We start from the raw sequence: 144,179 nt of genomic DNA on the forward strand, positions 1-144,179 counted from the left end.
TGAGTTTTGTGCGTTACACTCCATTTTACTGCGTTTCCACAACGTTCCATTTAAGAAAGGAACTTTCAGATAGACTCGGAGAATGCAGCACATTTCTCAACGCGCGGAGCAGCTGCCGGAAACGTCCTTTGCTGGTCAGCTCTGGCCGCCACTAGGACCACGAGTGAATTTCAACGCCAACGAGCCCCTGGTACTATCCGCGGCCTCCCAGCCCCTCATGGGCCCGTGGAGTCTTAAGTGACTTCCAGTCCTCCAAGCCCCATAGGAGGTTTACGGCAAGTCGCTCCAGAGATGCAGTCTTCACTTTGTAATGCCCTAGTCTCTGCCCTTGAAACCCGAGCCCCTCACCGCTCGCCCCCAACTCCCGGCTCCTGTTGTTTAAAAGCCCGAGAGGAAGTGAAAGCGTCCAGTACAGTAAGTGACACCCTCTGCCTCCTTGTGTACAAAACAAAAGCTCAGAAAAAGTGCGGGTTTCTAGGACGCCCTAGCAATTCCATCTTCTCTCTGCTCCTTCCCACCTCCACAGTGGGCTGGAAGCACCTTTCCCCAAAGCACATGTGGGTACATGTTTGATTTTCATACACTTCTCCTTACCTAGAATGCTCCGTAGTCCGCCCAGCTCTCCCTCCCAACGCAGCTCTCCCTTTTTTTTTTTTTTTTTTGCTAATAAGCAATTCCTCTCCGACTTCCAGATGCTTTCATTACAAGAGGCTTTATTTTTCTGTCCCGCCAAGGGTAGGATCTAGTTTTAGTTAAGGATGGCTGCTAAAAAACTATTTCGATAACAAAAATGGTGAGGGGGAAGGGTATTGAGAAAAAGGGAAAGAACTTGGGCCAAAAGCTTAGTGGGACCGAGGCTAGGGAAAGAGGTGGGCTCTCGTTAGATCCAGAGGGGAGACCTTGAGGGGAGGGGCGCGGGGAGGGGAGGCACGGGCTGAGTGGATTGAGCCTCAGAGTAAACACCTGGACCGAACCCCAAGTTCTCTAAGGCGATCATTTCAGTAGTGGACCGAACACACCAGTAGTGTGAGCTGGCGACTCCACACACACTCTGGCAACAACGTCCCTGGGCGTCTTAACAGTGCACTGCGGTTTAGGAGAGGAGTCGGTTCCCTCGGTGATGTTTCCAAAGCTGCGAATCGGGCGCCGCGCGCCGCGGCGGGAGCAGCCGGACGCCGAGACCAGCTCCAAGGGGCCGCGAGCCGCCTGATTGACAGCCCGAAATCCGATCTTGTGAAAGAAACGCGGAGCCAATGGGAGGCAGCGATCCATCAGTTTGGATTGGAGGCCCCTGGAGGAGAAGTAGAGGAAAAACCACCGAATTGAGCTCTGTCAGAGGCGCTTTCTGCTTCCAAGGGGGAAGTGCTGGGCAATAATTAATGGTTTTATTAAATTTGGAGGGAATTTTTTGCAGCCGTTCACCTAGCGTGGCCTTCAGGTGGGTCTTTCCGACAACTTTTTTTGTGTCTCTCCGGATAATTGCATGGTTGTGGGTTGCAAAAACTATCCTTATGAAAGAGGTATCTCTCTTTAGTCCCGTTAGGTGCAAAGCAAGTCTCGGTGATCGCCATTGCTAGTTTTGCACACATTTGCGAATCAGCGCTGCCCGAGGTACACCGACCGCGCAGGGAAACATCGAGAGTGCAAATAAATACATCGCCTCTTGTTCGGAATTTTGCTACAGCCGAAAATATGTAAATTGTGAACTCTCTTTGGATCCAGGTGAAGGAGGCGGTGTAGGGAGGGTTATTTTTGTGAATGGGACTGTCGGAGGATAATTAGCTATGCAAATTCAAGCGCTTCATTCATGATTTTTTTAAGCCTAAAAGCCATCTTGTTCCCCTCTAGGTTGATAGGAGTCCAGATTCCGAGGAAATCTCCAGCTAAATGCTCAAAATATAAAACACTGAGCTGAGATTTGCGACGAGCAGCAGAATGGATGGATTTTATGACCAGCAAGTGCCTTACATGGTCACCAATGTGAGTGATCAGTTCGAAAGTTGCTGTTTATAAACTTGACTCCGACAGGGGGGAGGGCGAAGATGAGAAGGGAGGGGGCAGGGGGTTGGGATTGCAGATACTTTATCTGCTTTGTTGCCACTGTAGGGCGACTCTGCTTCTAGAAGCCCAATCTTCAAAATGAGCTTACCTTTCCGTGGTTTGGATAAGGCATAGTTTTGTTTTTAAGACCCCTTTTTCTGATTAAAGTGCCCAAGATGAGTGGAAGAGGAGCTGGAGGGCAGCAGCAGCTGCTGCACTCAAAGTTTCTGGCTGGGTTTGTCTGCCACATTGAAAAGAATGAAGTTGAGACAAATGCTGACACTTTTTGTTTACATGGGGTGTTTTTGTTTCTTTTTTGCTCTAATTTTCTCTTCATTTTTTCCCTCTCCTTTCTCCACTCTCTTCTTTTTGCTGCTTTCTTTTTTGTGGGTGTCTGACAGAATAAATTTCACTGTATTTTAATGTATCTTTGATCCAGCCTAAAAACGACTTTAAGTGTAATTGCTTGATGTTGTTTTGATGCTGAGATACTGTGAATCTAGGACTGATAAATAGTAGGGTGTCAGGATCGGTACCCGTCAGCCGCTCCCTAGCTGTTGAATTCTCAGCATACGCTTTCGACTGTCAAAGGAACGCAGAAAATGAGTATTATAATTGATACTACGGAATTTTACTTTTTTATTCAGAGAGAAGATTCAGTCGACTTTATGTTAAATATGCATGTTTGTGTGTGTGTCTGTGTGTGTGTATGTGTGTGACATCTGAGTTTTACATTCTTTTAAAGGATTTTATCTTTCCCTTTGTAGAGTCAGCGTGGGAGAAATGGTAACGAGAAACCAACAAATGTCAGGAAAAGAAAATTCATTAACAGAGATCTGGCTCATGATTCAGAAGGTGAGGTTTGATTTTGGGCAGAATCCCTCCTCCCCTTTTCCTCATCAAGGAGAGGGCAAAGGGGCACTTCAGTATTTTTAAAAAATAATAAACTTTGAAAATACAGATTTTAACTCAGACTTCCATTTGGAGCAATTTACATAATGTGGCAGTTTGCATTAGGGACTATTTTTTGATCCTGTCACAAACTAATGAAAGAAGGAGGAAAAAAGCCCTAGAAGTTACATCCTTTTTAAAACTATTCTTTTGTATTTAAATATCCTTGTCCATATGGCACAAAATTAACCCCAGACACTAAGGTAAGAATTCTAAAATATCTAAAAGATTGGGACAAATGAAGCAGCTATGTGCACTGTTTAATTTTTTTCTGTCTACATTATACGATTTCCAATCCCCTTTACACTGAAACCATATACTATCAAAAGTTTATTGAAAAATTTTGATGACTACAAGGTGAAGTCATATTATATTGTTTATAGGCCTTAAAAGTGTTCACTGAATCATAATTAAGGCCCCATTAATAATTATATTCCTTATTTGGTCAGCTAGGTCACAGAATGTTTTTGTGAACTGTAAGAGGTCAACATATTATAAATTATTTCAGCTATATGGGGTATTTATAATAAATTTAATATACTTAGATTAATTATCAGATTTCGATTTACAATTTACATTAGGTGTACTGAATCTTGAAACTTCCTCAGATCTCCATATTTGTCTCACCCCCATCCACACACCCCCAACAGGACAGAGTACACATTTTGGATCTCACTCCCCCATCTACACCCCAACATGACAGAGTACACATTTTGGACTTGATAAGTCACAGGTGCCAGGGGATTATTTCTCTTTGATTTTTTAATAAGACTTCTAATGGTAGAAAATTTTCTCCAAAAACTTATGCTTAAAAGTTATCCATTTTAGTTTTAAGGTATTAAACCTGAAAACATACAGTACTTTGAGAGTTAGACTAGGTCCTGTTACATCTTTTTTGTAAGAGTCAGAAATAAATAAAATGCTTTTCAGTGTTTCTAATCATTCCTCCACTACTATTTTAGCAAGTGTTAAATGTATTTAAGAAAGGCTTCTGTAGATAGACAGACACATCTTTACCTCAGTTTGTGTGTGTGTGTGATTCTGGGTGTACTTGTGTTTGGCATCACTGAGCTTCTCAAGCCATTTGTTAAAAAGAAAAAAGAAAAAGGGATGATTGGCTTTATTATTTAGTTTAACTATTTCTTAAAGAAGTATTGCCTAGTAGGCAACAAAACTGGACAGGATTCTTGAGATGTTTCCTTATGGATCCTATTTTCGTTTTATATTGGCTTCCCCTACCCCAATTAAATTGATATTTAATACCAATTTCATGGCAAACATTTCCATTCAATGAAGCCTAAAGGTTTGCAAATCTTATGTTATATCTTTAATTTTTCTTTTAGAACTCTTTCAAGATCTAAGCCAATTACAGGAAACATGGCTTGCAGAAGGTAAGGCAAAAATTGCTTTAAAAGGGAGGGGCAGGGAGAGAAGCAACTCTAGAAGGAAAAAAAAAGTCCTGAACTTGCTGTCTTAATGTTCAGCCCAATTAATTGAGCTCTAAAAGAGCCACCTCATGTGTCATGCATACATTAGAGCCTCTGATGAGTTTGTCTTTAGGGACTCTGGGGCTGTACTACCCAGTGTCATCACAAATTACCAGGAGAAATTGCTTCCAGCTCACAATCACATCTGCTTTTGGCAAGAACTAATGCACCAAGACTTCAAGTTCTAAGCCTCTGTTCAGATTTTAATTGCAATTGATCAGGTTTATATTATTGTACCTCGAGAGACCTCCTAGAGCCAGAACCCGGCTTGCTGTTTCCTTTAGAGCAGCGCATATCATTATTTGGTGTTCTGTTGGAGGACTTTTTCTGATGGCAGAAATTAGTTTCTCTGGGTTCATCAGGACGGGATGCTTCAAGATTTAAGTGCCAGTGTCTTCTTTCCGCCTTGTTCACAACACAGGACTTTAGGTCTGTATCCAATAACTTAGGAAATCTATGGGTTTAAAAGAAATCTTTGGGGTATTTGAGGATTTTTAAAAATGTGGTGATGTTTGTTAACATTGACCTTTGATATTTTCTCACTTTCATTAGGATTTATTTAATATAGCAAGGAGACATTCAAAGACATTACTTTTATTTTAGATAATTTTTGCTAAAAGTTTGTGGTGCAATCTATTATGTCTTTTATTTTATAAAACTTTATTTTATAGGACCAATGGAATATTGCTTCAGTAAAGCTTTATACAACTTCAGAAATGCTTACTTTTGAGGGACTTAAGTGTTGGCATCCATAATTTGAAATTTTCTTTTGCATTTGGCATAATTAATGTGAAATATTAGTTTTTTCATGTGATGTCTTTGGGAAATAGAAAAGAGAAAATTATGGATATTTAAGCACTGAACATAACTGTGCTGTTCTGTCTTTATATTATATGGGAAGCATGCAATTTCTTTAATAGATTTTTAAGATGGTAAAGAGATAGAGGGTCTCTTTAAATGCAACCCAAGTATTGTTGTAGCTACTTTGAAGCAGGCTGACGCTCTTTATCTGGTGGTTTTGCATGCAGTTGATCAAGTTGCTGTTAGCATGTAAAGTAAGTTTCTTTGTTTTGCTGATATTCCAGTTCTCCAAAGAGCTTTTGCTATCTTTATGAATCTTTAAAGTTAAATAGCTTTCCTAGTAGTCCTTTGAAAGGGTGATTGTATTTGTATGTTAATGACAGGTAAGTGTTAATGAAAGTTTTACTTATATTTAAAAGAAATTTTGCTTGTCTTTGTAAATGAAACTTATTGCAATAGATTACTTGTTATTGCAACATAACCCATACATTCAGACATAACTTTTTTAAGAAAATATTCTGTAGAGGTTCCCATTTTAATGTTTATGTATTAGTTTTGTAAAGTTGAAGGTCATTGCATTTATGAGGGAATTTATTCGTTTATTCAGAGTAACTCAAAATATCTATTTTAATTGTTCTGGAAGGTTTGTTCCTTCTCAAGATCTTTAAATCTCATTGATTCCAAATCAGTGCACTTGCTGGCACATTTTGCATGTGCATAGCAACTCTGTTCCTGCAATTTTAAAATGTGGAATCTGTGACAGACTCTTACCATTTTATAATCTGCTTCATAATTTTTTTAAACTTATGAATCTTTTTGTTTCTTGTAGCTCAATAAGTGATTTGAATACTCTATCCAAGTTTATCTTTTGAAACTTTGCACTGAATATTCTTTCTCATGATTGTTAACATACCTGTATATCAAATCTAAAGATTTAGCTTTATATAAAATTAACTAAAAAAAAAATGACTGTATATCGAGGAACACAGACATTTACTTAAGACTAATAATTTCAGAAATTAATCTGCAGAGTGTTTTAATGAATACCCAGGTGGGCTACTATTTACAAACTAAGAATAATATTGCATTTTAGAAGAATTTAAAGATTTGTCAAAATAGTGTACATTAATTTATCCAATCATGAAATAAGCAAAATGTTGTTAATGTGATTTTTTCATCTAATAGATAGTTTCTTTTTTCTATTTCTTAATAGACTTCATATTCAGTTTTGTTTTTAGAAACTAAATGCAATTTTGTTATTTTGCACTAACATTTTTAACTTGATTTATTCCATGACTTTAACAATATTAACTAAGAGGAGATCTCAAAATTATCTTAATTTATTTATAGATAGATTTGTCGATTCTTTGTCTTATTGGACATCTAGAAATTAAAGCATTGCCAAATTGGCAGACTGTATACCATTTACATATTTCTTTTCATGACGCTCTGTAGCCAAGAAAGTCACCATGGAATTTTCAGGCATTTTGACCCCTTTAAAAAATAAAAAGGTCATTGGCATTTAATCAAGTTTCTCCCATGACTTAGAATCCCACTGGGAAGTTAAACAGGTCTAAAAATCTTATTAGACAAGAGAGTCAAGTTAGTTGTAATGTGTCACGTGAAAGTCATGTTTTCAAAATAATCAAAATCCCTAAATACTTGGAAAATGATTTACCTTATCATATTTAATCTGTTCTTTTCTACAAGAATTTTTTGAAGTTGGACCTAAAGCATAACGTGAAATAATGGGTAAAATACACTGGGTAAAATAGTGTAGATTATGAAATGTGTTTTACCTCTAAGGGGAAGTTGGGGCAAATAAGACAGACTATTTGAGGATGGGATCCAACCAGTATTTTCAATTCCCTAAAGTCCTTTCTAAAAATCTACTTCTATTCTCCCTCCAAAATTGATTTCTACTTACATATCAAAAATATGCTTGAAGAATATAACTTTATATTAGTGAAAGTACTCTTATATTCCGAGTACTAACATTGCTTATTTGTAGAGTTTTTAAAAACACATATAATCACAATTGAAAACAATCACGTTATTTTGAACTTAGGAAAAAAGAAAAGCTAATATTTTCAGTGACCACCATAGTAGTTGAAGAAATCAAGAGATGGTGCCTATTTTATATTTGTGCCATGGAAACTTCATTTTGTAATTTTACTGTGTACAATTCTTTATTGATTCTTTATCTTTTGAATTAGATTACTACTGACGGAAAGGCAATTGCAATTATTTGATTCCTTGAAATAATGATTTCAAGTATCAATCCTATCAACATCATAGTAACATCTTATTCTTTCACATCATGTTTTAAGCGGTGCTTTTCTAACTGGTGTCCTAGAAATTCAGAATTAAAATGGAATCTCGTGTGTGCCAGGGGCAGAAATAGAAGGATGTAAAATTGAGTTAAAAAGAGATTTCATTTCTCTAAACTTGCTTGTTCAAGCTTACCAACTAACACAACTTAAAGAGAAATAATGAATTTCAGGATATATTTAATATAAGAACATAGGTACTTTTGAATGTTCTTTTTAGTGGTGGTCTAGAAGATTCTTGAGGTTCCATTTCATCAGTGTATTAAGGAAAAGAGTCAACAGTGATTCGCTACCATCAGAGTAAAAGATTTTTCATTGCTGAGTGGTAAGCAAAGTTTCATCTACCACCATACCTCCACGTCAAAGTTTTATCTCCCTAGGTTACTTTATTTATTTATTTATTTTTACAAAAAAGGTACTACTTCATATATTAGGTTTTGCTTTTTTTTCTGTTGGTTTCATGTGACTTTCAAATAGTAGCTTGGCTTTTAAAGTAGAGATGGTATTACTATTTCCTCAGTTCACCTCAATGACTGATAACAAAATTTATAGTCCAAATCATTTTTGATGAATGCCCTTAAATAGTAAGTTCTATTTTTATTTGCACTACATGTCAGCCACAATATACAGTAGTCATAATACATGTACTTTCATTTTTCAAAAATTCTCTTTGTTTTTTAAGTGGAATATAAAATTAGATATGTACTCCTGAACTTTTTTTCCTCCCAATGTGGTGCAGTAAGGGATAAAGTCTTTAAAAACTGCATTATTGTATGCGCTTTACATAAAAAAGCAATTGAATTAAGCATTAAATTACAACATTTGTGTGTGCGTGTGTGTATGTGTGTTTGGTACTACTAGCCCTCTTGCACCAGGAGATACTCTAAATACAAAAGAAAGACTTCTCATTTGGACTGATTTAAAGGGTAGCAGGTTGAATTTTATTTCTAAACAGTCATTGGAACTGTATAAAGTATTTTTCATCTAGGATCTATTTATAAAAAAAAAAAAAAATTAAAAATAGAAAAATTGGATTTGGTATAGCATAGGTGATTTTTCCAGAGCATCCTAATAAATGTTTTTTGTAGTATGATTTTATTCCTTTTGACATGTGCACAGTGTTATCGTTAAAAATAATAATAATAATGGAGTTGGAATCTCTAGCATGAGAGAAAATATTTGGCTAAAAACAACAGTTGGCTATGAATTATATCCTTAAGTTTTCAAGTCACTGATGGTCAGGCCAGCAGAATTGAAGCTGATTTGACACAACTTAAACGCATTGTTATCTTTCTTTTAGAGTATATAAAAAGATTGCCTTTATCAAATATTAAAGGTATTTCTGTCATGGGGAAAAAGATCCCTTTTTTTGTTTAAGAATGTTTATATTTCTGCATTAATTAGTGCTTGCACATTGGTACAATCATTTTCATATTAAAAGCAGATGTGGTATAAAACCAGACTTAGTGGACTCATGATTATTTTGTTCCATGGCCTGAAGTGTTTTTAAGAATTAAACAGAATACCACTGTGTAAAGGTAGATTTTCTTACTCTTTTACTTTTATTTAAGATACATTTAAAATTTTTTTCACAGAAGCTCAGTACTTGCCCTTTGATTCAAAGTGAAATACTACAAAATTCAGCAACTATCCATTATTTCATAATAAAGAAAATTTGAATAGTAGGCAACAAATTAAGGCATTTCACTAATGGTTTTTCTCCTTATTTCCTCCCTCCCTTCCAACCTTCCTTCCTTCCTTATTTCATTCCCTCCCTCCTTTTCTCCCTTCTTTCATTCTTTCCTTCTTTCACTCTTGACAAGTTTCCCTTGTGAAGCAGGATAGGTTAAGTACATACATATATGGTAATTTCATAAACTTGTCATTTATTTACATATTTTCCTTAGCAGGTCTTAGTTGTATTTGGGACAGAGCACTAAAACTGGAGTGTTTATATTACAAGTTCAAGTTTACTTGCTTTAGCTCTTTGGAAGGGTGTGACATGAAAGATTGCAGTTGGGCCACATGGCTCAGGCTGGACTGTGTTTTTGTGAATGGAGGCAGAACTCCAGTTCTGCCTGCTTGTCTTGAGGAATTGCTGAGGAGATCAGCTGTCTCATTCACTGGCAGAAAGAATGACTCATGCATCTTCCGCCTTGTTTGGCTCCAGGTCATTGTTACAGTGGATAGAACTGGTTTTAATTAAATATTAACCCCTTTTATACTTGACATTTGTGGGGTTGTTTTGTACTTTTCTACTTTTTTTCTATACTTAAACGAAAACTAAGCAGGCCTCTAGTTTGCAAGAAAATGGGGGGCTTTTACTTGCCTATATCCAACCTTGTAAAATATTTCTCCTTTTCTTAAGTGATAATTATTTTATTTGAAAGTTAAAAATAGACATAAAATAAAGGCAAGTTATATTTAAAAATTGTCCGTCCTACCCCCAAGGAAATTTAGTTAAGAAAGGATATCAAATTAAAAATGGGGTTGATGGTTCTTTGGCATATAGTCATGATTAATAATTTTATAGATTTCTTTTCTATAATATATATGTTCAGCTCTGTAGTAAGAGTAAGAGGAAAAAGAAAAAAAAAACCTTTGGATAATAATCTAGGTAAAGCAAATAGCTGAGAGTGCAGATACTATCCTTTTAAAGCCCAGATCCTGAGACTTGATGGCAACTTGTCTATTAATGTGCAATGAACTGATAGAACCGCTCTAGCTATTACCAATAAAATCCACATGCTTAATCTTCTTGAAAGCCTTTTATTGGTCTTTTGGTATATGCTTTCCCCCCTTATTCTTCTCTTCCTCTTCTCTTTCCTCTTTAATTACGTAGTATGGAGGGAAACATTTTCATTCCCAAAGGTGATCATTTCAAGCATAGTTTATAAGAGATAGTAATAAAACAAATTTTTTTTTAGGTTGGCTTCTCTTGTTAATTTTCAACTTTGGAGTTGATATGGCTTGCCACAAATTTCCAGGCAGCTGTAGTTTGCTACTTCAGAGAATTACTGTGGATTGAAGAAAAAAATGTATGACACAAGTGCAGCCATAGTTTGTCATATTTTCCTTGCCCAGATCCAACTTGTGTTTTTAGTTAACTGCTTTCCTTTTAGTCTAACTTGAAATTAGAGGTATACTTAAGCCTTTGTCTATTTAAGTAGCATGCTGCTTCATTTGGTCTATTCAGTTTCTTAAGATTAGCTTCTGTGAAAATGTGAGTCATATGTTTTTTGTTAAAATTCTGTAAAATGTTCAAGCATAGTGTGAAGTATTTATTCAGTATGTTAAGGAGTTAGTACAGAAATAGCAATTTTTATTCTTACTTTTACAAATTGTTAGTATGCAGCTATTTTCTGTGTATTTGTGAAGTATAACTTCTAGATTTTTCTGCTCCTAAAGTTTTTTTTTGCACAGGCATCCAAACACTCACCATACATCCATCAGTGATTTTTATGCCTTTCTTCCAGATATAGATAAATAGATAGATATTTACATATATTGTAGAGTTGCAACTTTGTCTTGTGATAGTAAGGAAAAAAATCTGGCCTTTAGGGCATTCATACCAGCATATTTAGTTACAAATACACTTTTGTTACTCATGAGCTATTTTTAACAATTCCTGTAAGGGGATATTACAATTTTATTAGATTCTTGTAAATGTTGGCTCTTTAAAAGCGTAGTAATTGCTGTGGTTGATAATTTTACATCTCAATTGTTATCTGTTTAGCTGTTAATTTAGAGGGAAAACCAAAACATGGGTATGATGGAAAAAAAATGTGCCGGACCCACTGTTATTTGTTAAATACATATGAAAACACGTTAGTAATCTTTTTGGTGTGAAGACTTATTTTAAAGGATTCTACTCCACATGTAATTTCTAAATTTCTAAATGAGAAAATAAACTTACTGCAATGTCAAAAATTATGTACTGTTAATAGCTAAGAGAATGCTAATGTGTAGATTTTTGTTCTTATTTTTATCCCTCTCCAATATAATTTGTTAGAATTATGTATTATATTTTAATTGAAGTAGGTTTCTTATGTATTATATTTTAATTGAAGTAGGTTTCTTGTAAATAGAAATGGGTGGCTGGTGAGGGATTGGGAAAAACAAATAAGTAATATATATTGAGTATCTGCCATTGTGTATAGGAGTGCTTAGACTATTTCATTTAAAAACCATTTATTATCACCATAACACTGATTAGTAAAATAGAGTTCAGAGAAGTTAAGCAACTTGCCCAATGTTGCACAGTTAGCAGGTGTTGGAATTATGATTTAAAGTTTTTTTGACTCATAAAGTTTTTACCTAGGGTTTCCGATGGGGAAAGATCTCCTTGCAGAATAAGCTGATTAAATAGGCATTGGTTATAACTTAAAGTAGTTTTAATTTGTTTGGTTTCATTTGGCAGTTGGGTTTATTGTGTGTTTTTAATAAGCTTAAGCATTGGTGTGTAGAAGAAATTTTTAGGAAGCAGTGCATGTCAAACTGCATATGTTTTAATAATATTAAGACAAGATTGTCATTGGATAATTAGGCTATTAATAATATAACAAATTTTATTGTCACATTTCTGTTTTTTAAAACAATACTATTTGATAAACTGATCTAAAAATAAACTTTAATTTGATGTGTATTGTTCCACAAACTAATTTATTTTTATATAGAATTTTTTTAACCCATTCTGAAATGTTTCAACAAAGACTGCTATTTTTAAAAGGATTCCTCATACATAATAGGTTCTTTAAAAAAAAAATGGACAACTGTTTAATATGACTTGACTGGTTAAAAACATTAGTATTGTATAAAACTAGTTAAGTAGCTAATCAAATTATAGTCGAAGTTGATTAGGATAACTTATTATATTTTCACCAAATTACAGATAACCTAACTTCTATTTTATTTAGTGTGTGTGTATGAAAACTGGTTTTAGTAATATTCTGTCAGTTGGAAATTGGTTATTGTGTGGTCTAAATCAACTGTTATGAACACATTATAGAAATGAAAAAGTACGTTTTTGTTTTGATTGCTGTCAAATGCCTTAAGTCCTTGCCATTCAGTATTTTTCCTTTACTAAAAATGGGATATTCATTTGACATTAGGAATGATGAAATAGTGATATTCTTTTTATCAGTGCTGAATGGTCACCAGGAAAATATTTTGCATGAAAGGATGGAATTTAGTTTTCATTATTTGTTATTTTTATTATATATGGCCATAATCTTTGAAAACAGTTCTTTCATTTAAAAACTTTGTACCATATTTTGGCCAAATTTGGGACAAGCATTTTTAACTATGGTAGACAAATTTACAATATGCCAAACATACCAAAAGCTTAGATTGTATAGAAGTAGAGGGGTGTGTGTGATAATTGTGCATCATTTAAAAGAATTGTTTAATAAACTTATAAGAATTGCTTAAGCACTGGCAAAGGGTGAATTGAAATACCTTTTGCTCTATTCTTCCTAAAAAGGCCCCTGCAGCTGTTAGAAATCCTGTATTGTCTATCTTACATGTCCCTTATATTCTATCCAGCATGTGAAATTCAGAGAGATTATAATGGCCACCATTATATTTCTGGCATATATATATTTCTAGTTGATATCAGTGATCCCCTGTATTTTCCCTCCTAAATATTGCTGTCAATACTATTTTAAATAGGAGCTCACTGGCAAATAATCATAGGTTTGATCTCAGTCTAAAAAGTCCTTACTTGACAGATCTTACTTGATATTCCATGGCCTTGGAAGTTTCTTTCTTAATTTATTTTTACTTTTTATTTTTTTTTCTTCTTCAGCTCAGGTACCTGACAATGATGAGCAGTTTGTGCCAGACTATCAGGCTGAAAGTTGTAAGTATAGTATGACTCATCTCTTGCATTTTTCTTTTATATCCTTTTCTTCCCTTCTACTTTCCTCCTTTTCTTCCTCACTTCCCTCTGCCTCTCTTTTATTGGTTTCTACTTCCAGGGTCTCTTCTTGTAAATACCTGTGCTTTTTCAGTCTACAGTTTGGGCCCTTTTTTATTTGTCAGGTTGTGACACAAGCAGAATCCCTCTGTGATATTAACAGAGCTCTAATAGTAACCAAGGCCAACCGATTTGATTAAAATATGATCCTGTTCTTCATAAATATCCCTGAAGCAAACGAGAGTGTTGTCCAAGAGCGTGCAAGTGTTTACTTCCAGTTTGCTATTTTGTTCGCAGGGAAAAGTCCATATGCTGAAGGGGGACATGGTATTGTCCCATTTTCCTGTCAGTAATTAAATAGCCATGGTGTTATTTAATGTATAACTTATGAAAGATTCTGGACTGAATGTTCATTGACTTATTGCACTATTTTATTTTACATGCATGAACTGTCACTAGCTTTGATTTAATTTTTAGCTGAAGTTTTGTTTCTCCATTGCATTAAGCCAAATGGAAGAAGCCATTAGCTTCTCTTAGGGTCCCTTCAGTGTTCCTTTCCCTGAGCTTTGCTCCAGGGTCTGATTGTCAGAGAATGCATAAGGAGTGATTCATGGGGTACTGCCTGCCCTTAATTGCAGAGTGAGGATTTTGCTTATACAAACATGGTTGCCTTGGGATTTATTTCCAATATTTATATTTTGCCATTCTACCAGCTAACTTCAGCTATTGGCCTGAGAGTATAACCAGTACAGTGTATAAATGCCATCTTGATTGTGAAACTGTCCTAATACATATTTATTCTCTCAGCACTCTTTAAAGATCTTACTTGATTCATTTTCTCATATTACTTATAGTTTCACAGGAGGTATAGCAACAGCAACAAGAAATTCTTAATACCTTCCAACTTCTCTAACCCATAGTTTTATAAATTAATATAAATGCCTACATTACTTCAAGTAACGTATGGTCGTAAGCAATGTTTTCTACCTTTATGTTTGGTGCCTTAAATTTCTCAGGTATTGAGGGGAGTGAAGCATCTTCCATATTAACTCTCGTGTTACTATGTTTTAGTTTAACTTGTTTTTTGATCTGAGACGAGAATTTCTTGTGCTCTTTGATGCCTGAATACAGTTACTTGGCATATGCTTTCAAGAAACCTCTTCAGCAAAGATAGAGACTTTAAGTAAAGATTTATAGAAACTCCCAGAAGGACAGCAGTTATGCAGGACCTCCCATTCCAGATTAAAGAGTAGGGAGAGAATGTTCGACTGCTATTGAGTCATTTTATATCTGAAGACACTGGTAAAAATTTTAATGCCATATCAAAGGCTTGGGCAAATTAACAAAAAGTAATTTTTAAATTTGTTTTCTTATTTGAACTTTTTTCAGCATTTCTTATTCTTGACTATTTCATCTCCTTGAAATCTTTCTCCTTTTGGTCAGAGTGGAACAAAGATTTTTCCTTTCTCTTTATATATTCTTTTTTTTTTTTCAAAATGCAGTACTGGGGATTGAACCCGGGACCTTGTACATGGGAAGCAGGCACTCAACCACTGAGCTACACCCACTCCCCTTCATATATTCTTTTGATTGTTCCTTCTCACTTCATTCCTTTTATGTCCTCCTTTTCATGTACCTCTTCTCTCCCTGGGTTCTGCCTCCACACCTTTCCTCTTTAATGATAATGGAAGTGATCTACATCTGTGCTGTCCAATATAGTGGGTACTCACCACAATGGCTGTTGTGCATTTGAAATGTAGCTAGTGGGACTGAAACTGAAATTTTAAATTTTAATCACTTTTGCTTACTTTGAATTTAAATAGCCATGTGGGGTTGTTGGCTTCTGTGTTGGTCAGCAAAGCTTTATGTAGTGATGCCTCCTAAATTGGTATCTGCAGCCAGGGTATCTCCTCTGCAGCTGTGTACTAAACATCTTTACCTCATCCACCACTAGTGTCCTGCAACAAATTTCTAAAAAGGCAACACGTCTGGACTCAGCCCCTCAGCCCTCAGCTGGGCGTCAGTGTGATGTTTCACACAGCAAGCCTGGTCTTCAACGTGATGCTCCACAGACAATTCACGCTCAGCAAGTCCAACGTTGAAACCATTATTTTTCTTGACCACATTTCTCCTCTCTTCCTGTTGCTTTTCTAAGTTAATGGCTTCAATATCCAAGCCTAAAACCTGAGACTTATCCTTGATCTTTCTCAGTTCTTTATCATGTACCACAAGGTGCTTATCGTGTTGTTGACTTTCCCTTTCAAAAATGTCTTGATTAGAAAAAAAATAACTTAATTTCATGACCTCTTCTTGATTTTACTGCCTTAGTTCTCATCCATATTCTTTCTTGACTGAACTTTTGAATCAGCTTTTTGATTGGTGTTTTTGCCTTCAATTATAATAACCCCTTCCATTCATCCTCTGTAACTGCATTAACATGCAGTTACTTGACTATGTCAATTTTCTCCTTAAATTTCCATCAAGGCAAAGTCCTAATTCTTTAGGAGTACAGAAAACTGCTCTATAAACCTGGACCTTGACTACTTTTTTTTTGCTTTAGCTCTCGTTATTCAAGTACTTTATCCCTTTCCTTTCTCTGGGCTATAGTCATGCTAAATTATTTACAATTCTCCAAGCAGATTGATCTCTTTTGTGCCTGTTTGCCTTTGTACATGCTCAGTTTGCTTTAAAGTTTTCTACCTTTTTCTTTGCAGTCTGGTGAACCTCTTACTCCAGACTCAGTTAGTAGATATTACTCATTTGAAGTCTTTCTTAATCCTTTTTTGCCTCCCTTACCCTGCAGAGTTAGTGGGACTTGACAGCATAGTGTATTTTATACATATTATATTATATTATAGTTTGGATATGTGCTTTCTTTGATAAAGGATTAGGAGCCAGTGATACTTAGCATGACTTGCATGTTATAGAAGCACAAAAAGTAAAATTGTTATCATAATCATAATCAGTTTCATAGTGCTTATTTTCTACTAAGTATTTTCAGAGTCATAATTCTCTTCTTAAGATTGAAACATAGTGATCATGAATTAAAACAATATATATAGTCTCATTCTGGAAAAGCATGTGGAAACCATGAAAGTTAAATCAAACATTTCACAGTAATAAAGTTTTCTTTTACTTCCAGTTGGTGAAAATTTACAGTTTTAAAAAATATGGCTTTAGGATTTGCGAATCAAATACCCTAATTGTAAAGTAAATTTATGCAAAAGTAAAAACAGATTGGAAATAATTTTAATAAAAGAAAGTGCTGTGCTTTAAGTTTTCACTAAAGTGAGGGCTGTGATTCAGATGATGTTAACCATTTAATTTCAATCTTTACTGAAAATAGAAGAGGGAAATGATTTAAAGAGAGGAATAGGACATTTGGATTATATTCTAAGGAAGATTTTTGGAAGGAGAGGGTTATCAAATATTGGAAATGAGAGGTTGTATTGTCTTCCTTAGATGCCTTTTTCAAATGTTGGAGTATCGTCTTTCTGGATTTGTTTAGTGGAGCAGAGGGATCCAGTCTTTCTAAGAATGGAAAGAAATGCCATTACCCCCAGTGTGGTCCTTCTATAAATTCTATAGGGCTATTTTTACAAATGGGGATAATCAGATTTCCTTACATTCCTCAATCAAATAAAATGCTCTGCTTTTGCTTTTATTGCTTTAGCCCTTTGACTAATGCAGATTAGGAGAATAAACAAAATTCTGCTCAACTCTGGATTACAGAACATTTGATTTTTAAGTGGCTAAATATATGTAGAATAGAGAAAAGAGCATTAAAAATGATGGAAAACGAGATTAAAATATAGTACATGGGTATTTTCTGAAACTTTCCTGAGCATTCTTTTATTTACAAAATATTACAATTGGAAATATAAACTCTAATGATGTTATACTATAATTTGCTAACTTTTGAAGGAGGCTAATCTTTGAAGCACATATAGACATTAAAAACAAATGAAAACAAGTAATAAACAAAAAACTCCTTATAGGTTCATCCTAGGAAATGAGTGAAGGCTAAGCAAAACAAGTAACATGATTCTAACAAAATTTTTGTTCCCTAGAAACACATTTTTTTCATAACTCAGACGCTGTATAAACTGAATATTTATAAATTATGAATTTAAATTTACTTTTAATATTATTCTTGTATGTTCAATCATAGACCAGTCTTTTAAAATCTACCACCTCCCATTTTCTTTTTCATTATGAGGTTGTGTGGTATTTTATTTTTATTACTAATTTCTATTTGGTTATATGAAAACATTTCAGTCTTTTCTCTACAGTGATTCACATAATGATGATGTTCACATGTACATTTCATGTTCTCCCATCTCCAGACCACTCCCAGGGATATAGCCACAGTTACACAGTTATTCAAAATTCCCAGCAGGATAGATCTTTGTAAGTTTAGTCCTTTCTCTTATGCTCAAGAAAGCACACTGGAATGCAAGTCAGATGTCATTACTTTGACTCTTCTCTAATAAATTTATGAAATTATCTTTTGCAAACTTCTCTACTTTAACTGATATTTATAATACTAGTGGCCTATCTAAAAATAAGACAAACCAGTGTGTGGGGACTCAACTATTTAAAGCCACTATTACATGGAAGGTCTACTTTCTTCAAGTTAATAAGTCATAATTACACTCAGTTTTCTTAATTTGTTTTGAAAAGAAAAGTACTTTGCCTCTCATTTTGCAGTGAAGTAGGAAAAGAAATACCATAACAAATTATCTGTTTCTTAAGAAAAACTGAAGGCAGATAGGTCAATGCAGACCCTGATGTAATAATTTATAAATGTATACTTGCCCATGCTAGGAAAGTTCCATACATGATTTGTGTTTCTTGATGGATCTGCCCTTATGCCAAGTTTCCTGCTTTCATTCTGTTTCTTTTTAAGTTTGTGGATATGATTGCCAGAAAGGCTTAGTCTTCTTTCATTCCTCTGACTGTTTTTATCAGGAAAATACAAACTCAAAGTGGAGTCCAGTTTCTGGCATTTGAGAACATGTGTTTGTTACCATGTTTTTCTGAGGCCAATTTAAACATGTTACTGCATTACAAGTCTAACTATCCATTTCAGGTATGAATATTCTCCCACTTTCCTCACCTGAGTTCTATGCCTGAGATCTATTCTAGGTGCTTCCAGTAGGAATTCATGTCAGCAGATACTCTCCTCTTACTTTGGTGATGCACATATGTGCACATCTATCATATTTTAGAGCCCAGCAGCCACTTTTTCAAGATGAAAATTTTAGTTTTGTGTTTGATTATTTCACAAGGAATACATCTATGAAGTACAAACAAATCCTATGGAAAATAGGCTCCATCTTGCAAGAATGTGTGTTTAAGATACCATTACAGGAATCTAGCTCAGTAGAAGAAGAAAAACTTAAGTTGTGGGACTTGGGCATGTCACTTAACCTTTGTTACTTGACTGTAAGGTGACAGGGATCTAAATAACCTCTCAGGCCAGGACATACGATTCTGTAACACTTGCTCCACAGGCAAGAAAAAAGGAAAGATTACATTAAAATATGATGAGTGCTTACTTGAGTTTAAAAGTGGACTTTAGGATAAAAACAGAATTAATAGGAAAATATTGTGTAACTAGAAATTACTATAAAGTATTAACATACTTATGGCTAGGAAAATGCATCAGTCTTAATTTTAATAAAGTCTGTCTCAGTTGTTCCTTTTCAATTATTATTATTATTTTTTGGTTTTATCATAGATATTTTTCCTAAGATAGATATTTCAGACTTAATGCCAAGATGAAAAAACAATAAGAGCAACAACAAAAAACCTCCCACAAAACCGGGGTGTGGGGTCATTACAGCTGAAAGCTAAAGTATATATGTCTCAGCCAAACTCTTTGGCATTTTCTTTAATGACCTATTTATCCTTCATTAATTTTGCCTTTAATATAACAAAATATCCTAGAAATTGACTTCAGAAACATGCTGAAAACAAGTACGTCAATGTATATTTCCATCCACTCTGCTTATAATTAACAGCAAATTATTTTGAGAAAAGTTATCTTTGCCATATTTGGTTGAACTTCACTTTACTCAGTGAATATATTTTTATGCAGTTTCTGGACTTATTAGGCAAAGAGCCAAATAGTATTTGTTGTGAAATCTAGGTAAGAAATGAAGATGGAAAATTTTTTTCAGAATTGAATATTACTGTCTTTTCCCAGTATTTTTAATATGTCTACATACATTTATATATAGTGATGTAAAATACAACATATAATAGTATTGGGAAATAAGACCAAAGCAGACATGAAAATAAGTTTATTTTGGGACCACCATTTCAAAGAATATCTAAATTTTGTGAAATCAGATATAAATAAGAAATAACCTGAGCTGGACTATCTTCTAGTGGACATTTATATTATAAGTACATATTTAGTGTTTATTATGAGATTTTATTTGTGTCACTTGTGTTTGCATTTTGTTTTCTTTTATAACATTGAACATCTACTTAATATGCACGGTGCATATTTGCTTCTGTCTGTTATTGAATTTTTTCTTAATGAGAGTTTGTACTGTGTCTCACTAAGTAAAAATGGTTAGCTTGTTGTTGCTTTTTTAAATCTAATGAATTATACCCCAGTATGCACTACTTGCATTTGACAATAGCTGAGGGTAATGTTAACTCAAGAAGTAATCTATTGATAATGTATCAGGAATGGCTAGATTAAAAATCTTGTTTATATAATACCTGATTAGGTTTAAATAAAAAGTACTTTTCTATAATGGTTTTGTATACAATCTTTTAAATTTTATTTAAATATAGGGTTTAGCCAGGATGGTTTTTTTTTTCCTGTAACTGCCACATTATTAAACTAGTGACCAGTTTGTTTCAGTTTCTCTTAGTCATTGACTTTGCAATCCTATTATGAGTATTTAGATTTTTTTAGAAGAGCTTTAAATTGTGAGTGTACCTTTAGTTATTTCTTTTTTTTTTTAAGATTTATTTTATTTATTTATTCCCCCTGCCCCCATTGTTTGTGCTCTCTGTCTGCTCCCTGTGTCCATTTGCTGTGTGCTGACTGTGTGTGGTCGTCTTCACACAGTGCTTAGAAGGCACCGGGAACTGAACCTGGGACCTTTCATGTGGGAGAGAGGTGCTCAATCGCTTGAGCCACCTCCATTCCCTGCTTTGTTGTCTCTCGTTGTCTTTCCTCTTTGTGTTTCCTTTTTGCGTCATCTTGTTGCATGAGCTCTCTGATCCAGCCCCTGGTGCCAGCTCACTGTCTTCGCTCTTCTTCTCTAGGAGGAACCAGGAACTGAACCTGGGACCTCCTTTGTAGTAGGTAGGAGCTCAATCTCTTGAGCTACATCTGCTTCCCTAGTTATTTCTCACTGTAAGGAAATCTTATATTCATATTCCTATTTGCAAAATTGGAATGATCTTTTTCTTACAAATAAGAGCCGTGCCCATTGTCTTTCGTTTCATGATTTTAAATATGAATTAAGTCTTAACAGTGTAACAGTTTGCTACTTTTTTTGCTTATGAGGTTTTAGTCTAACATATTTATGGAGTGCATATGTCTGTACTGTTTTATAGTATTATTAAGGATGCTAAGTATGTTTATGAGGCCTTAAAGGTCTACTCATTCAACATATTTTCTTTGAACCTCTCTTATGTACCAGGCACCATTCTAGGCAGTGCTGACACAGTGGTGGACATAAACCAGAAAAGTACCTCTCCCGTCTTGGAGCTCATTTTCTAATTGCATGTAACTGATAAATGAAGTATTTTACCCCTATGTTAAGCAATGTGAAAATGCACAGGAATCAGTGTCTATGCATAAATATTGTATGTTCAGATTCTGAACCATTAAATACTGAAGCAAATGTGCTTAGGTTCTGGTTCTTCAATTTTATATATTTTTTTTCTACAAAAAATACTCTGCTGAGAAGTGTGTCCACTGGATTTCTCAGTGGATGACTATCAATATATGTGTTAATTTCATATGATGGGGGATTAAAAAGAATAACATGGCTTTTTCATAGTTATGTATTCTAATATTAATAATTACTGTATTCATCCCAATTTAAATTTTTTTTTTTAAAGATTTATTTATTTATTTAATTCCCCCCCCTCCCCTGGTTGTCTGTTCTTGGTGTCTATTTGCTGCGTCTTGTTTCTTTGTCCGCTTCTGTTGTCATCAGCGGCATGGGAAGTGTGGGCGGCGCCATTCCTGGGCAGGCTGCACTTTCTTTTCACGCTGGGCGGCTTTCCTCACGGGCGCACTCCTTGCGCGTGGGGCTCCCCCACGCCGGGGACACCCTTGCGTGGCACGGCACTCCTTGCGCGCATCAGCACTGCGCATGGGCCAGCTCCACACGGGTCAAGGAGGCCCGGGGTTTGAACCGCGGACCTCCCATATGGTAGACGGACGCCCTAACCACTGGGCCAAAGTCTGTTTCCCAATTTAATTTTTTTAAAAGATTTATTTATTATTTATTTCTTTCCCCTTCCTGCCCCCTGTTGTCTGTTTTCTGTGTCCATTTGCTGTGTGTTCTTCTGTGTTCACTTGGATTCTCAGTGGCACCAGGAATCTGTGTCTCTTTTGGTTGGGTCATCTTCCTGCATCAGCTCTGGGCAGGCTGCATTTTGTTCGCGCAGGGTGGCTCCTTGCAGAGCGCACTTCTTTTGCGTGAGGCTCCCCTATGCGGGGGACACTGTTGCGTGGCATAGCACTACTTGCGTGAATCTGCTTTGCTCGTGGACGAGCTCACCACACAGGTCAGGAGGCCCTGCGTTTGAACCCTGGACCTTCCATATTGTAGGTGGATGCTCTATCAGTTGAACCAAATCTGCTTTCCACTATTTAATTTTAAAGTGCATAGAAAATATGTCTAAGTTATTGAAGCACTGATTTAAAACAGTGCATAAGATGAACTTGGCATCTATGCCATGGGACTGCCACAAAGAAATAGCCAGGGCCCTTTTGCTGTGATTCAATCTGGACTGATTTTCAGCCAGCACATCATTTTATTTCTACCACTGGCAATTGTACATTTGATCAGACCACTGCCCAGTTCTGACTGGTTGGTACCTGAGCTTGTACTGTTTGTTAACTATATTGGATATTATCCCTGATTTCAGTAACTGAGTAGATCTCAGTTTGGGTTTATTTTATTTTTTTTATTTTTTTAATATAAATAATTGAGTTTATCTCAAATACGATATGTTCAAAACCAATTCATATTTCCAATAATCTTATGTCAGTCTCCCTTATCCCAGTTCAGAGTGTACGTGTCCACTCAGTCAGCTGTCCTGAAGCATGTGAATTCATCTTTGTCCCTTATTCTTTCATATCCATCAATTAGCAATTTTATTGATTTTGCTTCCAAAGTGTTTCTAGAATATCACTCCTCTTTTATTTTTAAACATTTTCCCCCTCTCCTCTTTAAATTCTGCTGATGCTATCCTAATGCAGACACTCAAGATCCTTCATTTTAAAAAAAAATTATTGTGGTAACATATAACACAATTTCCCATTAGCCACTTGGGTATGATTTAGTAATATTAATAATAGGCACAATATTGTGCTACCATACCCTCCACTTTCATCTAGTTTTATTACTTTTGACTTGGTCTCCTTGATGCCTGTCTCTCCCCACTCCCTTTCTGTTATCTTAAGGGCATTTTGCTCATGTCATCATTCCAACTTAAATCTTCAGTGATTGTGTGTTGTCTACATAAAAACCCAAATTCTTCAGCATTCCAATTTGGGGCACTCAACGTATTTTTGGGCCTCTTTTATAATAGCATTCCCATGAGTTTGTTATTTTCCTGCCATTTCAGGCTTTTGTGCCTTATTCATATCATGCTCATTTATTTTACACTTCTACACTGTCACTTGTGTGACGTTGACCTATTCTGCTTTTTGAGATTGTACTTGTTTTTTAGGATTCTTTTTGGGTATCACTCATTCCTGGACTTCTCTGTGCCCATAAATTCTTTTTATGTTCTGACTTTTATTACTATTTCAGTCGGCTTGTAGAGGAAGGACCATGTCCTACTCACTTTCCTTTGATTTGCACTTTATAAGTGCAAAGTGAATATTTAATTGAATGGATAGTTTCTTGGGTACTTAGAATAATTTTCTTCTTAAACATATATGCACAGGTGGCTTAGATTGTTTGAAATCTAAGACAAACATCTGTTTATTTTCCTGTGTTTCATTTTACTTTGAGGGATTGCGGAAAGCTGTTTGCATTTATGTAATGTTAGAGTTGAGTCTCAGTTATCAGATTGGGGCCATCTAATAATATTATTTGATAGTTGCATCTCATATGTTTCTCAATAATATTTACTTAACACTTGATATGGTTCCTGTTTTGTATAAAGAGAAACCTAGGGCATAAAATTATCAAAATGAGTAAGACATGTGATGACTGAAGTTACATGGCTCAGGTCCCCTCTTTCCAGTTGCTTAACCAGTGGAGATCTTCTCCCTTTCCAAATAGTTCTCAGACTTTTTTTCCCCCCTCGCCTGTCTGCTCACTGTCTGCTCACTGTGCCTGCTCATTGTCTCTGTTTATTGTTTGCCTGTTGTGTCTGCGCATCATCCTTAGGAGGCATAGGGAACCAAACCTGGGACCTCCCATGGGGGGGGCAGGTGCTCAACTGCTTGAGCTACATGGCTTCCTTCTTGTTGTGTCTGCTCGTTGTGTCAGCTTGTTGCATCAACTCATGTGTCTGCTTGTCTTCTTTAGGAAGCACTGGGAACCGGATCTGGGACCTCCCTTGTGGGAGGCGGGTGCCCAATTGCTTGAGCCACATTGGCTCCCTACTCATGGTGTCTGCTCATTGCATCAGCTTGTTATGTAAGCTTGTTGCATCTGCTTGTTTTCTTTAGTAGGCACGGAACCTGGACCTCCCATATGGGAATTGGGTGCCCAACTGCTTGAGCCACAACTGCTACCAGTTCTCAGACTTTTTGTAAAGATTTTGCAACTATTACTATGCTAAAAAAAAAATAAACTGCATGACTAACAGAGAATATTCTTCATTCAGGACATTGATATTATTTGAAAATCCTTCCCATCAATATATGATAGATTGAGAGGGACCAACTATATCCTCTAAAAGGGATTTATCTCACGAAAGAATCTCTCTGAACTCATTTGAGCTAAAAGCTGTGAGAAAAAAAAAAAGGGAATTCTCCTTTAGACTTCAGTGCTTATATTTCTCTATTTCCAAGCTTTTATTTATTCAGAATTTTTGATGTGCTTATCATAACACCTTAATTTTCATGTTGTTTGTGCTTAGGTTTTGACCTCAGAAATATTCAGACATGGCATATTTTCTTCATTTTGAAAAATGGAGGCAGTAGTAGTAGAAGCAGCAGAGGTAGTAGCATTCCTTCTGAAGTAGTAAATATTCAGAGAATTCCCAAAGCTACAGCTTGAAGAATATTATATGCTAATGAGGGCAACACCCTTATTTTAAAGATGAAAAACTGAAATTCCAAAAATGTAATTGAGCTCTCTCTGGTTTTAGCAGAAGATTTTATGCACTTAATTGTGTGTAGGGAGAATAGCAAATAAAAATAATGTGAACCTAGATACTTCACTTATTAATGGTTTTTTCTTTAGAAAATTCTGTATTCGTGACACTGGACTAGGAAATGTTTTTTACCTATCCTTTTGCTTTAAAGTTGCCTTTAAGCTTGCTACTTCACTAGCACAAATACCTGTTTGTTCGATGGAGGAATTAATTCAATTTAGTGTGTCTTTATGCTGTTTATTTAGTTTTACCTATTTTTGAGTATTTATACATCATTCTTGGCTTTCTATTATTTAAACTTTCACATTACATGATGGTCAAGATCTATAGACAGAACACAACTGCATACTTTTTGATTAGGAAGAAATTTATATCCCTTTTCTCCAATTTTTGCCCTTGAACTTTGCAAGTTTAGTTCTAAACCATAAGATGATGTTCTTACATTTCCTTTTAGCCACAGAGATGCCAGCAAAAATTCTGTCAAATACTATCAAGGCCACAGGAGTCTGTTAAAAAAAGCTCATTTCTATCAACAAGAAGGTAACCTTGATAGTTAGCTTTTTCATTGAAATGGTGGTCATGTTTGCATTTTTCTCCATCCTCACAGACACATTAGCCTTATTAAGTTGATTTGATTTGACTCTAGTCCTTGGCACTGGGATCCAGATGTTAGGTAACCACTTGTCTCAACTCAAGGGTTTGGGTGTCACTGCTCTATTTTTCCTAATGTTTGTGCCTTCCCAAACTTCTTTACATTGTTGTTTTCATTCAGGATAATCAAACCTATATTCCTTTTTGAAATCTCTATTTTCATTCACTGTTTTATTGCAGATTAAAGACTGGTACATTAGGAGACGATCAGTTAATCAATAAACTTCAGTCATCCCATTTTATGATCAAGCTGACCCATTGATCAAAGTGAAAAGTTAGGCAGTCCCTTTTCTTTTAAATGGCAATTTCTGAAGGCTCAGATAATGTGTTTATGGGAGGTGTAGCTCTATCCACTTATGTACATTTGGAGATAGACATGCATTTGCGTGTGTGTGATGTACACATAAGAAGATCCATACATATATAAAAGTGGCTCCACTGGTACTTCAAAACACTGCATTTTCACTTTTCTTAAGAGTTGTGTCAGATTCTAATCATTAGCAAATCTACATACATATATATTTTTAAATGACATACTTCTGGGCTACTGTAATGTATAACCTTATTTTGTTAAGACTAGCATTATAATGTCTCCTACATCTCTAATATAAATTTTCAGTCATTGTAGCCATAGTAAAGTAGACACAAATGCTGTGATTACACAATTCTGAAAAATACTCTTTTCATATTAATTATAAAATAAGTGGATAATGGTTTTAGAATCTTAAGATTTGGCATCTTTATTTTGGTAAAATGCAGGTTGTCCTTTGATTAAATTCCCACCATGGCTTTTTTTCATAATGTAAAATAAATAACATCCATGGTGTCAGGTATTGTGCTGGATGGAAAGAAATAAATACAATATTAGCAATAATATTAATCTCTTATGTTTAGCAATTTAGAGTTCATAGACCATTTCGGCATTTCCCATCTCACTTGCTTCTCACAATGACCCTGGGATGTAGAAAGAATAGGCAAGTCTCAGACAGGTTTAGCATGGTTCCCAAAATCTAATAGGTATTAAATGGCAGAAACTAAACTCATCTTGTGACTTTTCCTTCTGCAATGCTTTCCAGCAAAATATGCTATCCTGTCATCTATTGAATTGTTACAACTCTACAAGTGAGTAAAACACAATCTAAGTAGTGTTTTTGTCCACATGTCTGAATCCATACACAAATACGTATGTTTGTATACTGCAATACATTTCTGAAAACCTATCAGGAAAAAAATAAAGGTTTCTTAATGCTTACAGGATTCTTTTAATTTATAACCATGCACAAAATAATATGTATATGGAAAGCAAGGGTGGAGTAGATAGCCACATAAGTTCCCTGTTACTCTATGAAAATCTTCATCCTTGTGCTTTGAATTGGAGAAGTGTGGTTAAGTCTTATGTATACACACATTTTCAGCTTCAGGAATCTTGAATGTTTGCTTAACAAAATGATTACTCCCAGAAGAGGATTTTACATTTTAGTTTAGGACACTGTTTATCTTCGGGTAGCATATAAAAAAAATTTGCTGATATTTTGCTGGAATTAATTGAAAATAACATATGGCACATTATTTGACTTTGGTATAACCATTTATGCTATAGACACTAAAATTGTACAGGACAGGCATCATGGGATTCATTCAGGGAACTCAGTATAGCGTATTACATAAGAGTAAGGCATTGGACCCAAGTGACTTGAGTCCAAATCTCATCTTTGCTACTTAATATTTGTGTGATCTTTTTTTTTTTTTTAAGATTTATTTATTTATTTATTTGTCACTCCTTCCCCCAACACCCCCCTCCCCGGTTGTCTGTTCTCTGTGTCTATTTGCTGCGTCGTCGTCTTTGTCTGCTTCTGTTGTTGTCAGTTGCATGGGAATCTGTGTTTTCTTTTTGTTGCATCATCTTGTGTCAGCTCTCCATGTGGGCGGTGCCATTCTTAGGCAGGCTGCACTTTCTGTCATGCTGGGCGGCTCTCCTTACGGGGCGCACTCCTTGCGCATGGGGCTCCCCTATGGGGGGGACACTCCTGCGTGGCAGGGCACTTCTTGTGTGCATCAGTACTGCGCATGGGCCAGCTCCGCACGGGTCAAGGAGGCCCGGGGTTTGAACCGCGGACCTCCCATGTGGTAGACGGATGCCCTAACCATTGGGCCAAGTCTGCTTCCCTTTATTTGTGTGATCTTATATAAGCTATGTACGGTCATTCTGCCTCAATTCTTTCCTCCACAAAACGGGCTGTGTTACCTTCCCTTAGGAAGTAGTAAATTGAGTAGTCAATGAGTATATGTGTGTGTGTAAAGATATGTGTATGTTTGTATGAGATATGTAAGTAATATATTACACCTGGCAGATAGTAAACTCTTACTTTATGTATGCAAATAAATAATGAACTCTACACAATCCACAGTTCATATTATGATACATCACAGCTATATTTATTCCTTTATGATCAGCTTACCTTTCTGTTGTTTTTGTTAAATATCTACCAACCTATAGTCCTCTCTCTATGCACACCGTAAAATATTTCCAAGAACAACTTCTTTATCTCTTATTGTTGGCCACAGTAAGCAGTTTGGTGATTTTTACCCAGTGTTATATTGTCAAAAGAAATTCGTGTCGTTAGTTCAAACCTACTTTCACTTTGACCATGAGGAGTCATAACAAAAAGTTGAGCTGAAAACATTCCAGTATTTATGAGACAGGCCGTTATAAGATCAGTTAATACCTTATGTTTAAGATTGTGAGTTATGAATTCTGGTTGATCAAGGGCACCCTAATTTGTGGGTCTAGCAAAATCGCCCGCATCTTCAATGTTTTTGTTCATTTTGAAGTTGATGTATTCATTGAAAGGGAAAAAAGTGTTGATTTTTCAATTAAGATGCAACCTTTACAATGCAAAGCAATAGTAATTATAGTGTTCACTCAGCCTGAAGAAAAAAATTTCACCAGTTAAATAGCAATAATCAAGATGAGAACTACATTAGAAGGGTGCTAATTTTATGATCATCTCTATTTAAATAATAAAAATGAATCCACAGGCATCTTGCTGTAACACTACTTGTGATGAACTGGTATTCGGCTTTAGATATTGTTTCCATTTAAAAGTAATTGGCTGCTTAAATTGTAAATTACCAAAGAACATCATTATAAAATAGGTATTTGTCCAATGAATCAACTATTTAGCAGTGGTTGGCAGAAATCTTTGACCCAAAGCATTTCACAAGTTTTAGTGTAGTCTGTTTTTTTTTTTTTTCATTAAGGAGGTACTGGGGATTGACCTTGCACATGCAAAGAAGGTGCTCAAACCACTGAGCTAGACCCACTCCACTAGTGTAATTTTAATATCATATCAGATTCTTATATTTTCAGCTTCCAAGGAAAATAAACAACCACAAGAACCCACATTAGAGTTTAAGAGTTTCAATTGGATTTTGCATGCTAAAATTAAGAAAAATAGGTTCTAACTCTATCTGGAAAAAAACAAAAAAAATAAAACTAACATCAGGGGATTAAACTACCTTTAAACCTATAAGGCAATATGTGGGCTTTCGAGTCCCACATGTCTGGGTTTAAATCTTAGTTCTACAAGTTACCATTTTTGTGATTTCTGAGCTAATTACTTACCCTCTCTGAACCTCAAAAGCAAAAGGTGAAAGTAAAAAGGTTGGCCTAATGATCAAATGAGCTTTTAGAACCTAGTTGAGAATTTCATAACTCAGCAGCTCTATAGAGGTAATACAACATCACTATCTATTTAAATGGGAACAGTTTTGAGACTAGAGAGCTTAAAAGCTACAGGAACTGTAATGAAGACTCAGAATAGTAATGCCACTTGTACAATTTTTAAAATTCAGGAATGACTGGATTTGATCTAGCAATGAAGGAGCTTGATTTGTCATGTTATTCCTGCTACAGTGTGCTGGTGGAATATCTTCCCTAGAAGATAGATAATGAATAAGTCGCTCTCCAAAAAGTAAATACCAGCTTACTTTCCATTATGCTCTACTACCAACTCGAAAGAAGAAATACTACAGATGTAGCAGCAAATGCATTACAAATTTGTAGAAGACACTCCTCTTTTTCTATATTGTACTATAGGTTGTCTATGCACAGTGCTTTGCATGTTTCCTTTAAGAAAGATAGATACTGTATTCATGGCTCACAATTGAAAAAAAATTAGTTCTACAGACCAAAACATATTTAAACCATATCTTTAATTTGAGAGCCATTCCTCTTTGCAAATTATATGAATTTTTTATGTAGTTATAATGCCAAGATGAATATAAACAAATATTTAGGTATTCATTTATATAAGATGCAGGTCTTATGCATAAATATAGCTAAAAAATGTGATCCTTGTCTTCAGAAAGCATACTTGGATGTTTGGAAGCAGAGAAGGAGACATAATGGGAATAGTGAAGCCACAGTAGAGTGAGGAGTTCCTGTAACAGCTCAGAGTGTAGATTTTGGAGTCTTATTAGTAAGGTTTACTGCCCCCATCCCCTACTTTCCATCTGGGTGATCTTGGTAAATCACTTTGTCTTTTAATACTTTCTTTTTTCTCATCTTCCAGAGGGGCTCACAATAGAAAGGATGCCATAGAGGTATAATGAGAATAAAATAAGTCAGGGCATTAATACTTTTAACATTATTTATATTATTAACAATAAAATACTACATGATTAAAAATTAAATGAATCTTACATTTAAGTTTTCTTTGGTTCTGTAGTTTTTTATTTATTTTTTTAAGTAAGAGATTGACATAGATTATAGCAGTTGAGGCAGATTTCGTGAAGAAAATGAGGTATGACCTGGAACAAAAAAACCCAGACTCATGATTAAATATTAGAAATAAAATGAAAATAGAGATGACCCGTTCAATCACTGTGTTTGATGAATTACATTAACTAGCACATGCACAGTGTTCTCTATGTGCTAGGTGCTCTTCTAAGCACTTTATGTATAACTTAATGCCTCCAAATAAGTTGAATGTTTAGATATACCACCACATTTAAGAATAGAGATAAATCTATATAGACCTTATCTGTAATCACATCTTAAATTTTACAAACTCTAATATTTATTTAAAGTGAAATTTTATGTGAAAATTAAATTATATACAGAACCTATTTCCCAGGTAGAGCATCTGTATATTTGGCTGTGAACCCAAACTAAGTTTGTCAGAGGTAAAACAGTTAACAGTTTACCCAAGGTGCCAATAGTTAGTGACAAAAATGGAGCCCAATCCCTGTTGCTACCAAATTTTCAATATATCTGTGCTTACCACATATGAGTTTGCTTTTTAAGATTGCGTGATTTTACTCAGTGATGAAGGAATGTCTATTAGGTGGCATGAAGTAGGAATGAGCAGTTTTTGTCCCCTATTTGATCTGGGAACAGTGTTTGGATTCAGATGTGAACACTGAAAATGGTAGGATGAGGTTTGATAGGTCAAATAAGTCAAATTTTATAGGTCCGGGCTACTAGTCAATCAGACATGTTTTGTGTTTATCCTAAGAACAAGAGGTCCAGCCTGGAAATTTCTGTGTAGGAAATTAGATGTCCTGTTGTGGAAGAGAAGAAGTTGGAAATAAAAAAACAAAAGCCCTAACATTTTGTTGTAAACATATTTTGGCATATAGTTACACTTGTAGATAACCAGATTTAAAACAAATACATACTATGTGTAATGCACATATACCAGAAATTTTATGTTTATGTCAGTGGAATCTAATGTGGCAATCCAAAGAAATAGTTCTGGCTAGGAATTTATGCATGCCCTGGAAGGGAAGAAGTGAATCAAGCTTTTTCTGACTTATTTTTATCCCTATGCACACCCTTAATTTACAAAGCTCCTATTACTTCAAAGGGGTGAGGAGGAGAATATAAACCAGGCCTATTATGTTTAGGATCATATGATTATTTTGCAGGTGGCATCCATGTGTTTCTCCAAAGTTCATCTTTTCTGCTTGCATACTTGGAAGGAGAGCAGAGTGCTCCTTCATCTTCATATTTTTCTAGTTTTTTGGAACTATCCATCACAAAGGAAGGCTGTCTAAACCCTCTTTGTGTGTAAAAGTGTTAATATAAGCTGCTGAATCTATCAGCCAGCTATAGTATTTGATGTACCTATTAGTCACCTTAAACCTGGAGTTAGAGCAGAGGCATTGGCAGGACTCTCTGTTCTAAAGGATTAGGTTATAATTCAGGAAATAAAATAAAAACTCAAAATAGATAAGAAATCCATTCCACACTTGAGTGTCCTACATTGTGTTGTGCTGGTTAACCTTTATGTGGCTTCACAGAATGCTATGTGCTGTCATCAATTGCCATCTACTTTGAGCACTAAGTTGAAGAAAAATGATTACCCTTGCAATGAAGTTCGCAATCTGTAGCAGGCATTATAATATTTGTTCATTCAAATGGGCATGTTGTTAATACCTAAAAGTCTAAAAAAGATTAAATTTAAATAGGTTCCTTATGCAGACATATCAGTAAATATAGTTTTGGCAATTTAAAGGAAGACAATTGAATATTGGACTAAGTTGAGTGCTTGGATATACTACCATACTTAAGAATAGAGATAAATGTATATAAGCCTTATAAAATCACATCTTAAATTTTGCAAGCTCAAAAGGATAAAGTAACTCTAATATTTATTTATTTATTTATTGAGGTACTGGGGGCCAGGGATTGGACCCAGGACTTAGTATGTTGACTAGCACTCAATCACTGAACCACATCAGCTTCCCTGAATTCGTTTTTTCATTTGTTTTGCTCGTTTTTTTGTTGTTGTTTTTTTTTTTTCCCCAGGAGGCACCGGGAACTGAATCTGGGACCTCCCATGTGGGAGGTGGGCACTCAACTGCTTGAGGCATATCCACTGCCTCTGTTTATTTAAGGTGAAATTTTATGTGAAAAATAAAATTATATGCAGAACTCATTTCCCAGCTCTGTGCATCTGTATATTATGAATAACAAAAAGACTTTAATTGTGCAAGAGTATATACATATGCATATGTGTAGTGATGTAATACATATACATATATATTATATTAGTCAGCTGAAAGGGTGCTAATGCAAAATACCAGAAATTGGTTGGTTTTTATAAAGGATATTTATTTGGGGTAGGAGCTTACAGATACCAGGCCATAAAGTGTAAGTTATTTCCCTCACCAAAGTCTATTTTCACTTGTTGGAGCAAGATGGCTGCCGATGTCTGTGAGGGTTCAGGCTTCTTGGGTTCTTCCCTTCCAGGTCTTGCTTCTCTCTGGGTTTAGGGTTCCTCTCTTCCTGGGGCTTCAGCTTAAGTCTTCAGCATCAAACTCCAACATCAAAACTCCAACATCTAAAACCCTTAACTCTGTCCTTTACTATGCCTTTTATCTGTGAGTCCCCACCCACCAAGGGGTGGGGAATCAATGCGCTAATGACATGGCCCAGTCAAAGCCCTAATCAAAACCTATTCATACCCAGGTACAAAAGACCAGATTTCCAATATCTATTTTTGGATTATGTTTATGTTTTTTTTTTTTTTTAGAAGGGACGGGGGATTCAACCCAAGACCTCGTATGTGCAAAGCAGGCACTCAACCACTGAGCTACACCCATTCCTCTCAATACATATTTTGATGCACATGCAGAATGCCCTGCCTAAGATAGAAATAAAAGGTTTAAACTTTCTATTTCCAATAACATCTGTACAGCATGGCTACTTAGTTTTGATCTACATTTTATGTTTAATGTGGTAATCTAATTTCTCCTTACTTGCAGTTAGCATGTCAAAGTAAAAAATATACATTGGAATGGTGCCATGACACTGTACTGTGGAGCCAGATTTAGTAAAAAGTGAGATGCCTTAGTTCCTATCAAATTAGGCTTGCTCCTAAAGAATCCAAATGATACTATTATATGAAATTTTTCCCTTTAAGGAGCCTCAAGGATGGACTTGTAGGATAGCATAATAGGGAGACTCTAAAGCAGATAAAAAAGAAACACTTTAAACTAGCAGCTGGGAAGTTATCTCAACAACTCTATAAAATATTGTAATAAAAATTTAAGGCTAATTTTTACATATTTAAGAAGCTTTTCTGAACCATGATTTAAAATACTTCTCAGTAACTCTCATTTTCAAGATTGTGAAGGTGGATAAGGGTAATAATCTCTTAGACTCCTTACATAATTAGTGTAATCTGATTTGGTTCATCTGTGACTCATAACTTCAAGTGGATTCCAATTAGAACTGTGTTTACATAGAAAAAAATTATTCTGAATCTAGGATATAATACATTTTTTAAAAGAAACTTCTAATCAAAGGAAACAATTCATTAAAAATGGGCATGTTAAGAACTTGAAAATAAATCTTAATGTAATTCTAAATCTCTTCACTATAAGAATAGTTTTCTTGGGATTATATCCTTTAGGTAAGGAACTGTCATCTGTGTATTTACTGATTGTTTATCCTTGATTCATCCAATACTTGCAAGGTTAATAGGATTTTATCAGTTCCCTATACAGTGTATCCTATATGGTATCTCTTGACTTTATTTATTGCCCTGCTTCAGCCTATCCGAGGCTCTCTTGCTTGATACCTTTTGTCAGCTTTTGGCTTGCTTGCTTCCTGTTTTATTTACTTTTTGTTTCCTGTTTTATTGGTGAAGGCTGGGCTTGTGTCCCTATGGACTCTGTATAGTTCATTATTTCTGATGTCATTTTTGTGTTGTGAGCATAAACTTAATCTTTATTGTTAAGAAATGACCAAAGGACTTGATTAGCATCTGGATGTGCTAATAGTTTTGTCAAAGTTTAGAAACAAGCACTACTTAGCTATAATTCTTATCTGTTTAAGAAAGTCCCATGGATTCATAAGGAAGTTTGACCTCTATCAATATTATCTGCCCTCTGAAGAATAAAGAGCGTTTTTCTAAATGCTCTTACATAATAATCATGGATCACTGCCTCCCCCCACCCCCTCCTGCTGCACAAAGGTCATTTCCTAATTTAAAATAAACGTGGCTCCCAAATCGGGGCCTTTACTTTTATATCCCATTTATGTCCCTTTTGCATTTTAGGGGTAGGAGTGTTTCTTAATTTGGTACTGTTAAACATATTCATGATGACTGAAATTCCTCACAGAAACTACTGTAATATACATGGACTTAAATATTACAAGGCATTTTAAAAAGAATTTCCGAAACTTTATTTCAGATGGAAGGGATAAAAATTTTGTGCTATTGGTGGTGATTTAAATAAAATGTGTTCACAGAATTTACCCTAGCTAATATCAAAAGCTGTAACAATTGAGGCCAGGTGACAGATAATTTCTTTCTGAGAAGGTGTTTACTGTCAGGAAAATTGCAAAGTTTTCTTTGTAATTACTCCATCCTTGTTATTTTGGCAGCCTGTAAAGTTTTATTGGCATTTACTGAAAGGTATTTTTTTTGGCCCTAGCCAGCTGGCTTCCTTTTTTGGGCAAAATTTCCTAGCTCTGGTATTTAGAACATATTTTCAACTTTGATTGTCTACTGATGGGGTCTTTTTGAACAAGGAGCCAAGTGGCTAACAATGTTTGAATTGATCTCAAGCCTGTCTTCAGTAGACTGACATCAGAGTGCTGCAGGTGTACTTCAACTGTTTGACGTTGCTTCCTACTTATCCAGCATATCATGTGGGTGCGAAAGTGGTCAATTGAAGACCATGCAAATTACAGCTCTTTTCACATACAGACTGGAAAAAATGTGCGTGAAATTACAAATCAAAAGTGAGGAGTCACTACTTTTGAAAGAAAATGGAATTTTTCAAGCAATCAGGGTTCACCAAATGAAAATTGAAGATCTTTTTCAGGGGATAAATATAAAAACAAGTAATGTATAAGAATTTGACAAAGTGGAACAATAATAGAATTTCATCAGACCCATGAGTGTGGTGTATAGATTTAGTATCAATTATCTTGATGGTGCTGGTGAGCTCTAATACGTAAGCCATATACTATTTCTCTTCAATCTGGTCTTATTTAAAGGGATTCTAGATCATGCTGCTGCATGTGAGATGAATACTTAATTTAGAGTTACACTGTTGTAGTTCTGAAGATCATAGTAATAAAGTCATTTAAGCAAGTTGTTTGCATCATTAATTTCTTATTTTATTGCCTTTAAAATAATGCTGGAGAAAATGGTTATATTTTATTTCGTAAAATCTTGTTTTTTTTTGGCTATTTGTTCTTAGTGCGTAAAACTTAAGAATCATTACAAGCTACTGGTCTCTGAAACTCTTTTAGTCATTGTTAATTGTGATGACAGGCACTTAGTATTTTGCTGTCTTCTGTAGTTGCCATATCGTCTTAATTTTGTTTTGCATTTTACTGTGTTTCATAGAGTGATCAATGTTGAATTTTGGATTGGAGTTCTCATATTAAGGATATGTAAAAAGGAAAATCATATTATTTTTAGGTAAAATATTTTTAGACTACGATCTGCATTGGCTGTTCTCTATTATTTGAAATAGGTGTGTGGGCATTCTGTGGGAGTCCACCTACCTTAGTGTTGGGGTCTTCAGCCCCTATTCAGCTAAAAATAATAACCAATACTTTCAAAACTTATCCAAATAAATGTTGTGCATTATATGAAAGAAATCACAGAATGACTAGGAAGGAAGCAACCTTTGTAGGGCTTAAAGGGTATATCCATATTAATGCAAAGTGGAAAATTTTCTACAAAAGAGGTGTTTTCCATTATCATACAGGTCACAATTAGGTGATATATATTAAATTGGGCAGTGTTTGAGAACTGTGGATTTGGGTGTGCATCTCAATTCAGAACTTCATTTCAACTTATTAGATCTGTTTCTCAAATAGCTGCAGCTTGTTCAGGTTTTATCCCTGCCAGTTGGACATGAAATACTGTATGTTTGGGCTCACTGAACAGAATTTATTTCCAAAAAAATAGTGTCATGCTGCTCTCCATCTACTGGACCAGTAGGGGTAGGAAGATCTGATTTGAAGCCAGTGCAAAATGCAGACCTGATTAGTTTTGGATTGTTCATACATTAGGCCTTTCCTTCCTTGTTCGAACTCTTTTCCAGATGGGAGAACCAGTTTCTTCCCAGGGTACTTTCTCCCAGCAATTAGACTGTGAAGATGAGAATCATTTAGTACCACTGTGCTGCTGAAGTACTATTATATTAAGTTTGGACTTTAAAATTTAGGGGAATGAATCAACACATACTGTATTTGGTCTTTTATTTTTCAGTTAATGATGCTTGTGATGCTTTTAAAATTAGGAATATAACTTTGTCTTTTGACTGCTTTTTGTTTTCTTAAAATAACATCTCACTTACCTACTTAACTGAAAAGTAGGTAGTCCATGTAATTGAATTTAAGGGAGACTTGAAACACCTTTTAAAGCATCAGATGTTTTAAAATGTGAACCATATTGCACCTGATTTTGCTTTTTCATGATGATTAAGGGTCATTTGTGAACGTCACTTACAGCACTTTGCTAAAATGCAGTAACGCCCTCAGTTATTATTGAGGTGTGTGGAGCTCTCTGTTCTTATTAATAAATGGCCCCAGTATCTTATGCCCTCTGAATTCTTATATCAGATCTTGACCATTTTTCTCTTCTCTCTGACATCAACAAACCTGTGCTTATACCCAGACATTAAATTTTAGAGCTCCAAGAAAGATTACATAATCTAATGCCTCCATTTTGTAGATGAGGAACGGGAGTGCTGAGAGGTTGTGACTTTTGCCCAGGGTCACACAGCAGCTAGGGATGGGGTAGGAACAAGGTCCAGAGTGCTGGACTCCTGATCCAGGGTCCATTCTATCAAACCACGTTGCTTTTGTTTCGTCCAGGTACATACGCTTCACTAAAAGGTTCTCTCTGTTTAAATTTCTGTTCTTAGTGTGTAGTTGACTGTGACATTAAGAGAAATTGGGGAAAAAATGAAATAGAAAAGCTGTGAAGTCATAGTCTAGTGACCAGTGGTTCTGCTCCTGCCACAAGTCACTTTACTTCTTTAGTTCTGTGTTTATTTCTCTGCAAAAGGAAATGATTGGACTCGTGAGGGTAACAACTTAGATTTATCACATACTTACCATGTGCCAGGTGCTAGTCTAAGTTCTTACTAGCATTATCTCACGTAATTCTTACCCAAACACATGAAGAAAAGTCTGTGATTAGCCCCTTATTACAAAGGGGTAAACCGAGTCACATAGCAGTTACTTAGCTTATAAGAGTTCCTTTATCTAGAAAATGACAAAGCTGAGACTCCGATTCATGCTTTTAATCACCCTGCAATGATGTTTCAGGGTGACATATGTGCTCTTTTCCAGCTGTAATGCCTGATGGATCTGGGTTGAATAATAATGATATCCACACCTAACAATACTGGTCACTCACTACACTGTTTACTCATATTGTCTCAATTCTATCAGCCACTCCATGAGGCAGGCACTATTAGCAACCCCCATCTCACAGGTGAGAGAGGTTAAGTGGCTTGCCCAGTCTCATAGCTAGTAAGCGTCAATGCTGAGATTTGAACCTAGCGGAACTGAGGGCCTGCTAGCTTTGCTGCTGCTCCTTACTGCTTGAGAATGAGTTCTTGAGTATCTAACCCATGGGCATTATGTAAGTTTAGTAATACTGGCAGTTAGATATGATGTGTGTGTGTGTGTACGTGTGCCTGTGTAAGTATGTGCCCCCGTCCACATGTGCACGTGCACTCACTAATGATTTCCTTAGCTGTGTTTTAGATAAGTGATAGGCAACTTAAATGCCAAGCGGAAAAGTAGGTGAAGACCTTTAGTGCAAGAGATTAGGGGGAGTGGAGGGCTGGGGACTGTGGCAAATAGGAAAATAGAGGTACTGGCCGAAGGTGCAGCTGATAACGGGCTCAGCCAACTGCTGCGCCTTCTTGTCAGCTTGTATATCTTGTATGGTCAAGAGAAACCAGAAGTCTAGATTCTTCATGTGAATCTGCTGATTTTCCATTGTTCGCAACTAATTAAAATTATTTGAAGGCCGTCTGTGAACCAAACAATGTTTGGTAACTTCCGAGTTCAGAACATCAGGGCTGGTGATAAGCAACCTTCAGATGAGTGAGAGGCGGCCATGTCTTTATATCACACTGTTCTTTGAAGAGATGAAATACAAACCAAAACCAGAATACTTGTCTATTCTGTCCCTTAAGATTTCAAAATGGCAGTCTGCACTGTAGAGAAAGTTCATTTATAAATTGTCCACTTAAGAAATAACTGCTTCATGAGACTGTAACTCACCAGAAGGCCCCCACATTGTAGCCTGGAGCAATCCTGAATTCAGCTTTCTGCTCTGCCCTTCTCTGCTAGTTTCCAAATCTGTAGGAACCTGATCCTGGGTGTCTTTACATGTGTGTCTGTCTGTGTCTCTGTGGTGCAGGACCACCTCTGGGACCTTTTCCAAACTCTCCTTATTCAGGCATGCCCTGGCAATACCATTCGGGAATCCCTGCAATGAGAGTCTGCAGTTGTTGTTACAGTTAGGAATTTGATATCTGAAAAAAAAGTTTGGTATCCCCTTCAGAGAAATGCATGTGAGACTCAGTGCTTGGTATTAACCTTCTCAGGAAGCTCCTTGCAGCTGCTGAGGATCCACTTCTTGAGGCAGAGGTAGGGGTGGATGGATGATATTGGGCCTCACCCCAGTGAAAGTAGCTCATCTTTTATCCACTGGGCTTCCACTACAATTCTTCTGGTGCAAATGTTTCTGAGGCTAATGCAAACACTATTTCAATTCCTAAAACTTCATCGTATCTAATGTCCTCTTTACATGAATAAATCTGAGATTTGTAACAAGGGGCAAGTCTTAACTTATTTTGCCCTCGCTGTTACTACTTAACAACATTGTATATGCTGCCAAAAGGAAATCATAAGGACAAACTAGTTGTGGGATCTCTCCCAACTGGTAATATTCCTTTAAAAAAACTTGGTCATCTCTTTTATAATAGCTCTACTTAAAGAATATTACTGAAGAAAAAATAAATATCAACTTGTGCTATGGTCTAAATTCTTGTCTTGAAAATATTATAGGTGAATGTATTTCCACATGCTGCAAATAATGGAAAATCTTGAGAACTAGAATCAGGGTCCCTGTCCCTAAATGTGTTTCAGTTTGCATTTTGATAGCAGTTTAGAAATGTTATCGCTTGTTTTGTCACAGACATAATTCACATCTTTCTTCAGGCACTGTAAACAAGAGAAATGGTTTAATGGTCCCATAAAGGCACTCTGCTGATAGCTGAGATTAGGCCCTTTAGTAATGGATGTTGGTGTGTGTATGTGAGTGGTGTGTATACACAGTGGGGTGGGGGAGGGCTTAGAAGAGGCAGATGTACTGGAAAAGAATCTTTTGAGTAGCTCAGATGCAGCCAAAGTGCCTGCTGCTTTTCGGTGTATCTGGGAAGATGGATTTAAAGAGCATGTGACACTATTGTCTTTATTTGTGCACAAGCATTCCCCTTTGCTTCTGGAATTTAACTAAGTACTAATTGAGGTCGTTGCCACCCATTTATCACCTGAAATGAAGTGATATTAACTTAAAGTGAATATTTTTCATCTCTTGAGTGTATTCCTACACTATACATATTTGTATAAAAGGCTGCATGCATTTTTCATGCCATGCTTGTATCTAGTCTTAAATAATCTAATTTATGTACACTTTTATTGTATTTTTTTTTATCACTGCTAAAGCCAAGTGAAAAATTTTTTTCAAGCACTTTAGGGCCCATAGCATGATTTGTTTTGACTTTCTCAGTTATATTTTTTTAAACAGGTGTGAAAAATCTCTCCATGTTTTACATCACCTTGGTTTAAGTAAATGCCTTGAAATTCCTCAGAGCACATAAATTTGTAGTGTTTTAAAAGAGTCTTAATATCTTGTCATTTTTCTTCTGCTGGATTGTATATGTGCCTGTAAATTGATTACATGATGCCGCACACTTGGTTTTGAGAGTCCGGGTAAAGAGTTAGTAGAGCAACATTAAGAGTCCTTAATTGGTTGGTTTACCTGTAAGCTATGACTGGCAGTTGTCATTGTGCTAGTGTGTCCATCCGCTTTGATGTTTTCTTTCTCCTTTTTCATTGTAAATGACATTCTAGAACTGGGATCAGCAAACTCTTCTTGTAAAACGTCAGATAGTAAATATTTTAGGCTTTGCAGGCATATGGTTTTCATCACAACTACTCCTCAGCATAGCTCAAAGCTACAGCAATGGGCAACATTTAAACAATGGGCCTGACTGTGTTCCAGATAAAACTTCATTTACAAAAATGGGGGCTGGGCCAGATTTGGCCCGTTGGCCATGATTTGCCAGCCCCTCTTGGAACAGTAGTCTGTAGACTATGCTAAAATGGTGCTAAAATAGAATTTTTGATCAGGCCAGAAATCTCCACATCAAAATCAGACTCTTGCAAGTTTATCAAAGCTCTGAATATTCCTCCCAAACCTACAGATTTCATTCAAAGACAGTTCTATTTAGAGAAGTAATTAAAAGTGTGATGTGTTTCTCTTGCCAGAGTGATGGTTTTGTACTGACAGAAATTGCTACTGTATTTCATTCTTATGATAAGAGTTGGGAAGCGAACAGAGTGAAAGGTTAGAGTCAAGGCAACTTATCACTGTATTTACATTCATTGTCCAAGCTAGGAGGAGACCCTTTCCACCACTCCTGATTGGTTATCAGTATCTAGGGAAGGTTTTAGATGTTAGATTTTTCCTTCAGTGGAATACAAGTGGTGTGGATATTTAAATGCTTTTATCACAGTAATAAACTGAAAGAAGGAAAGCATCTAAAAACGTGATTGTTCTTAGAAGTGTTTTCTTTTAGAAACATGTTCCAAGAATATGTAACAGAGGTCAGATGTACAGACATGCATATTTCACACACATCAATTAGTCAGACTTAAAGAATATGGGCTAGTTGTCTTTACTGGGGGACACCACTCTTTTAACCTAAATAAATCTCTAATTAGACATCTCTAGTTCTTGCTGGCAAGAACTGGCTGTTACTGTTCGTCTTCATTCCATAGCTCCACATTTCCTCCCCTTCTCAGCAACTGACATGGTATCTGGGGCATAGCAGTTTGAAAGACTTAATTATCCCATTTCAAGAAACATTTGATAGAATGTTCTAGTGGTGCTCATGCATGAAGGGAATTGTGTGTACTTGTGTAAATAAATTTGGGTTATATGTCCAAGGGTTCAAGAGTTGCAGCCAGTAGGCCAGAGTTTTATTTCTTAATCTGTTATAAATTAATCCCAGGTCATTAGACTTGACACTTACCTTCATTTTTCCTTTTTAAAAAATACATGTGCAAAATAAGACTAATAATATCCTTCTTATTTTGAATGATGAAAATCAATAGAGAGTTCAAATGTGAGGTTTTCTTGAAAACTGTAAAATACGATGTAAGTTTGTTTGTTTTTTTCAGTAGAAACATTATAGGGAGTGTCTTCTATCAGGATTCCAAACTCCCAAAGTTTGATAAGTTGCCACCTACAAATAAACATATTATCTTTCTTAATTAAAATGAGATCCTTATCTTCACAATAAGAATATGAACAGAAACTTGATTCATGGATTTTGTTGTTTATTCTCTGGTTTAACATTAACCAGTTACAACAAACATCAGTCTGTTTTCAATTTAGTTCCAGTGCCGTGAAATTATTCTGTGATGAGCAAATTTTAAATTTATACCCATCTATATTTTAGGTGTTGAAATGTGATTTTTAAAAAAAAATTATGTGCCTACCTTCAACCAAAAACCTGGTTTTATAACCAATATTGAACTTGAAAAGCTAAAGGCAAGCTCCAGTAGAATGGTGACAAGATTGTGCCTCAGTTCTAAAATGTAGGCAGAAAAAAGAGTGGAAGATGATCTCCCAGTTCATAGTTCTGAAATGAAAACAGGTACTAATTTAACAAATACTTAGCAATGAATAGCATAGCCCCAAGTAAACTTTTGAATTAAGGAGTGGCTAAGTTTATTTTGGAAGTACATTTTTTAAAGTTCTGGTATTTTGGAGCTCTTCAATTTAACCATTAGAAGAACTCAGTCATCACTAGTCAGCCTTAAGATGTGGTTTTAAAGGTCAAGCCTCCTTCAAAGAAAAAATGCAGGACACATTACTCGACTGTTCTTTCCTCCTAAAGATCTGATTGTCCGGAGGAGTTGTGGATCATTAAAGTTTGCATGGAAAACGTGTCTGAGAAATGCCTGAGGAGACTGCAGATTTCATAGATAAATTATCTGAACTGTCCGAACTCAGGGATAAAGACCTAATATATAATATCATTTTAAACCATGAGTTCTTCAAATGAAATGAAGGAGTTAACACACTTGATTTGATACACTTGAAGAGGGAAAGATTCACTTTAATTAAAACTACAAACAGTGCAGATGCCTGTAGCTCTCGGTTCCAGACCCAGCAAGGACAGCACAGTACGCGAAATGAAATGTACCTAGCAGCTTCAGCAGCAGGCTGGAGCCCTGTTCAACGAAAGTAATTTAATTAGTGTTGATCATGACTCCAGATGATGGTGATTTGATAAGGAATAATTTAGTACTTAACAGCCTTTTACATGCACCAACTCCATGTGGGAAGGTAAAGCAAATTGCACAAAATGAATGTGCTGCTTTCACTTGTGCCTGTGCCAGTGAGCTGGAAAACTGCCTGTGAGCAGACGTTCAGACTCTCAGCCCTGTGATGAAATACCCAACATGTTCTCGGCTCAGCCTTCTCTGGTGGGAGTCTCTATTCTACCCTGATTTAAGAATAAATAAGGAAAGTCAGTTTTGTGGCATAGAATCTCCAGGAAGCAGAGAAGTTAAAATAAGGAAAATAAAGTAGCATGTGGTTCTTGAGCAAAATACTGAAGATCTCCAGGTTGACTTCAGCTTCTTCTTTCCCTCTAAACACAGCAATTAAAAAAAAAAATTCTAGCCAACTCAAATTCATTTGCATTACTTATTTGGTTTATGGTTAAAAAAAAAGTCACAGTTCCAGAGGCCCATGTTGATTAACATGCCCGTATGTGTAGACTGTGTTATGCAGAAGGAACCCTAAACCCCTGGATTTGGAGAACATCTAAGAACCCTTTAGTGTGGCCCTCCAAGGAAAATGAAGTCAAGAATTGGACCTATTTGAGTGTAGAACATAGTGGCTTTTGGTGTTTCTAGGGATCGTAGTGGATTAGGAATCTTCCCAATTTTGAGAAGCATCTGGAAATTTCTCTAAGATGCAGAATTCTGACACAAATCCGGTCTGGACTTAATGAGTCAGAATTTTGGACTTTTTCTAAAGCTCCCTGGGTATTTTGATGACCAGCCAGGCCTGGGAGTCCTGTATTCGGGGATTGATTTCTCTCTGATAGCAATTTGGGAATCTCTATCCCCTTTCTTTTATGGTCACTTGAAGAAGCTCATGGGGCTAATGTGAAGGCAGTAGAACAATATCCATGAGGCAGAATCCTGACTTTCCTTTCTAGGTTGGTGCTAGTGGACCTCACTAGGGTGCTCCTGTGACACTAGCAACAAGTCCTAATAGTGCCCCAGACTTACTGTCCTTTCCTCTGATCCAGCTGGAATAATTTTTCCAATTATCATAACACATTCTCGGAGGTCTCTGCTATCTAAGTTCAAATACCTTAACTTGTGTAAGATTAGTGGATGCTCTTACACTTTTAAACCTTTTAAACTTGAGTGTACAGCTTGATGAATTTTACAAATGCGTGTACCCGTATAACCACCTTTCAGAGCAAGAAACCAGCACGGTAGAATGTTACTAGTTCATCTTGCCAGTAACATCAACAGGTGGGGATTCTTTTACTCACAGTTAGTTTCACCCGTTCTTGAAGTTATTTGTATGTAATATATGGCATACTCTTTGTCCTTGCCCTTTTATACTCATCCTCATGTCTGTGAGATCAATCTGTGTTTTTGTTTGTATTGGTAGTTTCTTCCTTTTAATTCCTACATAGTATTCCAGTGTATGAATATGCCGCAATGTATTTATCCATTCTCCTGCCAAAGAACCTTTTAATTTTTCCAGTTTTTTTCCTATTATGAATACAAACATCATTAACATTCTGTTGTATACATTTGGATGAACGTATATACTCATTGCTCTTGGAATATACTTAGGAGTATACTTGCTTGGTCATGGGATAGGTTTATATTGAGCTGTAGTAGGTATTGCCGAAAAGTTTTGTATCAGTTTATATTCTTACGAGCATATATGAAAGCTCTGGTTGCTTCATGTCTTTACCAAAACTTGGTAATGTCAATCTTTCGCAGTTTAGCCATTGTAGTGAGTGTATAGTGATATCTCATGTGGATTTATTTGCAATTTCCTGATGACTCAGGATTGAATACCTTTTCAAATATGTGGTTGGTTCCTTTGTTTGCTTGTTTTGTCATTTGGATATCCATTTATGGCCTGCCTGTTCAAGTCTTTTTATCCAGTTTTGAATGGGTCATTTGTCTTGTTTCCTGTCTGTTATATTGAATATGAGCTCTTTGTCAGATATTTTGTTGCAATATCTTCTTCAGTGTGTGGCTCACTTCACTCTTTTAATAGTGTCTTTTGATGAAGAGATGTTCTTAATTTCAGTGAAGCCTAATTAGTTGCTTTTTTTTTCCTTTATGATTAGTATTTTTTGCTTCCTGTTCACTAAACTTTTCCCACCTCAAGGCCCAAAGACTTTTTTTTTAAACAAATCAATTTATTGATGTATATTAATAAAGCATACAATTCATCCAAAGTGTATACAACCAATGGTATTTGGTATCATCACATAGTTGTGCATTCATCACTTCAATCATTATTAGAGCATTTTCATTATTTCAATAATAATAATAATAAAACAGATAAGAAAATTCCTCACCTCTCAATCTCTGTATGCTTCCCCTGCTGTATTTAGCTGACATTTCTGGCTATTCTTGCATATTTATTTATTTATTTCTTAAGCAGTTTTATTGAGATATATTCACATACCATATGCTCTATCAGAAGTGTATAATCAGGGAAGGATGTGACTCAAGTGATTGAGTCCCCGCTTCCCACTTGGGAGATCCGCAGTTCCGTTCCAGGTGCCTCCTGCAAAAACAAAGACAAACAACAAGCAAAACAAACAAACAAACCAACTCAGGGAATCTGATATGGCTCAGTGGTTGAGCACAAATGAGGTCCTGGGTTCAATCCCTATTCCCCAGTACCTCAAAAAAAAGAAAAGAAAGTGTACAATCAATGGCCCAAAGACTTAAAATTTAGTAATATTGAATATAGTAGTTTCTGATATACCTGATTTTTAAAATAAGTAAAATAACCTTTTAGTCACACTGAATATATGTTGGTTCTTAAAGTCTTATCAATTATTATTCATATAACAAAGATCTGATCTCTGAGATAATGTGATTTGTTACCTATTCAAATGTCAAATTGAGTTTCTTATATGTTGCCACTCCTTTACCTTAGGAAAATTTGAAATCTTTCTTACTTAATCCAAAGTGCTAACCCTTGAGTATACACATTGCTTTTTTTTTAAGGAGCTACCGAGGACTGAGCCCAAGACCTCATATTTGCAAAGCAGGTACTCAACCGCTGAGCTACTTCTGCTCCCCAATGAGAGTTGTTTTTTTTCATTTGTTAGTTTTATTTTTAGTAGGTACAAGTGATAGAACCCGGGACCTCATACATGGGAAGCAGGTGCTCAACCACTTGAGCTACACTGCTTCCCATATACATATTTTGCTGTATGCAGAAAGTAACAAATAGTAAAAAACATTTGTTCAAAAAATAACAAATGCATGGTTAATATATTACAAAGCTTATGTCATACAATATTTGTCATGTAGGAGGTAAAAATACAGGCACACTTAATGTAAATGCACAATATAGAATACTACATTAAATTCTTTGATTTTTTTAAAAAAAAACCTTTAAAAACTTTTTATTGTGGAGATTTAGGACTTACTTAAAAGTAAGGAGAATAATATAATGAACACTCACAATATCACAGTCAACAAAATTAACAATATTGAATTTTCTAATTCCCCATCCATATTCAAGGGTCTTATTTGTTTCAAAGTTGACTTTATAGTTTGTTTGTTTTTTTGATGTTGTTCAAATCAGTATCCAAAGAAGTCCTCATATTATAATTGATTTTTAAGGTTCTTAACCCTCTTCTATCTGAATGATTTAAAAATAATTTTTTCATTTGCATGAGCACTCCTTGCATATTGTGTATATAAAAAAAAATTCTACCTTTTATCCTATTCCTCTTCTCTCTACTTTGAATAGGTGTATTAAGCATGTATGTGCACAATTATATACACACATTACATTAAGATAAAACACTTTTGAAGCAGACCACCAATGCGATTGCTAAGTTTTTCTTGGAAGTATCTAATTTCAGTGAAATTTATTTATTTATTTGGCAAATTTGCTCTCTAGGAGGTTTTAAATGACTCTCATATATCATTGAACACTTTTATTAAAATTATGTGCATATATGAACAAATAGTATCTAATTTTTTGAAATTTGGTAGTTCTTGATACCAAAGTCTTGACGCCAAATTCTTGACATCCAAGCTAATACAAGTTTATGATACTGTAATGTCATAATCAGGGTTGAATAACATCATAATCCACAGCGTCTCTTGTAATATAGTCTTCTGTAGAATAAGACAACATTTTATATTTTAATTCCAGTTTGTATAAGAGTTAGAATAAATCTCCAGCACTTTTGTCCTTTCTGTATTTCTTGATTAGTCATATTTGTGCATATTTTCATATAAATTTTATGAGAAAACAAAACTCATTCTTACGCCTGTTTCCCCTTACCTTTTTTCTTTTACCTCTCCATTGGTATATTATATGATAACCTTTTATATTATATTGAGCATTGAATAATTGAGTATAAACATAATCATGTATTAAGTTGTATAACAAAGAAGAAAGTATCATTTGATACAGGATACTTTTGTGGTAGATTTAGGTTATTTCTCATATTTCATCTTCACAATGTTTTTAAGTAGATAAGCAGCTCCTTTTTGTGTCTATTTTAGAGACAAGCACTGGCTTCAAAGATGTGGAGGGCTTTCCCACCCCCCGCCACCACTGGACCTGAAGCTGGATTTTCTTTTTTGTAGTCCAGTTGTCATTCCCATAAACTATTATTATTACTGATGCATTTGAGATATTTTCTTTTCAATAATGCTTACAATTATATTCAAATCTTCTGTTAATTCTTGGATAATCAGTTGTATTTTTAATGCTTTAGTCTTTGGAAATCTATCTGGAATGTTTTCAAAGCTTTCTGAAAACTGAGCTTCTAGTATTGTTAAAATGATTAGTTTCAAGTAATGAGAGAGAACTGAAACATGTATTTTGTTACATACAAGGAAAGCAAATACTGAGTGTTCAGAGATTCTCCAGGATCTTTTCTTGTATTGAAATTCAACAAATGTATTTTTTTCATTCATGTAAATGAATATTTAATATGTTAGTGATATTTTAAATGAGAGATAAAGCATTAATACACTTAATTCCTAGCTGCATGTATTTTTGATGGATTATTTTGTTTCATTTCCTAGTGGCTTTTCATGGCCTGCCATTGAAAATCAAGAAAGAACCCCATAGTCCATGTTCAGAGCTCGGTTCTGCCTGCAGTCAAGAACAGCCCTTTAAATTCAGCTATGGAGAAAAGTGCCTGTACAATGTCAGGTAAAGCAACCAGATGTTTGTATGCAGGATAATGGTTCTTACTGAAACAAAAAATCTAGGATAATATAAGCTCTTGAGTCTCATGTTTTATGAGTTACATCTTCACATGTAATAGGCTAATTAGGTAATGCATTTAGCAAAACTCTGATGAACTGTTTACCATCCAATCATGCTTCACTTTTAGAATCTTTTTTTTTTTTTTTTTTTTTTTTTTAGAATCATTTTAAAGCAATAATTTTCATCCAAATCGTGGTCGCATTTCTACTGAAGCAAGGCATCTTGAGTTTGAAGAGAGGGTCTTACTTGGCACAAGCAGCTTTTGAAAGTTCTCATTAGAATAAATGCATTATGCACTTTAGATAGAGAATATGTAGGAAAATGAAACACTTGGCAGGTCTAAGCAGTACATTAGTTATCTGACAGGCTTTGCAGATGATCTATAAGATGCGTTCATGGACTATTGCAATAAAACTAGAATTTTATAAGCCTAGCATAAGCTATTATCTATTAAAAAGCCAGTTGTTCCCTCTGATAATAATAGAGGATGGAATAGTAAAAGTACATTGTTCATTTCTTAGAAAATTTGATAACATATATGTTCATTAAAAACCTTTTACAGTAAATTGAATTTGGTTACTTTTCATATTGGCCTCTAATTGCATAAGGTAAAAAGTTGACTCTGTCTATTGAATATTATTACTCTCAATCACAGTATCTTAGTTCTTAAAAGGAGGTGGTTTTGAAACTTATAAAAAGTATTACAAATATCTTTATAAGTTGCTTCAGTTCAGGTTCATAATATATTTTGATCCAAATGAGTTTTCTGTTTTCTCATAAATTTACTACATATACTTTTAATATCCAAGAATATGGGATTCAAGAAATCTAGATTTGTGCAGTCTCATGGCAGCCGACCAACACTTGGATATCCTATTATAATTTGTTTTTGCAAAGTTGTCTTCTATCTCTCTTTTACTAGGAGGCTCACCAGAGCCTGAAATTATGAGCCAGCTTTTATATTTCACAGTTTTATGAAATTGCAAAGCTTTTTATTAAAAAAAAAAAAAGACCTTTGGTAGAAGCTAACTATTAAAGCACACTGAGACAATATTAATCAATCTGAGGTTGATTTTATAGTTTTGTTTTATTTTTGCATTGTCTTTTTAAGGGTATTATATAGTCGCAACATAATTATTGAACATATTGAAGAATTTTGTCAATGAACCAATTAGATACAGAATTGTCTTTGCATCTCAGCATTGACCAGAAATGTAACTATGGAATCATACTGTTGTACATGGCATATTTCACATCCACACATTAATAAGAGTAGAATTGTCTGCATGTTATGAGGCTTTTTTAGGAATCTATAATTCCCTCAATGATATATGGTATATGCCATAAATTCTGATGTTTCCATCTCTATACAACCAATATAATTTAATAGAACATTTCATAGGGAAAAAGTAATATCCCAGAGCAGAAAATGTCTCCTTATTTCTTCTTTTGTTCAATAGGAATAAGGAAGGTGGAACAGTTTTATAAAAGTAGCAAGTCCTCATTCAGAAATATTGGTCAAGCACTTAGGAAAAACCAACATCAGTTTCTTTGTAGGAGTACTATTGACTTTGCTTTAAAGAAAGAGTAGACTTACTATGTTGTACATACTCCTTCACTTTATAAACTATTTTTGCTCTTGGATATAATTCTCTTGTATAAATGGAGCAATAGAATAAATTATTACTTATCAATTAAATGTTTATTTTTTGACAAAAAAATACATATTGATGAATGCCTGTTATTTCAAATATACTTTAATCTAGTAATATCCTTTTTGTTCAGAAATTTAACTAAAATTTATTTTTAGTAATAATTTGTATAGATTTAAAATAATTAAGTAAAACCATATCTCCAAAAGCTGCACATAAGAAAGCTATTTAATTATTAATGTATGTAAAAAATAAACTTACTTATTTTGTTCTTTTGTAATCATGAGTAATTAGAAATTAGACTATGGTAATAGGATTTTATTCATAATAACATTATTTTATACCCATTCTTTCACTCCAGGAAGTTTTAAATATATCAAAGACATTTTCATTTGTCTCATTAATCTTCATTATCCCATGCAAGGAAGTTAATGCGAAACATCATTTATTTAATACAGAAAAAGAAAATAAGGCAAGAGCATTGCCTTCATAAAATTCTATAGCAAATAAGTACAAGTCACGTATGGTCTCCATCTTATTAAACTGATGTTAGTTCTTCTTTTTGTAATATAGATGAAGAATTAGAACATCAGAAAGATTTAATGATGTAGGAAGGACCTTTCAAAATTACTTATAGATATAGAACAAGAGCAGTTGAAATAATGCCATTGCCTTGGTTGACAGTAGTTTTCCTTATGATGTTTGTGTACATATTTAAAAATAGCTAGAGCTTTATATTCATATTATTATTGCATAATGTATTAATGATGTTGCTTTTTTGTTTAAGGAATGATGGTTTTGAAGTTTATATGTTCTGGAATTTAAGAAAACCATAAAATTCAAATTGTCTTAACTTAAGCCTGAAATATTTTTTTCTCTCCTTGAGTTGGAAATACACTTTTTTAAAATTGTTCCAAAATAGACACATGTTTCATTTGTATTGTATTCCTTGGTAGTGCCTATGATCAGAAGCCACAAGTGGGAATGAGGCCGTCTAACCCCCCCACACCATCCAGCACTCCAGTGTCCCCACTGCATCATGCATCTCCAAACTCAACTCACACTCCGAAACCTGACCGGGCCTTCTCTGCTCACCTCCCTCCATCGCAGTCTATACAAGATAGCAGCTACCCCATGGATCACAGGTAAATTGCAGATACCATTTTTTTTCCCAAACTGTTTTTAATACTCTTGGAAAAAATTTCTGTGATCAGTTCTGAAGACCTCCTAGTTGAATTAAGGTGAATGCATTAATTTTTCACATGTGTGAAATATTTTTAGAAAGTGCTTGCTCTATCTTTAGTTATAAATAATTTGTGGAGAAGGTCATTTATAAACATTCCTTTTATAAACATTTAAAGGTTTGCTAAAATGGAAAATTAATCTATATACTGACATTTGAACGTTTCCCTTTTGGTTTGCTTGAATTAAATTGCTTCACTTAAACTTTAAATAAGATCATCCCAGTTTTATGAGCATATGTGTGTACTTGTTCTATAAAGTTAGGAGACTAATTTTAGTAGGTGGCTTATGGAATTAGGTTCTTTACCTTAGATTGAATGGTTTAGCTGTATATAATTTTTCAGGATAGATCTTATTTGATTAAGCATATTTACCTTGCTTTCCAAGTGATGAGTATGAAATGCCAATAGATGCGTGACCTAGACACTGGGAATATAAAGTTAAAGAGATGGGACTGAATTAAACATTACTTAGAAAGGAAGAAGGAAAGAACCAGAGTATGAAGCTGAAGAGGATGCTGTGGTGGGAAATTCTTGATTCCTAGAGATGACAAAATTCCCATTTAAATTAAATATTGGAGAACCTTTAGAGGTTCATAGATACTACCTTAATATCCCACTTAATTTGATAAGGCATTACACCTGCTGCCTTCTACCTTGCATTTATATATAACCATTTGTGTGCTGATAAATATTTAACAACAGGTTCTATGAAGAAAAGGAAAAGGATCTGTTTGTATCACTCATTTGCCATATCTGAATTTAAAACTGCCCCCTTGGCTGATTACAAACTACCCATGTGACATCACTGAATGTGAATTTGAAAGAGAGGTGTACTATTATACCATTATAGAATATTTCAACCATATAGAAACAATAGTAAATAATATCAAGAACATAGATAGTAGTGAAATGCAGCAAAATAATTAAGAAGTGATGGGTATTGAGTATTCCTTGCCTTTGTTTTTAGCCTAATTAATTTAGTTGTAAATTTACATAATTTAATTTGTAATAATGGCTGCATTTAACCTTCAGCTCACGAAATTCCTAAAAATTTAGCAACAGGCTCTCAGAAGTCTCATAAGCAGACCTGCTCTGACACACCACTGTAAAAATATCTCAGCCAAAGGAATCCTCTAGATCAGCAGAGGAAAGCAGATGTGCCTCTGGCACCTTTCTGAAAATAGGGGAGCACTGAAATCTGCATTTTGTAGGTTATTTAATGGGACTTAATCCCAAACTAACTTTTTTGTGTGAGCAGAGAAGGCGAAAGCATTCTTGCAGTGAGAAACTAACCTATATCTTTTCTACCATTGTTTCCATTGCTAAGTACTCTTTTGCTTTAGTTATTAAATGCTTACTTATTCTTTTTCCCTTCTCACCCCATAGTCTTGAGACCTTGTCAGAGTGTAATGGTATGTGCATCTGTGTAAACAGTTCTGTGAAAACACATGGAAAAATTCTTATTGCTGAGTGGGCCATTAAACAGATGCATATTGTATAGAACTCAAAGGGCAAAGACTGAACAAAAAAAGCAAGTTTTATTTTGTCCACTTCTGGTCACTTCCCAGAGTTCTTGATAACTGAGTTTCTCACACTTCAAATAAATGCAGGAATTATAAATGGTATAGTTTGCTCTTTGTGCAGAACAGTTACTTCTTACATAGGGTGACTGTTGAACAAGCATTGTGCCTGTTTTTAGGTGACCTAACCTGAGATGCTTTTGCCAAATCCATTTTAGTTTCTCTACTTGAAGTCAAATATTTGAGACTGAGAACAGCCGGCCGGAACTACTAGAGGGAAGCTCAGGGTCTTTTCCCGCTGCCCCCTGTGGAGTTTTGAGGGCAGTACCAGCTGGCCAATCCCAGGAAAATCTCTGAAGCCGTATGTTTCTGAGGAGGATTTCATGGAGGGCCCTGGCCAAAAAATGACAGTCCCTCAGTAATAAATGGCAGATTTGCTCTGGGAACAGATCCTTTCCCAGATAGCTACCTCCAGCCCAGGCACCCCACCTCACTCTGGGAATGTTTTACGGCCAACTGGCCTTCCCCCTGCTTCCTTTCCTCAGGCTGACTCTGCTCCTCGGGCCAGCCTTTTGGCAATTATTTTCTGAATCCACTATAGGAACCCTGCCTCTTTTTCTCAGTGTTTCCCACCACTTACACTGTGCTTTTCTTCATCCAATACTTCATCCATTTGCTCTTCTTTTACATTAACTCTTGCAGAAGCTTTGTGGATCACTTTTTTTTTTTTTTACCATTGACCAGTGGCCCATCAGAGCTGTACTCAAAACATGAAGCTTCCTATAACATTTTTGTGTTTGGCATATAAATTTTTTCCATCAGGTACTAACTGGAATCAGGTCAACCAGTAAAAACAATTGCCTTGATTCTTTACAAAGCGTTGAGTACAAGTATTATTAACTTTCTTTTAAGGCTTCACAAGTGAACTGGTTTCTTATTTTAACTTCAAGTTACAATTTTCTGATTCACTCCTTGACAGTTCTTAATGATAATTTCTGTTTCTTTTTTTGGCTAATGAAATAAGCAAGAGAAGGGAAATGAATGCAGTGCCAGTCAGCCTAACGGTTTTTGCGGTATCCGAGTTTCTAAGTTTATTTTCTGCAGGTGTAGGTGGAATTTCAGTGCTTTACATGGCAGCCAGTGAGCCTAGAGTTAAATCGCAGGATAGAGTGTTCTTAGAAATGCTAAAGCGATTGCTTTTCCATTCTTTAATTTTACCTTATTTTCATTTAACATTACTGAAATTAAATGCTAACTTTCCAAATTATAAAGTCTCAGCCATGCTTTTAGTGTGTATGTGGGGGGGGGGGGCGCGGTTGGTGGTTAATAGGCTTGTATTTGCTCATAGAAATGTTGGATAGGTTATTTTTAAGCACTCCTGGGGCATTTTTAGAGCCCTTTTAAATCTTTAATTAATCCACATCCTTGTGGTGGGTCAATGATATTATGGATGAGAAAAACACAGAACAGAGCGATTGTGTGATTAGCCAATCGTTACACAGCATAACCAAGAAGGAAGGAGCACAGGGACTTGCTCTCAGCCTTCTGCTGAGGCCTCAGAACTTCCTCGTGACCTGACAGCCAGGCTGCTGCCACATCTACGCAATGTTTATGTGTTACTTTCGTCTTTGGAGGTCTGCTGTGTGTTTTGTGCTTATTTTTATCAACCTGATATTTTAAGTTATCGGAAACCAATGTTTCTGTGTTGCTGTTTGACAGTAAATAAATGACCTTTGTAAAGCAACTTGTATTTCAGTCCCTTTAATATCCAGTTTTATTTCTCATTAGACAGCAGTGTTAATTAGGACATTTCTGAGGAATTAGAGGCCTGTCCTTTTGAGCATCAAGTCCTTTCTCTCTTGCTTCCTAAGTAACTGATGGTAATAGAAGGAAAACCAATAAGTAGGTTTTTGTTTTGTTGGATTTCTTTTTATTTTTTGATTAGTTTGGTAACGGTAATAAAAGAGGCTACAGTTTGAGGTCACTTTCTATTTTTTCTGGTTTTTACTTCTGTGTATCTATTTGAGACCCTTTTAATGTGGAAATCATTGAAATGATCCAAATGACTGAGAATTTTTTTTAGCTGTTAATATATTCCTCAGAACAGTGCATCATTCTCTGATCTCCACTCAAAGTACACTTTTAACTTACTGTAATGTCTTGAAGTGGTGCTACAAGGAACTAATTAGAAGGGGAACACCAGTCATATTATGACTAAAAAACCTAGTGCTGCTGAACCAGGAAAGAAAAAACTAGTCTTTGTTAAAGATTTACACTTAGGGTCAGTTGGTGTCATGTTCATTAACTAGGCAGTTAAAAATCATACCAGCATTTTCAAGAATATTTCTTGTTACCATTTTATCTGAAACATGCTCTCTTATTCCCCAGATTTCGCCGCCAGCTTTCCGAGCCCTGTAATTCCTTTCCTCCTTTGCCGACAATGCCCAGGGAAGGACGTCCTATGTACCAACGCCAGATGTCTGAGCCAAACATCCCCTTCCCACCTCAAGGCTTTAAGCAGGAGTACCACGACCCAGTGTATGAACACAGCACCATGGTTGGCGGTGCGGCCAGCCAAAGCTTCCCCCCTCCTCTGATGATTAAACAGGAACCCAGAGATTTTGCATATGATTCAGGTAGGCCCATGCTCTGATGGAATTCCATTTCAGGTGTCTTTTCACCTCCCTAGTCACTTTTGGTTAGTGTTCATATCAGACTGGGTGGCTCCTGATTACCTTCTGTGGGAACTTTCTGACTTTATCCTTTACTTGAATTTTTCTGTACATGTGGACGTTGGCTTATCAAACCATTCGGGCATGAGCTGATGGTTGTCTAGAAATAAAACCCATCCAAAGAAAAGTGCAACTTGCAAAATTATGTACACTCTCAACCCAAGGGAATGGCATTGTAACTCTTTTCTTTTTTTTGAGGATTTATTTAATTTATTTCTTTCTCCCCACCCCCTTGTTGTTTTTTCCTTGCTATGTCTGTTCACCTTCCTTGTTTCTTCAGGAAGCACCAGGAAACAAACCGGGGAGCTCCAGTGTGAGATGGTGGTGCCTAATTATTTGAGCCATCTCTGCTGCTTGTTTTGTTGTGTCTCTCATTCTGTTTTCCCTCCCCGTGTTGCATCATCTTATTGCATCAGCTCGTTGGCACCTGCCTGTCATGTCAGCTCACTCTCTTCTTTAGGAGACACTGGGAACCTCTGCTCCTTGCTTTTATTGTGTTCCTTATTATGTTTTCCTTTTCTTGTGTCTCTTGTTGTGTCAGCTTGCTGCGCTTGCCTGTCACACCAGCTCGCTATCTTCTTCAGGAGGCACCAGGATTCAAACCAGCGACCTCCCATGTGGTAGGCAGGAGTCCAGTCACCTGAGCCACATCTGCTTCCCATAACTCTTTTCTTGATTCTGTGCTTTTTTTTCCTTTTGCCCCTGCAGTGCTATTTAATAAAATGCTTACAAAAAAATGCTATTCCTCAAAATTGGGTAACTTATTGCTTCTAATGTTTGTTTGTTTGTTTGTTTGTTTGTTTGTTTGTTTGTTTTTCCAAATGGCAAGGATTCTGAGGACCTAAAGAAGAGATGCTGACATATTAGGAGAGGTATAGCAAAATATAGCTTTATGGCTTATTCATAGTACTTAGCTTTGGTCTCACTGAGCCAGAAAGTTTCCTCAAAGCACTATGTAAAGTGTGGAAAGGGCTTTACTAAAAGGATTGGAATCACCAACTTTGCCAATAATTGACCTAATGAAGAATTAGCCTATCCATGTTGACTTTCTCATGTTATCAACTAAGATATCTGCCTTTATGCATCTCAGGCAATAGAAAAGATGTATGAAATGACAGCTAATGTTAAAAAGAAAGGCACTATGTATCCCTTACATACAATTATAATGAATGCAATTATAATTGTGTGCTCAATAGATGTCTGTGAACCTGGAAATATTAGAGAGCAAGTACTTTCTTTTTTCAGAATACAAAGTTGTAGAGATTTCTTTATGAAGGGACGATTGCTTCTCTAGTAATAACATTGCTGAGAGTTTCTATCAGGCGCTGAGGAAAGAAAACTGCCCCAGTTCTTGAGTTTCCCACTGACATATATTTACCTACTTTATTATTATAACTTCCCTTAAAGCTCAGGAAAAATGGTACAGTTTGAGCCCTGCAATTTAGTCTCTTTCCAGTCATCCTATGTCTATAACCTTCATTAGACCAAAGGGCTAAGGGGTATTGCCCATTCAGAATTCAGACTTACATGTCTAGAAAGTGCTCCAGCTACCTGGGACCCCAAAATTTCCTGGCCAACAGCCCTAAGTCCACTGCCAGAACCTGAGCAGATTCATCTTGGGCCCATTTTACTGAGGGCAGAGTGTATTGCTGGTATGTGCATCCCTAGGTACAGCAGTGTCCCCAGACCTGCACGTGACAACCTCAAGGTGAGTCACAATGTTGGTTGGGGGGTAAGAAGAGGGATGGGCCAGGAACGAAGACTGGATAGTAGTCTCTCAACACTACTAATTACTCTTCATGTTACTAATCTTAGAGATTTCCCAAAATTCTAAATTTGATCCTGCCTTCCAGGTAGCTGTGATGTTATATTTATAAGAAAGAAGGAGAGAACATATTTTATGTAACAGTTTATTTGGCCAAGTTATAATTTTAAAAATTTAAACATAGAGTATCAGGGCTTTATTTGAATTTTTGTCCCCCCATGCTGGTTTCAGCTTAGAACTCTTTATAAATGAATTACAATGTATGTTCATCATTATGTGGACTTTATTATAGTTGGGATGAATTTCATGTAAATTGCAAATCCTGTTGACTGATATTATCCTCATTTCCCAAACCACCTTTCAATACTGCCACACAGGTTTTTTTAATTCATCATGATCTCAAGAAACTTTATATGGAAATCGTATATAATAGCCCAAATAAGTGATTCAAAAGGATTTAAAGCTAGAAATGTTTTTATATGTAAAAATCTCCCCCCAAATTAACATTGAAACTGTTTCCTTGTTTATGTGGTTTGCTCTAAATGTACGTTCTCCTCATAGTTATATGATACATAAAACTATATGTAACATGGCACTGAGGATGTACAACTTTTTTTTTTTCCCAGGAGGTACTGGGTATTGAACCCAGTATTAAACTGCATTATTTGTGTGGGGTCTCACATAAATACAGACTTCAGATTCAGTCACTCAAAACCTTCAAAGGAACACTCCAGTGTCATTTTAGGAGTATATAGGGCTTTTTCTTTTCCTAAGTTTGCTGTATACCTGGCATGTGTTTCATAAAATGCATTTTTAATATTTGAGAAGCTATTAATTTTATGTCACTTTCCCTCTTTAAATTACATTGGAAATTGTCAAACTGGTACACTGGTTTGAATTGTAGCCAATAAGATACAGTTCTGTTTAGGTTGATTAGTTAAATAGTAAAACTGTACTTTTGGAAACAGTTTAAAAGAAATGTAGTCAGTGTAACTAGGGCCTATGAAAAATTAATCTGTGCATATCAAAATGTATTTTACTAGCCACCAAATTACTGCAATTAAGTTGACACGTCTGTATATGTCATACATTGCAGTCAACAACATCATCTCTAGTTATTTTTTGTTGTCATTAGTTCCCTCATCCTTGCTGAGTACGTAGGATTACTTCTTAGGAAATCTAAGGTATTTTTCCCTCAATCATTGATTTCCTTTTATACCTCTCGAAGTTGAACAAATAGCACATTAAATACTTTATATGTGGTTTAAAATTAATGCAAAAATTGCTTTTTAAGTCAGTTTACTAATCATCTGTGATCCAAAGGTGGTCTTTTCAGAAGGCCTATAGAACTCTGTGGCTTAATTCAATATATCATAAATGTTGTGAAAGTAAATGAAGCCTTGAAGGTGGAAAGGCAGCATGATTGTGCTCTAATAAAACCTGACATTAATTATGACATGGGAAATGGAAGGTCTATTAGTTGTAATAATTATAATTACAGGAATGCAATTTCAACTGCCGAATATTTAAAATAAAAAATACAAAATATTATGTTAGTATAGTAGACATTTTTATTCAGGAAGAGAAAGCTGAAGTCAGAAGGCATTGAGGAGGGGAGCTGATGTAGCTCAATGGTTGAGTACCTGCTCCCCATGTATGACGTCCTGGGTTCAGACCCTGGTCCCTCCTGAAAACAAAACACATGAAAAAATCAACTCTCACTGGGGAGCAGATGTAGCTCAGTGGTTGAGCACCTACTTCCCACGCTATGTACAAGGTCCTGGGTTCAATCGCTGGTACCTCCTTAAAAAAAAAAGGGGCATCAAGGAGATAAGAAATTGATATTTAGGCCAAGTTAGGATTGATACTTAGAACCGGTATAGTGTGATAACGAGTACATTGTGGAAACTAAGTTCTAAAACAATAGACATTATTGTTGTTTTCAGGCTTTTCTTTTATAGCCTAATTTGCTACACAAAGCAGTACACAGCTTTTTTGTTTGTTTGTTTACCCCATTTGACATGATTTTCTTTTTGCCCCTTTGAATAGGTGACGCCATAAAAAGGGAAAAATGTGTGTTGAGTGCTTCGTTTGGGGTGCCACCTGAAGCATATGTTATGTACGATCCCATTTTCATGGACTTTTAGGTCTCATCCCAATCTCATGCCTGTGTATGAGGTCTTACAAAGTTCACAGTGCCAACTAGGCAGATATTTTAGATAGTTATAGCATCTTTAATTAGAGTTGCATGTCTTGGTTAGTTGGTATTTTGTTCTATTACTTCATTTTATTTATTAATTTTTTTATAGTACAGGGTAGTTTTTTAGGGGACAGTGGTATATGGAATTACAGTTGGACTCAGGAAACAATCAGCACACAATGTTCCTACACTTTGTATAATTCCACTCTCAGGAATTTATCTTAATGAATAATGAAAGGTGAAGTATGAATATGCATGTGTGTGTGTTCATGCTTGAGAGAGAGAGAATCAAATACTATAAATACGCAAAAATAGGTAAATGGTTAAATAAGTAATGGCCACCCATAGTAGAAATATTATGCATCCATTATAAGTCAGGTTTTTGGAAAATGTTCAATAAAATGAGACTACTGGGTACAAATATTATATATAATGCATGACCCAAGTAAGATAAGATAGTACAGAAATACCCTAAAATATATTACTAATATATGAGTGGTGACTGAGGGGATTTTTCTTTTGTCTATAAAATGATTTGTATTTTGATAATGCTTATGTATTCTTTCCTAATCAGACAGGATAATTATTTCAAGATAAATAATTCCATTTAGAATTGAAGAAAACTGTCAGTCCTATTAGTGTAAAGGATGTCATTGATATTCTCGTCCGTTACAAGCTGAAATGACTTTGTATTATTTTGTGTCCAGGGCTGCCTTAGAGTAGAGTATGGAGGGATAATTAATCCATTGCTTGGTGTGAAATCCTCGCTGTGGGATTCAGGTTCATCCCCACACGGTTGGTGTTGGTGGTTATAGAGAGAAGGAAAGTTAGAAAGAGGAGGTGAGAAAGCCCAAAGCCTTGTGTTTGCTGAAGAAACTGTTTTCATCCTTTTAAATTGTGTTTTCTTTGGGCCATACTTGCTGGTCCTTATGAAGCCTCCTTTCAATCTGGAGATTTCAAAGGTTAGTACTCTTTGAAATCGGGAAAGTGACAAAAATAGAAATTACATAGAATTATAAATCTTTAGACTCGTGAGAGATCTTGGAGATAGCCAAATTGTACAATTTGCTACTCCCCTATTGTACAGATAAAATACCTGACGCTATTCAGGTTAAGTAACTCACCATCAGCTATACGGATGTTTTATGAAACAGCTGACACTAGAACCAGCATGTTCTAGCTTAGAGCAAAGTCCACAAGTTCTCTTTTTATATAGTTGAAGGGAATATGTTAATTTACAATTTGTACATCTATTATCCATCCTTTATTCTAATTTCTAGAATAATTGTATTTTTCTGGTTTTAATGACTATATGACCTAGCACAAAATGAACATCTGAATTAAAACCTGAGGAGTGTTATTCTTAATTTGGGGAAGTGCTCTTTACTAGATGGTGCCCAGATTTTATTAACTATTGTGTGTTTAATGTTGTGAGATAGAAAAATACAGTGCCACAAATGATGTATATAATTAAAATATATACCGTTTCCTTTTTAAAAAGCCACAGACATTGCTAAGAATTCAGATATTAAGGCTGAATAATAATTTGAAGGGAAAGTGGCAAATTAACTGCCCTCCCAGCTCTAAAATTATTTGATTATATGAACTTTGAGTTGTCTCAGCTTTTCTTATTGGACTTCACTCTTTCTTATAATCCTTGATAGCTTTATGGCTTACACTTTAACCAGGACAGTGATTTTCAAACTTTTGTCAGCTGAATCCATTTTTCACAACAAAGTTTTCTGAGGGTCTGCAATATATAAACAGACATAGGTAAAGTTGTTTTGGAAGAACAAGATGGACCCTTTTCTCCCTCCATTTTAAGCCCATCCTTTCTTCACTCCACCAACTCCTCCTGAATTTCCCATATACTTTTTTATCTCCTGGGGTTTTGATGAAGGCTGTTAGAAAAAGCTATAGAGAATGATTAGCTGTTGTTGGCATGTAGAGAAATCATAGGTAGAAAAATGATGAAATAAATACTAAAAAAAATACACTTCATGTTAAATACATTAAAACTAGGAATATGTTTTCTGTCAGAGCTAACAAATATATCCGACCCTCACGTGTACCCAAGCTGGCATTCCATTGAAGAAAAATACTATTAGTTTCCTGAAATGGCAAGAAAGGAAGACTTTTATGTTATAAATGTTATTCTGTGTATAAATAAATAAACAGTCCTTTATGTGTTTGGGCATGATGTGTTAGAGCGTCATACAACTTAATAAGCTTGCACAAAACATTTTTAGAAAACACCAAATTTAGAAACCATTTAACCCAAAACTTTATCTCCAAACTGTTGCTTTTATTGTTGTTAATATTGTTACTTTAGTATCATTTGGAAATTCTGTCATCTGCGTATATTATTTAAAACTTGTTTCTTATTATTCACCTACAAAAGAAGACCTAACATTCTAGGGAACTTGACCTCATACATATTTTCCAGTAAATTGCTTTAAGCTCTTTGAACAATTGGGGTACAAATAAATAGACAACCAACAATATTGTCTAAGGACACATAAGGAAGGATTGCAGTGATTTCAAACGGAAGATGTTGAAATTGCTAATTAGATTCAAATGGAAGACAGAGAATAGAAAGTAAAGGTCCTGATATTTATTTTGAACATCATAGGTCTGCTGTAAACTAGTTGCCTTCATTATTTCCAAGATGGAAGGACCCATGAATGATAATTTTCCTGTCTTGAACATTCAGATGTCCTTTACAAGCCAATGGTTTCCCATTAATGAAATTATTTATTAAATTATATCACAGTTGGGATTCTAATTACATAAATTGATAACAGGGAAAGGAAGTGAAACAGTGTTTTCTCTACTTGTAGTCCATAAGAAGACCAGGAAGTTCTTGCCAATGTAAGTTTTCTCTTCTCAGCTACCACAACAGTGTAAGCCTATCTCAATTATAGGGTAATAAAAGTACAGTAATCTAAAACTCAACACCTTAAAATATTTCATAATAAATATTATACACACTTCTTAGTCCAATCTATTATGTATTTTATATCTAGTCCCCACCCCTAAGAATCATATAAGTTTGTAATTAGTGTATTATGGCCATTAGATCTTAAAACATATTGAATAAGAGAATTATAAAACATAATTTTTTAAATATGAAATTCTACATTTCAAAATACTCAGCTTCACTTCATTTCTATTTCCAGTCCTTGAAAAACCTTGAACCAGAGTAATTTCTCAAGTAATGCTGAGCATAAAAAAAAAATCCTTGATAAAAGGATATTAGCCAAGTATGAAAAATTGAATGTTTATTCACTCTTCAGGGTCTTGCTCTGTTCCCTATTTTTTTCTACATGGTGATGGTTATAGCATTTTTTTAAATTATCTTTCTACCCGGTTGTGTCAGATATTTTTGTCTTGAACCCCAAAATATGGTGGTAAATTTATTTATTTTCTATCATTTCATTTGGCAGTTATTAGAAATTAGAAGTTAAATATTAAGTTGTCATAATGCCATGGTAGACAACCCTTCACAGGTTTAAAACAAAACACTGGACAATTTTTGTATTGCTCCTCATCCCTTCTTTGACAAGCCTGATAATTATCCCTTGAGCAACTGTTAGAGACATATACAGGGATTGTTGACCGTGGCACTGTTCCTCCTCTGACTTCAGGTCACTGGAAGAGTAAACTGTTTTCTTCCCTCTGGAGTCAAGATCCAGGTTATAGATGGCTGATAAAACTCATTAGATGTTTAACTGTTCAGAATAGGACTGACTTTTCACAAATCATTTCCACGATCGCTCATAAATAGCTTTTTTAAAAACTATTTTTCTTAAATACTCTGGATATTTTTAAGCATTACCATCTTTAGTAATTTCCAGTGCAGCAATGATTATGACTCCATGAACTTTGGCTTTTTGTACCTGATATTTAACACTCCCAAAGGCCTGCCTTGGCTCTATTCCATTATAAAGCATCATTTGCTCATGGCCACATTTGCTTTTGAAGCAGGACAGCTCACTTTTTCCCTCCCAACTCTAAAACTATTGCTTACAAAAATTAAACTGCAGAATCACTTGGGAATTCAAAGAAATAAGTTATTGATCCTTCAAAATATGTTAACATCCTATCTGTTTCTCTAATATCTAAAGATAATTTTCGTTTACTCAGTGATTTGTGGATTAGTAGATTGCTTAATCTCTGATTTTTAGGTGCTTCAATTGTGAAAAGTGACAGTGATGTCTTCCTAATTCATTTTGTTATTATAATTGAGGTCATGGATTGGCCTAAAAATTTGACTTTGCTTTTCATTGCTTACCATATCTCTGATGGGTTGTCCTCATTCCTTTCTGAGTGAAAATAGCAAGTCTCCAACACCAGAACTCTGGTCTACTCTATCAGTTTGTCTAAGAAAGACTTAAATATGCTCCAATTCTATAGTTACAGTAAGTGGCATTGGCTAGTGATTAGATTTGAGAATTGAGACTACAGTCTGGATTTACTCTTTATGCATTACCACAGGTCAAATGGACAGGGACTGCATTTTAAGTCAGTAATGGAAGGCTGAAGGCTGTCTTAAACCAATCACATCAGTTTTACCCATGACTGATTGATCCCTAGGGGCAGAGCCCTGTAATCATTTCTCTTACATGAATGGACTCTATAGAGCCTGGAGTTTCATTCATAAAATGGAGACTGAAAGGAAACACATGCACACACATTCTCTGGAATGTCCATTTATACAGAGCTGAAGGGTGTAGTGTTCCATCAGCTGCTGCCTTTGCCAGTTGACTGGAAGTAATGATTAATGTTCATTGGTCCTGCCTGCATGTAACCCGACACTATTTATGGCCTTGCAATGTTCCTAATGTATAGTGAATGAGAAGACAACATTCTCAAATCAGAAACAAAAACAGGAACTGGTTGGTGGGTCTGAATTCCATTCAGATATGTCATTCCAGCCACACAGTGTTTGTCCAACTTGGATTTTACAGGCAGGAAAGGGGGAAGGGAGGAATAATCTGCTTGTGAGCTGTACTAGTATGAAAAGAAGGAATTAGAAAGGGTGGAGGAGGAGTTTGCCTTCATAGTGTGGAATTTTTAGTTTCTTTCTCAAAAATATAACCAGGACAGTTAGGTCCAGAACTGCTTACTCAGTGGGTGAAATGAACATAGCTGTTTTTATACGTGGAACTAAGGTTTAAAATTAAATGAAGCAGTTTAAATATGTATGTTTGGATATCTCCCTGTGTGTGTGACTCTCAAAATTGTATATTGAGTCCTGGGTCTCTCATCTAGTTACTTTCTTGTCCTATTGTACATGTTCTATCACCTCTCTTGTCCTCAGTTTCCTCATGATAAAATGGGGGTAATAATTCACTCTCCATAGTGATTTAGTAAAAATTAAGTGTGATCGTGTTTATAAAGTTATTGACTTATTATGTGTCAGTTGGCATGGTTTTATCTTCTAGAGATTTCCTCAAAGACTGTCAGTCCTTTAATAAGATGCCATTATCATTTCCAGTATTTAAAAATACACTATTGGGTATTTAATGATAAGAAGGAAGAAGAAGGATAAGAAGGAAGAAGAAAGATATTCTTATGTTAAAATGATCATATTATACAAGCCCAACATGATACTGTACTGTTAAGTGTTTCTGCCATATGGAAACAGTCATACTAAACCTCTTACTAGCATTATTCACATTTAACCCAAATAGAACAAGTCAATCTGAATATTGTGGCGATCCAAGGAAAGTTGAAAGTGAGAAGACAAAGCAATCCAGGATGTATTTGTTTCAGATCATCTAGATTCCAGAACAGTAACAATTCAGGATTTAAGTTCAACATTAAAACCTCCGCCTTTTTCAGAATTTTTTTGTGACTCGTTTTGGCAGCTATTGGCATCTTTCTCATTTTCTTTTAAACCTCTGTTAATTGTCAGAGTGCAGTAATACCTAATAAATAGTCAAAGATTCAATTGTACCTAAGTTTCCTATCACTTCAACTTTATTTTAACTGTTGTTTAATAAAACCATCATAGGCTTATAAAACTTGCGAAATTGTGAGCCTTAGTAGATCATATAAGGTAATCCTGATCGGATCTGGTCATTATTTGTATAGAACACTGTCCAGAGAAAATGCAGATGCCTACAAAAAAAGTTTGTGATTTCATAAGTAAGATTCTATACAGCCTTTAAGTTTCAAAGCATTTAAATTTAGATAGCTGCATTCCTTAATTTTTAAAAAATTTGTAATGTGCTAGTATATTATTGTATATTTATCAGTTTATTTAGTAAACCTTTAATGAGTGGATATCTGTCTGACAAACATGATGCTAAGCTTATAAAAGCTAATATAGTTCTCTCCCTATTTTCAAAGTTTATCAACAGTAAATTCATTCATCTGAGCTAGGGTGAAAGAAATATCTTTGCTGATTTTATATTATATATATTCACAGTTTATTGAAAACCCTAAAAAGAATGATCCCATCTGAGTGTGAATGAGGTAATACTAAATTCATCACTCACTTCTTAAGATTTCAGCCAACTCTAAATTTCTCTGCCTTCTTCACAGGAATTTGAGGTTCAGTGATTAAAATGTTATGTTCACATAAAGCTTTTATAACTGACAACAATCAAGTCCTGGCATTTTTGTGGTCACACTTGCTTTCTTTCTCAAGTGAATTCAGACTTTTGTAATCCTGGGCCTTATTTTTAGATTTAATTAGTTTTAGGTCGCTTCTGTAATAGAGTGATTACATGGATGTTAAAAAAAATTCCTCCATTACCATCCTTTTCAGTGTAAAAGGATGTTACATGAACATGCATGTATGCCTTTGTTTGCTTTTCAACACACCTTCATAAAACTCATATTATTTATGTGCTCTAGAAAACCTTTGGATTTTAAACAAAAAACTGTGATGTTGCCAGAAAATGAGAAGAAGTAAAAGAAACAAATTGTGAAGTTTAAGAGAGAGAAAACTTTGGCAAGGTCTGTCATAATGCTCATCTCCCTTGAATGAGATTGATGTTATTTATTCTTATCTTTTGACATTAAATACATTGTCTGGGAAAAATTTGGTGAAACTCCTAGGTGTACATTGAAATTCATACATATGCATATTTATCAGTGAGTCTGGTAATGTCAGATACATGTTTATACACACATGTTAGATCTAGACATTTAATATGCTAAGTTTTCTATCAATGTCATACAATATACAAATTTATGTGGGCTTAATTTTCTTACATCATCTCCTCAAGGATTTAGTCAAAGTATATGACAATCTATCATTGCACTAGACATTCATGTGAAAGTAAGACAACATTAAAGTACAACATTGAACTTACTCCTATTTTACTGGGATTTCTCATTTACTCTGAGACTTAAATACTTAACTGAGTAATCACACTGATTATATTATTGCTACAGGAGTTTAATCAGAAGCATCAAATAAAAGAGATGTGTTTTTTTTTCTTGTTCAGAGTTTACTATATGTACTAATTCCAGGTTTGTACACTAGCTATTTGATAGCCAAGTACTTTTAACAACCTTTATGGAGATGTCTCAGACTAATTGTGGTAAATCATTTTTCTCTGTTCTGGCCTGATATACCTCCTAGAAACTGTAGGCAGACCATGCCTGAAAGGGAAATTTTCATTCTCTTTTTTGCAGCAAACATGCAAATCAGGGGAGTGACTATCAGGATTACACATGCAAATTCAAAACTACTCTTTGTGGTCCAACCTTGGTTAAGCTTCCAGAATCAGTATCACATTTCCCAACCCAGCTTTAAAATGCAACTAAAGAAATAAAGAAACCACTTTTTTTTCTATTTTATTTTTAAAATTTTATCTTTTGCCTTCATATCTTAATTTAGAGAGAACTTTGGTTATGTTACTCCACGTGAAAAGGAGTCAAAATGGGTAGTTTGGTGTGTATGTTTACTCTTATCATTATTATTTTTTATTTCCCTTACATTGGCACGTACATTAAAACAGTAACAGTGTTTTGCTGTTCTGGATTTTTGCAGCATATTAGATGAGCTTTCATCACTATGAACTCATCTGTGACAAATTATGGACAGTTAAGTTCCTGTAAGTTAATTCAGTACAATACTAATGCCATGTTACAGATCTCTTTGATTCACAAGTTTCAAACTAAATAAAACTTATATGTCCTAAATTAAATTTACAAAATTCAGTTTAAAGATTGAATTGAAAACTTTTTAAGCCCAAGTCATTTAGGACCAAATATCAGAGGCTAAAATGTAGAAAAGCAGCTGAAAAGAGGTACCCCAAAATATCTTAAAATATAGATATTTTGAAAAATCTTATTATAACTCATTACTTTATAGTAAGTTTTAAATTAGCATATTTGAAATGTCATAGATTAATAGATATGTTTATGAAGAACGACACAAAATAAGTGCACCAATGAACAGCAAATCAGCCATCTCAATAGATGCGTGATTTAAGAAGAACAAAAATAGCTTAGAGGGAAGCAGGTGTCACTCAGTGGTTGAACACCTGCTTCCCATGTACAAGGTCCCAGGTTCAATCTCCAGTACCTCCTAAAAATAAATAAATAACTTAGAGACATAATCTTAGTTTTAAATACTGTAGTTAACTCAATTTAAATACTGAGAGGTTAACTTAAAAACAGATTTTGTTATTCATAATAAGCACCATAGTTAAATTTTTATTGTTTGCAAGTATTATGCTAAATATTTCACTTGTATATTGTGTAATGACATTGATAAAAACAACTAAAAACTTAACATTTTAAATGTCTAGATCCAAAATTGTGCTAAATGCCTTACCCATATGATCCTCCCAAAAACCCTTTAAAAAGGGTATTATTATTATTATTATTGCCATTTGAGAGATGAGGAAGTTGAGAGTTAGACATGTCAAATAACTAACACAATGTCATACACCCTAGAAATATCAGAACTGAGATTCAAGACTGGATCCATTAGAAGACAAGGGGCAGTTGGTAACCACTGCGCCATGCACATTTTCTTAACATTGAAATCAATGGACACATAATGGGCTGTCCTCTTAACATTTGTGCATACTTTAAACTACAACCTATCATTGACAAATTTTGTAAGTTTTATTCCTCAAAAACCTAAAATGAATCCATATGTAATTCCATAGCATATTTTAAGTCGCTGCTTAGCCAGTTTGGATCTTAGTTGAGCATTTAGCAAAAGTTAAAATGCAATGCCAAACTTCATTGGTTGGATTTTTTATTAGATAAGGTAGAAATGAAAGCAGCAGGCAATTTAATTAGCAGTAATTTTTTCTGGGCAAGTCATTACTTTGATGAACTTCAGAGCAATGTTTATGGCTCCTAATTAACCATGTTAGTCATTTGATTGAATAATCACTTTGGAAATGTTTCTACAATTTGATTAGAGTCTGACCCACTCTGATAGTCATAAATTAACTGATATCACTTTAGAATAACATGACTTTAGTTACTTTATGGGAATAAACTCTCGGCCATATTTTTTCAGGCTTCTGTGGACTGCGTAAAGGATACCAATCTTAAGGATAGATTGGATTTAAACAGTGCTAGCCAATGTGTCTTAATTTAAAGAGCTAGATGTTAATTTTATTTACTCTGGTGTGTAATAAATAGTTTTAGGAATTGGCAAAGTGCAATTATATTCTCATACATGAATTTTTCCCTGAATTGTCATTCAGAGCGTTTTTTTAGAACTTCGACCACAAGTTGGATCTTTGAAGATCTAATGGAGATTCTGGCTTAAATTTATTGTAAATCACTGCTGTATAATGAATTTTAAATCAGTATATTTAAAATATCATAGGTTAATAGATAAAATTTGTGGAGAATATTATGGAATAAGTACAGAAATAAACAATAGATCAGCCATCTCAATAGATACATGTTAGTGCAAGTAGCAAACGCAGTCTTTAATGTTACCTGTCAAATATTTCAGGATTTTGCTAATTTTATATTAGACTAGAACACTATTATATGGTGTTCCTTCAGTTTGAATGGTGGGTTTCTCAGAAATACTTTTATTTCCTTTCTGCCTCCTTTCTCCCTCCTCTGGGGAGGAAAGACTGCATTTAGTCACACTTACATTTAATAGAGTAGTCACACTTACATATAATAGAGTTTAGCCTATGCTTTTCCTCTATCTGCCTCCAGAGCCAGCCAGCTGTTTTTACAGCCACACTCCAGCTGTGCAGCAGTCAGTAAAAGGATTTTGTGGCAGGGTGTCAACATTGGTACAACAAAATACTTGCCTCAAAGCAGCTGCTGAGCTGAGAGCAGATTCATTAACACTGTCCTTTCCAGGCCCAGCTGCTTTGAGGGTCGCTATGTCTGGCAATAAATCAAAATAGCATTAAAAATTTATTTTAAGTACTTATTGGTCAAAAAGTTAGATAAGATAGTTTGTGCTAATTATTTAGTAAGCCAAAAGATGAACCGCGTTGCAATTCTATTATAATGCTGCTACCAGGAAACAAGCCTATTTCTGCCTTTTGTAGACTCAGAATTATGTACTACTCATCATGTGCAAGAGTGCATGGTTTAATAAAATATCTAATAATAGATTTTTACAGTATTAGAACTTGTAAGTGATTGATCTCAAAAGAAAGAATTATCTGGTCCAAATGAACAGTGCTAATTATCAATTATAGGAAGAAACTGATTCCAATACATTTAAAATTTCATTTTCACTTGTTCAGAGATCACGCACATGTTATAAGCAATGGAAAAGAAGGTATTTCTTATTTTATAAAGCACATTTATCATACTCTTTTTATAAATTTACTTTTGTATATGTTGTTGAATAAAAATTCTGTAGAGTTGACTTGTTCACATATGTTTATAGATTCCTATAAAGCCTATACATGTTATATGCAGGGATGTGTCCAGATTTTCTGGTACCTGAAACTTAAAATTTGGGGAACTCTCTCTTGAAAAAAAAAAAGATAAAAATGCAAATAAAAAATTCAGTGCAGAGCCTCAGAAGGAACCCATGCTAGTGAAGGGCCCCGAAGCTTAAGCTTCATTGGCTTTTCTAACTGAGCTTCTATATCCAAAAGCAAGGAATTTGAGATGATAACAGACTTTGGAGAATAACTGATTCAAACCCAAATCACAATGGTTTGTCCAGAGTTACAGTTTAGTTAGTAGTAAGTCGAGAACTTGAATTTTAATCTTTTGGCTCCTAATTCATTCTTTCCTTTTGCCCATATCTAAGCTATGAAACTCATTTGATATTCAGCCATCGTTATGACTCAGGTTTAACCATTAACCAAGTTTATTTTCTCAGTGATGAGTTAACTTGGTTACCCAGGCAGGGCCTTACTTTTAGGGCAATAATGATGTTTGTTTGCTGTGATGTTTTGGATTTCTGTTTTAAAAGTCTCATTCGCTTTGAATATGACCTGTGTACTTCAAAAACAAAAAGCCTGCCTTCCTTTATACGAAAGCAAAAAGGTAGTGATCACCTAAAAAGCTAGAGTACTTTTAAGATATTTATCTATTTTTGGCTTTTCTTTTATATATTAACTTCTGTATAGTAATCATGATATAAACTGAGTGGCCTTTAGTTGATTTCAGCTTTGTAAATTAGAATGCACAGTAATGTGACAAATACATTGAAGTCTTTGCAGTAAGATTGGTAGTTAACGGTAGAGCGTAATATGTACCTGGTAATTTGTACACAAATTTTTTCTCAATTGTTACCAAATGTAATATAACTGAGGACTCTGTTTGCTCTGAGGACATCATTATACGCATGTAGGATTGCAGGTAGAACTAACCTTTTTAGCAAGGTCTATTTGGATGAAAACTGAATTCACAAGCCGGTTCAAGAGAGTCAGTGTTCACCATGATAGGCTCCTCATTCTTCCCTTCTTGAGTGGGCTATGCCTGAAATGTTAACTACGTGTTGACAGGTTCCCTCATGGGACTCCTTTCACTTTCTATGTTATGCCTCTCTCCACTCTGTCCACAGATAACAGCATGCTTTTCAGCTCCAGATGCCTTTTTGACCAATGCTGTTTCTTCTTTCAGAAGTGCCTAGCTGCCACTCCATTTATATGAGGCAAGAAAGTTTCCTGGCTCATCCCAGCAGAACAGAAGTTAAGTTTTCCCGTGTTGAAATTCCTAATACTTTTCAAAATAAGCAGACATCCCAAGGACGAGGTCACTTAATTAATCATTATAGTCAATGGGAAAAATCATTTATGTTCACCAAACCATTCTGTCTTTTTAAAGTGAAAGGGAAATTTTTCAGGTCCTGATAGTTTGTATTTGGTTGAGAACATGAGTCATTTGCATATCAACAGCTGAAAAGTGAATTTGTGTTCTTTTTCGCCAACAACTATTTCCTTTCAAAATAGAGCATGCACTTTTTAGATTAGCCCACCTTACTGCATGCATCTGTTGAAATGTACATTTGAGGAATATTCAGGGTTGTTTTAAAGACCTAAGGCATGGTTTTGAAGAAAAACAGATTTAAATTTGTTCACCTTTAAATATCCTGAATTTTACCTTTTTGGACAAGTAATGGGATTTCATATAAGAGGCCTAGAGAAGAAGATTTTATTGTAGATGATTTTGTGATAACCGTGACAAGAAAGCTTTGTTCTGTTGGAGCTTGCTACCGGCTAATGAACGGCTTAGAATGAGTTCATCTGGGTATAATCCTCATAAAAGTATTTCTGGAAATATGTACATGGTTCTTGACCCAAACACCCTATGATCTCTTCAGTAAGACTGACTTAAACGCATCCCACAGGTTCAGTTTAATGTTGATTATTTTGTATAAATGATATTTATGTAAGCAAATCCCCACATTTAAAAGATAGTAAAATGGGGGTGGTAAATCCAAAATATTTGAGACAAAAAGTTTTTCACAAATTGTAATGTAGTTATAGTTGCTGCTTTGTTAATACTATATACTCACCATAGACAGATACATATGAGAAATAAAAGTGACTAACCTATATGAAATATCTTCCTAGCAATTAAAGATGATTTTAGATTAAGGTCCATAGTCAAAGATATTGGGGGGATAAAATGATTGTGCAATGCTGTTGATTTATTTTGACTATTTTTGTAGGTATAATTATGTTATGGCAAAAAAGAAAAGGTGTTCTTTTCTTTTCTGTGCTATTGAAGGTGAATGCATGTGAAGATTTGCCTACCTAAATATTTCTCTAAGGAAATAAGGAAGTAAAATGAATCTGTTTCAGGTCATTAGGGTAATAATAATGCAAGGGGTTCATTTTGATTTCCCTCCCTTGTCATTGAATAAAAAATCTTGGAAGAAACTGGAAAAGGAGGTGCTAAGGTATGAATCCTAAGTTTGCCAAGGTGTTTACATGAGGTCTGTGCTGGGTTAATAATAATATGAAGAGTTAACGTTCATATATCACAGTGTTCTAGACTTTGTTCTAAGCCTGCATATATTAAATCTCTTAGAACAATTCCTCCGAGTTACATACTGTTACTATCAGCCCCCTTTCATAGATAAGGTAACTGAAGCAAGAGAGGTTAAGTAACGTGGCCCGGGGTACAAAGCTGAACGATGGCAGAGTGATTTTATACCTCAGTATTTGTGCCAATGGTTATATTTTAAATTGTGTGTGAGCTTCATTTCTATCATGAATGAATGTATCCCTTTTTTCCCTTACAGGCTGCATGTTTGAAAAGGGTCCCAGGCCATTTTATGATGACACCTGTGTTGTCCCAGAGAAATTTGATGGTATGTTTTTCATTGTGCTTTAAGTTTTTGATTTACGTAAGAGGGAGTGAAATGATCATCTGTGCCTCTCCCTGAAACAGTCGACATTCCAACTTAAAGTTATTCTTCGCCCATCATTTAGCATGCACTCGACTCTTGCTAAACTTCATCTGCACATTCTCTTTTTCTTTCCCCCATTAAGAAGCCTTTCCCTTTTGTCCTGGGATTGAGTCCATTCTTAGAGATAAAACCAAAGAGCATACTTCTTGCTGGGCTTTGTGTGGAGTACGAGGGCACTTTCCATTGCCCTGATGAGCACATGCAGCTTGTTATTTGAGATTTATTGAAAGCTGATCCTGTAATTAACAAAACAGAGCAGAAAGCATGCTACTGTGGATGCACTGATGACTAATGCAGTCTCTTTTCTTTTATTGTCCCTGAAAAGATGCATTATGGAACACAAGAACAACATAGCTGCCCATTTAGTTAGTGTTTTTTAGTCCCTCTTTTTCTTTTCCCCTTTGGGAAAATGTACATTACCAATGTGGTATTACTTTGTAATTGCTTAAAAGGAAGTTAAGGGAAGCATTGCCTTTTTAATATCACTAGTTGCTGCAATGAGAAGGTCCCAGATATTAGAAAGTAGTGTCCAGTTAGATAGAACCTTCATTTCTTGACAAGGGTGGCAGAAGTCAGCATCTATGAAGAAGCCAGGGTAAAAAGCGAACAGTTAATTGATTTAGTGGTTCTTCAGAGTGGTCTCCATATTTCCTGCTTTGATTGTTTAACAGGAAGCGAGCAGGGGCCCACTGATTAGCTGATTGCACAAACTTTGGGGATCATGGCTGTAATGACAAGGGAGCTCTTAGAAGTTTTTAATTGCCATTATTTAAACAGTAAAGTACATGCTTAGATTGCTTTTCAATCCCTAATTAGTTGCTTGCAGACTACTCTATGTTCCCTAGCTTTTTGCTATTCTTACAGTTCTCGAAAAGGGATGGGAAGTCTTGGGAAGATCAGCTTCCTTAGTCTTCTTTTAAACTGCTAAATCTATTAAAAATCACAGGGTTAAAAACCCACTAGGGGTCACTTTTTAGATCTTATTCTACAGTAGTTGTTCGTTTAATGCTTTGAGTTTCAGAGGTGTGAATTGGGCTATTTATTTAGCACCAAAAGCAGAGGGTCACAAACTCTTAAAATATAAAACAACTCTTTCTCTTGAGACAAAGCCTCTATCTTGAAATGTCCTTCAGCATTTTCTTTCATTCTTAGCAAGCTTTGTATGTAAGAAAATCTTGAAAGTTAGTAAGGGCATGTAAGTAAGAAAAATATCTTAATACTGTGGATAGGATTGCATTGAAATCTAACTGACCAAAGTCACACTGATATTTAAGTCACACTAATAAACACTGTCTTCAGTGTTTATTCCCTCTGACTTTTAAATACTCTTGAATTTTATATTAAGAAAACTATTTTGGAAGATAGTATTAATGTTGCATTTTATGAGAAAGGGAAAACAAGAAGAAAAAATGAAGGGGTTATTATTATTATTATTATTTATACCTGGCCGGTATGATCCCATAACATTTTATAAACAGAAACAATCTAGAGACTACAAAATTTAAGCGTTTCACTCTATCTCCATAATTGCTTAGCTCTCCCCTTGAAGAAAAACTGTAAATTTCAGAAGGAAAACTGAGGTAAATAAAACTATCCTTGAAATCAATATGAAGAGACACATATATTATCTAGTTTAGGCCAAAACAGCAAAATGCTTTCAGTAGCTATTGACTGAATTATTCTCTATTTTAGTTTAAGTTTTGAAAGTGTTGTTCCTTTTTATAGATATTTTAAGAGGTATATTTCTCTCTACTGACCAAAAGAAAAATTTTAAAAGCTTGTGATTTTAGTCTGCTTCATAATTCATGCTTAGTGTGAATAGATCAGCTTGAATATATTCCGTCTGAATTGTCTCTTTAGTGGAGAAGAGAAATTCATGCATTAACAATGATAATGTTTGTAGGGGCCTATAAACTCAATCCTAATTGCACGTATTTTTGAGATAGTTGGCTGGAAATAAAAGTAAAATATCATAAGTCATGACACAGAATTTTTTTTTACCTTTTTTTTTTTAATAAAACCAAATTAACATCTTTTTTTCAGAGTCATTCACTAACACCTTTATTACCATTATCTCTTTAATAGATTTTACACTATATGCAAATACTGAATTAAATGTAACAGAGATAGCTTTCTTGCTTAAAATACAGTTTTACAGAAAATGATGTATACATTTTAAAATTGGGCTTTTTAGAAAAACAATAGTATGCTAAATTTAGTGAGTGAAATAAAAACCAAAGCAAAACAGAAATGAGAGAGGATTTTTATTTGCTGCCATTTGAGTAAAGTGGTATTGCCAGGATGAATGTTTGGAGGGAAGATGGCCCGAAGGTAATACAATATGCCCTGAACGTTACCGGGAGATTGTTGTACTTTACATAAAGTACGGATTACTTGACACGGAGTTTCAGATGCTATTAAATTTGCCTTGAAATATTTGCATTAAAATTATTTTAAAAAGTTTAAGTGCAGCTCAATGAAGTATTTACAAATTGTAGTTTGCATAATTTAATTTATATCAATAAAATACCCAGAGCTTAAAATTTACTACCCTTCATCAGTGGAAAAGTATGATGAGATACCATGAGATACCATGATTTTTAAAGAAACCAATGGGAAAAAATTGTAAATGACATTCATGGATTTATTCTGAACACTTGTGTGTTTCTATTGGCCAGTATATGTTTACATATAGTTGTCTGGTTTATGCAGATTGTGGGGTTTCAGTCAAACTTTTAACTACCTTAAATCCCTATTTCATGGTAACGGGATTTTCATAGAAACTCATAAAGTAGATGTGGTTTATACACTTTAGTTATTGATTTAATGTGAAATGTTAAGTAAGAGGAATAATATCTCTAATAATAAAATCCTTAAAAATTTTTAACTTAGGAGACATCAAACAAGAGCCAGGAATGTACCGGGAAGGACCCACATACCAGCGGCGAGGATCCCTCCAACTTTGGCAGTTTTTGGTAGCTCTTCTGGATGACCCTTCAAATTCCCATTTCATTGCCTGGACTGGTCGAGGCATGGAATTTAAACTGATTGAGCCTGAAGAGGTTGGTTTCACAGAGTTTCATTAGGAAAATCAGATATGTTACAGGATAAAGTAACTGATATATTTGATTAATATGGCAAATAAATATATATATCTTTTTGTTTTAAAACTTTAGGGAAACTTTCTGAATTAGACGGTGGACAACAAAAAAAAAATTTGTGATTTAAAATCACAAATCAATGTGTGTGTTGTGTACTGGCTCAAGGTGAATTTCACTTATAGAACTGATGCAGATGAAAATCAATGAGGGTGTCATTAGCATAAGGCTTTATTCAAGAATGACTGACTTGAGAAGGTTCCAAAGGAGACCTAAGTTGGGGAAACAGGGTAGGAGATGCTGTGGGATCTGAGTCTGCCAAAGTTAGATTTAGAAAGAGAGGAATTATTCTTGCAAATTAGTAGCCATTATTTTGAAAATCTGTATTTTATCAAAAAAATTGGAGGGGAATATTTAGGGACCAAAACTCATGTGCAAGAGGGATAGAGGAGGAATAGCCATGGGGGACAAAGACATGCAAGAGCCGTAGGAGAAAATCTCCAGTCCTTAAGTATCTCTTCCAAGTTGTAGAACTGGGAGAAATACTGTTCTTTTTTTTAAGGAAGTACCTAGGAGTGAACTTGGGACATCCTACCTGGGAAGCAGGGGGTTAAACACTGAGCTACCCCTGTTCCCCTATTGTTCTCCTTGATTGTTAGTGACATTTGCTTCAAGCTAGCTGAGCTGTGTAAACACCATTAAAAGATAAGGATGTTGTTGCCACTGATGCGGGAGAGATGTAAGAAAATATTTAAATGATAGGAATCAGGATAGAGATAATATAGATAAATGGAACACATATTCAACTATCTGTTCAAATACAACTGCCTTCCCACCCCCACACCTACCACATGGAGTATTTCCATGAAGAATTTCTCATTTCAGTGCCCCCCCCCCCACCCCAGACTAGCTTTAGGCTGAAGGCTACTATTGTTACTGCATCATAACCCATAAAGAGTATTTTGGACCTCCATAGAAAGTGCAGTTACATGAAATTTTTGTCTTATTAAAGATGCTTTCTTCACTACTATTAAAGTTGATTTCATTTGACTTTGGCTAAGAAGGCAATGGAAGACTTTGAGCTAACATGCTATGGCTGTAGGATATAAACACCTCGATAAGGTGAAAAAATTCAGATATCCGCTATTTTTTGAGCCAAAGTGATTAGTTTCATATAGACTGGGCATCTACAACCTAGATTACTGGGCCATGTATCTTAGATGTGTCACCCTATTAAACCATATTTAACCATATATCAGATAATTATGCATTGAATTGATTTTCAGAAGATAAGGTCATGTTACTTAGAGTAAGAAGCTGTTAGATTCAAATATGTATCAAAAGACATGAAATCAGAGAAACTGGTTAGCTTAAGGAGATTGTCTTCTCCAGAGGCATTAAAACTCCAGTAGCACAAGAGGGTTAGCTTTGCCATGCCCCCACCCCACCAGCTTCAATATCAGAATTTGTAAGTATCTCTTATCTAGTGTGGCTAACTGGGTGTTTGAATTTTGTGGTGTGCTTGGAGCTTAGTTAGGCTGTCAGAGGAAATTCATTTTTATGTAGATATAGTTAAATGATGTAAGTGAAAGAATTACAAAAATGTGAAGCACTAAGAAATGAGACTAGAAACACTTAACCTAAAGGTAATTTGAAAGCCTTTTAACATGATGGGAATATGTGCTCTTCACCTCAGGGAAAATGTTAATAATCTCCGCAAGAGTTGTTTCATCTGAAAACTGAGTACATTGTACGAGAATTTGTATCTGTCAAACATTTATTTCCCTCCACCTGTGATTAAAATAAACTGAGCAGAAACAGAATTTATTTTTGCCATATATCTGTTAAAATAGGGAAATTACTGGATTTTGTTAGTAATTCTTGATCTCAGAAGAATAAAAATCTTCTGCCAGTGATAATTTATTTTTATAGCAACTGTTCATTTTTATGATAAGGAAGTTTGAATAAGTAGAATAGGAGACTTGACCAGATAACTGTTTACATTCCTTCCAATCCTGAATTTCTGTAATTTTTAAAGGCAGGGAAGAAATATAATTATATCTGTTCTGCACAACAAACTGACATTTAGACAACTTTTCTATAGCAGTCTCATAAAGTAAAAAAGGCCTGGGTCATTTGGTCAGTAGACCAAATAGTAACTAACTGAATGGAAATTATACAATAAGCACTAAATGATTTCTAAGGCCTCTGTTCAAAAATGAAACATCCCATTTCTGACTATTGCATTGTTCACTGTTATACTTGCTTCCATTAGGCAATGTCCGTGCTGTTTTGTTTAATTTCATCCTGGGAAAGTGTCTGTGATATATCTTCAGTCAATGGGGTCTAGAGTCACACCCCCTTCCCTCTCTAGACTACAACAGTGCTTTAGGTGTTCTATACCAGCACAACTAAGGAAAGATGCCTCTGAATCCAGCCTTCTGATGGCATTACTCACAAATTTCCTTAATCTCATTTTGCAGAGTAGAATGCTTTGATTGAGACTCCAGACCTGTGCTATCTGCTCATTGTGTTTAGATAACTTCAGCAAACACATCATCTTTAATCTCTCTCTTTCGGGGCTATTTGAAATAATGAGATATTATTATGGAATTAATCATATGTACTAGGGAATTGTTACAGGGAATAGTTATCAATATAGTAAAGCATCTATATGATGCGGTGTAAAAGCTTATTGATGATATTCAAGTTTGTTGAGCTGGAAGAGCTACCAAGAAGTCTGTTAAATAGGCCCTAGTAGTGTTTTGCAGGCTCAAGCATGATTTTTGTAATTGAGTGTTTACTACTTGACCTGGTACACATTTCTTATTTAATTCTTTGGACATAGTGCCATCATTTTCTTGCTACTGGTCTTAAGTTTTCACTAGAAGTATTGAGGCCATCTCTCGCGTTCTGTATTGAGAATTGTGTCTTGGCTTTAAGTGGTGCTGGATAGCATGGTGACGAGTGGGACATATGTGAGGACTGAATGGACTTTCTTAGTTGGCCAGTGGTCTACATAGCCTGGGAATTATATGTGTTAGGAAGACCTCATAATTTTGAGGTTTAATTTTGTCTGCATCTCACAGGTATATTGGTATGGCCTCTTTCCCTCAACTGTATGAGGAATACAACACTGAAACAACTCTAATAATAATTTTTTTTTCCTTGAAAATACCTACTTAATATCCATTATGCTAAGAATTAACTGGCACCATAAGAGTAAAAGTCTGTTTACGGTGTTTAAAAAACTTTTCTCTCCCCATCCCAGAGACTTGTTTGTATAATGATGTCATAAAGTTTCTTGCAGGTGTTTTATTTTCTAGGTGAATCCCGGTGTGTTTCTAGAAAAGAAGCATGTAGGTATTCAGAAATTGTTCTTAAAGGAGATATTAATAATTTATTTTCACATCTTCTCCAAGTTAGCAGGCTCTTCAACTGTCATATCTATTCAGGATACTTTGATGTCCATTTTTAGGTTTTTGAAAGACATTTTATTTAGAAAGTATTGTGCTCATTTCTTATTGTCACCCTCCCATTTCACTATTGCTGAAAACACTGACAATTAAAGTGAAGTTTATCTTTTGCAAATTGAGATGTTATACCCGCCTCTTTGACTATCTGATTGGCTATATAATCTTGTCCCTGTTTTATCACATCTCACTAGTCTTAGATAAATTCGCTAATCTGTGTCTTCATTCAGGGAATACACATTAGTGAGAGAGAAAATAGCAAGGAATGGTATTTTAACAAATTAATAATAATATTTTTAAAACCCTGGAGAAAGTTAAAGCTGATGAATTGGAGAGAGAATGAACCATCTGAAAAACTTTCTATTCTGGTATTTGTGACATGGCAACAAGTTGGAATTTCATGGAATTGAATGCACACACTAACCTTATTAGTTAATGCTCTCTTGGGGTTGCCTAGGTTTGCATGGCAGCTGGAGTTTGTGCTCACACTATTAAAAAGTGGAAATTAATGAGAACATGACTTTAACTGGAATAGCAAAAGCTGGCTTCCAAATTCTCATGATGCTTCAGCTATTTGGAGTGGTGGTGAGGTGGGAATATATACTGAGGAAGGAAGTATTTTTATTGTAATATTTTTTTAGGCATGGCTCTCTGAAATCAGGAAAGTTTTCTTAAAGCTCTTTTGAAGAACTCTCTCTTTGTCAGAGAAGTTGTTCCTCCAAAGCCGCATCATAAAATGCTGGAACGTGTCTCACTAAACAGCCGAGTGGACATTCTGCTCTTGAGATTTTTGTTTGTGGACTGATACGGATGCTGACCTTTTCAACTTGCTTCTTATTTTTAGCATCTAATTACTAATTACTGTTCTCTAAATAAATGCCTGATTCCCCCATTTAGTATTGGCTACAATTTTATTCAAAAGCTGCTTTAGGCAATAAAAGTTATTTGCAGATTAGTTGATAAATTTGTATATTAGGTCCTCTGCTTATACACACAAGGTACCACTTATTCACTCTTTTATAGAGTGAGTATGATATCATTTTTCTTCTCAAAGCTTCAATAAGACACCTTTACCAACAAGTGCACTAAGCTGCTTTTGATCTATAGCTTTGATCTGAAAAACTGAGAAGGAAAAAAACAGTTTATCTCAAGCAGAATGGAAAACTTGCCTCATTTTGGTGAATTGCAGATTGTTTATTCCCATTGTAAACACATTCCCTTATTTCCATTTAATTTTGTATCCAAAACAATAGTGACAAAGAATCCTATTGTGATCTGTCAGAGTGATTGCTAGCTGCCTGATTTTAAAAAGCAAACCAGGACACAAGAAATTCAGATCCTGACAGCTTTTACTTCTTTACTTAAGTCTTTAGTTTGGATATGTTTTAGAGGGTTTGGAAGTAACTAATGAATTATCTAATTTGTGTGAAATACGTTAAGAAATTAATACTTAACCCTACAATGTATTTATGTTTTGGTGGCAGGTGGCTAGGCGTTGGGGCATTCAGAAAAACAGGCCAGCTATGAACTATGATAAACTTAGCCGTTCACTCCGCTATTATTATGAAAAGGGAATCATGCAAAAGGTGAGCAGCTAACACAGGATTAAAATTCATTGAAATGTTGCACATTAATCTGCATGTTATACTTTAAAAGCCACATATCATTGCATTGCTGAAGCATGGTTTTTACTCATTTTAACAAATGCTTAGTTCTTAGTTTTGGTATTATAAGCCTTTCTATTTATAAATTCATGAATGTTGTAGACTCAGATGTAATAATATTATATACAAAATAATAGGTTTTCTGGAAGTCTTACTTTGCTGCATATGGTTTTAAAAAAAAGGCTGTTTCGATACTATTATTGTATCTGTTTATCTCAGAAGCAGCTCTTATTCTACACAATTATCTCATTTTGAAATGCTTTTGTTTACAGATTCCAGTGAAAAGAAAGTTAGCTACTAACTGAATCTTTCTTCTTTTTCTTTCTTTTTCTGATTCATAAAAACAGTTTTTCTTATTATTTTTTGGAATCTTATCTGATTTTATTACCTGGAAGCTTAACATCCTGAACCATTTATTAAATATAAAGTCTTGATCTTATTTGTTTGTAGAATGATATTAAATATTTTTATTTTATTTCAAATGAACTTCTCATATTTAAAAGTAGCTTTTAAAAACAGAGTAGAGATAAAATAAATGATTCACACTCTGAACAAAATATAACATTCTTCAACAAGGTAATAAATAAATGAAAGAATAAAGAAAATATTTGAACATGTTATTATTATATCTGTCATCCTTGCATACAGATGCAAATCTAAGTGACCTGAGTTGATACCAAGTTTATGATATATCAATTGTGAATTACAATTTTATTATATATTCTTTGTTCATTTTGAGGAGCATGAACATAGTTATGCATTTTACAGAGTGTGGCATTATTTTTATGTCACAGTAGTTATGCTACCGGAAACCAGACTAACTGCTTCTTGAAGCTGAATAGAACTGAGGAGAACAGCACCTTGAGTTTCCCAGAACTTAAGTAATCAGTACTCTGGAATTTGGGAGCCTGAAAGTTAAGAGCTTCCAAGATTCTGAAATGATAAGGCTAGATTAGATTCTTAGTTGCTTCCTATTTCCCCTAATCTCCTCTACAAAAGCTATTATTGTACGCTATCTGCTCCTCCTATTTCTCTCTCTCAACCCTGGGTTTATTTTTTATTCCTCCCTTCCTCTCCAACCACCAAACCCAATTTTAGTCAAATCTTTCAAATACATACCATTCTTTTCCTTTTCCCACTGTCTTCCTGATTCTGGGGCACTGTCACCTGGGCTGTGAGGACAGGTGTTAAGGTTTCCTTGGGCAATACTGCACACTGGGAAAAGCTAATGTGGCCATGATTTAGGTTTGAATGCTGGCTTCTCACTCCATCACCTTTCCTACTAAATGGTAGTGTTTCTTACCTCATAAAGTTGTGACTGTTAAATGAAAATAATGTACTTGAGACACTTTGCATTGTTCCTGGCACAATAAAAGTCTTCAGTAAATGTCAGCTCTTAATGCATCTCCCACACTGAAGCCAGGGTAAGCTCTGGATCATTTAAGTCCTTTATTAAACATTCTATAATCTCTCCTCCCCATTCCCTAGAAAACCAATTTAAAACTCCACGCAAGCCTCTATTTTCGTATGTGATGTCATTTCAAAACAAATATGAAAGTAGAAAGTGTGAAGTTTGAATTGTAGATATAGTAAAAGTTCTATTCACAGAGAGCTAAAATTATTATAAGATTTCTAATTACACCTCAAACTTTTAGGTACATTATTTGACACAGTAGCTCCAGGATGTCATGCTGAGTCTTCCATGTGCTCAAACTTTGCTTCTTATTACTGGTATACTACTTCCACATTCTCATTTTCCTCTTATATATTTTTAATAAGTTAATAAGGCAAAAACACTGTCAAATTATAAAATAATGGTTTAGATGCTGAAACAGAGTAAAAATGTTGCTCCTCAGATTTTTCCCTTTTAGTCTGTAACTGCCAAAGGAAAACTTGTTTGCAATTATTCATCAGCTAATATAGGAAAAGTAAAGTGTTCTGCATCACAGACCTTTTGGGGTGTGACTGTATAATATAAGAAAGGATAGGTCATTTGTCAGACCTTTTTTAAAAAGGGTAAAGCAGAATTATGTATTTCAACATATGGGGAATAATGTGTATCTGACCACATTTGTGCATTAATTAAAACTGAAAAAAAAATATGTGGCGTCTTGAAAAGAAAATTAAATTAAAGTAATAGAAAAGAAAAGAAAAAGAAACCAAGTGGTTCCACACGTTTAAAAATGTTATTTTTGGTAGTTGTGAATGAAATAAGAAATACTAGAATAAGGTTTGTTAAAACTTAGAGAGTGTGTCCATATGTATAATTCTATTAAAAAATTTAGAAATGCTCAGAAAATATATACTAGTATTTTAACATTGGTTATTGCTGGATGACCATTCGTTCTTTTTGCTTCATTTATAATGTCTAATTTTCCTTCTGTATCAGTGTATTACTTGCAAATTTTTTTTAAGTTATAAAAAATAAATATCCAGGCTGCCAAAGCACAGCTCAAAAAGCCACCCCTTTAATTCTGATTCGTCTCCCCTTCAAAATTCCTGATTCTTTTTTCCTGTCTCATTTCAATTTGAGTATATTTAATGTACAGCATTTTCGATGTTGTAATTATATTAATGGAATACTGACATCATTTCCCTAGGTTGGTTACCAGCGGTTGGTCTAACCTCAGCAGAATTTAATATAGTCCAATAAACATAGTAATAGCCCTAAAAATGTTTGTTTACAAGAAAAACTGAAGGAAACTGTGAGTAAAGATAGGGTCCTTAAGAGAATTTATAATCTTGATTGTATGCTGCAGATTTGAGTTCTCCCCTGTGAAGTTTTTCATTTATCAAAGCATTTCTAATTATAGGCAATAGCTTCAGGTCAGACAAAAACAGTTCAGTAGCCTAAAGCAAATGCTTCTTGCTCTGCAGCCCCAATCTAAACAAAGCAGGTTATAAAATGCTCAGAAGTCTGAAGGTCATTTTTAAATTTTATTTACTTTTTGGATGCTTTGAACAAAGGAGAAAAAAATACAGTTTATTATCTCAGCTTATTTCCTATTTTTATTTTTATGGTCATTTCACCTTTAAGAAATTAACTTCTTTTGTGTAAGGAACTAAAGTAAATTAACTTAAGCCTGGTTCCTCTGTTTGCCGTGTACCTTGCTAGAGACCTCCATCTAAATCTCACAGCGGTCTTTCCCAGGACATATTGTAAAGAGAAGGAAACTGTGGAGCAAGTTAAGAAACATGCCCAAATTCATTTAGACTTTCTGACTGTTTTTGAACCTAGCAATATTCAGATTATTATTGTTTTTTTTTAATTAGTTCCTTTTAATTAAATCCAGGGCAAAAAAAAACCAACTTCTAAATCTGAGTCCAGAACTCTGGTGCTTTTGGTAGTTGTTGCCTTTTCCCCACACATGCACAGATAGTTTATAAACCATGAACACAGTGCTTGTCCTCCCCACGCTACAGTTCAAGTAACAGTGCCTTTCTGATATACAGGAACACAGAGGCATTGAATAATTTGCACCTTTCTGCAATTGCCAAACTCTGTATATGGAAAATAGTTACTATCAAAATTAATACCAAGAACTATATTTGTCTATCCCCTTCCCCAACACATATACCCCACACCCAGTTTTTGAGAAGCTCAGCATTGCCTATTATAACAGGGACATATTTGTCTCACTCCATTGTTTATCATTTCTTAAAGAATCATTACTCTTCAAAATTTAAGTTTGCTGTATGTCATTCCCTACAAATTATGCAGCTTCTCCTTTATTTCAGGCAGTTGTCACATTTCTTTCTCATTTCCTCCCTATGCATTGCATATTTTAAATTCCTTTCACTTTTTTACACCTCTTACTTCAATTTGACACTTTACACACATCCTTAACTTCTGCCTAATGCATCTTGCCTTCATTTTTTTCAAGCAATGTACCCAGGATAATGCTGTCCTCTTGATCCATCTTTCATCTAAATAAGGTTATGTGTCTTCTTTTTTTTTAGATGAGAATACACAGTTAATAAAAAAAGAAAAACCAGACCTCTAGTCTAGTCTTATTAGGAATAAAACACATTATTCTTTTAAGATTTGTAAGTTTAGTTCTACAGTTTCAGAAATGTAAGAATAAAACACATTTTTCTTTTCAGATGTGGAAGTTTCGTTTTTCTACAGTTTCAGAAAAGTATTGTTAAAGGGAGACACTATACCTTAAAGGTGGTTTAAATGTTTACTTGTTACAGATATTACATTTAAGAGCAGAGAAAGCATTTTGATGCAAGATGCATACATTCATTGATTTTTTTTCAAAATATGTTTTCCTTTATGTTAAACCTCTGAGCTATCTTGCTACATCTGAAATGAACATATTTATTACTCAAGGTTAACATAAAAGAGTATTTCTTTACACTGTTGTTTTGCACTTCCCTCGATTCACTCTACAAAGTAAGCGTTTTTTTTTTTTTCTTTTATTTATATCTGTTAATAAATGGCTGCTTTTTTCCCCATGTTTCCCTTCCTTTCTGGCATATTAAACCATGTTTTCCTTTTTTCTTTCCCTCTCCTTCGCCATCTGGGGAATGGTGAGGATGGATTTTTCTCTTTCATGTTATCATCAGGTGGCTGGAGAGAGATATGTCTACAAATTTGTTTGTGATCCAGAGGCCCTTTTCTCCATGGCCTTTCCAGATAATCAGCGCCCACTGCTGAAGACAGACATGGAACGCCATATCAATGAAGAGGACACGGTGCCTCTGTCTCACTTTGACGAGAGCATGGCCTACCTGCCAGAAGGTGGCTGCTGCAATCCTCACCCCTACAACGAAGGCTACGTGTATTAACACAAGTGACAGTCAAGCAGGGCGTCCTCATGCTTTTCCACTTTTTGCGAGATGCAGAGAATCGCTGAATTCTCTTCAATCTTTGTTTCATTTTTTGTTGTTTGTATTTTATTTTTAAGTAATAATACACAAAAAGGGGCTTTTCCTGTTGCATTACTCTATGGTCTGCCATGGACTGCGCACTTTATTTGAGGGTGGGTGGGAGTAATCTAAGCATTTATTCTGTGTAACAGGAAGATAATGGGTGAATGGGTGGGGGGATTTGAAAATTACTTTTTATCTAGCTTGGGATGGGGTCCTACAAGTTTTAAGTATAATGAAGCTATATCATGTCTGTCTGATTTCATAACAGCATAAGATAATGTTTCTTTTCTCTGGGTATCTATGGTACAATTATTTCACATTGTGTAAATATCCACTCAGGAGACTACCAGGTGATATGCCATAGGCATTTCTCCCATCATTTCTGAGTCTCTGATGGTGTAAAAAAAATATAATTAAAAAAAACCTACTGTAAATGGCAGTTTAATAATTAGAAATGATTCTTTTTGCACCTCTTGTAAAAGGTATTCAGAGATTTGCATTTGCTGTTTTTTGTTTTGTTTTTTATATGACTCTCAGAGAATAACTATAAAATGGGTAATTCTCTCTGGAGTTGAGCAATCACTATGACTGTAAATGAGGGGCACAATTTTTAGACCCTGGCTCCAAACTGAGTCAGAAGTCAGTCGCATTACATGTATCTGGTGCCACCTTGCTGTTCAGATACAAATCATACTGTTTGTTAACTATTTTGAAGCCCATTTCAGTTAAATAATGACATGTAGTGGTCCTTTGGGGTATTCATTTAAATGTTAAATCTGGGATCACAATGAAGCAAAAAATATCTGTCTCCTTTCACTTCCTTCAGTACATGAAACATTATTTAATCAATAAGAATTAACTGTACTAAATCACATATTATGCTGTTCTAGATACAGCAAGCACTCCGTAAGAAAAATATCCAATACACTAAATAGGTACTATAGTAATTTTTAGACATGGTACCCATTGATATGCATTTAAACCTTTTACTGCTGTGTTATGTTGATAACATATATAAATATTAGATAATGCTAATGCTTCTGCTGCTGTCTTTTCTGTAATATTCTCTTTCATGCTGAATTTACTGTGACCATTTATAAGCAATGCAGTTAACAACAGATAGCATTTCAGGACAAAATAGATGACTCAAATCATTTATTGCTTAAAAATAGCTTATGCCATGCTATGCTATAAGCAGCTTTTATGCACAATGACAAACGAAGAGTAAGCTTCAGCTTGCTAAGGGAAACTGTGGAAACTTTTGTAACTTTTGGTGAAATGGAAAATTATTTACAAATTGTCAAAGAATATGAAGAAGTTGCTGTATGACATAGTGCTGGCACTGATATCCATCTTCTTGTTTTGGACACTCATGTAAATGTGACTGGATTGTTTGAAAGATTTAAAGATTTAAAGTTTCAAAATTTTTTGCTTTGGTTTTGTTTTGTATTTGGTGAAAATATTGAAAGTAAGAAATACTGTTCCATTCATCTTAAAAACCCAATAAGGAAATAGTGTTGCAGTATCTTTGACTAACTTGCTAAAAGAATCAAGGAAGAAACGTGATTTTTAAAAAAATCCATCAGTATCCCAGAGGAACGACTTTTTTTCTTTTTCAAATTCTATAGCAAAACATTTTATAAAAAAGTCTTAACTGCAAAGCCAAAATAAACCTATAAAAGTATTTCATGGAGAGCGCTGGAATGATTGCTTGCTTAAAAATGACTCCTGAGCTAACCTTTTCCCAACAGCTTCTCTAGAACACAGTGTAATTCTCTAAAGAAAATAAGTATTGGAAACCCTACATATCCAAATCCACACTATTCATATTTAATCCTATAAAAAACATTCTAATTACAGTGTATGTATGTATCCTGTAACTTCAATGATTGTTCTATATTATACTCCATGTGTCATCAGGTATACAATGGCCTAATAAGTATGCCTTAAAAATTAGAACTTTTGTTATTTTTCTCCTACTGTGCTCATGTGGCCATTTATAACCCTTAATATAAAAACAGATTTGAAAATATTCAGCAAAAGTTTTATTAGAAAGAGAATTGATATATTTGGATAAATTGAAGTAGCAAATTTTAAGTGGGTCATTAAAATAAGGTCTAAATGGAAATTGTATTGAAGATTATTCTTTTTTTAAGTTTATTTTTTGACAGTCTAGTTCTTAGAATGGTGAACAATTGGGCCTTGAGTTAATATTAAGGAATCAGAGGAAGAGTTGATATTGTATAATATTTTAAAGTAAACTATATATTTTGCTATTTAAGGTCATAACTTACTGAACTAAATAAGTAGTTGGCCCTCATTAAGTATTTTCCCAGTGCAGAAGAGTTCAAAACATTGCATCATAAACTCTTGGAAAATATCTATACAGTTTTTTGTTTTTTTTAAAAGTTCTCTTTTCCATTTTTTGTTTGGCTGTACTTTTATTTTCAGTTAGGTTAATAAATGTGGCAGCTGATTTCTGCAAGGATCTTTGCATTTTGAATATCTAATTGAATTGACTATTAAAATTGAGAAATCAATACATAATATGTCTTTCTTCAACTTCATAAAGGAAACTAAAAGATATTTCTCCACCAACTAACACACTAATACCCAACCAACTTATTCTAACAAAGAATATTGCATCCTGAATAACTAATAGAAAATGGTTCTCCCAAGTTTGCCTACAAAAAAATACTTAAAATAAAAGCCCATAAAGCTGACAGTGAAGAGCAGTTTTCTTGGATCTTGGAGGTCATTTAATTGAACCTGATATAGCATTTGGCTAGGTCATAGGAGTTTCACAAATAAGCCACTTTGTCTATTATACAGTATTTTCAGAGCTAACAATGAGAAAACATTACAGAGGTATAGGCCTTTTGAATGTTTATTTAAAAGAGAAAAAATAAATTTAAGAATAAATGGCTCTGTAAACTATTCTCCAGCTGGAGTTTGGTGTGAAGCAGGGGGAAAAATGGGTAAAAATAATGGTAGGAAGTTAAACAGGGCAAATGTAAATATTGGGCAACTGTGATAAGAAATGCATAAAGGCCAAGTTTCAAGAAGATATTAGTATTAGAATTCTGAAGAATCTGGCCCAGTTTGCTCAGCACTCAGTTGACACCTTTAGGATTTGATTTATTTTGTTTTATTTTATTTTAAATATAAGACTCAGATTTATTTTAAAAAAACTTTATTGAAAAGAATAGCTTAGAAGGAATTTGATTAGTGTAGGTGGATGCCTGTTTAGAAACACTGATGATTTTAGAATGTTCAATTAAAAGTATATAAATTAGCTGTGGTTTATGAATTCATATGTAAAGAAGGGGTTTCACATATAGAATCCAGTATTCTTATTTTCTTTCATTCTCAAATTATATTTGTTTCTATAGGAAAAAAATTTTTTCATTTACTTGGATGTATTAAAACTATACTTAACAGTATGAAAAAACATGCTTTGAAAAATCTATGTGGTTATAACAAACTAAATAAGCTGAAAATTCAATTCTAAAATAAAAACCCAGAAACTGAAAATATTGGACTTTTCCTGATCACTCAGAAAAGGTGGCATATCTAAAACAGATTCCTGTTGCCCAAAATTTTTATTGGCTTCTAATCATTTTAATTATTTATGACCAAGACAACCGAGGAATGTCTTTGTACTTCTTCTGTTACTTCCATTTACCATCACTCTCTGGATAAATTATGTCCCAGGACAGTGGAGAAGTATTTTTCTAGTTTTTTTCTATATTGTCTGCCCTTTAAATTCATTATTTCACTTAATCCCCTCAACAACTCTGTGTCAAAGACAATGCATAAGTTACTTAGGTTACTGCCCCCATCACTACGTGGTTTTGTCTGACTGACAAGCTGAGGCAAAACCACAATGCAATTGTGTTACAGGCAAATTCATAAACCCTAATTTTTTTAGGTAACCTGAACCTAGCTTCTTTCCAAATATAAGTATTAATGATTTTAAATTAAAATATAACAATGACTTGCATTTTGCTAAAGTAATTTTAATTTTTTAAATCATTTTAAACTACTTTTTATAGAAAAAAAAGGAAATTAAGGAGTATCTAAAGAATAGCATCAACAAACCCTGTTTTTGTTTTTGTTTTTAAAGGGAAATGCATATTTAAGCATTTAGAAATTGAAGTGATTAATGTACCACTTTGTTTTTTCCATTGGAGAAGGGGAAGGCTTAATGATCCCAAAATAGACAGATGTACTTATCAAATTCTTCAGAAAGCTGTAAACACAGCCCCCAAGATTTATGCTATTAAACATGACTTTTGAAAATAAGAGTTTTCAGGAAATGTTTATAGTAGTTTTGGGGTCACACGATTGAGAAAAAGCTACAAATAATGTTTAATGTAGAAAGAACTGAAAGCATAAGAACTGCTTAATGAAGAAGTCTTTTTGATTATTTAATGTCACATTGTTGCAAAGGGGGCTGAAAATTGTATACATATTTTAATTGTTTGAATAAACAGGAAAACAGTTTATTCCTATAGACAGCTTAACATGAATTTAATTAGGGTTAGTGGGAAGAAAATATAATGTAATGCATGTGACACCACTTTTTAAACAGCAAAATACTATACTATTTTTAATGAACTCAGGAATAATTTTTTGTTTTATTCTTAAGCAAAGTATTCTTTAAAATATTCCAGGGGATACTTTGGTATATATTAGAATTATAAGTGTTCTAAAAATGGCACTCTTTGTTTTCTAGTGATTTAATTGTAGTTTCTTTACTAATTGGGTGGCCTTGATTTTACACTCTAGTTTAATAAGTCTGTTAAAGAAAAAACAAGAGGAACATCATGTGTAAATGCTATTCCTACATAGCCCCAATAATTTAGGAGAAAAAAGTTCATTTAGATAGCCAGCTAAATGGGTGTTTTGGAAATGACTGTTATGTAAATACAAGTTAGCAAATAAAAACAGCCCCTTACATTACTTCACACAATAAACTGATCTTTTTCATTCATGTTTCTCTAGTTTGAATTGACAAGTTTTATAACTGGTCATAAAGACACAAATATTGAAATGATAGAGTATGTTTGAAATGGTTAAAATAATGATAATTTCATAGACCATTTTTAGGAATATTTCCCAAACAGAAATATGCTAAATTTAATAGCAGTATTTAATTAATGTGAAAATAGGCTAAAGGGAAACTGGGCCTCCTACCTCTACCTGCTTGGCACATTTTCAGTCTAAATATTAAGAATTTCCTAATTTATAGCTTTGAATATTTTTTCTGACTTTTCAAATCTCTTATAAATTCCGTTCAAAATCTGTTCCTTGAAATATGTTACTTAATCACACATAGATTTATGTACCTAATTTAACCATTATGGATTAAATTTTTTGTTATCTTTTCAAATGGAATGTCTAATATGAAGAAATGAGATATTATTATTTTTACTTTTTTCTCAAATATGTTACACCAAGCCCAAATGGGATATGGCCCAAATCTGTTGGTGTTTTTTATGTGTTTCATGAAGAGCTTGCTCTGCATATATAAATAGTACAATGAAAATCAACTCACTAAAATTAGCCAATCAAATTATTTTCCAGGCCTACCTCTGAAATTCAGTGTCAAGAAATTTATGAAATAGAATCAACTGAGGAAAATTTCATCAGAATTTTGCTGCTTGTTTATTTTCACAAGAATTTGTGATTCTGTTGAAACCCTGAGGCAGTATACCTAAAAATAAAGATAAATATGAAAATAAATATTTTGATAATTTAGATCCCAAAGGAGAAAAACATTGCACATTGATTCATTCATTGAGTATTAATTAGCTCATATTAGAACAAGACTCAGGATTATTCATTTCAATTTGTTCTCTATTGGGAAATCCATGGATTCAGTTCCTCAAAATTTCCAAATATGAATAATCTACAAATCTTTATTAAATACTGCTATAAAGTCAGTTGATTGTGTATTTGCTGATTTTAATACACAGTGCCTCAGCCTATAGGTAGACTCTACAGAAAAATAGACTTTTAAAAGGAGATCCCTGCCCTCCAACTAAACAAGACTCATCCATATGACTCTAGTACACATTTAATGAACTATATGATGTGGTATTTCATTTGGGGTTGAAATAATGTGGTTTATACCATATGCAAAAGATGAACAGTAAAAGCATAGCCTTAAGAATGGTAATGACAGTGGGAACAGGGATACTTTTACTCAATACAATGAGCATTGAAGTGCAATCATGCCTATTCTATAAAATGAAACATTAACCACTAAGTGTACTTCTGTATGACACAAAATGAGGTAGGTTGTTGAAAATTTAACTGAAATTCAAGGAAGGACAGATGGCTGATTCATTAACTTCTAGACTGCCTTGATTCTGAGCATCTCCATTAAAAGCACTCATCAAATGTCTATTTGCCATGTTTGTGTACCTGCTGGGAGTCCTCACTGTACTGTGAAGGCATCACTGTATTCTTGTTCGCTGGTTCCAAGCAACAATAAACAACTGGTTAGGAAAGTTTCAATGCCCAATTTGTAAATGCTGTAACTATCCTTGATACAAACCTTTAAAATTGGCCCCTTCATTCTTAAAACGAGCAATAAAGATGAGTCGCAGGATCCTTCTGACCCTGGGTTATTCCAGTCCTGATCCACTTGTCCATCACAATGACTATGTTACATTAGGACATAAATTGGTTCTTACCTAGGTATTCCCGTCTGCCCACGATAGTTCCCATTTGCAGGGAAATTCTGAGTTTATACCTGTGTCTTGGCATTTTATTACCAGTGCCCACTTTTACTCTCCAAGTTTTTCTTGTTTGCAAGATAAATTCACCCTCTACCTGTCCTGTAGTTCTGAAATCCCAGATCAGAAAGTCTGATTAAAAGGCTCTCTTTGAACTCCATTGTCTATAGAAGGACTTTTTGCAATTGAATCATCACACCAACACTCCAGGGCAGGTATCCCTGGAAGGAAAGTTTTCTGGATTCCATAAAATTAATCTTTTGCTTCCTCCATACCTGTATCTGTGACCTACAATAGTTATCATGAATTCTGTTTGTTATATCCCCACATTTTATAATTTATGGGTTGAGCAACAGTGGAAATTTCTAGGAATTAGGGACATAAGCAGATGAGTTTGTGAAGATGGCCTGGATCTGTTTTAAGGTAATGAAATGGAATCCAGCATGACAGTTTCAAGCAGAAAATTAGCTTAGAAGAACAGATGACAAAACTGATAGAAATGATGAAGAACTTAGCTTTTTAAAAAATGGAAGTAAGAGACAGTTTTGGGAACTAGTAGTAGTGAATAATCATCCATTATCCATCTATGTGTATTATTACTGCTGAAATCATTAAGCACCAACTATCTTTCCATTTTGCATTTCTTCACTCAAGATTCAAAGTCCATGAGAGGAAATCCAAGACTTTCTTTGATTTGTGTTTCCAACTCCTTCTCTGGAAAAAAAACATGGAGTCTTGTCTTCCGGTCCCATCAAGTCCTTGCACAGTGAGAGATAAGTAATCTCCCAAAGTAATTGGTACCAACTGCGTGTCCAGACTTTCTCGAAATCACTAAATATATCACTACCATCCATTTTGGAATGGGAAAACCACTGACTATAGAATGTTCTTTTTGTCTTTCCATTTCCTTCAAGAGTGTTCTGATTTCTATAAGATCTCAAAACCTTTTGATATGGTTCAAGTACATAAAAGCAGTGATTAGTAAGACCAAAAGTATTTACTAAGTTCTAGAAAAGTGTAAGCAAATAGGAATAATGATGAAAAGAAAAGAAAATACAAACAGCATACAGATCCTTAAATTCTGGTCAAATGAAAATGAAAGAATACATAAAAATGAAATGATTACCTTCCATCATGTGTAAGATTCAGGCTTAAGAAGGAAAATTGCAAGTATACTGCCCTTATATTACATGATTAATATAAAGAAATTACATAACTATAACTAATCATTATAAAAATCTTTATTCACAATGGAGATACCGGAAATAAATTTAATTCTTTTCCCTCAACTATGATGGTTCATTTCATGTGTCAACTTGGCTAGATTATGATGTCCAGTTGTTTGGTCAAGCAAACATTGGCCTGATTGTTAGCATGAGGATTTTCCTGGATTTAAATCATTTGTTAGTTAGTTGCATCTACAGCTGATTACAACTACAAACAGCAAAGGAGAGTACCTTCAGCAATGAGAAGAATCTCATCCTATCAATTTAAGGTCTAAAAGTCAGAACTAAGGATTTCAGAAGTCAGAGAGAATTTCTGCCTGCATTTCATCCAGCCAGTTTCTCTGGGGATGGTTAATTTCATCTTCACTGGAGTTTCTGACTTGCAGCCTGCCCTATGGAATTTGGACTTGTCAATCCACACTGTCATGAAAGCCCATTCCTAAAACAAATCTCTTAATATTAACATATACATATATTACACACATGTGTGTGTCTCTTAATTTCTCTGGAGAACCCTGACTAATACACTCTACTAATCAACAATCAACATCTTTCCTATGATGGTGTTATAGAAAAAAAGGTTTAAAGTAATTATTCACATAATAAATCAAATATGAAAATGTGGAGATGAATAAATAGGGGGAAAATAATATAAAAGCAACAACAAAAAGTCATTGTAATAAAGCTAGTATGCTCTTTCTCTGTTTTGTTAAGACCTAGAAACCACTATGTGCCAGGAGGAAATTTATGAACAAAACACTATAGACTTCTCTGAGCTAAAATGAGAAGTTAGAAAAGGAAATTTGTGCTGAGAACTACTTATCATTTAAGCACCATTGAGCAATAAGCAGATGGATTTACCCAGAACAAATCATGCCAAACAAACATGATTGCTTTTTTTATCGAATTATGAGATTAGTGGATGAATACTATGTGAGAGATGTAATACATTTGGATTTTAGCAAAATATTTGATACAGCATCTCTTGAACTCTACAACGAATTCAAAGATTCAGAAATATTAATATTCAGATAAGGAGTGGAAATTAAATGAAGGATTGGAAAGAAAAAGAATAATCAACTGTGATATGGCAGCTTGGGAACACATCATTTTAAGGTGCTTCAGTGATCACAGAATTTATTCCATATATATTAACATCCATACAGCTTTTCTCAGGCCTGATAAAAAGAAATGGAATGAAGGACACAGAAAGCATCAATGATTTCAAGACAATATGTATGATTAATCCTGATTTAGGGGAGGGAGGAAATAGGTTTGGACCCAAAGATGTTTGTTGCTTTTCAAAATAGTTAGTTATATCACTGGATCATTTAGACATTTAAATCATGGATGCCTTCATTTAATCTTCTTCCTTGTCTCAGGACAAGCCAATTCTTTAAGTCATCCAATCTTCCTGGTCCATAAAGATCTAAGGTGATGATAGCACAATTCTCTTGGTTGCCTGACTTTGTAGTGCTTTGGATACTTGAATTCCTTCACAGTGTGTGAATACTTCATGTCAGATGGTGACCTTGAGGTACAAGTTAAATATAATATCTAATTAAACAAAAAGAAGTATTCCAATGAAATTCACAGTTGATAGTAAATTGGGAGGTATTGCTAGAAGCAGTGAGGCCAGCAAAATTACAGCAGTGCCCTGTCACAAGTGAGAAATGTATATATCAAATGTAAAACACAAGAGTAACTTGAAAGGAAGTAAAAGACAAAGCAAAAATGCCAGAGAGTGAAACAAGTACAGGAAACAGCAACTTGCATATGAATCTACAATGTTAGATATCACCCAAGAGATATAACATAATGTTTCATCTATTAGATGAGGCTGAAAAAGATTCATCAGTTTCAGGGTGTAACTCAGTTCCTGAGTATAATGATAAAGTCCCTTCTGGAAGACTGAATATATTCCCTTTAGCAAAAAATCCTTTCTAGAATACCAAAAAAGGTACAGAAGGAAATAAGGGTATAGCAACAAGAATGATTATGAAATGGGAGGATTGGCTCATGATGAGAGATCAAAATATGTATAATATTGTTAAAGGGGAAAGGAGCTATAAAGTATGCCTGTTGATGTTTACCTAACACCTGCTCAGGTAAGTGGAAAAGAAAATCATTGTTTTCTAAAGGGCAGGAAAACGGTATGGATAAATTTACACCTACATTGGTAATAATTAAAATCCTGGTGAAAAGAAAACTGGAAAAAAGTCTTCAAATATCACCCTGTGATTAAAGAAAGGGCTTGAGCATGTGCAAAAAATTAGACAAGCCACCAATTCTGAGCAAGTGTTTGGCAAGAACACATGAATATTCTTGACAAACTGATAATTTGGTAATCTATTTGAATAAAGTTTCAAATTCACGTGCACACTTTTCCTAAATCTATTGTAAAAATCACTTTTGAATCTGCATGTTTTTCATCAGTTTACTTAGTCCAGTTTTTCTCCACGAGAGCAAATTATATTTGCACCAGAACATTCTTCTTGAGCAGAACTCTCTCTTTGTTGTAGGATATATAGCATCTGTAGTCCCCAGACACTACATGCCAGCAGGTCCCCTAATCATCGTAACAACAAACCGCCTATACACATACAAGCACACACATTTCTAAGTGTCTCTAAGGTCGCCATGTCCTTCTACCACAAAAACTTGAGAATTTTTAAATTAACACTCCGTGGTGAACTCAATAATTAATGTTTCAATATTCAGGTTTGTTGTTGTACCTGCTTGGGGAACTCTAAGATGCTTTTGATTATTTAAGGGTCAAATGTCATAAGAGCCTTGTATTAGCCACAGTATACCAGATTGTACTAAATGGCTCATAAAAACAAAATTTCTTTCTTTCTCTCTTTACATGGGTCAGCTATAGCCTCATTTTAGACTTCTTTCTGGGACAAAGGCTGAGGGTGTAGTCTCAAGTCAGAACATTGATGTTGTCATGGTATAGAGAAAAAGAATGTAATTATCTGTTGACTCTTAGAACTTCTGTTCTGAAGTGACATTTAGCACTTCTCTTGATACTTCATTGGCCAAAGAATGTCACATGGCCATACTTAAGTTTGAGATAGTGGGATTTATAATCTTTCTGCAGGGAGGAATATTTAGTACCAATTAACAAACTGCCAGAGGCACCTAATACTTTTTTTGTATTTCAAGAAAAATAAAATTGTAATTCATATGAAAGTTCCCCATTGTGGAGATAGAACACCTTTAAAAGGAATGATGGTCAGTACACTGATAATTCATATTAAGAAAATCAAGAACACATGGGACAGAATTGCTTTGCAACTGTCTACACAGAAATTGCTTCAATTGTGAAGGTCAAAATTGTTACACTAGGTTTTGTCTCACTGACTTCTCTGATACTCTTGCTGAGGAATGTTTTTTATTGTGTTTTTAAAACACATAATTCTTTATGTCTTCAACCTGTATTTATTAAACAAACTCTAGAGAAAACAAAGGTAGAGGAGACACAACTCTTGGGGAACTCAGAGTTGAGTGGGCAAGAAAGACAGAGGCCATTGACTATAATTCAGTGTCTGAAATTTTGCATTATAAATTTCTAATAAGTATTTGAGTGTGATTATAAGCACAGTTAATATTGCTTGTATGTGGTTATGGAGACATATTTATAGGTGAATTTATGTCTGACCTGAGAATATAAATTTAGCAGAGAACGTCAGATAGATAATTGGTACTGGCAAGGAGAAAAGAGGGGGAGTGGGGAGAAAATCTGAATTATCAAAATCTTCCAGGAAATTTTCTCTAATTGTTCACTGCAATTTCCCAACTTAAAAGATACAATAGAGAAAGTGGAGGCATGCTTCTTCTGATAAAGCTGTCAAGGTGATTCTAAAACACCCATAAATTCTGTGAATGCTCCCACCATTTCATGTTGTGAAGTACTAGGGTTGGACTCTTTAACATTAGAATCATTTCAGGTTTTGTTTAAAAAGAGACATTCATGAGTTTCAGACTCAGTAGACCTGGACTGGTGTGGTGGATTAAATTATGAGCCCTAATTTAGACATATTCTTGATCTTGAGCCACATTTCTGTGGGTGTGAATCCTTTGTGAGTAGGACTTCTTCAGGATATTACTTTTATTTAAGTTGTGGCCCAAATGAGTGAGATTGGGCTTTAATCAGGATTACTGGAGTCCTTTGTAAGTAGAAGAAATTCAGGCATAGTAAGAGAAAGCCATGATAAAGAGCCAGAAGCTGGAAGTCAACTGTGCCCAGAAGAGAAAGGAGAGGACATCTCCATATGACAGGAAACCAAAGAACTCTTGGAATCATTGGCAAGCTACCATTGGCACATTACACACTTTGTGGAGAAAGCACATCTTGCTAATATCTCAATTTTGAACTTCTCCTAGCCTCAAAATCACAAACAAATAAATCTGTGTTATCTAAGCCAACCAATTTGTGGCAGTTAGAAGAGTTTTTGTGAATCCCAGAAAAGATAATGTTCCTAAACTAATCCATTCTTACGGGTGTGAAACCCTTTGATTTCATTAAATTCAGTCAAGAGAACTTTGATTAGATCACTTGATTAGATCACTTTAGGGCTTTTGACTGGAGTGAGGTGTGCCCTGGGTTAGGTCTCCACCCTCTTCCTGGGTTTTATGTAAACTGAAACACTCAACACACACATACACACACACACACACAGAAGAGACATAGAGAAAGGAAGCTCTGCCATTTTGACCTTGCCATGTGAGAGAAAAGACTCCAGGTTTGCTTACAACTGCAGAAAGACAAAAAAAAAAAAAAACCAAAAGGCTCAAGCTGGCGAGGCCCAGGGAGAGATTCCTGATCACCCACATCTGAGCTCAAGGAGATAGCAGAGAGAAACCGACAGACCTGCCACCTTGCCTCACCACATGGCAGGACTCCAGGATCTGCTACCAGCCAAGCTTTGGTGAAAAAACATCTCTGATGATGACCTGATTTGGACATTTTTGCAACTTCAGAACTGTAAGCTTTTACCCCAAAGAAATCCATTTTATAAAAGCCAACACATTTCTGGTATTTTTGCATTTGGCGAATTAAGACACCATTGTGTAGTACTTGGCCTAGCAATCTGGGAATTAGACTGGGGTTCAGGAATTCCAATCCCACATGATTCTTCTACAGGTGATCTGCTGGCCTTACTGATTTGGGGTGAGAAATACGAGGAACTGTAGCGGAAGATGAGGCTAGTGAAAAAGGCTGAGACCCAGATTTTGAAATTCTTTCCATAGCAGAGTAAAGTGCATGGGTTCTAGTCAATGTTTCTTTGTGCATGGCTCAGCATTATTTGGGTGCTTATGCAGAATCCTGGGTCCCATAACATGATCTTCTAATTAGAACTTCTGGAGGTGGGCAAAGAGTACCCCACGTGATTGTTATGAACACTAAAATTTAAGAGTCGCTTCTCTGGGACTAAATTTCTCAAAAATTTATTTTTCTTTACCTTTAGCATCATCATTCATTTCCAAAACTTTACAATCAACCCAAATAGAAAATCTGTGTAAATTAAACATTAAGTCCCTAGTCCCTATCTCAAACTCAGCCTCTGGTAACCTATACTCTAGATTCTAACTCTATGAGTTTGCATATGCTAATTATTTAATAACAGTGAGGTCATACAATATGTGTACTTTTGTGTCTGCCTTATTTAGCTCAACACAATGTCTTCAAGGTTCATTCATGTTGTTGCATGAACTAGAATTTCATTCATTTTTAATACTGAATAATATTCCATTGTATGTATATATCACAATTTGTTTATCCATTCATCATTTGATGGACACTTGGGTTGCTTCCATCTTTTGGCAATTGTGAACAATGCTGCTATGCTCATTGGTGTGGAGATATCTGTTCAAGTCCCTGGTTTCAATTCTTTGGGGAATATACCTAGGAGAAGATTGCTGGGTCACATGATAAGTCTATATTTATCTTTCTGAGGAACTGCCAAACTGTCTTCCACGGTGCTGTTTTAAAACCTTTTTAATTACAAAAGTCACTTGTGGCAATTTAAAAAAATAGACATCTGGATTAGAATAAGTTATTTGGCTTCTAAAAAGGGACCCACAAAAACTATATAATAGACAAAGTACAGTGTTTTCAACTAATGGTTTTGGAGCAATTGCTCATTCATTTGCAAAGAAATAAACCTTGACCTAAACCTCATACCATATACAAAAATTAACTAAAAATAGATTATAAATCTAAATGTAAAATTAAGTCTATAGAACTTTTTAGAAGAAAACATAGGAAAAAGTCTTCAGGAACTGCAATTAGGTGACATGAGACCAAAAGCAAGATCCATAAAGGGAAAAAATGATAAACTGGGCTTCATCAAAATTTAAAATTCTGTTCTGTGAAAGACACTGTCAGGAGAATGAAACACAAGCTACATATTTGGACACAATATTTGCAAATTACATATCCAAAATAAGACATGTAACTAGAATATATAATTAACTCTCAAAACTCAAGCATAAGCAATCAAATCAAACGTGCAAAGGACTTGAATAGACCCTTCACCAAATAAGATATGAAGCTGGCAAATAAGCACATAAAAGATGTCCAACATTATCATTCTTTACAGAAATTAAAATCATGATAAAATATTGCTACACACCTATTAGAATAGCTAAAATTAAAAATACAGACATTATCAAGTGCTGTTGAGAATGCAGAGCACCTGGAATTCTTATTCTTGGCTGGTGTGAATGCAAGTGGTTCAGCTACTGTGGATGGGGTTTGGCAGTTTCTTATAAAGTTAAACAAAATTGTACTTGTCATTCAAACAAGCAATTCCACTGCAGGTTGTTTCCCTAGAGAAATATAAACTTATGTTGACACAAAAACCTGTCTCTACACACCACGGTACCACTGAGTGAATACACGAATGTTTATAACAGCTCTACTCATAACTGCCCAAAATTGGAAACAATGTCAATATCTTTCAATGGGAAAATGGATATACTAACCAGGACAGATCCATACAGTTGAATACCGCTTACCAACAGAAAGGAACATACAATTGCTACATGCAACAATTTAGATTAATTTCAAGGGTATTATGCTGAGTGAAAGAAGCCAGTCACAAAAAGTTACATACCATATGATTTCATTTCTATGACAGTCTCCAAAGAACAAAACAACACTGATGAAGAACAGAGCAGTTGTTGCCAGATTAAGGTTGGGGGGAGAATGTAATTACAAAGGATTAACATAATGGAGATTTTGGTGGTGGAACTCTTCTGTATCCTGATTGTATTTACATGAATTTGTATATGTATATTTGTTTCCTATTGCTGCTGTAACAAATAACCACATACTCAGTGACTTAAGACAACCCAAATGTATTACTTTACAATTTTGGAGGTCAGAAGTCTAACATGGGCTTCATGGCTAAAAATAAGTTGTCAATAAGGCTGTATTCCTTTTTGGAATGCTTAGGGGAGAATTTGTGTCCTTGTCTTGTCCAGCTTCCAGAGACTGCTTGTGTTCCTTGTCTCATGGCCCCTCCCTCTACCTTGAAAGCCAGCATATTCACATCTCTCTGCCCTTCCTGTCTTCCTTTATCACTTTTCAGGCTTTCTGGATAACCTGGATAATCCAGGATAATCTCCCTGACTCAGGATCCTTAACCTTATCACATTTGCAGACACTTTTGCCATGTAAGGTGCCTTATTCATAGGTTCCAGGAGCCTGTGCATTTTGAGAACTACTATGCTGCCTTGACAACACATGATAAAATTGATAGAATGCATTCCAAAAGAGAAAAAAATAGTCAATTTTACAGTATGTTAATTTAATAGATAAAATAAAATTTAAAGACTCAGGTGATTTTTAATATGAAGCGTGTTTTAAGAACACTGCTTTTGGCGAAGATGTGTCATCAGAGACTATTAAGCAGAAGTGTAAAGAGCGATATTTTTGTTTTAGAAATGTGCTTTTGTAGATGTGTGCGGGATAAATTGGAGGTTATAAAGAGTGGAGACAAGCTGATCAATTAGGATGCAATTAATTGAGGCAAGAGATGAATGAGGAACGTAATTAGACCCTGGAGCCTCATTTTTTAGGAACTGTGAGTTCCTCTGGGAAGAGCCTATGAGAGGGCCCTCGGTTTTATGCCCCTCCCTCCCCATCCTCCACCAAGTGTTACTGGCAGTTTTCTATGTTAAAAGCACAGGGGGATTGACTGTGGAGAATACAAAGTTATCATCTTAACATCTGTTATGAAAGAATCTTAAAATCTGCGCTTCCCAAATGACAAAAAAGAAATAAACCAAGATAGAAATGGTGTATGGGTAGGTTCTGAGGACTAGAAACTGTCTTGGTGTGGAGAGACAGTTTTTACTGTACTCCTCGGGAGGCTGTGGATGTCAGTCTACCCAGATCTGAAACAATTTGAAAAGAGGTACTCTTTTAAATCCTGCCCCAAAATTCTATTTAATAGTAGCATGTTGGCTCAAATTTAAATGTCAAAAGAGTCTCTATGTACAGATCTATTTAAAAGATTTATTCAGTGTTGTAATTCATGGTAGAATACTACATGGGCCTGAAAATTGGAGGATGTCTTAACTGAAATTCTTTACCTGTAATGATCTAACAAATCCCTCTGATAGAAAATCTTGTAGTTGAGGGTTTTGGGCTTCCAGCCTAAAGAAGTCTGCCCTTTTATGCACATTGTTTGAGTAGCATGTCTTTGAATATATTTGAGGATATGCATTTAGGCTAGTGCATCCACCAGGCTTCTATTACCAAATACCCCAAAATATAGGTCATAAAGTGCAAAATATTGAAAACAGAAAGTTAAAAGAGCAAAACAATCCTATAATAAATATCTCAGACATTGATCACTTAACTTACATTAGAATAATTGGCATCAAATTGCAAACTGTGGGTGCCAAAAGAAATCAGTATGAGATGGACTCACGGTTGTGTTGCAGTTCAGCAGGAACAAGAGTGGACGGATGTTGGACAAGCAGTGAAGCGATGAAAACAAAAGTAGCTGGCTGAGGCTCATCAGGAAGGTGATCAGGACTCAGTGGAACAGGAAGGATAATTACAGGACCTGAGTTGGAAGACAGCTAATGTTAACACATAGGGTAAGTTATACCTAGGAAAACTGAGAGGACCCTTCTTGTTATGCACCAAGTACTTCAGACCAGAAGGGGCAATATCTCCTCTCCAAGGAGAAGTGAAGAAACACTTCACTGAAATTTGAGTTCCAGGATGACTTGAGTGGGACCTAGAAACAAATCAAATCTTTTCTGTAAGACTTGATTACGTTCTCTGCCTTTAAAAGCCGTATCACTATCTCCTGCCTTTTTTGTAATTCCCCTTAGGCCCCTGTGTGGGTTCTTCTGCCTTTGATGACCTTCCTTGGCCTTTATCTATTCTCATTTCCAACATTCTCTCTGATTATCTCTTTGAACCACACGGCCTTCCACCATTATACAAATGTAGTCTAAAACTCTAAATTATAACTCTAACGCCACATCCTAATTTTGACCTTACTACTGGGCATTTCAAACTGGATATCACATGATCCCTCTAGTGTAGTATGTCCAAAGCAGATGCAACAATCATCCTTTAATATGCCCTTTTTCTACGGTGCCTGCTTCCCGTCTCACCCTACAAACATGTATTCTTCCTCATATGGGCTGCATGCTCTTCCCAGTCACCCAACCAGAAATTTGGGGAGCATCTTAGAGTATCTCTTGTTTCATCACTTTGTTGATTAATTACCAAGGCCTAGTTTACCAACATCTCTACAATCCATCCCTTCATGCCATTCCCACTGTTCTATTTTAGGCCCTTATCGTATCTCACCTTCTGACAATAACTTATCTCTCTTTGCCTACATTTTTGTTGCCCTTCCATCCACTCTCTAGAACTGTATTCAAGGATTTTAAAAAATATATAAATACAGTTATGTTACTCCACTGTTTAAAATCTTTCAATGCCTATAATCTTCAAAGGCTAGATCACATTTTTCAGAATATCATTCAAAGTCCTTTTCTGGATCCATGCTATCTTTCCAGAGGCATCAGCTTTATTGCAAATGCATACACACACACACTCACACACAATCCCTTACTCCAGTCCCACAAACCAAAGTGGAGCCTCTTGCATGCACACTATTCTCTCAATCTTCTGTGTTTTACCTGCAACTTTTACTACTGCATCCCCTAATTCCTACTTTCCTTTCAAAATTTTCTTCTCATATCACTTTAGATTCTCCCTCTGATCATAGCCACAGGATGAATTAATTGTTCTTCTTTAATAAATATGCCAAGTCTACTTTTATCCAAGCACACAATCCTTTATTATAATTAACAAGACTACATATTTTGTCTTATACATCATAAAATCTAGCACTCTTCTTGATGCAGAAGAGATCCTAAGTGTTTTTTTTAAAGATTTATTTTTTAATTATTTCTCTCTCCTTCCCTGCTCCCCGCCCCCCCCCCCCCAGTTGTCTGTTCTCTGTGTGCTCTTCTGTGTCCACTTGCATTCTTGTCAGCGGCACCCAGAATCTGTGTCTCTTTTTGTTGTGTTATCTTGCTACGTCAGCTCTCTGTGTGTGCAGCACCACTCCTGGGTGGGTTGCCCTTTTTTCATGCGGGGTGGCTCTCCTTACAGGGCACACTCCTTGTGTGTGGGGCTCCCCTACATGGGGACATCCCTGGGTGGCACAGCAATCCTTGTGCACATCAGCACTGCATGTGGGCCAGCTCACCACATGGGTCTGGAGGCCCTGGGTTTGAACCCTGGACCTCGCATGTGGTAGGCAGATGTTCTATCAGTTGTGCCAAATCTGTTTCCCGACCTAAGTGTTTTTTGAATAAACAGATAAAAGAATGAGTAAATGTATGGAAAGATAAACGATTTAATATTATACCCATAGGCTGGGCTTAGAAATAGTCTCTACTATGACAAACGATGCCTTGTCTAGGGTGACCTCATATATTATATTAGTCCCTGTTAGATACTAGAATGATCCATACTGTAAACCCAAAAGTATTTCCTATAGAGAAGCTGAGGGGAAAAGAGAGCACTCTATAATGAGAAAAGACAGGGTGTATTAGTCAGGGTTCTCTAGGGAAACAGAATCGACAGGAGATATCTGTAAATGTAACGAGATTTTTATAATTTTCTCACACAACTATGGGGATGGACAAGTCCAAATTCCATAGGGCAGGCAGCAAGCTGAGGATTCCAATGAAGTTTTTTTTTTTTTTTTGGTCTAAAAATGTATCTGTGAGTTTGCTATATGAACATGGAACAAACATATTCTCAAAGAAGCAACTTTTCTAACTTTAAAAACAGTAGAAGAGGCAGTGTAAAATAAGAGGTTGTTAGTGGAAGTTAGTTTAAGTATTCAAGATAGGATTAAATATAAGGCCTCCTGGGAAGTGGATTTGGCTCAATGGATAGAGCATCCGCCTACCACATGGGAGGTCCAGGGTTCAAACCCCGGGCCTCCTGACCCATGTGGTGAGCTACCCATGCCCAGTTCTGATGCATGCAAGGAGTGCCATGCCATGCAGGAGTGTCCCCCGCATAGGGGAGCCCCACATGCAAGGAGTGTGCCCCGTAAGGAGAACTGCCCAGCGTGAAAAAGTGCAGCCTGCCCAGGAGTGGTGCTGCGCACAAGGAGAGCTGACACAGCAAGATAACACAACAAAACGAGACATAGATTCCTGGTGCCCCTGACAAGAATGCAAGCGGACACAGAAGAGCACACAGCGGATGGACACAGAGAGCAGACAACTGGGGTGGGGGCAGGAAAGGGGAGAGAAATTAAAAATATATATATATAGGGCCTTCTGTTTCATTAACAATTGTGTGGCTATAAATCCTGAGCAAGGACTGCAGTGTTGAATTTATCTGATGAAAGTTTTTGATGAACTCCCCAGGAGAAGCTGGCTAGCTGAAGTAGGGATGGACATTCTCTCTTCTGACTGTGGAAATCATTTTAAAGTCTTCAGTTGAAAGAATGAGACTTCTCTCGTTGTGGAAGGAAGTCTCCTCAGTTTATTGTATATGTAATCAACCATAGATGCAATCACTTTACTGATGATTTAAGTCCATGAAATGTCCTCACAGTAACAATCAGACCAGCACTTGCTTGACCAAACAACTAGACACCAAAACCTGACCAATTTAACACTTGAACTTAACCATCACAGTTCACTCTTTGTCACCTTGACAGCCATATGGATTTCCTTAAGTCATACCAATAACAGTCATATATTAGCCTAATGATACCCAACTTTCCTGTGGACAACTGGAAGCACACTAATTTTCCTAAGAATGAGGTGCATGACCTGGGGTAATATTCACTTGATGATAGTTTTAGGAGAAATGTTGCATGCAGGGAAGCCAAACCCCTATCCAGAGAATGTGTTTATGCTAGTTAGAACAAAACACTGCCTTTTCCATGATGGAAGTGGTTCAAAATAATCAACCTACCACCAGGTACCAAGCTAATCACCTCAGGGAATGATGCCATAACAAGGCCTGAGTGAAAATCTCTGCTGCTGGCAAATTGGGTGCTCAGCAGTGGCTGTAGCCAGGTTGTCCTTGATGAGTGGAAGTCCATATTGCTGAGCCCATGCATAACCTCCATCCTTACCATCATGGCCACTTTGTTCATAAGCCTATTGGGCAATGACTGGGGAATTTTCCCAAGAATGGTAGGGGAAAGAGACCAACTAGTAACCACAGAATGGGTCTTTTTATCCACTTGATTATTGAAATCTTTCCCTGCTGAAGTTACCCTCTGGTGAGCATTCATGTGGGATATAAATATCTTCATATTTTTTGGTCACTCAGAAAGGTCTATCCACATATCTCTTCCCCAGACCTCTTTGTCACCAATTTTTCAATCATGTTCCTTCAAAGTCGCTGACAATCCAGCCAAAGCATTGGCAACAGCCCATGTGGCAGTATATAAACACACCCCTCCAGGCGAAATGACCAACTGGGTGCACTGCTCCAATGTCCACCCACTGGGAGGATTTCTCTTCACAGCTGTCCTTCAGGCATGTCCCAGAAAGGAGCTATAGTACTGCAGTTGTCCACTTTCAGGTGGCTCCTGTATATTGTGCAAAACCATCTATGAACCAGGCTTGAGTTTTCTCTTCCTTAGTCAACTGATTGGAAAGAACTCTCCAAGAGACAATAGCTGTAGGCTGAAAAAGTAAAGATAATGTGGCAGGAGTGAGGTCATGGGCATTTGGTCCACTTCCTCCTATAACTTACTTGTTCCTTGAGGATGTTTTCTTAACCCTTCTTAAAGACTACTGGGTAACTTATAGCTCCTTTCCCTTATTTGCTTTTTATATACCTTGACACACATTTTCCCTCTCTTCTATTCAATTTTCAGTTTCATGGTCTATTGCCTAGGAAACCAAATATTGTTCCCTGACAAATTTTTGTACAAGCAGTTTTTCTTTGCCCCATATCCTTTTTTTATTTTCCTGCCCTGTCCATAATGTGAAAGAAGAGGAAGAACATCACTGTGTGCCCAAGACTTTTAGTTTCCCACTCAAGACTTCAGTTTCAGTAGAAAGACATCTTAAGGATCTTTGATTGAATTCTGAGCTTCCACATGAATTGACAGAAGTGTCCCTTGCCATCATGAGTTTGACCGGTCCTAGCAGGCTCTTTGTCATATCTTGTTTACTCTGTCCAGGGACATAGCACACCTTCTGATTAGTCACAACCAATTTCTTCTATATTCTGCACAGAAAAAACAGAAAGACATCTGTGAATAAAAACCCTGCCATTCATGTTAGTGAAGTCTATAAAAGATAAGGGAAAAAAAGAAGGAAGACTATAAATCGTATTTGAATGTTAAAATGAGCTCAACTTATACATACCAAAGAGCCCCTCACTGGTAAATTAAGGGTGTATTTCATTGCTTCAGGTAAAGAAGTAGTAAAACTCTCTCAGAATAAATTTAGCAAAAACAAGTTTGAAAATTCATTAGTGGGTGAGGACTGATTTTTTTTACACTTAAACAAATTTAGTCATTCATAAAGTTTTTCTAGGTCAATATGGCATGCAGTGATAAATCAACTCAAAGATATAAATTTTATCTTTTTATCTTATCTCATGTTAAGTTTTATTCAGTGGACTTTAAATATGATAGGGAACTATTATTTCCTCTTAAAATGTCATTGTTGTCTTTACAAGAACTTTTGGGATTCTTCCACTTCTTCAGGTTTTGATTTTTAAAGCAATTTTATTGATCTATATTCACCTACCACACAATCCTTCCAAAGTATACAATCAACAGCTTTTAGCATAAACAGAGAGTGGTGCATTCATTCACCAGGTTTTGATCCATAAACATTCTAAAAAATTTCATGGTGATTGCTGCACAGGACACAATGTTGGTTTTGAGTACTGGCAATACTTGGATAAATAGTTTTGGTCTTTAAAGTCTAGATGGAATTCAGATCCTAATTGGCCACAGTAAAACTCCAGTAAAAAGTAATAAGCTCATTGTCTAGATTTACCTTAAATTTAGTTTAGCCAATGTGTTAATTACCTATCAGCGGTGTTTTACAAATAGTTGGTAAGATCTGAGTTTGGAACTGAAAATCTTAGCTGTTATGATTTGCAGGAGAAAGATACTTTCTTGTTCTTTTATAAAACTGTTATTTTGTAAACAGTTACCAGCAATTTAGCAGTTTAGGAAAAAAAAAATGTGGCCTAGGGAGCATCCAAATGTTTTTTTTTTGGTATTATTTTGCTGCCATATCAAGAACTATTAGACACCTTTTTGACCCCACAGGAATATAATTAAATTATCGAATATTTATTCAGAATAAATCCATGAAAGACCCTGGCCAGAAATTGGGGGCTTTTGTTTATCCACTCTTTTCCATAAACCTCTATCACTGAGTGCCATGAGTCAAGGCAAGCTCTTCAATATGGTAGTAGAGCAGGAGTCTAACAGAATAGATTAGAATGGTTTGCAGTTTCATATTCATTTACTTCAGGATGAATTCTAAGAAATTTAGTCCTGATCCTTCTCACTACCTTTTAGAGAACTGGTAACACTAAGAAGTCGCCAGGGGAGCATATGGGGCTCAAGCCATTAAGCACCTGCTTCCTACATGGGAAGTCCTGGGTTTGGTTCATGGTGCCTCCTAAAAACAAGAAAACAAACAAAATAACCAATTCAGGGGAGCCGGTGTGACTCAGTGGTTGAGTGTTGGCTTCCCACGTGATGTCCAACATTCAATCCCTGGTCCCACAACCTCACAAAAACATAAATACATGAAAAAAGAAGTTCTCAACCAGTGTTCTTCCAGATCAGTGATTACCTGGCTCTGGAATGCCTCCAGGATGGAGTGCCTATTCATTAATTTAATATATATGAAACATTGTCTCTGAGCAATGCACTTTGCTAGATGCTCAAAATACAAAGGTGAATAAGATAGGTTCTTTGCTCTCAAAATTTATAATATAAAAAGGGAGAAACCCTACCCAAATGATTATATAACAAAAATGTATACATGGAGTGAATTTACATGTATATATGAGTAACTCTGCTTTGGTAGTTAGTGAGGAGAAAAAAACATTGGTTGGTAATTGAGTTGTGGAGAGGTGCTTACCTGGTAGAAAAAAAAAGATAAAAAAAAATGGAGGAATGAAACAAATGGAAAATAGATTCATTGGGCTAAATCCTAGGATTCAGGGAAGTCACTGAGGTTGGTTGTGCAAAGTGGGAGCACTTAGATACAAAATTTCAAAAGAATGAATATATGACCAAGGCATTCTAAGAAATATGGTATAAACTCAGGTGGTGTCTCTGGAGATAGTGTCATGGAATTCCACAGATTTAAAGATTGACAAAATTGGCCAGCTGGGCTTTTAAAATAATAATGAGCACCCTACTAATACTAATTTTATTCAGAATCATGCGGGTCTTTAATAAGAGTTATAAATACTATCAACAGTGAAGTTACAAGATGAAAATGAATGCATGTTTACAAAGAACCAAATCAAATTTAGTCAAATTCAGTTGTAGGTGGTGGTAGTTGGGGCTTGAAAGATGGGGTATAAGTGATGGGGTGTCAAGTCCAGGATTCTTAAAACAGACCTTCCCATACTAAGAAAATCATAGAAGCCTATGTTCTTTAATTTTACGTAATCCTACAAGTGTCCCTTTGATAAGATATAGGAATATGGACAATGTCAGATTAATTTCCTAATTTTTTGAGATAATCACCAGATACATAGAGGGGGAGACACAAGGTTAATTTCTTGATTACCACTTACCAGACACCATTTTGTGTTCAGCTCCTGACAGCTCCTAGTTGAGGATTGAAAATTTAGTTGCACAGAATTACATAAAAGATAAACTCCAGGAGGGTTTATCACCCAGAAATTTGAATTGAGAATCAAGAGATAGAGACTGTGGTAGAAATTAGCTACTTCCTTATAAAGTATAACTGTGCAATATGAATAGAATGAGCATTAGAGCTGGCACAGTTAAGCCTATGGTGACTTTATTCTTGAACTTATTACCCAGATTCAACTCACGCTGCTCAGTACCAGTGTCCATCAGTGTCAGATGACAGAATCTTTCAAATGTGCAGAGACATATTCAGTGATAGAAGTGAGCATGTTACATAGCTCCGGAAAATCTTAAACTCACCCTCCAACTGTATCTTCTTATTTGTTCTATATATATTCTATATTGGTGTCTTGTAACTGGATGAAGTTATCAGTTGTTTAAATGTGATCATTTGTCAAGATATACTTTAATAATATAGTAAGTAACTATAGAAAATCACGCTCCAGTGCTAGTTTGATAAATATAGTAAGAGGCCAACAGGATGATGGAATTCATAATTTCCTGAGTGCCAATCTTTACTTATGCGTATGACAAGACAATGAACTAGCCAGTCGGGGACTGTCCCTGTTACTGTCATCTAGTAGCAGAAGATAAAAGCCATAAAGATCTTATGCTATCACTTCGCCCTCCAGCCACAGCAGCTGCATCCCTATCTTGACCAAGCCCAGTGGCTTCAGCTACCAGCAGAGCCCCCCTCAGGAAACAAGCAGACTACCTCTTCCCATGGCCTCACCATGGCAACCGACGGGCAGAGCTGCAAGTGGCCTATGTGTATTCTTTGTCATATGCTTACCTGGGCAAAGCTGCCAGAGATAGTTTCAACACAGGATTTGGTTTTGGGTTGGTGAAATAGGATGTGAAAACAGTGTCATGCTGTGGCATGGAATTCTCAACATCCGGTTCATCTAATACAGACATTGCTAAAGTTGGGGACCAAATACAAATGGCGTGAGTATGGTCTCACTTTCAAAGAAAAATGAAAGACTGAGAGCACTCTGGAAACAGAAATTGCAATCAAAGACCAGATTTGTCAAGGTTTGAAACTGACATTTGATACAGCCTTCTCACCAAACACGGGTAAGAAAAGTGGTGAAATCAAGTCTTCTTACAAGAGGGAGTGCATAGACCTTGGTTGTGATGTTGACTTTAATTTTGCTGCACCTGCAATCCATGGTTCAGCTGTCTTTGGTTATGAGAGCTGGCTTGCTGGTTATCAGATGACCTTTGACAGTGCCAAATTAAAAACTGATGAGAAATAACTTTGCAGTGGGCCACAGGACTGGAGACTTGCAACTACACACTAATGTCAATGATGGGACAGCATTTGGATCTGTCCAAATTGATGGGAGGATCAATTTATCAGAAAGCATGTGAAGATCTTGACACTTTAGTAAAACTTTCTTGGACATTGGGTACCAGCTGCACTTGTTTGGCATTGCAGCTAAACATCAGCAGGATCCCACTGCTTCCAATTCTGCAAAAGTCAACAATTCTAGTTTAATTGGAATGGGCTACACTCAGACTCTGAGCTTGGTGTGAAGCCTACGTTGTCTGTTCTGGTAGACAGGAAAAGCATTCATGCTGGAGGCCACACATGTGGGCTTGCCCTAGAGTCAAAGGCTTAATCCAGCTGAAGAAATCTCTGGGAGTGGATGGAAAAAGATATGCTCTTAATATATTTCCATTGCGACCTAATATATTTCCATTGTGACATCCTCTCCCCTCCAAGAAGGTGATCAAAACAAAGGGTGATCTAAACAAGAGATGTATTTTAAATATTTAGACAGTTACTTGTTAGCTTATTTCCAGTTGAATTGGCTAATTAACAATGCTGCAGTCATGTAGTCTACCTATACATTATTTAAATGTATTTAACAGTTAAATACACTGCCCATCAATAATGAAATAGACCTTTATGAAAGCTGGGTGGGAAAAAAAAATAAAGATCATATGCTAAATCATCCTGGGCTGTGATGAATGGGTTGACCTTGTCCTTCTTTACCTTGCCTAGGACACCCAATTGTAGAGCCCATGATATGTCCACTCTTTCCTACTTCAAGAGAGCTCAAGCATTTTGGCTCTGGCATAAGATAGCAAGTTTGGCTATGGACTGGATGAAGAGAAAGGGAGAGTTGCATTACAGTTCTTTGTTTCACCACTGTATTTAGGCTGGATAGCAAGCATGCTTAAGAGAATTGCCCAATAGTGTTGGCTTGGAGAAAAGCAGTATAAATTCTACCTACTGCTGAGGGAGTCTGACCATCTCATTGAGCTTGGCAAGGTCCTGGATTGAATCCTTGGTGTGATAAGCAGGGAGACTGAACATAGGGAAGCTCTGAACCTGGCAGTGAAGTGGTCATTTATATACATATTTACATTTACAAGAAGAATACATTTTTATAAATGTATTATTATATAAGGTTATTAATACATTAGACATTCTATCAACACTGATTTTGGCCCAGGCTGATAGAAAAGAGAAAAGTCTTTCGGATTTCATATAGTTTGTCTGCAGTTTTCTTCAAGTGTATTCCTAGGTTTTTCTTTTGGCTCTGCTTTCTTTTGTCTCCAGTGCAAGAAATTCTATCTAGTCCCAACTTTTGCTACCTAGCCTCGTAGTAATTCTGGAATAGCCAATTTATAGTTGATTTATTGACCTGAGCAACTTCCTGTGTGCTTAAGTACTATTCCACAATAAAAATTTTAAATATTATATAATAATTAATTGCATAGATGTTCTACAATTTGTTTAACCATTTCCCAATGTTGGACATTTAGTTGCTTGTGGTTTTTTTTTCTTTAACTTGCTATTATAAATTATAGGTTTAAATAACAATAAATACATAGATTTATTTTTGTGATTTTATCTTATGGCTTCTTTTGGTTAAATTCTTAGAAGTGAAAGTTCTGGGTCACAGGATATGCTGTTTTGTCATTATTTTAATTTTTGCTGAAGTTAAATCAACCAAGATGAGAATTGTGTCAAGATCATTTTAGAGATAATAACAAAGTCGTATCCCATGCAAAAACAAATCAATGAAATCTTTTCAGTTAAGGTAAGTGACTATGGAGGTTCAGGATGGTTTATTGAATATTATGGTAATTGACTTATTTCTAGCTACAGGGAGATGGAAATATATTCTGGGTTTAGAAGGAACATTGGTGAAGACCTGGGAACATTGTCTTCTTTATATTCTGGAGGAAAGTGCTGTTTCTTAGAATGAATAATTCTTTATGTCTATAGAATCACAGAATCTGAAAGTACATGCAGACCTTGGCATAACTTTTGTCATCATAATGGGTAATATAATAGTATAGCTAGACTGGAAGAAAGGAAAAGACATCAACTGTATGTATGGATCTGATGAGGGCAGCTTAGAGCAGGCACCAGAGAATGACAGCACAGTTTGGCAGAGGGGAACAGTGAAGACGGGGAAGGGTTGGATTCCTTTAGGTTCTTGGTTATATTTCCAAATGAGTTTAAGAACATGCCGGTTTAGTAGGCTAGTATGAAGAATTTTGGGGGGAAATGGGGAAAAGAACAGAGCTTGCTGAGAAATGGGAGAGAAAGATGGAAATACACACCAAGATTTGGTGTGGGCTCCTCTAGGGAGAGAGTATGAGCTCTGCCTCCTGTGATTATCTTTTAAACTGTTCATTATTACTCCCTCTTGCTAATGATAAGGGAATGGGCCCCATTGTTATTGGTTACCCCACCAGCGGTGGGGGCCAATGGTGAGGCCTGTTTGGAATACTTGGGGCCAAGAAGAAGACCTGGAAAGAGAAACTGGGACCTCAAGGTTAAACTCAAGGTCATTGAGGTCTTGTAGCCATGGGGTCTTACAGCCATGTTGTCTGACTGCCATGTTGTGGTTTGTCTTCTACTTGTTTTCCTGTACTAACCTGCCTCAACAGTAACAGAGTGCTCAGAGGAGATGCAGAGGGTGGAAGTCTAGTAAGGCACCAGAGGCACAGAAGTTTTGGATCATAATTGAGTATGGAAAGAAAGGAACAACCTAAATGTCCAGCATTGGAAAACTGGTTAAATATATTATAGACATCTATGCAATCAAAAATTACATTGATTCTCCAAGTGCCACCCCAACCACAGCAGTCTTTTCCCAAACAGCAACAACCCTCTACTTCCCATCAGTGCCCAGATCCTGGGCAAAAGCAAAGATCCTACACTTCTCTCAGAGGCAATCAACGCCCTACACTTGCACCACTAAAGGGGTCTTTCTCAGGTCTCCTGCTCTGTCTTTTGTCTTTTCCATGAGCACCTGCTGGAGGCCCATGGGAATTTTCTGGTGAGTGTAAGTGTGCATTTTGCAGTCCCAGGGATCCTAAGCTGTCAATTAAAGAATTTGTTAACATTTTATCACTTTTATGACTGCCACCTCTTTCTTCTATGGTCTGCCCAAAGCATAATAGTTCATGTGTCTTATCTCTATTTAGAGCGACTTATCTTCCCTTAGAATTCAGTTCATCCAGTTGCCTTGCAATCTTAGCTCTCCCAAGAGCTAAAAAAATGTTACAGCATTTTGATTACTTTTTTCCTTGTTGTTATGTTGAGAATAGCATTCTAGTGGAACTTTCTACATGCTAGGTGGAAGCAGAGATATAACTGACTTTAGAAACTTTAAAATATGTTACTTAGTTATAAAATAAATTAAATTGTAAAAATGCCTAAGTTTAATTTTTAAAAAGAAAATGAGAAATTCAGCTATGTATTCAATTAGTGGCATACACAGACAAAGCATTTGTGTATCCCTAGTTGCATATATTCTAAGGACCAAAAAGACAACACATTTTAAAAAATGGTAGTGTTGGTATTGTTATTTTGAGCATATTGTGCATTTATTGTGATATAAAGCAAATGAGCAATTATGTGTTCTACTATTCCCAATATCCTTGAGAACTGAGATTCTTAGTGTGTAGGAAAGGAGATATGATGAAGACAGGAAAGTTTAAATAAAACCACTATATTCCTAATGAATGCATGATGAACTTCATTAAAAAAAAAAAATCTTAGTTTTGTTGACTGAAAAGGTCTAAGAACAATCACAATACAAGTAATGTGAGATGTTTTTACCACCGAAAGGAACCAGGACCATTTGGATATATAGCTGAGACCAGCTCTGTGTAAGTTATGTGCAATATAAGTCTGGAACATATTATCTAAAGATAAAAAACAAACAAAAAAACACACTCTTGGAGAGTGGATATGGCTCAAGTGGTTGAGCACCTATCTTCCACATGGGAGGTCCAAGGTTCAGTCCCAGTGCTTTCTAAAAACAAACAAAAACAAGCCAACAAATGAAAAAAACAACTCAGGGGAGTGGATAGCTGATGTGGCTCAGTGGTTGAGTGCCTGCTTCCCACATACAAGGTCTGGGGTTCAATCCCTGGACATAGTACCTTAGAAAAGCAAAACAAAGCAAAACAAAAAACAAAACAATCCAAGCCTTTCAAAGACAAGATCTGTCAAGGGAACTCAGGAGCCAGTTTGAACTGGTTCCCACTGACTCAAATCTAAAAGGATAACTACAATAAATTGAATATACTTGAAATTTTTTTTTGATTCATGAGTTCTTCATAGTATAAACAAACAAAAAGTAAAAGCAAATATATGAATGCTAATTGGCTACCACTGAAAGATGCTATAGAAACAGCTCATAATTTTGAAAAGTGGTTAGTGGGAAGCGGACTTGGCCCAGTGGTTAATGTGTCCGTCTACCACATGGGAGGTCCGCGGTTCAAACCCCAAGCCTCCTTGACCCGTGTGGAGCTGGCCCATGCTCAGTGCTGATGTGCGCAAGGAGTGCCGTGCCATGCAGGGGTGTCCCCCGTGTAGGGGAGCCCCACGTGCTAGGAGTGCACCCTGTAAGGAGAGCTGCCCAGTGCAAAAGAAAGTCCAGCCTGCCCAGGAATGGTGCCGCACACATGCAGAGCTGACACAACAAGATGACCCAAGAAAAAGAAACACAGATTTCCATGCCGCTGACAACAGAAGCGGGCAAAGAAGAAGATGCAGCAAATAGACACAGAAAACAGACAACCAGGGTGGGTGGGGAGGGGAGATAAATAAATGAATAAATAAATAAATAAATAAATAAATCTTTAAAAAAAAGAAAAGAAAAGTGGTTAGTGAAGGAAAAGAATCACACATTTATCCTACCTTTCCTATATTGAGGAATCAAATAGAAGATGCTTAACTTTAAAGTATTCCAGCTAGTAAATGAAGAAAGAAAATCAGAAATAGGTTATCACCATTTTTCAGCTCATAATGAATTAATGAATGTAGACATTGAATGTCAATAGTACACTTATTTCTACTATGTCCTCACTAATAACATAGGGGAAAAATGGAGAATGATAACTAATTGACTGGGAAACAGATGTAGCTCAAGTGATAGACTGCCTACCATATAGGAGGTCCAGGGTTCAAACCCAGGGCCTCCTGGCTCGTGTGGTGAGCTGGGCCATGCGTGGTGCTGCTGTGCTCAAGGAGTGCTATGCCATGCAGGGTTGTCCCCTGCATGGCAGAGCCCCATGTGCAAGGAATGCACCCTGCAAGGAAAGCTGCCCTGTGTGAAAAAAGCACAGCTCACCCAGGAGTGGCACCACACACAGAGAGGTGACGCAGCAAGATGACGCAACAAAAGAGTCAGATTCTTGGTGCCACCAAGCCTGCAAGTGGATGCAGAAGAACACACAGTGAATGGACACAAGAGAGCAGACAATGGGGGGGAGGGGCGGAGAAATAAATAACATAAATCTTTTTTTTAAAAAAGATAACTAATTGGCAATCATCTATGTATAAGGAGAAAGCAATCAAGCAAAATTGTAAGATGGATTATTATTTTTTTAAAGATTTATTTTGTTCATTTATTTCTCCCCACTGCCTCATTATTTTCTCTCATTATTCATCTTCCTTTCAGGAGGCACCACAAACCCAACCTGATGCCTCCCATGTGGTAGGAACGCACCTAATTGCATAAGCTACCTTGGCTCCCTGCTTTGTTGTGTCTCTCATTATGTTTTCCTCCTCATGTTGCTAGTTACATCATCTTGTTGTGTCATCTCACCATGCCATCCCATTGCATCAGCTCACTGCCTTGCTTGTCTTCTCCAGGAGGCACCAGAACTGACCTTCCATGTGGTAGATGTGCGCTCAGTTGCTTGAGCCACATCTGCTTCCCTGTAAGACAGATTATTTAGGTTAACGTAATAATTCCTGTTCAGAGCTATGATCATTTTAAAATATGGTATCAAAATTCTTTGGTATTCCTCCTATTGAGAGGTAGGTGTTGTTCTTAGTATAGTGGGGAGCCACGTAAAATGGCAGCTTCCTACTAAACTGAGAGGCATATATCAGAACAAAGAAAGACTTGGACAAAGTCCAGCTCAGCGAGCAAAGAGCATTAATAGGGGACTCACATGGGGCCCTTCCCTCAATGGTCTGGAAGGGAGATCTTCTCTCTTAGAGAGTCCAAGGCTGGTTGTGCCCTAAATCCTCACCTGTGTCTGTGGGCAGTAAGTGTGGCACTTTCAAAACTGGACCCACACTTGCCACAGTGCAAGAGAGGCCTTTTATGTTATATTTCTATATATGGATGGAGAGGACATGTGAGGGGGAGGAGCATGAGTGAAAAGGGCAGTGCTCAAGAAAGATAATCAAGAACTGGAGATTCATAGCGTTTTCCAGCAGGGCAGAAGTTCTATTTTCTCAGTAGCTACATTAAAATGAGTATTTACAATGTTTGTCAGTAGGCCTAAAGTTATGTCTTTACAGTAATTATTAAGGGATCTATTGATACAAAGGTGGTCAAGCAGTTCACAGATGAGATTTTCTTAGAGTTTTATGGGAGTGAAGTCTAAGCGTACAAGTTTTACTCATCAGTCACAAGCTTACAAACAGTTATTTCTCAAGGCTTGCTGTGTAACTATTAAGAACTGAAATGCTTCTGTGACTAGACAGGGAAAGAGCTGGAAAGGTTGTGGGAAAAAATGCCAAGCCATATATGCCACAGAGGTATATGCTCTCTCCTTTTGAATGAGAGAGGTCTTTGAGGGCTCAAATGGAGTGAATGGAGTATTGGAGAAATGATGCTACGTGTCTTTCAAAGCTAAGTCATAAAAGGAACCATCCACGTTCTCATCTTGGGATGCAAACCGCCATGCTGGGAGGCAGCCCAAGCTGCATGGATAGGCCCTGCTCTGGCCAATACGCCCAATATCTGCTCTATATGGGAGTAAGGACCTCTTTGAAATGACGATGGTCCCATCCACTAACCAACTGCAACAGCACGAAAGACGACAAACAAGAACTGCCAGACTGAGTCTAGTCAACTCCCAAACAAGAGAATAAAAATAAAGTAGCGGTTTTAAACCTCTAAATTTTGGAGTGATTTGTTATGCAGAGAAAGATAACTGCAACCGGAGGGATAAGTGAGACTGTCATGTTGGGGTTAATAGCACTTTAGCTGGGGCAAGCTACATCTAATCCTTTCTGGAACTGGGGTTTTGAGAGATACAAAGCCATGCTTGTGATCACCCAATAAGCCTCAGGTCACAGTGGCCACTTTAGCATAGAAATAATAGGAGGTATTAGAAGACTTTTGTGATAGATTCCTAGTCAATGGGACTTGTTGGTTGGGTGTCAGAGAGGCACTGAGGCGGCTGACTGTGAACTATGACAGCAATGGTAATTCTAATGCTCTTTCCTGTTTGTCTTATTCTGTACAAATAGACTTATTTCCTTTGGGAAAGATTTCCTTCAGTCTATATAATATGGATAGGACTGTCATTCACTGTTTGCTGTTCATCATTCCATCTATGTCGAATCAGAATGTCTCACAAGTTTTGAAAATGTCTTAGTAATATATGATTCAAGTAAGACTTATCAGTGGGTACTAAAACTAGAGGATATTTATGTAGTCTCAGAGTATCTCCCTGCAGATTATTTCTCAATAGAAAGGGGAAAATATTAACTTTAAAGGGGAGAAACTGGAAGATGCTATCTCAAATTAATAATGTTAACATCGCCAGTATGAGGCAAATCAGCACAATGTGCCTCTTGATAAGATATACTGAGCTGCCCTGCACAGGAGTGCTGCCCCAACAGGAGTGCTGACCCATATGGAGAGCTGGTGCAGCAAGATGATGCAACAAAAGGAGACACAGAGGAGAGATAATAAGAGACACAGCAGACCAAGGAACTAAGGTGGCGCAAGAGAATGATCACCTCTCTCCTACTCCGGAAGGTCCCAGGATCGGTTCCTGGAGATGCCTAATGAGAATACAAACAGACACAGAGGAACACAGAGCGAATGGACACAAAGAGCAGACAATGGAGGGAATGGGGGAGAATTAATAAATAAATAAATCTTAAAAAAAAAAAGATATACTGAGAAGGGTATGATCTCATTGAAGTAGTCTTCCTGCCAAAAATGCTAAACCTGTATGAAATAATGAGGACATATCAGATAAACACAAATTGAAGGAGGTGTGTTTTGTGTTGTTGTTGTTTTTAATGTCAGTGTCTTGAAAGGAAAAGAAAGGCTGAGGAACTGCTACAAATTCAGGAAATCTAAAACATTTTGGAGTAGAAACAAAATTTCCAAAAAAAGTATTAATGGGGCAATTGATAAAATCTTACAATGGACTTTAAGTTATATAATAGTGTTGTATCAGCATTAAATTTCCTGATTTTGATAATTTTGCGTGATTACATAAATGTCTTTGTACTTAGGAAATATGAAGGAAAGGGGTAAAGGACTGTGATGTCTGCAACATACTTTGAAATGATTTAGAGGTATACACACACATCACACACACTGATTCATTATTAATAAATTAAACTGGCCAAATATTAAATATACTCAGTGACTCTGAGTAAATAAAATTGTATCCTTTATGAAATTGTGAAGTTAATTTCAAATAAAAAGTTAAAAAAGAGAAAAAAAAGATAAGAATGTTATGTTGCCTTGGTTAAAGTGGTTCAACCATGAATTTATGATGCAAGCTAGACCAATCAGAATGCTTCTTGTTTCTTTTCTATTAGATCTAGCAACAAAGACTACCTTTGGAGTGACAACACTGGAAAATGTAAGTTTAGAACTTCTTGTTCAGTCATATGGAACATTTTTGTTTTGCAAACTCCTCTTAAAAAGATTTAAAAATCTTTATGAGATTTTTAAAAGTAGTTTTTAATTTGAAATACTTTCAAACTTAAAAGATAGTTATCAAAATAATACAAAAGCCATTAAAAAAAACTCCAACATGCCCTTAAGCCTCCACCATAACTACCCAGATCCACAATGATTTTTTGTTTGTTTTTGAGGTACCTGGGGCCAGGGATTGAAACTGAAGCTTGTATGTGGGAAGCTGGCACTCAATCACTGAGCCACATTGGCTTCCCTGAGTTATTTTATTTTATTTTACTTGTTTTTTGTTGTTGTCGTTTTTTTGTTTTTTAAGGAGGCACTGGGAACCAAACCCCAGATGTCTCATGTGGGAGGCAGGTGCTCAACTGCTTGAGCCACATCCACTCCCTACAAATTTTAACATTTGTAACATTTACTGTATTTATTGATAGATCAATCAATCTGTGATGGTGAGGCTCATGTGTCAATTTGGCCAGGTAATAGTGCCTGGTAGTTTGTTCAAGCAAGCTCTGGCCTAATTGTGACTTTGAGGATATTTCAAAGACTTAAATCATTATTAAGAGCCCTTTTTGGGATTGTATCCATGGCTGATTACATCTACAGTCAACTGATGAGATTGCTTTCAGCAATGAGAGACATCTCATCCAATTGTTGAAGACCTTAGGGGAAGTGATTACTTCAACAATTAGTAGAGAGAATTTTCATCTCTACTTCAGTGAGTCAGCTCCTGAGGAATTCATTGAGGAACTTCATTGGAATTCCTGGCTTGCAGCCTGCCCTATGGAATTTGGATTTGTGCACCTGACAGTTGCACTAGACAATCTTATAAAATCTCATAATATTTACAGATATCTCTCGTTGGTTCTGTTTCCCTAGAGAACACTAATTTATCTATCTATCTATCTATCTATCTATCTATCTATCTATCTATCTATCTATCTGTCTACCTGTTTATATAGCTATTCTGTATCTATCTGTTTATCAATCCATTTTCTGAACACTTGAGTGTAGGTTTTATATACCATTCTCCTTGAACACTTATTAATACCATGTACATTTCCTAAGAAGGAGGATATTCACTTATGTAACAAACACTCCATGAGATTTTAATGGGCAAAAAAATTTCCAGCCCTCGATGCTTAATTCAGGGATTAATTGGACACCAAAGCCAAGTCAATTGGAATATTTCCTAAATCTTTTGAGCAAGTATTAATATACGTGATGTCTCTTGCCTTTGGGATTGCAATGCTAGAACCCAAGCAACTCTAAGCTTAGGTCTATATTCCCTAGCTTAAAAAAGGCAGGAGACAGTGAAATCCAACATACAAAATTAAGAAAAGTTAAGTCATAAAACATTTTTAAACCCCTGGCTCCAATAGTATTTGATGCCTAAAGATCCATGCCTGGGCTTCCCTGTTATAATAAACTATAATAATTAGATAAATTCCCTTTACTAGTTCATATTCTTCAGTTGTAGGGTTGGGGAGTTCTATATATGTCAGCTGTGTCAGGTTGGTTAATTATGTTGTTCAATTCTTCTACATTCTTACTGATTTTTCTGCTTATTCTATTAGCTGCTAAGAGTTGCATTAAAATCACCCAATATAATTGTGAATTAAATAATTCTCTATGAAATTTTGCATTATATATTTTGAGTCTATGTTAGTAGGTGAGTACAATATTAAAATTAATAATTTTTTAGTGGTTTGATTCTTTTATCATTATGAAACATCTCTGTTTTGTTTGATATTAGTGTACCTTCAAAAGCTTTTAGTTAGCATTGTTCACTAATTCCTTTATTATCCTTTTTTTGTATAACCTTTCTGAACTTTAATATTGAAAGTATGTCTCTCATAAGCAGCACCTAGTTGGGTTTAGTTTTTAGAGTATTTTACTTTTTACTTTTTAACTCTAATTTTAGTCCATTTATATTTAATGTAATTACTTACATATTTCTGTTTAAAATTATCTCACAGTATGCTTTCTATTTCTTTCACCTGTTCTATGTAACTTTATTTCTCCTTCTAAACCCTCTTTATGGTTATATTTTACTGTTGAATTTCATTCCCTCTAACTGGTTAGCTATACATTCTTTTTTTACTAGCAATTACAGCACTCTTTGACAAATTAATATCTACCCTAGAGAGTACAACACTTCTCAAATGATTAAAGTATACTTTAAAAAATTAGTACTTTTACCACTTTTAGACAAGGCCATGAACTTAGAATATTATATGTATTTTAACCCCCAAATTGTATTATATTATTTTATACTGCTACTTTCCATTTTAGTTTCCTAGCTGCTAAAATAAATAACATACAATGGGTTGGCTTAATAACAGTAATTTATTGGCTTATGATTACAGAGTCTGGAAGACTTGCTTCCTCCAGGGATGGGTATCTTCTGGTTGGCCAGCAATATTTGGAATTTCTTGGCTTTTCTGCCACGTGACAAAGCACATGGCAGCACCTTCTACTTTCTCTTCCAGGTTCCATTTACTTCCCCATGGTTTCTCTTCTCTGTCTTTCACTCCTTATAAAGGACTCCAGTAATCTTCATTAAAGCTGAACCATATTCATTTGGGTGGCACCTTACCTGAAGTAACATCTTGAAGATATCTTATTTACAATGTGTCTACACCCAACAGAATCCAAATGGGGTGTATAATTCAATGAACTACACTATCCATTTAGATTTGCTGTTTCTGTTGCTCTGCCACTTTTCTTGCATTACTATAATTCTATCTGCTATCATATCATTCTGGCTAAAGAACTCCCTTTAATATTTCCATAGTAAAAGATATGAATTGTTAGTGTGTCTGAACACAGATGAATACAGTTCTATTCTGGAGAAGCAGATCAGGGATAATTTATAGGTTGTCTAAGCTATTCCAGTTGAAAAGTGGGCAGCAGTACATGAGCAGCTGTTAGAGCAAATATTCTCATAGACCTTTCCTGGCTTTGACTCTATAGCACACTGCTGCCTTAGAATTTTGGCCTCAGTCCCTAACACTGCCTGTCATAGTTCTGGATCTTTATTTTGGTTGCATGGGCTGAGAACCACATTGCTTTCTTTCTGGCAATCAGCTTGACTTCTGTCTGGCCAATTCAACCTCACAAGAGGCAAGATCAACCAGAGATTAATCTGGTTAAGCTCGAACTCAAGAAACTGGAAATATTAGTGAATGATACTTATGGACTGATCTAACTTGAATAAAAAATTATCCCTTAAATCATGGGTACTGCCCAACATCTTGTAAATTTCAAAACCTCTTCACTTTTCTTTTATACTCAAATAGTACATATTATTATTTTCTCCCCAAAATACTGAAATATAATGCTGATTTTATAAAATATGACCATTTAACATTTTTTTAAATATTGGATTTCAAATATGTTAATGAACACAAGTTCTAGCTAAGTATGGAAAGTTACCGGCAATTGCTCAATGGGTTTTTGTCCATACTATTCTGCTATAACCCCTTTGAATAATAAAGCACTTCATGTTCTCAGCATAAAGTTCTTTGTTGCTGATAGTATGTTTTGCCCCCATTAGCAACCTGCACTGAGTTTTGCTCCTGCTTCAAAGATTGTTGGTGCACAAGTAAAGATTTATAAAAATATAGAGACTATAAATACCATGAAAATACCATTTTTTACACTTAAAATATGTCTGTGAATGACAGGCGATTATTGATTTGTTGGTAGAGAAATGCACAGAATGTACAAAGACCTGACTGACATCTCAACCTAGATACCTCTTATATTTAGCAGAAAGATCACAAATATTATATATTTTTCAACTCGAGCTCTTAACAATGGAACTGATAGTGTTGCTGTTCCCATGTGACTCTCCATCTGGATTCCTAGTTTCATAAGTATGCCCCTTACCACCTTTGTCTCCACCATACACTTTGAACTGAAAACAGGTAAAATGATACGTTGTAAAGAAATACACTGAAAAGAAAAAAAAAGCCTTCCTTTTAACGAGCTGATCTACTGAAGGAAAACATAGTGCAACTTGAAGCAAAATACATCTTTATCACCCTTAGTCTATCAGAGAGGTGAAAAAACTCCCCTCTATACATTTTACCTAATCAAAAGCTTAAATCTGTTCACAAGGCTTACAGCCCAGCATTGTACTACCGTATATCGATTGTGCTGAAGGGCACCGCCTTGTGGAGAACAATTGATTTTTCTTTGTTAGCAAAACGATTTTAATAGTCTTTCTGCAGGCTGTCATGTTTCAGGGCCCCAGAAGCAAGATGCACCTGTTACTAGAACTTAGTGATCAATCGCTCAACCCACAGAAAATGTGCCTGTCTGCTGTGTTAAAACACCTCCACAGCAATTACTCAGAAGGTGACTTTAACTCGTTTTGATAAATATGCTGTCTGGGAGTTTCAGGTGGGTTGTCTTATGCATTTTACCTCTGAGTCTGAAATTAAGTATTTTGTTAAATTGCTATCAAGATAGTATAGTCACAAGAAGAGATTGCAGTTTAATGTTACTATAGTAGCTTCGTGCCAAACTTCCTTGCCAAAGGAACTAGTCCAAAGTAAAGGTCACTGCTTTGCAGAGTGAGTGATGATGATAACTCTATTTGTATTGCCCTTGAAATTTGAAAATGGCTTTTCTGGCTAATTGTGTGGCATGACTAAAAAGCCAAAGGTATGATCTGCAGCTTAATTCTGCACAATTGCTGTCTGTGCTTCTAGATCAGTAGTGACCACTGTTTCCTTAGTCTTACACACAGTGTCCCTTATTTATTTTTCTCTTTGTGAATCTGGCTCAAAACGTTTTTCTCTGCAGGCATACAAGAGTCTTAGAGTCTCAGAGCTCAAGTGAAAAATCACCACAAACTGGGGTAGCTTAAAACAACAGAAATTTATATAGTCTCACAGTTTTGGAGGCCAGAAGCAGGAAATCAAGGTATCGTCAGGGCCATACCCCTCTGAGGGCTATGGGTTTCTAGTGGTGGCTGGACAGCAATCTGTGGTGTTCTTTGGCTTGTGGAATAATACGATCTTTACCTCCAACTCATGGCTGACTTCTCGGCTGTCAGCCGGTATCCAAATTTCCTCTTTGTATAGGACACCAGTCATGTCAGGTTAGGGTCTACTCTCATCCAGTTTGGCTTCATCTGAATGAATAACATCCTCAAGGGTTCTATTTTTTAATATATGAATATGTAATGAAATTTGAATTTCATTCTTAACGCTTTATATCTGTTACCAATTTCTTGTTTGGCCATTTCTGGTTCTTCAGAACTGTACATAGGCTTCTCCTGTGTTTCATCTTCCTCTGTAGTCCATGATAAAAGTAATGCCTATGACATTCAGTCCTGCAAAGAAGTCTACAGTGTCTTTCTCATTGCAATTATAAGGGAGTCCTCTCAAATGAGTCATGTCATTTCACAGGAGTGGGAATTAGGACTTGAACATGTCTTTCAGGGGGATACAATTCAGTCCATAGCAGTAGGTATCTCCACATATTGCAGTCATGCTAAATTCCTTAAAAACTTCTTGCAAGACTTCTGAAGTTTAGTCAGTAAAATAAGCTTATAGCGGTCCTAGATAACAATATTATTAGCTATCATTATTTGGAGGATACATATATTTCTTATTCAACTTTCAGTCATTCATTCAAGGTAAGGACTACAGGTCATGCTTTATGGATAAGAAAATTTGAGAGAAATTTTTGAGAGATTAACATCCTCAGTTTACACATACACTTAAATGTAGTGACGAAATCAGTATTTGAACCCAAGTCCTCTTAAGCACAATATAAAGTAGCAAATTGAGAAAGACAGAATCCCTGATTTGAAGGAGTTTGCCATGAGTAAGGAGAAGAATTTATACCAAGAGATTCAGCAGAGGAAAGCATTTCCTCAGCCTAAAAGGTTGGAAAATGTCTTATGGAGGAAGTTACTTTTGTATAAGCCTACAAACACAAATAGGATTTTGACAATGATAATGGAAGAAAGAATTAAATACTTTCTGTTTTGCTTTTAGATGGAAGAAAAACAAGAGCAAAACTTTGAAGGCTAGAAAATGCTTGCAGTATGAGGAAGCAGTGAGGAGTCCCCAGATGTGTTTGAGTGAGGAGTGAAGTGGCATTTTCAGAATTGTGCTTTAGCAAAATTAATCTCAGATCACATGTAGGAAGATTGACAAAAAACAGACTATAGGAGATTACTAAAATAGTAATTATTTTAGTCTATTAAGCTCTTTTTTTAAAAAAAAGATTTATTTATTCCCCCTCTCCCCTCCTCCCACTCTGCTATTTTTGCTGTCTGTGTTGTATTCTCATTTTCTCTCCTCTAGGATTCAATCCTGGAGACCTCTGATGGGGAGACAGGTTCCCTGTCAATTGTGCCACCTCAGTTCCTGGTTTCTGCTGCAGTTCATCTTGACTGTCCCCTTGTCTTATAATACGTCATCATCTTGCAGCATGACTTGAGTGGGCACTGGCTCACCATGCAGGCACTGGCTCACCGCATGGGCACTGGCTTGCTGCATGGGCACACTTTCTCTTCTTCCTTTTCACCTGGAGGCCCCAGGGATCAAACCTAGGTCCTCCCACATGGTAGGCGGAAGCTCTATCCTTTGAACCACATCTGCTTCCCTTATTAAATTCTTAATGTATCTTGTACTGTATGCTAAACACCTAGCCTATACTATTTCATTTAATTCTAATAAACATTCTCTGAAATAAGTATTATTTCCTTTTGCAGTTGACACAAGAGGCTGAGAAAAATTAAATGACCTGCTTGAGGTCCCACAGCTATTAAAGCAGTGCACGCAAGATGTTTGCAAAGCATCAAGGAATCACTTGCTCCATAATGAAAAGGAATTCAAGTCACTCATTCTCAAATTTTAGAAATCTCAGTATTGTGACCTTTTCAAATCAATGTTTTCACTACTTCTTTCAAATAGATTTCTGGAAATTTTCTAGAAGTTTGCTAACTTACAACTTTCAAGTTGACTTTGTATTCCCCTACTGTGAGTCACTAGCTCTCATGCTCCCTGAGTGTCACGAGGCACTTTTGCACCTGCTGACAAAGATCTGGGAATGGGATTGAAATTACTCAAGTGTAAAAGACAGGCTGGCATTTTGATGTAGTAAGGAATTGGGGTGTAGGGGTACTCAGTCAAGGCCGGTGAACTCTTTCCTCCTTCCTTCCTAGAATGTGGTTCTTACAGCTAAGTGTTGGTTCTACTTTTTCCAAAATTTTCTCAGCCACCACCCATGTTTTATTAGCTCCTAAATGTGGCTCACTTAGCAAGTTAATGAAAGAGAAAGGAACAAGTGTCGCAGTTTGGTATTATTTATGAATTCCAAAAATAGATATTGGATTATATTTGTAAACTGGTTTGTCTGAGGTTTCACTTTTACTTGATTAAATTGTGATTAGGGCTTTGATTGGGCATTGAGTCCCTACCCCTTGGTGGGTGGAGACACACAAATAAAAGACATGGCAAAGGACAGAGTTGGGAGTTTTGATCCTAAAGCCCGGGAAGTAAAGACACAGGACAAGCAGATACCTGAGGAAAGAGAGACGGTTCCTTTAGGCATAGCAGAGGTCCCGGGCAGAGAGATGAGCTGTCCACCTGACAGGTTACAGCTTGTGGAGAAAGGGAGAAGCTGAGCCTGGAGAGCCCCAGGGAGAGAGACAAAAGCCTAGAGAGTCTGATAGTCTATAACTGACCTTGTGGAGACACCAGAGCACCTGAGCTCATAGAGAATTGAGCCCCAGGAAGGAGACAAGGCTTATCCCAGCCTACAGCTGATACTCGAACAAGCTGGGACCATGAAACTTTAAGAGGAAGAGGAAGGCTGAATGTCGGCAGCCATCTTGCTCCAACACACGGCAATAGACTTTGGTGAGGGAAGTAATTTACCTTTTATGGTCTGGTAACAGTAAGCTTCTACCTCAAATACCCTTTATAAAAGCGAACAGATTTCTGGTGTTTTGCATTAGCATCCCTTTGGCTGACTAATATAGAAATAGATGCATGAAGTTTTTCTCCAGCACCCAATATGCCTTTGGTTTGCTTTGTATTGATCGATGGCATTTATTGCTTATTTGTAAGATTGTGTTCCTTCTATCTCCATCCCCTCATGCATGGGTTTTAGAAATTTGTATGTATAAATTATTTATTCCTCTTTCTCATTCCACTTGTCTTATACATAATACACAATAAATTGATAACCAAAAAGGAATCAAACTACTTGATTTATTAATGTTGGAACTGGACAGGCAAATACTGTGGGGCCTCCTATCTGCTGCCTGATTCTAAACATTAGGACATCCCTTCCTGGAAAGCTAACCTGCAGGTCAGTTTCCTAGAACACTTCAAAAGTTTCATGATTTCCAATTCTGCAAGGTGGCACTGATTTTTGGATTACCTTGTGATCCCTGTTGCCAGCAGCACAAAAAGCAGAGGAGATGGTCAGAATTAGGCTCATTTGATTTTTTCTATCATCTTTTGTTGAAATATGGCTCAGTGGCTATCAGGCACTCACCGATTAGATTAGCAAGTAAACTAAGTGGGTATTTCTTTTTTTTGGGGGGGGGGTGTTTGTTCTTGTTTTTTGTTGTCCTTTTTTTTATTCAGACCCTTGTGTTGAGAGCTGACTTTCAATAGATCACAAAGAGGGAGCTGCTCTGCTATGCATGAAACCCCACTCTGTATTTCTTAAGATATGACAAAAAAGACGTAGGGGCAGCTCTTGACTGAGCTCACTGTCCTTTTCACCATGTGTCTGTAGTCTATCCTTTGTCAATCTTCCTATATATCCTGTGAGAATAATTTTGCTAAAGCAGAGTTCTGAAATGCCACTCCACTCCACTGTAATGTTAGATCAGAGATTCTCAAAGTTTAGTGGGCACATGAGTCATCTAGGTATCTTGTTGAGACGTAGTTTCTGATTAAGTAGGTCTGGGATGGGGACCCAAGAGTCTGTATTTCTTATATGCACCCAGGTGATTTTTTTTTTTAGAGACCACACAGAGTAGCAGGGCTTTAGATTGTGGTTCTAAACTGGGAGTGAGTTTGCTCTTCAGGGGACATTTGGCAATGCCCAGAGTCATTTTGTCACATTAAGGGGATGTTACTGGGTAGAGGCCAGATATGCTGCTAAACATCCTACAGAACAAAGGCTAGCATCCTCCCCTGCCTAAGCAAAGAATTATCCAGCCCTAAATTTCCATAGTGCCAGTTTGAAAAATCCTTCCTTAGATTAATGCTTTTGACTTAGCTTGTCCTGAGAATTTTTGTAGGTTAAAGTCACTAGGAAAGAAGGGAAGTCTGCTGGATTTAAGGGTAATATTTAAAACTGAACTTTTTAAAAAAGATGTAACTAACTCTGATCTTCATGTTTGTAAATCACCGGTGGAAATAATGATGTTGAAGAGAGAACAAGCCCCAGTGATTCTGGCTAGGAGGTCAGACCAGGAATAATGATGCATTATTTTAGATCAATGGACAAAATTACATTTTGGAATTGCTTTTCTCTTTTTCCACATGCTCAGGCCTTATGAAGCTACAAAGAGTCCTGGGTGGTGAATCAGTAGACCTTGTTTCAAGAATTAGCTCCGAAATTAACTGTATAACCAGTTGGGTAAATAAATCCAAATTTCTTGATTTCAGTTTTTCATGACAGGGGGTTGTGGATGTAATGATAGTTATGTTCTTTTTAGCTCTAACATACAGGGTCTTTAAAGAATGTGCTGTTTACTTTCACTATAGATGTTTTTTGTTTCATCTTGTATCTCTTTATCATCTAATTTGTGCTGCATTAACAAAATTCAATTTTTGAATAAAATTGAGCTTCTAAGAGTTCACTCATTTCTAATCCCCTAATAATTTAAAATGTTCATAGAATTTGTGTAGTGTCCACTCTTTCACAAATGCTGTAAGTACACATAAACACGTCAGAATCACAGTTCTGTAGGAAATAGAGACAGCAAATGGAGTGAAAGTCATGGATTTAAGAAAAAAAAGAAAAGTTCAGGAACCAAGTGAAATTTTGGAAAGTAATTTAGAATGGAAACAAGAAGAAAGAAAAGTAGGAGATGGGCTAGTATAGGTATAGGCAAAAAAGAAATTAGGCAATCTGCATCTAAATGGCCAACAGGTACATCAAAAGAGGTACATGACTTGATGAAATATTATGGAAAATTCAGTCAAGAGTCTATTTCTGACTCTGTTACCAAGGGTGCCTAGTCACACTAAATGAAAGAAATCAGTGCTGATTACTAACTCCCAACAGTTTAACAGGGGTTTACAGTAATGGAAGAAAAGAGTTGATGCCACTTAAACAGTGTTTTCATAAGTCACAGATTGAACCAATCAATTTACGGTCACAGTTTAAAAGGAGGCCTTTCAGATGCAGTCATTGAGCATCTCAATTAGACTGAAACTGAGGAAGTGTGGATCCTACTTTATGTATCCCAGTGGCTTGCTTTATATAGGCTGTTTGTCTGCCAGTTTAAAGTGGTCATTGAAAATGTGGCTAAAGTGAAAACCAGGTCTCCTGCTACTGGGGAGGATAGATTTCAAAAACAATTTATGGGGGAGAAGATGAAGTTCAAATGGTTTAGCCCCTGCTTTCCATGTATGAGGTCCCAGGTTCAATCACTGGGACCTCCTAAAAACAAACAAAAAAACCAGTTCTCATTGAGGGGTGGATGTAGCTCAGTGGTTGAACATCTGCTTCCCATGTATGAGGTCATGGGTCCAATGCCCAGAACACCCTAAACAAACCAAAACAAAGCAAAATAAAACAAAATAAAATGAATATTTTGAAGAAACGGGAGACTAAGGGATTCCAAGAAAGTGGGAGAAAATTTAAGTAAAAAGGGGACTAAAAAAAAAAAGCTGAGGCACAGCAGATATTCAACACAATCCAACATCTGGGTAAAAGAAATATTGTGATGGAGCAGATATAAGATCCAACAGCAGATCTGTAATTGGCAGGAGTGAGGTTCTTTCTATGAGGAGTGAATCTGGAACACCTGAAGAAAAGGACAAGCCATGCCTTATGGAAAAGGAAAGAAGTTTCGCAGACACTAACAGTTGCAAAGAATTCTATTCTTGTCCTTGGAAAATAGCCATGAGCTGGTGGTTAGTGACCCTCTCCTTCAGAGGACACTTTTATTCAAATTCAGTCATGATATGGCTAATCATAGAAGTATGCTATCTTCTGAGGACAACTATCTGAGCTGCAAAGCTGATAAAACTTGTTGCATAATTTTGGGATATAATTCTAGAACAGTAGAAAGTGAATAACTACTTTTAAATAATGCAAAAGCAAATAAATAAAAACAAAAGGTGTGTGAGGTGTCAGGTGTGCAAAAGCCCTGAATCCAAAGTCATGCTTTGTCTTCGTAGCTGTTTGGATTTCCAGAGATTCTTGAGAATTGCATCAACTTCCTGGAGAGTTTTTGAGAACCGTCACCTTTGAGGTTGACCATATCAGCTTCTTTGATCTTTGCTCCAGAGCCCTCTCATTGAGTGTGTAAGCCTCTCATTTCCTGTATTAAAACCCTTCACACCTGGAATGCATAGAGTACCTTTTGTTTTTTATTAACTGAACCCTAGTGGATATACCAGCTTTGAATAATTTAGCAATAGGAAGCTCTATTGGATTAGACTTGTTCTGATCATTCTAGAGCTTGTTCTATTCCTGTCTTCAGCCATCCTACCCATCTCCGTGTCCTCTCTTCTGCTTCCTTATAACCAATCAGGTTGTTACATGCATTTGCTCTTGGGTGTGACAATTAAAATAGATTTAACCTAAGAACTTTTGGCCCTTTAACTGGGATCTCTCAATAAAGTGATTAGCATGTATTTACTTTCAGGGCACAGAACTGAGATCCAACTGCTGCACTTTGTGCTATGGACATGCTGTGCCTCACAAATGTTCTCCTTAGCAGTAAGCATCCCATTCCACATCAGCACCTTGAGACCTATAAATGGCAGACTGGATGCTTCCTTTGCCCCAGAAAACTGTAAGGACATGGAGATCCTTAGAGGGTCAAAGAGATGACTGGAACATTGAAAGGGTGTAGATTGGACTTCTGACTCTAACTCATTTTTGTTGTTTCCAGCACTGTACTCTCAATCCTGATGGATATTGTGAGTGTCCTCTGGTGCTCCTATGTGTCTTGATGGAAATGCCAAGAATGCAAGACCCTGACTCCTCTTTATGCAGCTATTTCTCAGAGGGCTTGAAGGGAAAAATTTTAGGGATTACCTGATTTTTCTCTCCATGACAAACAGCAGGCTCACTTACTGTTTACTATGAAAGCAATAAGCCCCTCCATTTCTACATTCCTTGCCTGTCACATGTGTGCAGACATCTATCTGGACCTCTGCATGACCTCCATGGGTCTTGGGGGACATGGGGGAATCTATGCAAATATGTTACTGCTTTTATTCCTTGTTGTGCTATGAATAATAATCTTTAGTCTTTATACCAGGACTCTTGTGTCTTCTGCCAGCATCCATGAAACATTACAGGCAAACCTATTACCTCTAAGTATTAAAATCAAGTTCAGGAACTGACAAAAGGGGCACAGCGTTTGCCTCCCAGATACTGTTACTGTGAGCATGACTATTTCCAAAAGAAATTGCACTTGCAATAAATCACTTTCTCACTGAGAGACTTGTTTGTCTTTTGTAGAGCCGATCAGGTGGGCCTTTCTATTGGAAATAGCCATGCTCATGGTAACAAAACTGAAGAGGAAGTATCTGGTTCCATGACTTTTCCTTCTGCTAGGTATTAGCTTCTTGAGGAGAGCAATTCCATTATTGCATTTACTTCTGTAGTCCTACTGCTCTCTATATTATTCAAGTATGTATGTACTTATTAAACATCTACTGAATGAATTAATGAAAGGTATGAATGCACATTCCTTTCAGTTCTTCCAAACATTCATTAGAATTCCTCAGAACCTTTGTAGAAATACAGATTAACATGCTTCATCCGTGAAACTCTGATTTAGTGAAATAAACAATGATTTTTTTAATTGTGAGGGTTAAATAAATTGGAGTTTATGAAATAACTTGTAGATTCTCAAAGTTGGCTACCTGCTTCCTACCCCATTATTTTCAAATCATTCATTTTTTAATGAATCATAAGCATATCTGTTCTCTTGATTATTTCTCTCATATTAAGAATTTCAAATTAACAATACTCAAAAATTGTTGCAGTTTTCTCAAACGTATCCTGGTAAAATCTTTGCGAAATTCAAGGAACTATTATTTCTCTTGCAATCTTAACATAAATGCATCAATGTTATCAACCAGTATTTGCTGAGAGCCTTGCATCTTGAATGACATAGGTGCACTTCTTCCCTACCTCTTTCAGCATTGTCATAGCTATGGGAATACAACTACCTTTAGCCTCACAATTCATGCGTCTCACAACAACTAAGGTTGTGAATTTTCAGCTTAATATATATTTTTTTCCAGACAACCCAAAGACCTCCTGTCGTTATCCCCAGAAACTCAGCAATTAAATCTCACCAAGAAGCTCCTGATATCTCTCAAGTCTAATTGCAGGCCAGTCTCTGGTTCCTTAGAGTGGCTCTGTCTTAGAGAGGATGGAGGCAGGGCAGTAAAAATAAACCAGTAAGCAAGAATCTAGTGAAACAGGCCAAGGGGTAGGGTTTGCCAGCTTCTCAAGTAAGAGCTTAGCTCTTTGGGTTTGGAATGGCAGAAAACTTTTTGGTTTTAATTTTCTAATTTGTGGTTCAAAATGTCCCATGATTTGGTCAAGGATTAAGCCTGTGGTTTAACTTCCTTTTTCCTGGGGGTGCAAAGTGTTTGAGTCAAGCCATCAGCCCACGTCCCTGCAAACTGAAATGTATTTGCATTTCTCATGTGTGTAAGCCTAGTAAACGTTGATTGCTTCCAGCTCCAGTGTGCTTTCTATTTTGTTACCAAATCATAAAACCTCAAACAGAGGTACTGTCTCTGGGCTTAACAGGAAGCATGACTCACACATCAACCATAAGAGAAGGAAAACAGCAGTATGCATTTAACTATTTTAAAATGCTTACCAGCATCAGCTTTGTAAAGCATGTTAGATAGAGAGGCCTTCCCAACAGTCTTTCCATTTGAGCGTGATTAAAGGCTTAAAGGCATTTACTTCAATCAGCAAATGTGCAAAAGAATACATACTCTGTTCTGACCCCAGCAGAAGAACCCCAGTGTAAGGATTTGCTAATCATGCCTTTATTTTTCTACATGTCTGCTTATGTATCAGGGTTGTTGTTTTTTTTTTTTGCTTGAAGTGCAAAACAAATGAAAATAAAATAAATCAACTCATATTAACTTAAACTTTAAGGTGATTTTTGGTTTGCATACAGGCCATTTTTAACAGGCTCTGGTTGTATTTTTCTTTAGTTTTCTCAGATTTTTGTTTGTTTGTTTGATCATGGTAGCAAAATGGCTGCAGTTGTGACAGGATGCATATCTGTAACCATACCACCTGGAAAAATAGAGTTTTTATCTTTACCTAACCAACAATGCAAGTCCTAGGATTTATTGATTGAGCAAAATTGTGCTCTGAAACAGTCACTGGTCACTACGGACAATCACTGGGCTAAGGCCTAGGCTCCTGACTATCCTGAATGTGTGCAAGAAGAGACACTTTGCAGACTGGGTTAAGCTTGTTAGCCCACTCCCCTCATCTTATGCCCCCCCCCCACCCAGAGGGTGTCATTACCATTGCCGGTTAAACCCAAGATACTGCAGCATGGAAAAGCAGGGAGAGAGGAGACACAGAGAAGAAATCAACAATGTTCATAATAGTGTGGAGCCAGGTATTGGCCTAAGATGGAAGAGATTTATGTTGGAGACTCGGCTTTAGCAATATTATCTTTTGCCAGCTCTCCTGATCTGATGCCTCAGTTATACGTTAATCTTCCTTTCACAGTGGATGGTGTCTACAAAGCTACTCCTGGGTTTGGGTTTTTTTGTTCATTTGTTTCTTTCAAAAATGTGAATCTAGTTTATGCCACCTCATTGCGACACCAAAAATAATTCAGTTGCTTTAAATGCCATATGGAATAAATGAATGTTTCAAAACAAATCAAATCTAATTCTTTGTAAAAATCATCAGCGTTGGTTACTCAGATTAACTATGTAAGGCCAGCAAAGGCCAAGCCTTTTGGCAGGCTTATAAAGGAGAAATGAAAGGCATTAGAATGCAAGAGACTAAAGTCACTTTGTGAATTAGAAAGTGATGGCAGAATTGTTATTTTTATAACTTCCCAGAATAAAAAAAATATGAGCTTGCAGCTAAAAATTGGCTGGTGATCACACAGCTTGGCAGGCAAAGCAAGGGCACATGGACTGTGGATTTGAGGGAGTGAGTGGATCATCCAGACTCTAACTTACACTAGCACATACTGAAAATAACCAGAATTGGAGGGACAACTTATCAATCAGCTCAAATTAACTCAAGGAAAAATATTGTTCAGCAAGCCCTCTGTCTCAAGCTGAGCACAGAAAGAGATAATAAAGAGAAGGATGAAATAAAGTCAAGGGGTTTACTATAGTAAGGAATGAGATAATTACCTAATACTAAAAAAAAAAATTACAATAAAATACAAGCCTCATTTTAGAAGGAGGGAGAGATTGCATTTGAAGGATGGCAGCAGTGATATCTACCACTAATAAGGAAACAAGTGTATAGTAATAGTGTTGGTCTGGAATTTTTAATTCCCCAACAATGAAAAAAGCAAGTTGTGTTTTAATCTTTATAATTTTTACTTAGCTGATAAAGTTAAAGAAAGAAAAAGAGGTTTTCTTTCCTTGTTCAAGGTCACCCAGTTCCCAAATGGCAGGGCCAACATGCAAACTGAGGTTTCTTATGACTCTAAAGCATATCCTTTACGCACACTGTGTGGCCTTCCTAGGAACCTTCTCTGGATTAGGATTTGGAACAGCTTGGTCAAACATTAAAACCAGACAGAAGTGAAGCAAAACTAAGTCCTTCATCTCCAGGGAGCTGCCATTGTAGAAACAATCTCTGCCCAGATTTTAATAACCCAAGAAAAAGACATCTGTGTTTACTATATACATATTTTTTTTCTTTTTATATATATATATATATATATATTTATGTTTTATCTTTCCTGTTCCACCTGAGCGGGAAATTGATCTATTACTACATCAAAATAGAGACGGAGCTCATTCAATATTCATTCATTAAACAATTGTTGAGTACCTGCTTTGTGCTAGGCATCAGAGAGATGAAGTTAACTGAGATACAGTTTATATTCTCAAGGAAATTATAATCAATATAATCAGCTAAGAAAAACAAACATAATCATTTACAACAAAATTGAATAGGTGCTATAAAATACACACACATTGTCACATACACATACACACACATAGATATGTAAATTGTAATGAAAAAGAGAAGAAGTGGAAAGAAAGGGAGAAGTGGGGTCCAGGAGATTACACTGATGGTTAAATTCATCCTTAGAAGGATTCACTAAGATGACAAGAGACTTGAAGAGAATTCCAGGCAGAGGAAACTCTGTTCACAAAGATACAGAAGAGCATGTCAGTTTATAACAAAATTCAGGCACACTTTGGGCCAAGGTGTAATTTAGCTTGGTTTTTTTTTTTTTTTTATGTTAATGGTCTTCAAATGCTAACTGTAAAACACATTTTTGAGCATGAACTTCCAAGATATGTGCATTTTTCTAGTTCTTATCACTGTCCCACATTGTCACTATAGGTAAAGCTTAAGTTACATCTAATTAAAAAAATCAATAATAATAACAAGCACTAATAATTGAAATAATCATAATAACTACCATTTATTGATCAAATACTTCCTATAAATTTGTCACATTTCCATTAAAGAAAATTTGGAGAAAAAGAAGAAAATTATAAAGAGAAAAATTCATGCAATATTGAACTATTCAAAGAAAGTGCTGTTAACATTTTAGAATATAAAAGAGCCAGTATATCCATAATCAGTTCTAGACAGGGTTAGTCTTTAACTTAAGACCTCCCTCCTTCTCCCCACCCCTTTCAGAGCAGGACATTTTTCTGTAGATAAGGTAATTTAATTTACTCTTTGCCAGCTTTAGACATGTGAATTCAGCCAGATTTCATTGGAGGCTGCTTATTAATCCCTAGAGAAGAAGAAAATTCCAGTCCTTTAGGGAGGTATTTTTTCATAATTTCCTTTGAAAGCCAGCATTCTCATGGGAGTTCCTTGCTATAACCACTTTTCTTTTGTATCTTCTAAATTAAACCTGCATTGTGTTTTGAAGTATTCCAAGTTATAAAAATTTTATTTCACCTATTCTACTGTTTAGGGATGCCTGCCCAACAAGAAATGGAAAGCAGTTATCTAAACATTGAAAGAGATAAAATGTATTAAGTGCTTTTATAAGAATGTGTAGCGTCCCCCGATTGGAATTAGTTTTAGAGATGTGAAGACCACTGTGACGGTTTGAAATTCTTTTATGAATCCCAAAAAGAGGAAGATTATGTTTGTGAACTAAATCCATACTTGTGGGTTTAAGACCCTTTCAATTGGACTAGGCACTGAGGAGTGACTCAGGTTGAGTCTCCTCCCACTTTCTGGGTTAAATATAAATGGAGACATACAGGAAGAAAAAGTGCTGCCATATCTGATGTGGCCATGTGAGAGAGAGGAGTGCAGGAAAGCAGAGAAGCCCAGGGGAGGATGGAGACCTTGGCAGAGATCGGCCATCTTGCTCCACCACATGGCAACCAACTTTGGTGAGAAAGCACCTCTTACGGTGTCTTGAGTTGGATTTTTCATGGCCTAGGAATTATAAGCTTTTACCCCAAAAAAATCCTATTTATAAAAGTCAACCATTTCTGGTACTTTGCATTGGTGGCCCTTTGGCAAACCAAAACAACCACCGAGAAGTAAACATGGGTCGAGTAGATGTGAAATACATTCATTGATGTGTTTGTAAACCTTACGACTCAGGCAATTTTGTACTGTGGGCTACTGTGCTGTGGCTGTCTGGGAGTAGTGAGGCCAGAGGAAGGCAATCCTGAAGGACATATAAGGGACTTACGATTTTAAATATATGCACCAGCAGACAAAAATGGGTTTGAGTCCTAATTTTTTATCAACTCACTGAGCTGTCATTTCTTTATCTGCATTAATAATAGCTAACATTTATTGCCTAGAGTTACATGGCTAATAGGCAGTACAGCCAGGTTCAAACCTCAGCACTCTGACCTTAGAGACCATCCACCTGACAACATCATTATACTAACTCTTCAAATGAGGAAGGAGGATGTAGTGTAAAATTAGGGGCCTGAGCACTACAGAAAAGTGCTTAGATTTGTAATTCTCAGATGTAATCTATGGGGTCTGGGGTAGGGTAGGGAGCAGAGGAGGGGGCATCTGGGGATGATCCCCGAGATCCTCTTGAGCTCCTGCAAAGTCAAAACTCTTAATAATAGTACTTGGAAGTTAACTGCTTTTTTCCACCTTGTTGACATTTGTATTAATGGTGCAAAAACAATGGTGGGTAAAACTTCTTTACACAAATCAAGACAATGACACCAAACTGCACTAGCAGTCATTGTTCTTTTACGGTCCTTCATTCACCACAGAGGGTAAAAAGCCATAAAAATATTAATTTTATTAAATATCAATCTCTGGGTTTATGTCTATTTAATATTCTGTGTGAAGTAATGGAAAGTACTCATAAAGAGCATCTGCTAAATGTCAAAATATGATTGTTGTCTCAAGGAAAAGCATTTGTGTGATTGTTTCAGCTGTGAGCTGAACTAACTGCCTTTTTAAGGAAACACTGGTTTTACTTGAAAGAATGACTGAGAAACAGTGGCTATTCAGACCCTGGTATTTGAAAAATTTTCTTGAACATGAAGAAAGTGAGTTTGTCACTTCAGATAAAACAGCTGCTAGTATTTGTTGTCAATAATAACATTTAAGTGTTTAAATGCAATTAGAAATTTGGAAAACTTATATCCACTTTCCAATAAAGTCTCTTCTGATAAGATTGACAGTGATATTGATGAATGTGGTTTTAAAATATTGTATAATAAACTATCAACATTTAGAAGATCTATATAATTCAACAAATTAACATTTCCTGAATCACCAAGGTATGTTGTTACAAAGGCATGCATGGGTAACAAATACATTCCAAATGTACAATAAATCAATAGCTTTTAATTTAACACATTGCAAAATGTTTATTGATATGATTTTAAACTCCACATTGCAACAAATTTTTAAAAAACTACAACCTTTCTGGTTTTGTTGTGGTATCAAAAAAGACTAGTCACAGTTACCTGCAAAGGTTATTAAAATACTCCTCCAGTTTTCAACTATATGTATATATGAGGCAGGGTTTTCTTCATTTACTTCAACTGAATCAATCTATCAGATTGAATGCAGGAACAGATATCAGAATTCAGTTGTCTTTTATTAGACAAGACATTAAGGAGCCTCACAAATATTTAAAACAGCAGTACTCTTCTCACTAATTTTTTTTTAAATTTGGAAAATGTATTTATATTTCATAAAATACATTAATTATTCAGCATATTATGGGGTATTATTGTTATTTTAAATGAATTAATAAAAGTAGTTTTAGAATTTTCCAGGTTTTAAATCTAACATGGTAAAGATTGATAGGCACAGTCCATGTAATACAAAGCTCTCTGGGATCTTTAATAATTTCTAAGGGCATAAAGGGATCCTAAAGCAGCAAATTTAAGAACTACTTACTTAGATTTAAACCTTGGCTCAGTTGCTTAATTGCTGCATAACTTTTGGGTGAGTTGCCAAACCAATTTCTTACTCTGTAAATGAACATGAGAAGAATATTTTTTTTTTTTTCAGTAAAATAAGATCATCTGCAATTACAGGACTAACAATAGAGATCCCTAGGAGGGTCCTGATAAAAGAGGGGCTCAGAAGACAAAATCTAGTGGAATTCCTGGTTGACTTTATGAAAGTATGGGAAGAGGATAGGCCATGGGGGAAATAGCAGTTTTCTGAATTTTCTGAATATAAAAATAGTGTTGCTATTTTATCATGCTAAAGAATAAAGGAGAAACAGATTTGGGAGGTGAAGGAGGGAAAATGTCGATTTCTGTTTTGGACATGTTGATTTAGAACTTACAGAGGGGATACAATTAGTAGTCTTGATCTGGATGTTGGAAATATGAGTATCTACCTAATGGAGAGAATTGGGCAAAGGATATGAATTTGGTCGGTATTAGGAACTCCATGTATAAATTAATGGGACATGTGAAATTAACCAGGGACAACATATATAAAGATAAAAGATGAAGTCTGAGGACCAGCACATCCTTCATGGGACAGGTGGGACAAGATGACTATGGGAAGAACACTAAGAATGAATTATCAGAGAGGTAGAAAGAGAAAAGAATGTCTTGGAGGCTAAAAATGAGAGTTTTGAAGAGTCATTTTAAATATTATAGAAACAAATTTAGATAAAGATGGAAAAGGATCCATTAGTTTAGGCCAGTAGGTCTTTATGATGGTCTAAGTCAATGAATCTCAAACTACATCATAATACTTGAAGGGATTGTTAAAACACAGATTGTTGGGCCCCAATCACAGAATTGGAGTAGGTCTATCTATGGTAGGTACCAAAACTTTGCATTTATCACAAGTTCCCAGGGAGTACTGATGCTGTGGGTCCAGATACAACATTTTGAGAACCATTATCTAGGCAGTTAGCAGATCATGGCTAATCTTTACCAGAAAAGCATAGTGGGAATGGGGACTAGAGGATGGGGAGATAATGAGAGGTCAGAAAGCAGACCCAGCAGTTCCTATTTCTTTAAGAAACTTTGCTAAGAAGATAGAAGTGGGAGAATATGGGAAGGGACATTTGAAAATAAGATAGATGATGATAGATACAGGTAGGTAATTAGCTGGATGATAGGTGATAGATAAAATGGTAAGGACTTGAAATTGTCTATAACTTGTATTGAAGTAGGTAGAAAAGTGGTTGACAATGCAGAAACTTGTGGAAATGGAATCCAGAATAGAGGTGGAGGGCAAGAAATAATGGTGATACTAAAGTTAACCCAGTAAGGGCTACTATATAGGTGCACTAGCAGATGCTATATATTTGTTATCATCATTAATATTTTCAATAATCCTAAAAGGTGAGTAAGAGAAGAGATATTTCTCTATAATCTATGAGAAGGAGGAAAAATAGGACTTATTTATAGATAAGTTAATAGATAACAGGTTTGAGTTTAAAAGAAGTTGTTAAAATTCAGAGAGGAGTAACACACTGGAAGGAGTCAATGACGAAGGGGCTGACTAGAGTTTAAGGGACTATGTCAGGCTCAATCCCTCAGGTAATTCCCTTCCCTTGAGTGTGGGTGGACCTGCTAACTTGTTTCTAATGAGTAACACTGAAGTGAGTGGGTTTTAGTTCCAAGATTAGATTAAAATAATGTGGATTCCATTTTGGGACCTCTCTCTTGCTACTATATCTCTTAGATTGCTTGCCGTAGGGGAAGCTAGCTGCTATTTTGTAAGGTAAACTGTGGAAATGTCCATCTGATTGAGCTTTGAAGCAGATTCCATCCAGCTGAGCCTTCAGATGAGACTGTATCCCCATTTGAGAGCTTGCCTGCAACTTCTTAAAAAACCTTAAGTCAGACGCACCTAGACAAGCTGCACTAAGATTCTTGACCTACAGAATCTTTAAGATAATAAATGTTTGCTGTTATAATCCATTCAATTTTGAGGTTACTTTGCTTCCTAGTAATAGATAATTAATACAGAGCCCTTAGCAAGATATCTCGGAAGCATTTGAAAAGATGTCAGGCAATTTAGTGTACTTATTAATGTTCTCCTTTTTGAAGAGCTCCCTTAATGCAAGTCTGTTTCCTGAATGTTAACATAAAGTATGGTCCCAACAAGTAGAAGAGGCCACGCATTTGCTACCAGCCTGCTGTCAGATTATGAAATTCCAGTTTGAATACACAAATCTAAATTTTTATGGATATAAGCTTCTATATTCCCTGTCTTACATATACCTGTTGTTTCGCTATTTACATTTAGGATTATGAGCAATATTTGCAAAACCTGCCTGATTACCCCTTTTTGAATCCTAATAATAAAAACAATTTTCTATGCAATATGGTGAATATATATCTAGTATTTTCCACCAACAGACTCAGAGCTTTGAATAGCCTAAATGGATGGATTATACTACAAGTTTGTGTCCTTCTAAGCTGCAGGCTCAGAATAAATGCTCCTCAACCTGTTTTGTTCTATTATTAGTTGAAAATGATGTTTACCTAAGTTAAATTATTTGTATGATCCATCCCTGAGACAGTGCTACAAATAAAAAATTACCTTCTAAGTTTGAAAATTACCTCTTTAGTATCGAAGCAGATTTTTTTTTCAAACTTTCAATTGAGCTTTAGATAGAATAGATCTTAATATATATACATCCATCCATCCATCCATTTAATCAACTTATATTTAGCTATTGAATGTCTGCTGAATTCAAGTGCACTTAAAATTGACAGGTGTTCTTTATAGTTTTCTCTTTGTCATCCTAAGAAAAGAGAGATTTTAATGGTAAAACTTGTATCTTAACATCATGAAACAAATATTATTTAAACCTTGTAGTTATCAGAAAAATGTCCATAGGTGATAAACATCTGTATCTGTACACTTTTTCTCCCTTCCCTTTCCTTTCCCTTCCCTTTCCTTCATTCCTCTCCCTCCCCTCCCCTCTCCTCTCCTCCCTCCCTCCCTTCCCCATTCCCTTCCCTTCCCACTTCCTTTAGAAAATATATACACCCTTATGAACAGACATATGATAATAGACTTAATGTGTGTGTCTGTGTATGAATATATGTGCTTTTTTTTTTACCCCTGTTAAATACAAGCAAATATTAAGTCACATTATCAACATGTTCCTGAATTATATATCCATAGGAAAATAAAGATGGGCACTATTTAAGCAAGTGA

At 35.8% G+C, this 144,179-nt stretch overlaps 1 protein-coding gene and 1 pseudogene across 6 annotated transcripts; both read left to right on the forward strand.

Moving 5' to 3' along the window:
• The first annotated feature begins 989 nt into the window (after positions 1 to 989).
• Positions 990 to 89,147, forward strand: ETV1 (ETS variant transcription factor 1). 6 transcript variants are annotated; one of them, XM_058296933.2, is made up of 14 exons: positions 992 to 1,438; positions 1,535 to 1,722; positions 1,849 to 1,980; positions 2,808 to 2,895; positions 4,335 to 4,382; positions 13,416 to 13,469; positions 48,355 to 48,484; positions 51,150 to 51,338; positions 55,346 to 55,593; positions 71,700 to 71,766; positions 73,325 to 73,395; positions 76,387 to 76,556; positions 81,550 to 81,651; positions 86,302 to 89,147. In XM_058296933.2, the coding sequence occupies exons 3-14, from the start codon at positions 1,936 to 1,938 to the stop codon at positions 86,521 to 86,523; spliced, it is 1,434 nt and encodes a 477-aa protein (XP_058152916.1). In that variant the 5' UTR covers positions 992 to 1,438; positions 1,535 to 1,722; positions 1,849 to 1,935; the 3' UTR covers positions 86,524 to 89,147. The 6 variants fall into 6 exon arrangements, with proteins under 6 accessions (XP_058152919.1, XP_058152916.1, XP_071071242.1 ...); XM_058296936.2 differs by lacking the exon at positions 13,416 to 13,469 and having other exon boundaries at positions 990 to 1,438; XM_071215141.1 differs by lacking the exons at positions 992 to 1,438; positions 1,535 to 1,722; positions 1,849 to 1,980 and adding an exon at positions 2,098 to 2,169.
• A 22,563-nt stretch (positions 89,148 to 111,710) lies between these two features.
• LOC101413205 (voltage-dependent anion-selective channel protein 2 pseudogene) lies at positions 111,711 to 112,601 on the forward strand (annotated as a pseudogene).
• The last annotated feature ends 31,578 nt before the right edge of the window (positions 112,602 to 144,179 follow it).

This window comes from Dasypus novemcinctus, chromosome 5 (genome assembly GCF_030445035.2).
Source record: "Dasypus novemcinctus isolate mDasNov1 chromosome 5, mDasNov1.1.hap2, whole genome shotgun sequence".
NCBI lineage: Eukaryota > Metazoa > Chordata > Mammalia > Cingulata > Dasypodidae > Dasypus > Dasypus novemcinctus.

What these genes read in the sequence shown, in the direction of transcription:
- ETV1 (XM_058296932.2), top strand. Translation starts at nt 2,217, where the DNA reads ATGAGTGGAAGAGGAGCTGGAGGGCAGCAGCAGCTGCTGCACTCAAAG. An exon ending in AGACTATCAGGCTGAAAGTT is followed by an intron (nt 13,470 to 48,354) that starts GTAAGTATAGTA and finishes TTCATTTCCTAG; the next exon opens with TGGCTTTTCATGGCCTGCCA. An exon ending in AGATTTTGCATATGATTCAG is followed by an intron (nt 55,594 to 71,699) that starts GTAGGCCCATGC and finishes TTCTTCTTTCAG; the next exon opens with AAGTGCCTAGCTGCCACTCC.